General features: G+C 32.7%; 8 protein-coding genes across 13 annotated transcripts; 3 read left to right on the forward strand and 5 right to left on the reverse strand.

The window, feature by feature from the left end:
* Positions 1 to 4,691: 4,691 nt before the first annotated feature.
* LOC106720490 (sideroflexin-1-3) lies at positions 4,692 to 10,833 on the reverse strand. 2 transcript variants are annotated; one of them, XM_014515204.2, is made up of 5 exons: positions 10,814 to 10,833; positions 7,292 to 7,457; positions 6,984 to 7,138; positions 5,381 to 5,498; positions 4,692 to 4,821 (listed from the first exon to the last, which is right to left on the reverse strand). In XM_014515204.2, the coding sequence occupies exons 2-5, from the start codon at positions 7,438 to 7,440 to the stop codon at positions 4,707 to 4,709; spliced, it is 537 nt and encodes a 178-aa protein (XP_014370690.2). In that variant the 5' UTR covers positions 7,441 to 7,457; positions 10,814 to 10,833; the 3' UTR covers positions 4,692 to 4,706. The 2 variants fall into 2 exon arrangements, with proteins under 2 accessions (XP_014370690.2, XP_014370691.2); XM_014515205.2 differs by lacking the exon at positions 10,814 to 10,833 and adding an exon at positions 8,095 to 8,188.
* A 587-nt stretch (positions 10,834 to 11,420) lies between these two features.
* Positions 11,421 to 18,253, forward strand: LOC106720485 (isocitrate dehydrogenase [NAD] subunit beta, mitochondrial). Of its 2 annotated transcripts, none has more exons than XM_045683948.1 (9): positions 11,421 to 11,569; positions 11,829 to 11,918; positions 13,865 to 13,954; positions 14,824 to 14,940; positions 15,309 to 15,516; positions 16,215 to 16,378; positions 16,816 to 17,025; positions 17,199 to 17,335; positions 17,997 to 18,253. In XM_045683948.1, the coding sequence occupies exons 1-9, from the start codon at positions 11,528 to 11,530 to the stop codon at positions 18,088 to 18,090; spliced, it is 1,152 nt and encodes a 383-aa protein (XP_045539904.1). In that variant the 5' UTR covers positions 11,421 to 11,527; the 3' UTR covers positions 18,091 to 18,253. The 2 variants fall into 2 exon arrangements, with proteins under 2 accessions (XP_045539904.1, XP_045539905.1); XM_045683949.1 differs by having other exon boundaries at positions 11,829 to 11,885.
* LOC106707652 lies at positions 18,254 to 20,584 on the reverse strand. The gene is made up of 4 exons (XM_045683950.1): positions 20,253 to 20,584; positions 19,315 to 19,570; positions 18,839 to 18,958; positions 18,254 to 18,465 (listed from the first exon to the last, which is right to left on the reverse strand). The coding sequence occupies exons 1-4, from the start codon at positions 20,453 to 20,455 to the stop codon at positions 18,385 to 18,387; spliced, it is 660 nt and encodes a 219-aa protein (XP_045539906.1). The 5' UTR covers positions 20,456 to 20,584; the 3' UTR covers positions 18,254 to 18,384.
* Positions 20,585 to 25,183: 4,599 nt separating this feature from the next.
* Positions 25,184 to 42,944, reverse strand: LOC106720484 (solute carrier family 10 member 6-like). Of its 4 annotated transcripts, none has more exons than XM_045683988.1 (11): positions 42,794 to 42,944; positions 31,072 to 31,245; positions 30,536 to 30,679; positions 30,155 to 30,285; positions 29,574 to 29,693; positions 29,165 to 29,339; positions 28,343 to 28,605; positions 27,465 to 27,651; positions 26,490 to 26,565; positions 25,995 to 26,002; positions 25,184 to 25,378 (listed from the first exon to the last, which is right to left on the reverse strand). In XM_045683988.1, exons 2-11 carry the CDS (start codon positions 31,232 to 31,234, stop codon positions 25,263 to 25,265), a joined length of 1,383 nt encoding a protein of 460 aa, XP_045539944.1. In that variant the 5' UTR covers positions 31,235 to 31,245; positions 42,794 to 42,944; the 3' UTR covers positions 25,184 to 25,262. The 4 variants fall into 4 exon arrangements, with proteins under 4 accessions (XP_045539944.1, XP_045539943.1, XP_014370684.2 ...); XM_045683987.1 differs by lacking the exon at positions 42,794 to 42,944 and adding an exon at positions 40,831 to 40,904; XM_014515198.2 differs by lacking the exon at positions 42,794 to 42,944 and adding an exon at positions 33,963 to 34,075.
* A 4,691-nt stretch (positions 42,945 to 47,635) lies between these two features.
* On the forward strand, positions 47,636 to 55,683 carry LOC106720511 (E3 ubiquitin-protein ligase MARCHF5). Its single transcript, XM_045683970.1, has 4 exons — positions 47,636 to 48,051; positions 52,473 to 52,718; positions 54,689 to 54,879; positions 55,261 to 55,683. The coding sequence occupies exons 1-4, from the start codon at positions 47,872 to 47,874 to the stop codon at positions 55,616 to 55,618; spliced, it is 975 nt and encodes a 324-aa protein (XP_045539926.1). The 5' UTR covers positions 47,636 to 47,871; the 3' UTR covers positions 55,619 to 55,683.
* Positions 55,684 to 59,604: 3,921 nt separating this feature from the next.
* LOC106720513 lies at positions 59,605 to 63,477 on the forward strand. The gene is made up of 3 exons (XM_014515232.2): positions 59,605 to 59,798; positions 61,168 to 61,419; positions 62,743 to 63,477. Exons 2-3 carry the CDS (start codon positions 61,228 to 61,230, stop codon positions 62,917 to 62,919), a joined length of 369 nt encoding a protein of 122 aa, XP_014370718.2. The 5' UTR covers positions 59,605 to 59,798; positions 61,168 to 61,227; the 3' UTR covers positions 62,920 to 63,477.
* A 1,475-nt stretch (positions 63,478 to 64,952) lies between these two features.
* Positions 64,953 to 69,334, reverse strand: LOC106720512 (general transcription factor IIH subunit 3). Its single transcript, XM_045684040.1, has 9 exons — positions 69,191 to 69,334; positions 68,936 to 69,116; positions 68,372 to 68,470; positions 67,917 to 68,013; positions 67,290 to 67,406; positions 66,272 to 66,400; positions 65,897 to 66,032; positions 65,459 to 65,495; positions 64,953 to 65,080 (listed from the first exon to the last, which is right to left on the reverse strand). Exons 1-9 carry the CDS (start codon positions 69,216 to 69,218, stop codon positions 65,017 to 65,019), a joined length of 888 nt encoding a protein of 295 aa, XP_045539996.1. The 5' UTR covers positions 69,219 to 69,334; the 3' UTR covers positions 64,953 to 65,016.
* A 34,499-nt stretch (positions 69,335 to 103,833) lies between these two features.
* On the reverse strand, positions 103,834 to 121,893 carry LOC106720498 (homeobox protein MSH-D). The gene is made up of 3 exons (XM_014515214.2): positions 120,926 to 121,893; positions 104,690 to 104,877; positions 103,834 to 104,261 (listed from the first exon to the last, which is right to left on the reverse strand). The coding sequence occupies exons 1-3, from the start codon at positions 121,308 to 121,310 to the stop codon at positions 104,013 to 104,015; spliced, it is 822 nt and encodes a 273-aa protein (XP_014370700.2). The 5' UTR covers positions 121,311 to 121,893; the 3' UTR covers positions 103,834 to 104,012.
* Positions 121,894 to 144,179: the final 22,286 nt, after the last annotated feature.

Genomic DNA, 144,179 nt, shown 5'->3' on the forward strand with positions numbered 1-144,179 from the left:
ATAAGTTATCTAAGATTTTGCACAATAAAGATGATAACAAGGCTTATTGTATGCTTATATCGAAGATTAATTTAAGTCATTATAACTATATTAAACTTAAATCTGTAGATAAGGCAATTTCACTTTGCTAGTTGTTTTACTATGAATGACAAGTAACCGTGTATTTCTACGGACATTCTGTTCGTTAAAAAAAGGATTATTTAAACACAATTTTGTATAAAATGTTACGATAAACTTTTCATTCAACTACTACGTAGACGTTCGCCTTGACTGATAAGAAAAATTTCTTGATAAAGTCGACGGAAATAAACAAAAAATCAAAGATTATCAAAGTTTTTATCTATAACTAGCTTTTACCCGCGACTCCGTCCGCGCGGAATAAAAAATAGAAAACGGGGTAAAGATTCTATCCTATGTCCGTTTCCTGGTTCTAAGCTACCTGCCCACCAATTTTCAGTCAAATCGATTCAGCCGTTCTTGAGTTATAAATAGTGTAACTAACACGACTTTCTTTTATATATATAGATATACCCCATTATTAATGTTAGTCTCTCCTGTCCCACTGGGTAGCCTGGAAGAGATCGCTTATAGCGAGGCCGCTCTTATTATGTAATTTAGTTTTTAGTCATTTTTCTGTATAATTTATAATAGCAATAAGAGTTAATAAATAAATTAATTAATCCACACAAAGATCACTTAACGAATGAACGACATTTACATTTAAATCTAATGTTTACGATTTAAATTTAGTAAAGAGGGTCAGAACTTTAGTTTACATAACAAATAACACTGGTCTGCAAAAAAATTTTTTTTTTCTCTCCTTCAAATGTTATGCAGTTATCTTGTCTGATACAACAATACTGAACATAAATATATCATTCAAAGTTTTCTAGCACATATATATTCTTTGGGACGGAATTTTTAAGAAAAACAATTTTTTAATATGAAATTTTTATCATTCATTTAATTACTTAAATAATGTTGGATGTACACTACCTTTACACAACCTTTGGTTGTTACACAACCTTTAAAACGCATATGACAATATCATTACTAGTTGTTAAGCCCATTTTACTTAGTCGTTTTTTTTCCTTTTCATATTTTATAAAGGAGTTTCCTGATAAATCGACCAACAAAAATCTGCAAGCATTACTTCGGACCATTTCCCGTTGTGTCCTCTCTATGTGCAAAATATCGCGATGAAACCTCTCACAGTCTTCATCAGATACTGTTCTGAGATTTGGTGCGAAAAATTTTAAGTGAGAGTGCAAAAAATCAATTTTAAGAAACATGTTACTTTTTTGAGCCTTGTAGGAAATGAGAAGTTCTTGTTTGATTTCCTGATAGTTCTGATTTTTTTCCAAGAAAATTTTGCCAAAAATTTTCTACAAAAGCAGTCTGTGCCCTTTTTTCGAATTGATTTAAATTTATTTTAAAACTTGAGTCCTTCATAAGCTCGAGTATTTGAGGACCTACAAAAATTCCTTCTTCTAATTTCGCCTCATCCGGGGAAACTTTGTTTTCTAGTACTGAAAGTACTGGGCTTTCACAAAGTTTTTCATAAGACCCAGCTTTATATGAAGTGGTGGAATTTTTTTTTCACTAGGAACGAAAGGATATTCCTTTACATTTTTAGATACAGGAGACAAACTCAGAGAGGTTTTGATTTTGAAAAAAAAAAACGTTCTTTGTGGTCAGCTTTTTACTATGTTGTGTTTGTCTTTTGCGCGACTGTCCCACTCACATAAAAAACCACAAAATTTGGTATTTACCATTTGGTGATTTTAACTGGACTGCAATGAGGACATCCTCCTTGCAGGCCAGTTAAAATTGCTACAACTTTTAGATCAACACAAATGTTCTATGCGTATTGTGAATTTTTGATTTCTTGCAGTAATAACATATCATATTCCCATATAATTTTCTTTCATATTCGCTTAAAAAAGCGTCAGATAATATTTTTTTCTCTCTTTCTATCACCGCACACCGTTTATTTGTGTGCAAATACAATCTCAACCAATTAAAGTTGCTTTAACGCGAGAATAACATAGTATAGTAATATTAGTATAGCAAAAAATCCCATAATTTCTAAAAATCTAAAATCAACATTTAAAAAAAAATTAGACGTGATAGCATTAAACGAAAAGCAGATATAGATTGAGGATGGTAAACTCTTTAAACGGATCATACTTTTATTCAAAGGAGGATTTCGTTGCAGACCAGTGTAATTTGTCGTTTATTACTTGTGAAAATACTCGTATAAATAAAACGTTTAGCGTATGTGCTAATTACATAAGATTAGTGATGCAACGGATGTCTGTTTCCGTTTCCGCAAGTGCGGAAGTTCCGCGTGCTTTTCAACATCCGTTTCTGCTTCTGTTTCCGCAACTTTTATAACGGAAATAAAACGGAACTTTACAACGGCTGAGAGATCCAAATGCGCGGCGCGAGACGCGCAGTCCGTGCGCGGCCTTTCGGCACTTGTCGCATTTGTTTGTTTACGTATCTTTTCGTGAATTTAAGCGCCTAATATTTTCTGCTGCTGTTTGAAACAGTCAGTTTCTCTTGCTGGAGTTAACTGTCTAGTTGTTGTCCATATAAAATTTGACAACTGGCAAAATGTGACTATTTCATACTTACGAGTTATTAAATGTACTTTTGAATAAGTGATAACCATGTATATATCATCATCATTATTATCATCAGGTCACTATACATCCCCACTAAGGGGCTCGGAGCCTACCCCAAATTAGGGGTGACTAGGCCATAGTCAACCACACAGGCCCAGAGCGGGTTAACTTCACACATATCATTGAATTTTTTCTCAGATATGTGCAGCAACACTATGGTTTCCTTCACCGTAAGAACGTCGGATAAATGTACATATGTAAATCGAAAAACATATTGGTACATGGCGGGATACGAACCCAGCCCCTGCAGATTGCAAGTCAAGTGCCACGAGCCACCGACGCCTAATAATTATTTCTTTTGCTAATGTAGATTTGGTGTATTTGATAATTAACACATTCACTGTTTACAAAATAAAAAAGGTAACATCGGGGAGCTTTTTACGGTGAATTTTATTATTTAATAATATTTTTATTTTTAAGTTTTAATATTTAAAAGCCTCCGTTTGTCAACACGTATTTTAACTTATTGCAGCGCAGTTAAAATACATACATTGAAGGCCAAAGGACACCGATATCCAATGCCTTAATAAATTAAAAACGAATACAAACTGTTTTTAAAAAAAAAATATGTAAATATGTTTTTTTTTTATATTATTTACACTTCTGTTTCCGCATCCGCTTCCGTTTCCGTTTCTGCTAAAATTTATTTTTGACATCTGTTTCCGTTTCTGGTTCCGCTAAGACACTTCCGTTGCATCACTACATAAGATTCCTTCCACACTGCACGATGCGGCTATGACGATGTTACGCAGTATTCCATTATAATAACATTTGTTTTAAAAAAATATTGTTATTTCTTTTCTTTCAAAGAGTGCGAGAGGGAAGGCTATATTGTAGTTAAATAGGTGTTATGACAGTAGAAGATAAAGATAAATCTAATTTTAGTTTCGGAATTAAAAAGAATATTATAGAAATTTTATTCCGTATTTTATTCTTGAACTTATTATGGATTCGTAATATAGCAAGGGCGATACAGAATTTCAGATTAGGTTAAATCAGATAAAAAAATTAGAAAGTCTTATAACATCTTACTAATATTATAAATGTGAATATTTAGATGGATGGATAGATGTTTATTAGAAGGTATCTCCAGAACGTGTGAAGGGATCTCGTTGAAATTTGGCATAGATATAGGAAATAGTTTAGAAGAACACATAGCCTACTAATTACGTTTTTTTAATTCCGCGCGGACGATTTTGCGATCTACCGCTAGTCTAAATATTTCATGCGATTTTTCTCGTGTAGTGTGGACTTGCTCTAATACTATACCTGTTTTCAAAGGCGACACACCTCTATGACGCTGACATGTTAAATGTCAGTGACGCGACGAGATCAAATAAAAGTATATATACTAAAATTATATTATCAATCAAGTTAGACGAATGAAGAAAATATACTAAAAATAAATAAAAAAATAGTAAATAAGGCGATCAGTTTATATAACCAAAACATTTACAACGATATCGAAAGGAAGGGCAATAAGACGGAATTGAACTATCAATAAACGGATCTGTGGTTTAACGCCATTTATTACCTACTAGCTTTTGCCTGCGACACCGTCTGCGCGGAATTAAAAAAAAACTTAATAAATAGTCTATGTATTCTTTCAGACTATGGTCTACATCTATGCCAAATTTCATCAAGAGCCATTGAGCCGTTCCGGAGATACCTTCAAACAAACATCCATACAAACATTCGTATTTCTAATATTAGTAAGATATCCGCGTCGAATTCAATTTCGTCAGCTTACAATGTTACCTTGCTTTATTATTTACTAAGTAAATATATTGCAAAGTGTCATAGCCTTTTACCTTTTACCCCTAATTTCAATAATCGAATTAATGTTTACAATACTAAAGTTATTTGGTGGATTTTTGTGAATACAAACTATATTATGAATCACGACGCTTCAGTTGGCACACCGGACAGAACAGCTCTATTGTTTTCTACGTGCCAAATCAAATGCCCGCTACTAATATCGAGATTTTGCATTATAGCCCTATGTCCGTTTCTACTTTAACTTCCTTCTTCTGACTTTCCTTCATTCTTACTTACCTTAACTTTACTATTCAGAAACAGAGCTGTACTGAGAGCGCCACCACATGCCGCACAGTAAGACGCCAAAAGTTGTCTGCAAACATATAAATAAAGTCTTATATAAATTGAATTAAAAAAAGAAAAAGACCAGCTATGGCTCTAAATGTTCAATTAACGAAAAGATAAAATATCTGACACTAAATTTTGAAATGGTAGGAACTTTGAAAAAAAAAATCATGCAGCTAATAAATGTTTTTACACAACTGTGTAAATAATTCTGTTGTTATCACGAATGGTGAAATACCACACAGAAGACAGGCGTGAAGTGGAATGCGTACGGAAACCTAATTCCACATCCCTTCCCATCTTTTTCTGACAAGGAAATGATGGGAAAAGGAAGTGAATTTGTGTGGAAGAGGAGAACGAGGTGCATAAGAACTGGAAGTATTTATGTGCGTCCTCTCGATCGTCGACTAAAGACAACGCATCTGTAATTTTAAATGTCTATGGCCAGGTTGTTTCACTATTTCGGGGTAACCAGGTGGCCGTTAGTTCGTTTGGTTACTTTTATATAAAAAAACAAGGTGCTGGAAAAGATAAATTGCAATTAATGTCCGCTCTATAACTTATATCTATCTTTTCGTAACACTCACTTGGTACTAATCGGTGCATCACCAGATCTATTGGTGTAGTTGACAAGTGCGTTGAATGTTTGATTCAACCACTGCCAGAATACCGTCGCAGGAGTCGTCTTGTAGAATGTTATCATTCCTATTTGAAAAAAATAAAAAAAAAAACAAAAAAAATTAAAAAAATACAAAATAAAATGCATCAGTCTGTATATCAATCTGTTTTGAGAAGAATCATTTGAAACTATTTTTATAAAAAAAAATTTTTGGATTTTTTCATCGGAAAAAAATGAAAAAAATTAAACTGATGTCCTACAATTTAAAAGATAGGTAAATCTTTCTGGTGTTTTATTTTTATCTATTGGAAAAACAAGTGCATAATTATAAAAAAATATATTGGAAACTTGAAGTATTTGAATATTTCATATGTAATGTTTAATTAATTTTTTATTACATGGTTGATTCTCTATCATGTCTGACAATACGTCAAGAGTTATCAATAGCTGTTCATTGACAAATGTCACAACCTTGCACCGACCTAGTAACCTGAACATTAGTTAATATACATTTTTATTAGACATTAATATCATTTTTATCTCAACAATATTAAACATACAAAAAAACTGAACTTTAAAGTGTTGTAATAAAAAGCTTTCCGTGATTATTCGCTGCCGTAACTTGTATTTAAACATCGACGCCCCCACCGAATAACCCCGTAATAGGAAATATCAAATTTTTCAGGTGAATCAAAAAACCGTATTTATTTAATAACTTCATCAATAATTATTGTAAAATAATCTTTTAGATACCAAAACAAAACTAATTTGTATAGCTTCATTGTATTTAATTTTCATTCATGTATTCCGGGCGTATTCTGTGCCATGAAGGAAAAATGATAATACCAGAAACAAAAAAAATCTTTTTCAATAATGACTTTTTATCTCCGTAAATAACATTAAGAAAAATAAAAAAAAATCACAACGTGTAATAGGATCTTTAGATGTCGAATTCGACGGAAAAGCAAGAACCCGGTAAGAGTGCATTACAGGATTATTCGATGGGGGCGTCGACATATACCTGTCTTTATTTATTTCTGATTTACAAGAATATCTAAGATCAAAACACCAAAGTTAGACACCATACTATACGTGCATGACAACATCAATACGTGACACGTAATCGATCAATTACTGCAGATATAAAGCAAATCAATTGACGTTGATAGGAAGTGACATGGGTACTATTTTTAAAATGGTTATGATTATATTATTGAAATGAACAATACCATAGAGCTAGAACTTTAATTAGTAAATATGTATTATAACCGTATCTCATTATTCTCGGGTGTTAGGTTTCGCGATCAAGGGATCTGCGTATAGCAATTTGTATAAAACTGTGGGATTATGTTCCAATTTTTTTACCCACGAATTTTTAAGCCGCAGTTAACGGAATCGCGAATAAGTTGACTTCACTGTAATTTAAATTAAATGACTTTAAATCACTGTTAACAACAATCCTGACATATGACGTCATACATCTGTACTAGAAAAAATACCAGTTTTATTTTTTTAAGATGGGACGTATGTTGAAGGGTGTCATGTTATTGTCCCCGGTTAGCAGAACTTACCACCAGTGATGAGAGTGTTCATGGGCGCTTGTGCCGACATCCTGCCGAGAACAAACATCTTCTCTCCAGTGTCAGGGTGGAAGGCGCTGTCGTACAAATATTTCTTCTCCCAGAGCTTGTCTTCATCGTAGCCGGGTGGCATCCGACGAGACCTCCTATTAACAAATATTTTGTTTTAATTTTTAATTAGCTGAGGAACCAACACGGAAGGCAATGTTAAGAAAGCAGCCCGTCTAAACAGTCTCTATGTACATATTTATAGCATTTACTATCTGGAACTAGTCGGGAAAAAGTACGTAAGAGTCTACCTGAATTCGGTGACAATCTTCTTAGCTTCATCGAGATCCTTGTCACTGGCGAAGACATTGAGCGGGTTGGTGAGCCTGAGGAAATGTTGTGCGCGACCTGTATACGTGCTTTGGTCGTAGCGCGGCTTGTCCAAGTCGATATTGCTCATTTTGATAGGTTTTCAAGCTGTCAAATTATTTTATATTTAAATTAACTATTTATCCCTTAGTGTAGATTAGGTACTCATGCTAAATATAGACTGAAGGTGGTGTTCTTTAGTGCTCTAAGTTAGATCGACCTAAGTTAATATATAAAAAGTAAAGGTTTGTATAGATTAAAAAAAAAAAATAACATATACGTGGTGTATATATATGGTGAATAGACTGATAGGGAAGAGCTTCGGCCAACATGTTAAGATTCTCTCACTAAACGGTTGGATTAAGGGCCTGATACAAAAGGCAGTTATTTTAGAAACCGCGCATATAGTGAGGAGATTCTTGACTCTAGCCCTCACCACTGGTTGAGTCATGGGAACCCGCAGCCGGTGGTATACTATTTTTTTATATAATATATTTTGTTGTTTTTTTTTAATTAAATGTATTATATACATAATAACTTAATAAATAAATTAATATAATTATATAATTATATTTAATATTATAATACTCTGGCAATTTTAACAATTTTCCTCCATATACATTTTAAATATTTATTAAGCTGTAGGAATAATTAACATAATGTTAGAAGTAACAAAAAATATAATACGCACAACAAGAACACTTATAAAAACACTAACATTAACTTTTATAAAAAAATAATTTACCGTGTTTTTAGTTTTTTATTTATAATTTTTTTAATGTCCAACGAAATCGTCACATTTATTTCACGGAAACAACCGTCTTGGTCGATACATAATTAAAAACTGATGAAATAATGTAGAATGTCATAAACTTGCGAAGGCCAAATAGATATGTTTCAATATAATCAGTTTGATTATTGTTTAATTAAAATAACCTAAAACTATAGTGATGGCACCCGGCTTCACACGGTATCAGATAAAACGTAACTTTGTATTGCAATAACTTTATAATAATTCCCTAGATATTTATTTAGGTATGCCATCGTGAACTATAAAAATATTTTTAATCGAATCTGATATGACCTTCTGAATGTCTGGGAACTAATTACACGTATATTTTTTGACCAAACCAAATCAAGCGCTAACCCAACCCGTTTGTTAAACTGGTTTAGAAGGTAGCTCTTCCGCGAATATTAGACATATAAAACGTTATATGACATAGTACACATTGTTTACAAACACATTCATTTTTTTCATGTTGACCACAATCACACAGTAGGCTGGCGTGAAGTGGAAGCTATTCGGCGTTTCGTCTTATGAGTGTTTGTGCCGGAGGCCTTAGGCGTCCACGTTCCCTTCCCACTCTTTTATTATAAGGTAAGGATGGGAAGGGGAGGTGGATTTGATGGAGGAGAGGACGCATAGCAAGAGGATATATCGTCTTTCTGCGTGTCCCCTCCTCTGTCGATTAAAGGTCTATGGGCAGCGATCGATTCGCTTGTTAGGCGTATTTAGGTGGCCGTTTTCTCGTTTGCCACCTTATGTTGTAAAAAAAAATATTGACGCAATTTAGTGAACTTAATGCTCGGTACTCTAACATGTGAGAAATATTTATTTGTCGGACGCCTAATTCTAGTCCACTTAACTTTTTCGTCCTTTTCTTATAAGGAAGTGGATTTGGCAGAGGACTGAATGCTTAAGAAGGGTGAAAAACCTCTTTCTAATCGTCCCTTATTCTGATGAAAAGTAGGCAGCGGTCATTTCCCTATTAGATTTTTGGTATTTAATTTAGAACGAATCCATCCATCCATCTAAACATTCGCATTTATAATATTAGTAAGATTAAAATACTACTGCTGCTAGGTCAATAGTATATTAAAATATACTAGCTTTTGCCAGCCACTTCGTCTACGCAGAATTTAAAAAAAGAATGAAAAGTATCTCGTGTAGTATTCGAGACTATGTTCTATATGTGCCAATAATTTTAAGCATTTTAATAAGATGTGTTGAACCGTTGCGGAGTTATAGAGTTAATATGGAAATCAAAGGTATTTACGCGTACTGCGCACATTTCCGAGATCATAGGTAGCCTAGGTATAGGTAGGGAGCCTATGTGTTCTTTCAGACTGTGTTCTACATCTACAATAAAGGTCATGAGATACGTGTATGTTCATCCATCCATACATCCCTACAATCGTTCGTATTTATGATATTAGTAAGATAACTTGTATGTATTATTTATCATGTTAGAAATTTAAGTCGCTTCCCTCAAGCGTTGCCTGCGTTTTGCAAACGGCCCTTTCCTTTAATTGTAAACTGCATCAATTTTAATTCCTTACCTTACAAGACAACTTTAATTATGCATACGGTGGGATATAACTCTGTTTCAGAATTTCCAATTTTACAATGTAAATAACTGTGCTTTAGTTCGTAAAGTGGAAAATTATCTATTTTTTACTTATTTCAACTTCATTCATGTTCGTTAGATTTCAAAAAATGTCGGTTGTTAAAAATGAAAACTCTTTATTTGTCAAGTAACAATTTTGCACATATTAAGTAAGGCTCTCTCTCCTGAACTAGTTATTGTTTCAAGAGAGAGACATTGTCTTAGCTATTTCGTGATTATAAGATTAAAATTACTAGAAATATTAGAAACTTGACATTTGTTTACATAGATCGCGTCAAGATGATATGACAGAATATATTTATCCAAAGATAGAATAAATTAAAAAGGAAATAGGTTTTTTGAAGTTTTTATAATCATAAAGGAAACTCTTCCACCGCAGTAACGCTTGATTAAAAAACATTGTTATCTTTGGTTTTTTTTTTTAAGAGAACGAAAGAGAGAAAAAATATTTTGTGCAAGTATAATAAGTTATTAAAAGATGACAAACTTTTTGTTCTATCTTCCAAATTGGGATGTAATACGCTTGAATATTATGTTGCTTTTTATTTTTTATTTTTATTTTTGAACAACTTTTATTTAAATAAACGGTAGCAAGTTGAAAAGAGTTTCACTGTAGCGAATTTATTAATAAGTCGATCAGCACCATTTACTTAAAAATATCGATAATGTTGATAAGATCAAAATGATATATAAAAAGCATGATAAGATTTAATAGAAACGAGAAAAGTTTTATTTATGTAGTCAAGATATATTCTTGACATAGTGTATTACGTAAATTCTTATTATATTTAAACAAGTTATGGATAAATTAACGAAATAATAGTCATATCTGTGGAAGCCCTGACCCATCACAACCTTATTATCAGCTCTTTTCAACATACGTTATGTCAACTTGATATTAAAATAATCGATAATATGACCAAAGCTTTTCAAAATTCCACTTTAAAACAGACCGAGCTTAGTTAATCGGAAAAAAATTCACAGAATTTGAGTTTTTGCAATTATTTTCTAAAAAATTTGGTATTCTAAAAGCATTTATTTAAAAAATGTACTTACCTATGACTGTATAGAAAGTTTGAATGAAATATGTGTATGATTTCCTTGGATAAACAAAATATCTCGCTTTCCTTTTACGAATTCATTTTTTAATCGATTATTTAAGTTCTACGGCTTAATTTAAATGATATATGCAGTTTAAATGTTGCGCCGTCAGAAGAATCTGGGGAGTGACACAAAAAATCAATTCTTCAAGGTTTATAGTGTTAACAGCTCCAAAAATTATAGATTAAAATATTTTTTCTGATTCAATAAAAAACATAATTTATTTCCTTCTGTTTAGTTGTTTTCCGAAAAAACCTTTAAGAAATTTAGAAAATGATAAAAATAATTATTGTATTTTTATAGATTTCTTTATTCTCTCTATGGTCCAGTATGACACTGTCATCCTGTCTATCATCTTTTTTAATCTTTACAAAATTTTCCGTTTCAATCTACGCAAACTGCAATGCACAAAATCCATTTTAATTAGCTTAACAATTTTACTTTGCAATTGAAAATTAATTTTATCCTATGTTTATTGTTAAATGTACTTTAAATTATCATTAACATTAAAATATACTTTTCATTGAACGTTTTCGCTTTAAAAAGTTTTGAGTGACAATTTGATTGAAACGGAATTTGCAAATTTGAAGTGTCGTCTTTGCGACGGTAGCTGTGCAGGAAATTTTCTAAAACATTATTTTAAATATATACCTTCAAAAAAGGTTTAATATGTCTCTAATATCTAGAAATGTTTTCCGCGCCCTTGTGCAGGTTAGTTACGTATTGTGGTCCCTTTTTTCCTACAATATTTTATTACATTAGGCTAAGTGCCTAAATGTGTTTCGTAACGTGTAATTCAAAACTATTTTTATTAACTAGCGGAATTTTAAGGTTTGTCATTAATATCTTCGTCTTAAAATTATTTCATTTTCCGTCGCGATTATTAACATAGAATTTATGAAGTTATAAAACTATAAATATCTCACGTGATGTATAGGTACCTATATCAATTAGAGTAATTGTTTTTCAGGGATCACAGCATGTCAGCAAAGGCGTCCACACTACAGCGGTAAACAAGGATAAAAACGTATGTTTTGCGCAACACACAATCAGCACCCTGGTGAGATACTAACTGGTTTACTAATAAATATAAAAAATTAAATGAAAAAATAACAAGCAATGAAAAATAGACCCTTGAATCTATTAAGAGCAAGGTTAAGGATTTAATGTTTAGAATTTTACATAGGTGAAATTTTTTATAAAAGTCTTTTTTCCACATATTTTCTAATAGCTACACATCTCGCCTATTTACCCTTTGGCCAAGCTATACATAATTACAACAATAGCTTGTAATTAATAAAAGTTGGTTAGTATCAAACAGTGGTCATGGTATGCTTATGCCCTTTTACACAAAATGTGGTATAAAAATGATGTAAAAATAGTTCACTGCTTGGTATTTTACTTTAAAAAAAATCTATACTTGTCATCATAATTTATTATACTATGAATATCATACAATAATGATAAAATTTTACACACACAAACACATTATTGGTTTTAAAATTACTATACGTCCCCACTGAGGGGCTCGGAGCTTACCCCAAGTTAGGGGTGACTAGGCCATAGTTGTTGACTTCACACATATCTTTGAATTTCTTCTCAGATATGTGCAGGTTGCATCACAATGTTTTCCTTCACCCTAAGAGTGTTGTATAAATGTACATATATAAATCGAAAAACACATTGGTACATAGCAGGATTCGAACCCAGGACCTGCAGATTCCAAGTCAAGTGCTTAACCCCAGAGCCACCGACACCCTCAAAAACTGCAGTGTATTATCTTAAAAATGATGTATGTTATATCACAGGATAAATAACAACTTTAAACTTGCCTAGATTATTAAATATCAGAGTTAATATATTTCTATTGATAAACAGCATAACAATAAGACTACACTGCTCTTCTCTTTAAAGTGAATTTATTAGTTTCTGCAGATTCAACTGGTATTGATGTAAGATTATTTTTTTCTGCATGATCATATACATTACAGCCATTCTACATTCTCACACAAATTATACAAAAATTGGGAGATTTTGATTTCATCGGTATATAAGGCATATCAAAAAAGTCAATAGACAAACCGTAGGCAAAATATTTGTTAAAATTGTATATATCCTACTAGCTGTCGCCCGCGACTCCGTCCGCGCGTAGTTAAAAAAAAAAAATGAAAAATAGATGTTGGCCGATTCTCAGACCTACTGAATATGCTCACAAAATTTCATGAGAATCGGTCAAAGCCGGTTCGGAGGAGTACGGGAACGAAAACTGTGACACGAGAATTTTATATATTAGATTGAGTCAATTGATCAGTATACCTGAAACATTCCAAATTGAATAGATATATAAAAAACAGTTAAGCATACAAATATTTGATATTACTATTTGTCTATTGATTTCTGACGATAAAAGTAACAGGTGAATTGGTTTAAAAGGTATATTGGTTTACATTATGTAAATTACTTGGTTTATCATATACATAATTTGTGACTGGGTAAATAAGTTTAAATTTTATAATTGGTTATTTGGTTTATGTAATTGAGAGAATAGAATGGCTCAGTACATAACTGAAGCATGTTCTTGTTCTGTTTTTTAAAGCATGTCCCTATGTTTGTGTCGTCCAAATGTTTTATAATTATTAACTTTAATGTTGTGTCAATATATGATAATTATATGTATTTAGAAATGTAATATTTTATACAGTTTCAAACTTTCATATTGTAGTTGGAACTTGTAAAAAAAATTTTTTTTGATGGTAAAATTTGAGAATTTTTATCCACATTTTGAATTATTTTATTTTAAATTAATAAATTTATACTTTGTAAAGTCCTTTAAATAAAAATTGAAGTAAAACAACTGGAATATTTGATATGCCACAAAGTAGAGTTGTGAAAATTAATATTACAATGCATTATTCCTATCGAATGAGATTTATATATATATTTTTTATGTTTTTGTTCACTCTACAATATTAGAAATAAATATTAATATAATATTTGTTAATATAGCAAACGAAAGAGGGTCGCATCAAATGCACCCTCATTCCCGGGGATGGTGTTGGACCTGAAATGGTTTACTCTGTTCAAGAAGTGTTTAAGGTATGTTAAACCAAGCTTTATCTTGTTTCAATTGAACGCTTATATTATTGAAACAAGGAAACGTCAAATTCCATACATGGCGGCCATTACGCTATTTTAAATTTTCAGTTATTTTTTGAAAAATTGTGAAATAAAGTGTAGTGGTATTCCATAATATGCTAATGTGATATATAGTCAAACCTAGATGAGTGAGAATCCTCTATATATGAGAGTCATTAGCCGGTCCTGACTGATGATATAATCGAGAAATATCGCGGTACCATTGACTCTAGTTTATCCAGATTCGGTTGTATTGAAAAAGTATTTTAGTGTTACGAATTTTAGCGTAATATGTTCGGTTTATCTTTAGTAAATACTAGCAATTGCCTGCGACTTCATTCGGGCGGAGTTAAAAAATATCTAGTAATAAATATAGCCTATGTCACGCAGGTTAGAGTAGCTTCCCAACAGTGAAGGAATTTTTCAATTCTGTTCAGTAGTTTTCTAGCCTTTTCAATACAAACAAATAGACAAGCAAATCTTTCACCTTTATAATATTAGTATAGATTTAGATTTTGGGTTGGTACAAGACATATACATATTTAAATATATTTTAGCCGCTTATACTAACTTAAAATATGACTTTATTATACTAAAGTGTGTGATTTAGTAATTTAATATATACACACATCCATAACAGACAACAATGTGCTAATTGGCTTATAGCAGCGGACAAGGCCTTTTAGTTACTTTATAAGGTTTCAAAGATGGCCGCATATAGAGCTGTCACCTAAATGTATTTTGAAAAACTTTAAATTAAATCCGAAATATAATAATTTTTCATTGGGTTCTTAGAAAATACTAAAAGAATACTTATGGTACTTTCACAGGCGGCAAATATTCCGGTGGATTTTGAATCGTTCTTTTTCTCTGAAGTGAACCCAACATTGAGCGCTCCTCTTGAAGATGTTGTTAACTCTATTGCCAAGAATAAAATATGTATCAAGGTATGTAAGTACATATCAATACAGTAAGGTCACATAATAGCGACTAAAAATGCTAACATCCTAAACTATAGTGGTACACAGAGACAATGGATTTACTTGTAACAGATCCGGCATACTTCTGTCACTTCTACATTCATACATCTATACTTGCATGTCATTTATCTGCCTTTAAAATTGAACTATAAATATACAGTGCGGGCGTTAGGTTAAGGCACGGTTTGGCGACCGACCAGGTCGCCGGAGAGTGCCACAGGTCTGCCAATTATAATCTCACGTAAACCTGTTCTGTTATTACCAAACCCCAACCCACAAGGCTCTATTTTGATGTTACTGTAATCAGTTTTGAATGTATGTACATTAATTTCCAGGGTATCCTAGCAACACCTGATTTCTCTCACACGGGTGAGCTGCAGACTCTCAACATGAAGTTGAGGAATGCATTAGACTTGTACGCCAATGTGGTCCACGTCAAGTCATTGCCCAATGTGAAGTGCCGGCATCATGACGTTGACTGCATCATCATACGAGAGCAGACTGAAGGAGAGTACTCCGCTTTGGAGCATGAATCTGTGCCCGGTGAGTGATTGTACAAAAACATGACTTAATTATATTGGTATAGTCCGGCTAGGATCTTATGTCAGTTTTTTAATATTGACAAATCGGGTTAAGTTTTTAGGGTTACCAGTGAACAAAAATGTCATAATTTCTAACTAAGTTGTCCATGTTGCAAATCCAAGTAATTTATTTGCAAAACAACCTAATTTCTCAGGGTAATTACTTATTATATAAATTAATACATCCAAACATATTAGCAAATTGACTGCGTCTTGTGTGATTTTTTATGGAATTTCAATATTATGAATATGGCAACATTACACCGAGCAGCTGCCGCTCCCTCATTGGTCAAAATGTCAAGATGACATTGTTAGTTCACATAATTTCCGAATGCAACAAGATCCTTGTAGAACTATAAATATTTATTGACAATGAAACTATTCCGTCTAATCAGCTTTGAATATAAAGAAATGGACTTGGAACACCTGTTGTATTAAATAAATATTATTACTTTGGGAGGGGTACTTGTGTACTGTAAAGAGGACAATTACACTCACACTTTATGAACACATGCAGATTCAAAATTTAACATTTTCTTATTTCTCGATTTTATTTGACAGAAGGGATATCCGCGCTTGACAAGTCCTGTCACTTTATATTCAAAGCTATTCAAATAAGTGAAAATATGATTTAATATAATACTGGTTTATATTGTCCAGGTGTTGTGGAATGTCTGAAGATTATAACTGCGGCGAAGTCGGAGCGTATTGCAAAGTTCGCATTTGACTACGCGGTGAAGATGGGCCGGAAGAAGGTCACTGCTGTACACAAGGCCAACATCATGAAGCTCGGAGATGGACTCTTCCTGCGCAGCTGCGAAGAGGTTACATTAACACTTTCACTGCTACCGACTTGTCAGACGAATTGACTGACGAAATATTTTCAGCCTTTGCCCGAGATGAACTAAAAAAAGGATCCTATGTCTGTCTTCCAGTTCTAAGCTACCTCACCAACAATTTTCAGCCAGATCGCTTCAGCCGTTTTTGAGTTACAGTATAACTTGACTTTCTTTTTTAAATATTTTGTTGTCCTGCTCATTCACTTTGAAAAAACAAAGACAGTGATATGTTTGAAAAAGTTATTAGAGACTATGACATAATCCATAAACAAAACCTTTGGAAATTTAGGTTTAAGGTAAGAGGTAGACCGAAGAAAGTATGGATGTATTATGGTAAAAGAGGTTATGGAGAATTAGTATTACTGTGCCATTCATTGGTAGATAGAGAAAAGGGCATGAAAATGATGATTTTTTTTTTTCAGATGGCGAAGCTCTACCCTCGCATTCAGTTCGAGAAGATGATAGTGGACAACTGCACGATGCAGATGGTGTCAAACCCGAACCAGTTCGATGTGATGGTGACGCCCAACTTGTACGGCAACATTGTCGACAATCTCGCCAGCGGTCTCGTCGGTGGTGCGGGCGTCGTCGCCGGCGCATCCTATAGCGCGGAGTGTGCGGTCTTTGAACAGGTATCCGATCCATATATGGATATATCCATCAAAGTCAAAGTACATTGGAAGTAGGCAGAATTTTTAACTTTTTTAGTTAGAATTGGTTAACGGATTGTGTATGGACCCGACCCGAACAGTATCCATACCTCTTATCTGTTACCCTTTGCATATCCATAATTATTTTATATTAGGGTGCCCGTCACATATTCTCCGGTGCTGTGGGTAAGAACATCGCCAACCCGACCGCCATGTTGTTGTGCTCCGCCAACTTGCTGGCGCATGTCAATCTGCATTCTTACTCTAAGATGATCAAGAATGCTATTAACAAGTGAGTAATCTAATATATAAAATTCTCGTGTCACAGTTTTCGTTCCCGTACTCCTCCGAAACGGCTTGACCGATTCTCATGAAATTTTGTGAACATATTCAGTAGGTCTGAGAATCGGACAACATCTATTTTTCATACCCCCCCCCCCCCCATTTTTTAACTGCGCGCGGACGGAGTCGCGGGCGACAGCTAGTTTCAATATATATTGATAAATATATGTGATAGCTCACTAGCGCCCTCCTGACAATGTTAAATAGTGTCATAAAGTACTTTTTGTTCTGTAAATTTCATGTTTTTTTCTTTTATGCCACTTTCAATTTTATTTATTACGATTTATTTTTATTTAAAAGTGTATTTAACTTTTAAATCCTTTTTGTGGGGAACTCTCCTTAATAACTTTATAATTTTTAAGTACTAATCATTGGTTTCTGTGACCGAAATCCATGTGTAAAATATATCGTCATCCAACTTTAATAAAACAGAGATAACATGCAGATTTGATCTCAGAAACCGACCATAAGTGGAGAATTCCATTCAATGACACTAAAGCAAAAGATTTGTCATAGTTTAATTAATTTGATCGTCTTTCAAAATAGTCTTAGAAATATGAGTTATTTCAGGGTTGGGGTAAAAAAAAAATAACATTTTTTATATCTTCCAGAGTTCTAGCGGACGGTAAGGTAAGGACCAAGGACCTCGGAGGTCAATCTACAACAAAAGATTTCACTTATGCGGTGATACACAGCCTTGTTTGAATACAACCCTGGAGAAATAGTAGTCAAAAAACTCATGGAGTTTATTATAAGAATAATTTATTATTTATTTCAGTATTTATGAATCTGTATTAATTTGTAAATCAATCTCGTTTTGACATTGAAAATGTTACCATTGTAAATAAATAAAAAAAGTAAATGTGTCTATGGATTGTTTTATTTGACTTTCAAACTATTTAACTATTGGTTATTTTGAAGATTCTAACAGTAGTTTTTTTTTCTTTAATATTGTAATATTTTTTATATATTTAATGATGACTTTATACGTAAATCTATTTAGAACTGGGGTATAACTCTCGGGGTAGCTAGCTTCTTTGTTCTATCCGTCAGCACGTATTTGAGAGCGGCTGGTGGGACCTGTAACAATAATATAAATAAAATATTTAAAAAATATAAATTGAGCAAAACAGAATAAGGTAGGATTATTGATTTTTTTATATAACATCTTATTATATCTGATTTTGTTCATTAAATTTGTAGTTAATTAGTTAAAACTAAAAGAAATCAAAGTACAGTCTGAATTATTTTGGTATTAAACAAATATAAATTTAATTAATTGTGCAATTAAATAATTTTGTTGTCATTAATTAATTTCATAATTAATTATTTTTGTTAATTAATTAACAAAATTATTTAATTAACAAATATTGTTATTTAATTAATTAATATTGTTAATTAATTAATTATGCTATGTTTACAAGTGTTGCGAAAGTTGATTGTTTTTATTTACCTTAACAGGGTCCCTGTAGTTGGAATCTTGCGACAATCTCCTGTAGATCTTGAACTTGGGCATCGCGCTTATCACTTTGATACGAGGCAGCAGCGCCTCTAGCGGCTTGTACGGTCCTCGCTGATAAATATAAGTTTAATTTGGTTCACATTTTTTAATTTGGTTTAATTTTATTATTTAATTTGGTTTAATTTTATTATTTAGTTTGGTTTAATTTTATTTTCAGGAATTTCAGGTTGGCAATGCATATGAGAATTTCTTTGCTTGTTTTTAAATTCCAATTTCAGTTTTTTTTTTACCCAATCTTTGGCAGCATCTTTAAGCAGTTTTGTATTCTAACCTTGTAATTCCACTGCCTTGACACTAGTTTTAAAATATATTGTGTGTATTTTTTTGAAGAAAATAATTAGTAATGACAATATGTCTTTAACAAATTCAACAGTGAAAATCCACGCTAATTTTAAATAAAAACATACCGAAATAGGCGGTGGTCTAAAGTCCCTCTTTGGACCGGCGATCTGTCCGATATAATCCATATGTTTCTTCCACTCGCTTTCAGTCCATCCTTTCTTCTTTTTAACCTCTTTAGTATCTTGTTTCTTCAGATCAATGACGCAATTCGCAAGTTTTGAATAACAAGTCGCATTAGCGGCTTCTATCATACGATCCAAGCGTTCCAAACGTTCCATACTGAATCGGCTTTTGTATGCACGCTTTGTTAGTAACATGCGACTGTAAGGAACAACAATTACATTGATTTACTGTGGTTTTGTTGCCCTACATATATGAAAATGATTTTGAGTTCATTTTATGCACACAATTCATGAAAATATCAGTCAATGATTTTGTTAGATTTGTTCAGATTTTTTTAAATCTAAAATTATAATTAAAATAAGAATTTTATATAAGACTAGCTGTCGCCCGCGACTCCGTCCGCGCGCAGTTAAAAAAAAACTAAATGGGGGGGGGGGGTTATGAAAAATAGATGTTGGACGATTCTCAGACCTACTGAATATGCTCACAAAATTTCATGAGAATCGGTCAAGCCGTTTCGGAGGAGTTCGAGTTCGAACCACGTGACACGAGAATTTTATATATAAGATATGCAAAAATCATTATAAAATACGAGCACATTGAGAACTTCCATGAATACATTCGTAATCTGGGCATTTGAAAACGTATGACCGCTATCAGGGCAACAAAAAAAAACTTTGTTTGTAGAGCTGTTTTATAAATGGTAGTTAAGGAGAAGATTTATTGCTTGTTTCACATGAGATTAGTATATGAGACAAAACAATAGGGCAATGTTGTAACTACGGTAACTTGATTATGCAGAAGTTTCTAAGAAGATATTTTCTAATGTTTAATACATTTGTCGCCCTTTTGTTATAAGATATAGAGACAGAAATCTTACCGTAAATATGGCCAAGCAGCGTCGTGTACTCTATCAGAAATGTGCGCATTCAATGCAGACTTTCGGATGCCTCGCGGCGTGTATGCCGGCATTCCCTCACCAGTGTCCGTGAAGTATTTCCTCGGCACACTCAGCATGTTGTACCGTCTTCGTATCTTGTAGGGGAACGTCGGAGTCGGCGGATCGTACTTCGGTTTAAGCATTGTGAGCTAGCTATCCTGAGAGTTTTGGTAACTACTGTTGGAAATCACATGGTTCTTGTGATATTTGAGGCTTATTAGGTCATGGTTTAATTATTAGATGGTCTTTCTAGTTGATCATGAATTGACGCGGAATGACGTGTGACGTTTTTTTAATCAGTTGGCTATGGATATTAATTTTTTTCGTAGAAATGTTGTTGTAAAGAAAAAGTTTCTATTTGGAATATAATTTATGAAATAAAAAGATATTTTACATTTTTAATTAAAGCGTTAATTTGCAAATTTTGCTAATGGATCCAAGAACATGTTACTAAAGATTTTTTTCTCCACGCGGAATAAAAAAAAGAATCTATTAGAAACATAGTCTAGTGATAATGTAGCTTTCTTAATGGCTAGATTTTTTAAATCGGACCAGTAGTTTTTGAGTCAACAATTATCGGCTGAGAGTACGTAAGACCTACTTACTGTTCTACTATAACACTACGGGAAAAAATACGAAAAGAACACCATCTCAGACCGTTCTTTAAAATTGTTTAGGGGGCGTCCATAAATTACGTGAGGTGTTTAAGGGGGGGAGGGGGTCGAGTCAAATCTCATCTAATCTTACGTTGGAGGGAGGGGGGGGGGTCTCGGCAAATATCACGCAATTTTTTTTCTGATTGAAACAAAAAAAAAATTATACTATTTTGGTCCATTTAATCCAGATTGTACATGCATAAGATTTAATCTTAAGCGTAATCGTAATACGATAAAGATCATTCACTAATTCGTTCAATAGAAAATAATTTCATTCATACTTCGACGTTATACATTTACTTACTGTCAAACCACCATATTTGTTTTATACACTGAGAGAAAATTTTATTTAACAGTAATAAAAAAGTTTATTTGGACTTGAAAAGAAAACTTAGTTAATAGTAATAAAATTATATTCCATGTGAATAAAATTTTATTAGTATTTAATAAAATTTTATTACTATTAAATAAAATTTTCTCTCAGTGTACCAAATAGCTCAATTCAATCTGAATTCACGGTACAGTTGTAGCCCGTCCTTTGTTTTCGCGCCACTGTCAGCCGAACGCGCGACTCGATGAACGAGAGCGTACGAGCTGAGTGGCAGCGACACACGGACATCATCAGCACGCCTTATGATCTCTATTGCCCAAGTGTACGTGATGATTTAGAGAAAAGATGCTGCAGTACATGCGGTATTTACTTTGCATCTAGCACAAGAGCTGCAGAGCACAGGCGATCAGCCCACATTGTACCAGCTAAGCAAGCGCGTATGTTCCGAAAAGTGCGACCCTCACGGATTGTCACAAGACGAGCTAATGAATTACTTTGTGCAAGTGCCAATGGCTTAGAGTGGCTAGATCAGAACGAAGTTGAAGGATCAGATGATTTTACTGAAAGTCATATGGACATGTTGGTTCCAATAGTCTCTCTTGAGACCGTGCATGATTCTCCATGGACTGAATTAGAGTAGATACTCTTTTTTAATCTAAGTAGTTACGATTTAAGTATTCTATTGTTAAATTTTTATTACACTTATAATTAAACTCTCAGCAACATTGATTACTAGTCATAACTAGTCGTAAATAAAAGCACGAAGCAAATTTGTTTTTTTCTTTTTACAATGACAATCCAACGCGTTTACGTAAGAAACTCACATTTTGAAAAATCTCACGTGAGATTGGGAGATGGGGGAGGGGGTTGAATAAAATCTCACGACATCTCACCAGGTGGGGAGAGAGGGGCAGAAAATTAAAAAAAACGCCTCACGTAATTTATGGACGCCCCCTAAACGCGTTGGATTGTCATTGTAAAAAGAAAAAAACAAATTTGCTTCGTGCTTTTATTTACGACTAGTTATGACTAGTAATCAATGTTGCTGAGAGTTTAATTATAAGTGTAATAAAAATTTAACAATAGAATACTTAAATCGTAACTACTTAGATTAAAAAAGAGTATCTACTCTAATTCAGTCCATGGAGAATCATGCACGGTCTCAAGAGAGACTATTGGAACCAACATGTCCATATGACTTTCAGTAAAATCATCTGATCCTTCAACTTCGTTCTGATCTAGCCACTCTAAGCCATTGGCACTTGCACAAAGTAATTCATTAGCTCGTCTTGTGACAATCCGTGAGGGTCGCACTTTTCGGAACATACGCGCTTGCTTAGCTGGTACAATGTGGGCTGATCGCCTGTGCTCTGCAGCTCTTGTGCTAGATGCAAAGTAAATACCGCATGTACTGCAGCATCTTTTCTCTAAATCATCACGTACACTTGGGCAATAGAGATCATAAGGCGTGCTGATGATGTCCGTGTGTCGCTGCCACTCAGCTCGTACGCTCTCGTTCATCGAGTCGCGCGTTCGGCTGACAGTGGCGCGAAAACAAAGGACGGGCTACAACTGTACCGTGAATTCAGATTGAATTGAGCTATTTGGTACACTGAGAGAAAATTTTATTTAATAGTAATAAAATTTTATTAAATACTAATAAAATTTTATTCACATGGAATATAATTTTATTACTATTAACTAAGTTTTCTTTTCAAGTCCAAATAAACTTTTTTATTACTGTTAAATAAAATTTTCTCTCAGTGTATAAAACAAATATGGTGGTTTGACAGTAAGTAAATGTATAACGTCGAAGTATGAATGAAATTATTTTCTATTGAACGAATTAGTGAATGATCTTTATCGTATTACGATTACGCTTAAGATTAAATCTTATGCATGTACAATCTGGATTAAATGGACCAAAATAGTATAATTTTTTTTTTGTTTCAATCAGAAAAAAAATTGCGTGATATTTGCCGAGACCCCCCCCCCTCCCTCCAACGTAAGATTAGATGAGATTTGACTCGACCCCCTCCCCCCCTTAAACACCTCACGTAATTTATGGACGCCCCCTTACGTAAGAAACTCACATTTTGAAAAATCTCACGTGAGATTGGGAGATGGGGGAGGGGGTTGAATAAAATCTCACGACATCTCACCAGGTGGGGAGAGAGGGGCAGAAAATTAAAAAAAACGCCTCACGTAATTTATGGACGCCCCCTTATAGGTTAAAGAAAAACCAGTGAAAAATGTCCCAAACCTTTTTTCTTTGTCAGTTAGATAAAAAAATAAGACGAAATAATTTTATAAAACATTTTATTAATACATGAACGATCAAATAAATACTGATCTCAAAAAAATTTTTTTTCAAATAAATTAGCAGCCTTATTTTCACATCTGTTTCACCTATAAAACCAGTCATGTGAAGAAACTGCGAACTGATCAAATCAGAGATCCTTACATATAAAAAAAATCACGTAGAAGCAAATAACTAATAAAAGCGAAAAATAACCATTTATAAAATATATACGAAAAAATCAAACTTAAAAGTATCGATAAACTTCTGCCCAACACTGACACTTAACTTACTATAAAAAAACATTTTCATTATAATTTGTTAAAATTTCACGCAAAAAATTTTTTTTTTCTTTAAATATGGTCCAAAATTCATTACTATTGTGGTTTTGTATAATGTTCAATCATGTATTTTCAACAAACTCTTACTAGTGGTTTCAAATAAATAGCAATAATTATAACCTAAAACTGATCTCTTAAATAAACTAAATAAAGATCTAATATTGTTTTTAGTTTTTTTTCGGAATCAAAAAAAAGATCAACCTAAACTTTGTTTTTATACTTTTCTAATCGCTAAGGCTAATATATTTTTAACAATTTCACTGCAAAAAAATGACAGTTACAAAATTATGAATCGATATTTCTTTTGCTTTGATTTTTAAATGATAAAGTTAACTTTAACACAATCAAAGCGAATTAACTTTTTGTGAGGATTCTTATATTATTATAAAAAATAATTGATTATTAAAAACTTAAATTAACAGAAAACTTAAGTGTTGTGGGCAGATAGATTTTATTCTATATAATGCAGACTGGTTAAAAATTTTATAGGTGAATTATAGATAATCCGACAAACTTATTTAAGCCGATGGTTAAGTGAAACTAAATTAAAATAGCACACTAGCGCCACCCTGATAATGTTTAGAAGTGTCAAAAGATCTTTGTAAATTAGCTGTCCTGTCTATTTTTTAGAACTAATAGCACAATTTCACCGGGCCAGATAAGTTTGTCGCACTATATCCAATATAAATGTCGTACGGAATGTGACATTTGCAAGTGCGGCGCCAAAACATATGAAGGCATCTGTCACATACACGTGTGTAGAATATAAAACATTTTTTGTAATAAATAAATATATTATAAATATTAAACCTCCTTTAAAATATAAAAATAGCTCTAAATTTGAGCTCCAAAAATTTATATCAAAATATATTGAATATAAATATGATATAATTGACAATTTTATATAAAAAAAATCGCTTCACAAAATCTTACCACAATAAAACATAAAAATACTATTTAATAAATATATTCTGTAAATTAAATTACATTTTTGTCACAACTTCAAGAAAATTCTTTGTACGTAGTCTTTTATGTATGCACTTTTCACATACTCAAAGTAATAATAGTCAATTAAGCAGGTATTAAGTGTAGATTTAATCAATTAACGAATTAATCAATTGGTTAATTATTCCCAATTAATTATCTAATTATTAATCAATTATTTATTTATCAATTGATTATTAATCAATCAATTATTAATTAATTAATCAATTTTGTTTTAAAATTTTAGGTTTTGTATTACTGTTTTATATTTTAGACAGTTTTAACATGATATGTGTGTGTGTATGTGCGTGTGTGTGGTAAGAGTTTGCAGCGCCACCTTCAGGTCTCACTTGACATCAGCGGGAGGGAGGACTGCGGGCTGGGGGAGGGTGGGGGGTACGAAGCTGTTGTCACTCTCTTCGAGGATTTTCTTGTGCTCTCTTCGGTTTTTGAAACTGGAAGTATTGATATAAGTTAGATTAGGTTTTATTTAAGTCTTGTAGTAGACAGGTCGATGAAAAGAGTTGTTACATACAAAAAACCTTATGTAGAGATATAACTCTTTTCATTAGACGAAATGTTAAAGATTATAAAGTACTGTTAAAACTTTTAACTTATTTAAATACTCATTCTCTTTATATACATATTTTTATATTACTTCATCTTGCTAGATAGGAAAGTTTTTCATAAAATCTATCTTAAAATTGCGACGTACAGGTAAAAAAAAATTAAATCAAACTAAAATTAATTAAAACCTTTAAACAAATAGTAGCAAATAGCAATATAATGCTTGTAGAAATTTGAGAGAAAACAAAACATCTATTGTTTTAAATTTATTTCATTTTCTAGCCATATTAAAAACTGATCAAGTTTAGGATGTTTTTCTCTCAAATAACTAAAGCAGTGTAAGTGCGAGCCATTTGTATCCCAAATTAATGTACCACAACCACTGACCACCACCGTACGACGCAGTCGACGAATACAGTTACATCTCATGAGACAATAGAGTTACATCTTGAGATGTAACCATATTCATCGATTGAGTCAGTATATATCAAACTGCGGACATACCTCCCATACTAAGCGGTATGGTAATGATGACGGGTGGTGACAATATTATGGAAATAAAAAAAATAAATTAATATTATTTGCTTATTACACCGCAATATAACAAAAATGATAGGACATTGATGGAAAAAGAACATATCCCGTGTCACTTTCCCTTCTCAATTTCTTCCTCTTTTCATATTGGAAATTGATGGGAAAAAATAAGACTATTTAATTATATTGTGATAATTTTAAAGTGTGAATATAAAAAAATAAAATTAGAATACTGGTAAAAATATTAATATTATAATAGGCTAATATTAAATATCAACAAATAAATAAAAATACCATTGAAATTCAATTCAATTTAAAATCTAAATTATTTAATAAATAAAAATAATTTAAAATAAATGTGTGCATAAAATTAAATGTAAAAAAAAACTCCGTGATTTAAAACGCAATCAAAACAACACATAAAATCACTCGTTAAATTAAATAATAGTGAGTATATAAACTTACCAAGCCTTTATCTTCTGGTACATGTATATCGCCATCATGGGGAATGGTGTCATAATTGCCACTGACACTGGCACAACTGGAAAGTACCACAAACACCGTTTACTATGACATCGGTTATATCCCAGCTAGATGTCATATAATTTCACTATATACACTACAATATCTGCTATTGCGAGGGAATACTGTCGGTCTCTTAGATGTCGGTAAACAGTCAAGACATTTATGATCCGACAAGGAATATGTGACACTTTTGACATTAACGTTGTGAACTTCCACTGGTTTTGTGTGTTTTTTCAAGAGAAGAATTACAATAATGTTTTATACAAGTACTATCTGATTTAAAAGACGTTATCCTATTTAATTTATCGCTATTGAATTCAAATATTCCGCATTTATTATTGGTTTTTTATTTTTTTCATACGTAAAATGTTCTTCTGACAAAAATAACCACAGTAAAAAAATTATAGAAAACGTTGAGCTGAATTGACTCAAGACTAACGACTAACTAGAGAATTATTTTGACCTCAGATAACAACAGCTGAAAAATGTCATGCAAGTTTATTTATCTATATATATAAACTAGCGATGGCCTTCGACTTTGTCAGTGCAGATTAAAAAATGTAGTTTATAATATGCCTACTAACATCAGCTATTTTCCCTTAAAAGTTCAGTCAAAATAAGTCCAGCCGTTCCGGAAATTATCCGAAACAAACGCAGCCTTGCGGACAAATATGACATATTTTTGTATAACATATAGACACTTCAATTTTATTAACATACTAGCTATCGCCCGCGACTGTCCACGCAGAGTTAAAATAAACTTGATTAGTAGCCTATGTGTCCAGACTATGTTCTACATCTGTGCCGAATTTCATCAAGATCCATTGAGCCGTTCCGGAGATACTTTCTAACATCCATCCATCCATCTAAACATTTGCATTTATAAATATTAGTAAGATATAAGTGACTACTCACCAGTGGTAAGATCAGCTTCAGGTTGCGGCAGTGTGTAGCGCAGCAGAAAGATGGCAATACCAGTGTTGGTGATGCCGGTCTCTATAGAGATGGCGAGTGCGTCTGCGTGAGGCTGACGACACACGCGCCCCGCCAAGTATCCGAAGATATAGCCGAGCCACGGCACCCCCATACCCGCTACTACTATCTACAAATACAGTACAGTCAGAGCCCTTCACAGTGTTCCTCTTAAGTAAAAATTGTCTTGTTCCTTACGAGAGAAACTGCGCACTTTCTCACAAAATAACCAATTAGGTGGCAGTGATTTGCGCAAATGACTACATAATAGTAAAAAGGTATTAGTCTTGTACTATTCAACCTTTTTTCGTACAAGCACATTTAATAAAATGTTCAATCGATTCTCGCTATTAGTGGTATACCGTCAAATTCCCGGATAGTACAATTATTGAAAAACGACTGTCGGTGGAATTTGATATCCTACCATTTACGATGAGTTTTTTTAAAAGGTACTATAATTTATTATACATGGATAGAAATGTCATTTGACAATGATAATGAAATTAGGTCGAAAACTTAGTATAGTAACATATATAGACATTAAATTATAGCTTTTATTGACAGCTCTCTTTACAATAAATCGATCCTAAGCCGGTTAGTAAATTTAATTCTTTGTCTGGAAATATAAATTAACTTTTTATTATAATATGTATAACTATTTCCAGTGCACAGAGTCAAATAAAGATTTATTCCTCAATAAATCTGCTAAAATTATAAAAAAAAAACACAAATCAATCCATCTAGAGAAAAGAGTTACATCTCGTTTTAGATATAACTCTTTTCACTGGATGGGTCAAAATAACAACTAAAATTATCCTTACCTCCCAAGTGAACAACTCGAAGATGTACAAATTAGTAATAATTGCGAAGACAATTATAAACAGCAGCAACAGAGTGGAGAATCCCTTCAATATCCGCACCATGAATGCGGAGAGACGCGGCGTGAACTTCTGCATAGCGAGACCTATCGCCAGGGGCACCACCAGGCCCACCACAAACATACCAATGTGTTGATATGGCACCGCTATGTTCGCGTTACGGAATAACAACTGACCCAATGAGAATAACCAGAGTGGCATGAATCCTGAAACAAGTGTTAAAAAGATTTCTGTCTTGGCATGAGTGTCTCTGGAGGGGGAGAGTCAGCCCCTTACCTAGAGAATTGAAAAATGTAAAATAGACAAAAATAATGATAATAATAATCACTGTACACACCGTACACTCTACTACACATAAAATATATATATGTATACTTCAGTATAGCGTGGCGACGGGTCGCCACGGCAAGCGTCGCCACGCCAATAATTCGGTTTACAAGTGATCCTATAGATGTTTCACATCAAAATTACTTCGAATAAGACCATAGAAATGGTAGTTGACCTCTCCTACTACTTAGACATAATCTAGACATCGGTCAAAGACACCCATGTATTTAGTCACAACATTTTTGAATTAACCGACTGGAAACATTTTTATTTATTTGGACTGATAATTTAATTAAGCTAAAAATAATGAAGGCTTTCGAAAAATCCGCCCATTGTTTACATCAGATAAAGATTTCAGATAATTCAAAATGTACATAATAATAACTATGGTTTGATTTCTTTTGATTGCAGAAATTGGATAAGTGACTAATTACTTACCAAAAGCGGATAACGTAGATATAGTGGTCATGGCCAGAGAGAGGTTGAGGTTTCCACCGAGCACGAAGGTCCAGATGTTGGAGGCACCTCCTCCTGGAGCCACACCAGTACAGAACATGCCGAGATGCATCTCCGGCAGAGTGGGGAAGATCAAGAAGCCCAGACCAAAACACATCTGGTACAAAGAAATTTTTACTTTACATTAGAAATGCAGGAAAAAATACAGTCAAATAGAAATTTAAAGTAGGAAAAAGGATTTAAAAGTATTTGTTATGAATGATTAAAAATGTTTTTGTAGATTTTTCGACTTTGCAACGAAAAGAGTTACATTTGAAAAATATACCATAAAAGATGTACTCTTTTCGTCGGATAGTCGAAGTATTAATTAAATGCTAGATGTTATGCTGACCAGTGGCATAAATAGGAACTGTCCGCAAAGACCGATGAGTGGGCCGATAGGTCTGCGGATAACATCTTTCACTGTCGGCCAATCCATCGCACAACCGAAGTTTATAAATATTAACGACACCTGAAAATAAATGTATTTAAACTTTAAAATATCTAACAACGGGAAGAAGAACTGAAAACTAGGTAGATGGCGACATAGACAAGAGTCCGCATCTGTCAAAGTTTTTAGACGACAATCTCGTGGTTTTTTTTAAAAGTTGATATAGTAAATTTGACGGAAGTCTTAGCTATGACTACAGTTCATAAAGTACTTTATACTTTGTATATAAAGTTATGTGTTTTTTGTATATCTGTGGTATATTTATTCTGCCACCCTTGATCATCTATGGTGAGTAAAATATTTTTTTTTACTATAGATGTAAAAATGGATTAAATAAGTAAAAGGTGGCAATTGACAGAAAATTGACTAATCTGTTGTCACTTGAACTTCATTATATAACAATTTTGTTAAAATCTAAATTTCGCCATCACTCGCCTATTGGATAATTCAAATGTCACGAAATATAAAACAAAACTACTTACGAATAAGGCAACACTGGTGGTAAATATAGTGTCAATGACTCGTTGAGGTCTTAACACAGTGACAGGTAGAGTTCCATTCACCGGGAACTCTGTAGTGCCACGCTTCACTTCCAAGTATAGATCAGTGCGACCTGAACACAATTAACAAGGAATATGGTTCTATTATCACATACATCATTGTTCGTAGATTAAAAACTAAAGTGTGTTATATTTTTTAAGGAAACAATTAACATATACACTGAAGTTATATAAAAAAAAATTTAATAAAAAAAATCCCTACTGAATGTGCTACTGAATACTAAGGGGCACTCATTAAAATTGGTTAGAAAGAGTTGGAAAGAGTACAGTAGATAAAGGCTAGAAAAAGTCAGATTTACTTACCAAGAAACTCAGCGGTGACTTGAAACCGTCCTTTCCAATTAGATGCAGCCTCGTCAACTCTATATGTTGAATTCCAATCTCCATAAGCCACGTGACGATTCCTGGACTTTATCTGAAACTCGTCGGCTGGCTGTAACCCATCACCTGGGGAAATTAAAAGGTTTAACACAGTATAAATAAATACGCTTTTTAAAGGTGGCAATCGAGCAAACGGTCACCTGAATTCGACGAAATAGGGGAATGCGACCATTGCGCATAAACATCCGAAATGTAGACCTTGTTTGTACCTTTAATCGACGGAGAAGACGTGCAGAAATATTTCCCCTACCTATGTGCCCCTCCTCTGTCAAATACATTCTACTATCCACTCTAACCTTATAAGGAAAGGGTGGGATCATTTCTTAAAGACCATCATTCCTTGTTACCATCTTTCGGCCACATCGCCACCTAACACCAGGTCGGATCTTAATCCAGCATTGGTTGTTAAAAAAAAGCAAACCACGCCAATATCAATTGGAACAAGTAAAAATAAATACCTTTAACTTCAACATCGATGAAATCATAATATTCCATGTGCAGGGAAAGATTGTTGGGCTTGAATGTGGCGAGCAGGTTGGGAGCCGACTGGCACATCACCCAGATGGGGCATAGTGCCAGAATGTATAGGATCACGATGTGGAGCGGCCATATCGGACACATGGCGCGGACCACTGGAATAAAAAAAGAAATAACGAGATTAAAAAAATCGATTAAAACTATGCATAATTTTGATGCGATGAAAAAAGGTACACGTCTTAAGTATTCGATGAAGAGTTACATCTTCTAATAAATTCATGAACCTCTTTTTGTCATCTTACTGTCGGTTATTGCGACCAAAATCGTACATCCCGGCGAAAAGTTATATAACCTATCTTTTCAAAAGTACAATAACCGGTTATAAAGACTATCGGCTAGTTGTTTGTCTTTTTTAAAAGGTAAATAACATTTATATACTTATTACAATAGTAGTGAAGTCTTGTGATGAATAACAAAAGGCAACTCACAATCGTATATTGAACTCGTTATGAGATAAATATGTTTCAGTGTTAACTTTATCAGGTATAAATAATAAAAAAAATATCTTTATTACAATTAAAAATTACTCATCTGTCTTGAATTGTGTTACATCTTTTTAGAGAACTATTAAGTCATGTAACTCTTTTCGTAGAATAGCTAGAAATAATTCATACTTCAAAGTAAAATATTATTCAAGTAAACAAAGACCTTCTTAATTACTCTAACTCCGAACTAATACCTCCTAATTACATTACATACGTAAAGTGACAACTTTGTATCGGTTTTTAAATAATTGTGCGAACGAATGAACGTGAAATTTGACACAGATTAAATTCATTGCAAAATTATTTTTAATTAAAAATAAAAAGTACAAATATTTTTTAGGAAGACATCTAAGCCCAGTAACATACGAGTACATTAATCAGCTGTAAAACTGTGTGTTTTCACTGCTTAAACATGTCTATAAAAACATGGTGACCTCTTTCATACGCTTTGAAAAAACTAAGATAACAATATCTTGTACAAATATTTCTGCAATGAAAACCAAACCTCTTTACTTAGCAATCCTTAGATTTTATAAAAAATATATACTATACACTTCAAACTTCTTTTAGTCCAAACACTTATATATCTCAGACTGTGCGTACAAAGAATTTCATTGTTACGACGTATAAAGCGGATAATGTCTTGCTTGGAAAACAATGCATTGTTTGAGCATACAATAATTGTTGTATGTATGTCACATACACATTTCAGATACATTCACTAATGTAGGCCACACACGTTAGGTTTTGCTTGTTGTTTTTAACTTTGCAGGCCGAACCGTCAGATAGGACCGTACTCAACGTATTGGGCTCTCTAATGCAAAAATCAAACTAAGTCTGGGCGTCCAGGCGCCTTGAACCCGTGTCTCTAGTTCTCGATGTATAATATTTGAACTGGTCCCAGCAAAACATTTCCACACCAAAGCATAGTCCTCTCTCTCATTCTCTATTAAAGAAAAACAGATGACAATGTTTTCGTATTTGTGTTTAGACAATGGAAACCGACAATACCGACCGTATGACGATAGTAAACACGTGACTGAATTTATCTGCACTAATTACAATATTAATCAAAAATTATAAATTTAATGTCGCGCGATAATGCATATCTCACCTTGCTTGTTACCACGCATATTAAAAAATTTAAATACCTATACATTTAATATCATGTTAGTTTAAGAATTATGTTTCAATTTAGCTGCGAATAAAGTTATTGAAAAGAGCGACACTCGAGAAATTGCAAGAAATTCGTTAATTCCTGGGGAATTTGTTAGTGGAGGTACCATCATCGGATACAATGTAAAAATATCTAATACTAGCTTTTACCCGCGACTCCGTCCGCGCGGAATAAAATATAGAAAACGGGGTAAAAATTATCCTATGTCCGTTTCCTGGTTCTAAGCTACCCGCCCACCAATTTTCAGTCAAATCGATTCAGCCGTTCTTGAGTTATAAATAGTGTAACTAACACGACTTTCTTTTATATATATATAGATATAAAATTCTCGTGTCACAATGTTCGTTCCCGTACTCCTCCGAAACGGCTTGACCGATTCTCATGAAATTTTGTGAGCATATTGAGTAGGTCTGAGAATCGGCCAACATCTATTTTTCATACCCCTATTAAGTTTTTTTAACTGCGCGCGGACGGAGTCGAGGGCGACAGCTAGTATATTATGAAAATTCAAGACGTCATTGTTAATTGCCATTTATATCTTTATATATATAAAAGAAAGTTGTGTTAGTTACAACATTTATAACTCAAGAACGGCTGAGAGCTTAGAACCAGGAAAAGGACATAGGATAATTTTTACCCCGTTTTCTATTTTTTTTTTATTCCGCGCGGACGGAGTCGCGGGTAAAAGCTAGTTTATCATAAAAAATATTTGAAAGCTTTGATTATACAAACCAGGATGGTTCGGATTTTCATTTAAATATTATAAAAAAACCTGGTTACACATTAATTCTCTCTGTCAATCACCAGCATGTTAGAAGGTATAAAACACAGCAGCAGAAGGCTTTTTATTCAAGAAACAAAAGCCATGATGTTACCAAATAAAAGCGTAACACTAAACAGCACTTAATAAGCAGCAGATTTAAGTCATCCAATCCGCACTGAGCATGGTTTAATAAAGCCTAGTCAATCAAACTATTCAAGTCTCGAGTGCGTTGGTGGAAACGCATATGATCTGACGACGACAATATTAAAATTCTAAATGAAAGTAAACAAGAGCAATTTGAGCAATTCAATTCAAATATAATTTTGATCGTTGAATTAATTAAATATAGAAGTAAGATTTAAAAATTAAACAGGTAAGGTCACTCACTTTTTCCTTCTACCGTTTCACTTCACTAATTAATCACAATATATTTGAAATATATTTTTTTATCATTTATAATTACTAACACGTTGACTAGTCTGCTAATAAAACACGATTATTACCAACTGGACATTCAATGGTTCTCAAACTTTTCGACCAATCATTATCTTGAATGCTTTGAAATTGATATAATTACATTGGCTGTAAAATTGTCGATCGTACACGTGCACTAGCATCTCGTGGTTTTTGTCACGTACTGATAACAACTGATAAGAATGTATTTAGCATAACGTCACTGATTGATCATTTAGAGCGATATAATAGTGTGGTATTGTCCTTTTGAATATAGAAATAACTGAATGAATCATTTCCTTATAAGGGAATGGAAGGCTTTATACCATTGTGCAGGCGAAACCCTGCAAAACCTAAGAGCACAATTTCATAACAATATAATAGTCAATAACTTGGTCGTTATAAAGCATGGGGGAAAATCTTCGGTCTATCTAAAGTAAGCAAATTGCGGGGACTCAGTTGACGAGTACAATGTAAGGAAAAGTAAGGACTATCGCAAAACGCATGCTACGTACATTAGACATTTGATGTAATACAGTACGTGGTGTTTAAGTTGGTACGTGGGGTAAAAAAAGTTGTTTCAGATTTGCCAAAATGAAATGCCGAGTATGCATGCGGTTAAGTCGGCACTCAACTCTCATTTTCTTTTATAAACGAAGATAAATTGTGTACGGGTATTACGACAGCGGATATTGGAAAATAACATTAACATAGTATAGTACCTACTATTCACTCTTATCGATATGCCTCGTGGGCAGGGGTGGCCATCGGTCGATCGCAACAATTAGTCTATTCTATCGTAGCAAGGCAATAAATATAAATACGAAAAATGTAGCTTAAGATGCTCAGGCGCAAGGTGCACTCTAATATAAATAGGTGTTTACTGAGAATTGTTAGTTTTATGATTTCGCTTTAAATAAAATGAAAAAATCGTACTAATATTATAAATGCGAGTGTTTAGATAGATGGATGTTTTTTTGAAGGTATCTCCGAAACGACTAAACCGATCTTGATGAAATTTGACACAGATGTAGAACATAGCCTGGAAGAACACATAGGGTATTTATAGAGGACTTTTTTAATTTTTATGTAAATTCCGCGCGTAGTTGCGCGCGATTTCTGGTAGTACATAATTGTGATACTGAACTATGGTTGAAGTTTGTAACTGAGAGATAACATAGGGTTTGTCAGTAGATCAAAGTAGTAGAACTCTAGTCCAATCAAGTTGACCACCCCTACTCTAGGGCATTAAAGTAACGCTTATTTATAACGATAACTGGATGTTATTGAATACATCCGTAAACTGGTTTTTGCTATTAACCTTGGTACTTGCATAATACGTGCACAGAGTAAGAATGAATCAGTGCTCGACATAAAATTTAATGTTTTTTAAATACATATAAAAAATACATTTAGTATAACCGTCGTATTACATAAATTAGTCGGAATAAAAGTAAAAATTTTAGCAGCGGTATATCTTTTATGCAGACGTTACATGTTGTAAATCCTTAACTTATTGTCCAAGTATTTACAGCGTGCAAGGCAAAACAATAATAAAGTCTGTACAGGATGTTACTGCAGTTTAATACTATCATATCCTCTTCGTAAGTATACATTAAATACTTTAGTACTTTTATAATCTGTTATCGGTACACACTGTATTTATTGAGAAAATGATCCCGGGAAAAATAAGTATCGTCTAAAACTCTTTAAATATCAAGCTAACGACGGGTAACCATAAAAAAAACAAATCCTATAAAAAAAGGTTTCATATCTCTTAAAAGATGTAACTTTTTTCTTTCGAAATATGTAATCAAAAATATTAGTAATAATATTAATTAGTTGGTATGCGAAGTAATTTGCAATATTTTAAATAGCAATATTTTTTTATACTGTCTTGGTTAATAAAACACGTATATTTATCCTAAAGTTCACAAGCGTAATTAGCTAAGAATATAGGTTTCTACAGGTAGGTCTGGTCGTACGGTTTACTCTTTTGATAACAAGAAAGATAAAGTATACGTCAGTGCTTAGCACTTACGTATATTTACTGTTTATTTTGGCATCAACAATATCTTCAAAGTTTAATAAATGTAATCTAAGATCACGATTTTAAATATTTTTATTTTAGATGTCGCGCGCGACTCCATTGGCGCGGAATAAAAAAAAAATTAGTAGTCTATGACGCTATGAGTAGCCTTACGGACTATGTTCTACCTCTATTTCAAATTCCATCGAGATCCATTGAGTCGTTTGCCACCCATCCATACATTCGCATTTATATTATTAGTAAGATTATCAAATTTTGCAATTAACGTATTTGCATTTTAAGGAACGATTCGAGGACAAATATGCAAACATCGCTGTTTTTTTATTTCGTCCCATGTTTCGTACATCTAAAACTCGATATAATTACGCAAAATGCTTGTTATTTCGCTAAAAGTAACCTAAATACAATTTTACTTTAGTTGAGGGCCGTTCATAGTTTATCTGAACACCTTTAGATTATGGTTTATACAATTTTTGCCAAGACAAATACGTCATGTGTTTACTATCTATAGATACTCTGTGAAGTGCCCGAGTCAATATTACGTTACGTAAACTAAGAATTTATTCAGATAAAACTAGAAAAACTTATGTGAAAGATAAATGAAAATATCTAATCAGATTTGTTATATATGCAGGCGACTGTACTTGTTAGTTCAGGAACAATCACGTACACTTCAGTTCAGTGAACAGTTGGTTCAGTGTACACTGCATGATCTTTTGTTTACACAGTTTTTATATGAGATTGTTGACATTTCATACCAAACTTCAGTGATAAAGTACATTTCATTTTTTCGGTAAACGAATTCAGATTTAATTTAGAATGAGTCGAGTAGTTTTAGAGTTATTCATCAAACATTTTATCTTTATTATATTAACGATAAATCCAAAGTTAAAAAATATTTTATTATTTAAATTGTCATTATGACTAGACAAATTCGTAGAAAAAAACTAATATTGTTAATTTAATGATTAGTCTAACTACATTTGCTAAGTTTGCATCGAACGTGGAGTTGTAAAAAAAAATGATTACTCCGCGTGATTCTGCAGTTTTTTTTTTTACAGCACAAACATATCAAAATAATTGCTTCAACGCAATAAATTTTAGATCAAACCATAGACAACTTACTGTCAGCTAGTGTAGTTTTTTTTATTATTTTTGATAGTATACTAAATAGAGAAAAATAACCGTTATCTGATATTATAGTATCTCGCCTTTAAAAACTGTTTGAATTGAAATAAATGATAACAACTATTTCTTATCTGTATAGTTTTTTTTGCACAGTTGCACAAGATAATAACATGTTTGTTTTAATTAAACTTTAAAAAATCATATCAAAATATTAATTAATTTTTTATTCGTAAGTGATCGTATTGTCCTCTCTGTCATCCTGTTTAGAAAACCAGACAACAACTTTTCGGTGATGGAAAGGCACAGTCACGTGAAACGTGTAATGCTCGCTACAAACTTTGAGTTTTAATGTACAGTCATTTGCATAAATGTGTAAACATTAGCTGTCGCCCGCGACTCCGATCGCGCAGAATTAAAAAAAACGTAATATGTAGCCTATGTGTTCTTCCAGACTATGTTCTACGTCTGTGGCAAATTTAAGATCAGTTGAGACGTTCCGGAGATACCTTCTAACAAACATCCATCCGTCTAAACTTTCGCATTTATAATATTAGTAAGAAGTAAGATTTAAAAAGCTTCAGAAGTTTTTATACGATTTCGATTTCCATAAAGTGTTCAATGTTATCGACGACTACGTCCATACGTGCTTATGAAACCGAAGTAAACGTCTAAAGTTTTGTAAACACACACACAGGATATCGCATCATCACTCGCTGGGTTCTCCCCACCCCTTCAACCATTTTACTAGATTTTTATAATTCAATGTCACTGTCTTTATGTCACTGGGAATGTTTACGATTTAAACAGTACTATTTAGTATGACAAACAGACAAAACTTAATTGTGATAAATATGTATATGACGGGGTCAATGTCTTTAATAATATCTTAGCAGCGAATGCATAAATTATACTTTATAATGTTATAAAAGTCATTAAAATAACCGTATATAAAAATATACAAGGTTTCTATTTTGTGAGGTAAAATAATTGTAGGTGTAATTAAAATATGAATCCTAACTGATGTTAATTTGAATTGGCATATTTTTCGGATAAATTAAACATAAATTTCCACTAGCAATACTTTCAGGGCCGGATTTTATATTCACTTATAAATAAAACATTAAGTACTTCGATTTTGAATTGAAAAAAAACAAACAGTCGTGGACAAATTTTTTTAATTCATCGATTTCATTTAAATACCAAACGCATCACTAGTCAAAAAACATCTATTGCTGGACGCATTTTCATAAAAAAAAAACATTTATCAAAATTCGGAACAAATATTTATGCGAATTCGCCTACGAATTATTTAACCTATAGCCAATGTTTTAATGTCATATCGACCCATGACAGAACCCTGAGGAAAAAGTTACATATCTTACTATATTTCTAAAGAGATGTAACTCTTTTCGTTGCACATTTTGCAATATTTACTTACGTTCACAATATTTTTTTAAACGAGTCTACATTTATATTAGCAAATCTGAAAAATCCTTGTTTCGATATGTTTTTTTCCGGGTACGATTTCGCGATACGGTATTGTTTTTTTTAATTTATAATTAAGCTGTATTTAATCAGCCGAGGTGAAATGTTATCGCTTATACTGCAAATAACATATTTAAGCAATAAAATGTGAAGATATGAATGCAATATTGTTGGGTACAAGTTCATTACTTTACACTTGATTTTTTACTCCTTACACTCTGTTCTATATTATAAAAAATGTTTAAATTACGTGTTTGACATTAAATACAGAAGACCCGCCGGTAATCCGACAAATTTCGGATTATGGACTACTGCCGAAGACCTATAGCCAGGACTATTTTACAAAAGACTACCATTTGGTCCGACAATTTACAGATCGAATAGAGACTTTTTTTTATACTCTTGAAGTATAAATTAGTGCCATTAATGCTATAAAACTTATAAAAAATAATAACTTTACATTAGCATTTAATTGTATACACACAAATGTATGTACATAAGTATTAAAATAATCAAAAACTATACACAAAAAATCATTATTATGAATACAATGGACGCTGGATTACCGCGGGTTCACTGTAATTTAAAAATATTGAAACGATTTTGAAAATTATTTTACAACTAGCTGTCGTCCGCATCCTCGTTTGCGCGGAATTAAAAAAAAAAAACTTAATAAGTATCTACGTGTTCCTCCAGACTATGTGCTATCATCATCACATCCGTGCTAAATTTCATCAAAATCTGTTGATCCGTTCCGGAGATACCTTCTATCGAACATTCATCTATCTATTAATTCAACCATCTATTGATTAATACCAACGAGTAATTAAAGTATATACCAAGTTTACTGTCTTTTATACTAAACTAAAACCTGATAAAAATGCTACTTAAAAATTTAACCGTTCTTAAGATATCATTCAAGGAAAGTCAGAATAGCGGATATGTTAAAAACGTCACCAAATTCTATATAAATATAAATTGTTTTGTATTATTCCACAATCATTGGCCATACAGGATGTGATGTGCGTCACCAACTCATTTAGTACGTATACTAATACATTTTAAATTTAAATTCAGTCTGTTAAAGCAAATAAATAGTTTCAATTTGTTGCGAATAATTAGTTAACTTTGTCCACGCGGAATTAAAAAAATCTAGTAATACATGTCAGCCGTAGCCGTAGGATAGTGTAGGTTTAAAACAGTGAAAGAATTTTTGAAATCGATTTAGTAGTTTCGGAGTATTCAATCCATTGCTCCTTAAATAGTCCTTTGCTCCTTAAATACAGTTTTCACTAGTTAAGGAGCCAAGGCAACATTGAATATTGTAAACTTAGTGTGCAATAATAAAGATTTTCATTTTTCATTTCATCTATATACTTAATATTAGTATAAATAACTTGAATAATGCAACAAAAAATATTCAACAAATTTAAATTGAATAACAAAAACCTCATTTTTATTCAATATGCTTTTTACGATTTAAAACGGCATGAAGGAAGAAAGAAATCGCCTGGAAAAAATGTATTTGAATTATACGTCAGACAAATTATTTCCTAAAACTAGTCTGTAAAGTCCATTTAACTGTAGAAAAAAATATAACTTGAATACATCAATTATTAGAAGTAGACAGTAACGGATTTATTTATTTTTCACCTATACAATTTTTTTTTTCTAGTTTTAAAACAACTTCTAGATTTTTAAAATTTTGAAAAAACTAAGACTGCAATTTTTTTTTACAATTTTTTCAACTATGGTAACCCATGGAAAAAAACATGGAGAAATACTTAACTTCAAGTTTAAATCTCTTAATACATTATGTAATTAGATAAATAAATAAAAATTAGACCCATCTGACGAAGAGTCACATCTTTTATGGCATCTCTAAGAGATGTAACTTTATTCATCACATGCGTCGATTTTAGAAAGTAAAGTCAAAGTTATATGTGCGATATAAATATGTTGCTTAACCTTACCACAGCATGTTCTTACTGTTACATATAATATATCGCATACCGGAGTATGTATTACATATTATGTATAGCATATAAACGATATAGTAACATCACGTGTCACCAAAAGACATATGATGTAACACTAAACAGGCTTGTATAAGTGAAAGTTGTTAGAATAAAAACTCACGTTAATTGCGAAAACGAATGATAGCAACGACCGAGTTTCGCGAGTCGCTCGCCTTAACTGACGGTCAAGAGTTCATTTAATTGGTGTTGCCATAAAGTATACTCAAAAATTACTTAAATTGCATTCGATTTTTTTCTTCTTCTAAACTCATTGTTTTTTTTAACAAATGTTGTTAAGTATAACAACACGTAAAATGTTCGTCATGAATATCTTACAGATTTAACAAAACTTTTATCACAATACGAAAGTTATTCAAGATTAAAATATAATTATAAAGAATATTACTTCCTCTATATGCACTTGAGTTATAAAATAAAATTTATTTTCGTATTTCATTTTGTTGCAAAGCTACCCAAATCATGGTGAAATCCCAATCAATGGTAACACTGAATTAAGTTTGCATCTTTAGTGATACAGCATTCCCCTTCTCATATTCTCAAGGTTAGAAGTTTTTTCTGGAATACAACCTTGTTTTTATTCTAAGCCATGTATTTTATGTAAATCCATTACAAGAGGTATTATTATATTAATCTATAGTTAGTTTTCCACTGCAGAAAAAAAGTATTTTTTGAAATCCAAATTGATTAGTTAGTTTAAAATAAATGTAATTTCATTTTGAAAAAAAAAAAAAACTACCACTCTTAAAAACTATTAAAAATAAAACTTATTGACGATAAAACTTATCTAAATCAGTTTTGGGATTAAGTCATTTGAACAGAGGATAACTTAATGACTTAATATTGAATCTGAAGTCACTGAATTTGATCTAAGATGAAGACACTTTGGCTAACATCTTATTTAACAAGCAAATTTAATCCCCTTTTAACAAGCTTAATTAACCTAAAGTAAAAGGTTGGAAGGTAGACAAATAATTAAAACGACCACAGAAAAGAATTTTCAAAATAGTTATAGTTCATGGACTACTACAGGCAGGGGACAGCGCCGGACAGGTGACATTAGCAATCTCGTATGTCAGAGGAAAAGACTTTGGGTTGCTGCACCAGCAGAGTAATTAGTTCATGACTATGTTTAGAACAAATAATCAAATAAAATTGAACTAGATAGTACAGCAACTAACGATGGTCCTTGGCATCTGTCAATATGAGTCTTCAAATTCAACAGTACAGCAGTACCTCAACTCAAATTTTTTCACTATGATTAATTATATACATTTAATCTATAAGGCCTTTTGTACATAAGGCAACATAAATCATCGAAACTAATATTGTATGGTTGGGTTGCGAGAATCGCATTGCATGAACTCTGTACATAAAAATTGAATTGTCTATGTGAATCGCTATTGGGTCAGTATCATCTTAAAAATTGCAGCAACTTTTCTCACAACAATCTTGGCAAACTGTTTGCCAGTGACAGATAGAAATTTCGGCGACGCGCTTTGTGTAAGAAACTTTACGACATTGTATTGCATAAGTTTTATGTTGATTTATGTATGAAGGGTCTAAGATTACTTTAATATGAAAGCAAAAAATTAGGAAGTTATTAGAAGTAAATTGCAAATTGGGCAAAAATAAACTGCAAAATTCAGTCTTCTTTTATGTGAAAATGAATATAAAATTGAGGTTAAAAGGTAACATGCATTACCTCAAACAATTGGTAATTCTCAAACCTATTCAATAAGCACAAGATGTAAAAAATTTCATAGTTATGCAATACTTCTAACATAAGTACTAGAATTGTTACGTATTGGGGTAGTTTTCTTTCATTTCAGCTATCAAAAGTATTCCTTGCGTTTGTTGAAGAACTCAGAAGTAGTTATGTAAAAGTTTGTAACTAATTTTAGATAGCCGAGATAATTATCAAACGGTCTCAAAATTTGCCGGTCAAAAGGAATACATAAGAACAATACATTATACTTTTACATAAACCTACAAATACATTTAAATAATTGTTTTAGTAGTTTACTTTTTTTATTCAAAGCAGGAAAGAATTAAGAAAAACTTACAGTTGTTTCTGTGTTATATGTCCTTGGGTGAAAAGTGTTACTGGGTATTAATTACTATTAAAATTAACACTTATATTTAAAACATTAAAACAAATATAAAAATCTTTAAAAGCGATCAAAATTTAAGATTTCAACCTACAACACATTCACAATTGTACTTAGTGAATGTCAATGTCAAATTGACAAGTTGCCAAAAAAGGTAAATCAAAGAGTAAATAAGAGAGAAAAAGGAAACGTCATAGAGAACATAATGGAAAGCTGCTAAGTCGTTGCTTCACTTTATAACCTGAGAGTCAGATAACCTTTTTTTTCGTATTGAAATAAAGGTAAAGATGAACGCACACTTTTATTCGCAACAGTAGAAAGAAATCCGAAAAATTTTTTATTTTCGCGAGAACTTTTTACAGTTTATTTATTCGGTGTCGGAACACAGAAGTGACTGTTATTAATATTATTTTATTGAAACACACCGTTTACTTTTTGTTAGACATTTTATTGTAACCACAAAGACAAACCATAGTGTAATGACGCTACTCTTAATAGGGATGTTCCCATTGACATTAATAGGGATGACCCACTAACACCTTCTCCTATTATTTAAAATTGTTTACAATTTAAATAATACCTATTATTCTATGCTATCAATTTTAAATTATACAATTTCTAAGTGTTTCTTAAATTATATACCTATATCATGAATTTATTTAGTTTACAATATTTTGGACATGAAAATTAAATTTATTATTTAACAATGGTTTTGTAAATATGTCTGCAGTCTGTTTATCAGTGGGACAATATTTAATATTAATTTTACCCTGTTTATAATTTTCATGAATAAAATGGTATCTCACATCAATGTGTTTGGATCTTTTATTAAATGAACCTGTTTTAATCAGCTGAATAGCGCTTTGGTTATCAACATTTAATATAATTTCAACTTCAGAACCAATCAGCTCTTTTAAAAATGACTTTAAATATAAGCATTCCTTACAGCAATCAGCTGCTGCAATATACTCTGCCTCGGTTGATGATAAGGCAACAATTGGTTGTCGTTTTGAACACCAAGACACAGGTCCTTCTGCTAACATTATCACAAATCCGGTTGTACTGCGTCTTGTCTTGATACATTTGGCATAGTCTGCATCACAGTATGCATTTAGTTTTGAAATATCTCCTCCCTTCTTGTACATGATTCCTTTCTGTCTTGTTCCATTTAAATATTTTAGTATTTTCTTTGCAGCTATCACATCATCTTTCGTAGGGTTTTCTATTTTTCTGCTTGCTTCATTTACAGCTTGACTTATGTCTGGCCTTGTTCTTGTAGATATGTATAAAAGTCCTCCGATCAGTTCTCTATATGGGAAGTTTGTAGTATCTGTATTTTGCGTTTCTGTTTTTTTATCTGTATTGCAGGGTGTATTAACAGGCTTACAATCTTCCATACTAAATTTCTTCAATAAATTTTTAATGTAGCTTTCTTGTTTCAGTGTTATACCTTTCTCAGTCTTCTTAATTTCAAATCCAATAAAATTAGTAGGATCATTGAATATGTTTATTTCAAATTCCTTTTCTAGGCAGTTTAAAATGTTTTTTAATGTTTGCATTTCTTTAGCTAAAGCAAGTCCATCATCTACATAGATTGCTATTATTGTTGTATTATCTTCATTTGTAAATACACACTGATCTGTTTTAGTAGGTTTTAAACCAAGTTTTAACATTGCTTTTGTAAATCTTTTGTTCCATGTAATAGGTGCTTGTTTAAGCCCATATAAGGATTTCTTTAATCGACAAACTTTCCCAGGTTGTTTTTCATATCCCTCCGGTATATTCATATACACATTTTCTTCTAGCTCTCCATATAAAAATGCAGTCTTAACATCGAATGTTATCATGTTATAGTCTTTAGAAGCAGCAAGTGCAAATAAAGATTTTAAAGTTGACTGACTGACAACTGGACTGTAAATTTCGTTGTAGTCAATACCATTTTGTTCAAATCCTCGTACAACAAGTCTAGCTTTATAAGTGCCATTATCCTTAATACGGAATACCCATTTGTTTGTAAGTATTTTACTATCTTTTGCCTCTTTCTTGTCTACTATTTCCCAGGTATTATTGATTTCTAGGGATTCCTTCTCCGAATTTATAGCCTTCTCCCAGTTTTCTCCCTCTTTAGACGTTACAGCCTCTCTGTAAGTAAGTAAACTGTAGTCTCTCAAATGTATTGGTATGTGTTTTATTCTCTTGCTTCTTCTTAGGTAGCCGGCTTCTTCATTATGTCTGTTTCTTTCTCTTTCTGTGTCTTCTGACTCAGTTTCTGATATTACATCTTCAAAAGTCTCATCATTTTTATTTTCTTCTATTCTGGTATCTTCTGTTGTCTCTTCCAGATTTTCTATAATCTCTTCCTGGTTTTCTATAGTATCTTCCTGGTTTCCTATAATTTCTTCCTGATTTTCTGTTGTCTCTTTTTCATCATTTTCACTTTTATTATTATTTCTTTTCTTATAATTTTCTTTCTGTTGTTCAGTTTCACCTTTTATTATCACTATGTCCCTGGATATCTCTATTTTTCTCTCTTTCTCATTCCACAGTCTGTACCCATTATTAGTGTATCCAATCATTATTAATTTTTTGCATCTAGGATCCAGTTTCTTAACATTATGTAACTGTTTTGCATAGACGGTAGAACCAAACTTTTGTATATTAGATATATTAGGCTTTTTTCCAACCCACATTTCATATGGTGTTTTGTTTTTCAGGGCATCACTTGGTAGTCTGTTTAAAATATAAGTAGCACAATATATTGCTTCACCCCACATTTCTTTGTCCAATTTAGAATCAAAAAGTAATGCTCTTGTTTTTTCTAATAATGTCCGGTTTAGGCGTTCAGCTTTGCCATTTAATTGTGGTGAGTAGGGCACTGTGTAGTCTAATTTTATGCCTTTTTGTTGACACAATGCTTTAAAATCGTTACTTGTATACTCACCTCCGTTGTCGCATCTTATATTTGATACTTTACTATTTTTCTCTCGCTCCGTTTCTTCAATGTAATTTATAATTTCTCCTTTTGCATCACTCTTGTTTTTAAGTAAATAGATTTTTGTAAAATGACTGTAATCATCCATTATTGTTAATACATACCTGTATCCATCATGAGTCTTCACCTCGAAGGGACCACAGATGTCTGTGTGTATTATTTGTAAGTACCTTTCAGCCCGAGTTCTGATTGTATTAAATGGTAGTCTTGACTGTTTTGCTTCAGCACATATTTTACACTGTTCTTGTAATACTTTTGGTCCTTGTATATTTATGCCGTCTGCCACTTTTGTTAGTGTTTCTAGTACTGATTTACCCGGGTGTCCCAGTTTTGCATGCCATTCCAATGCTGTTCCTTTTACTTGTGTAAGTAAAGATTTATTTTCATTTTTCAGGTCTTGTTGTAAATTCACCCTGTATAAGCCATTTTCTTTTATACCAGTTAAAATTAAATTTGAATTTTTGTAAATCTCCACTTTATTCCTTGTAAACACAACAGAGCCATCATTATTGGTAACACAATTTACAGACAAAAGGTTTTGTGCTAAGTCTGGTATAAATAAAGTTTTTTGTAAATCGCATGACATTCCATGGACAGTACCTGATCCTTGTGCTTTCATTTTTTCATTGTTGGCTGCATAAACTGTAGAATCCATTTCTTCGAAATTGCTTAAAATGTTAGGATCATTTGTCATATGCACTGTGCTTCCAGAATCTACTATGAATTTTAATGAAGTCTGTTCAGAGTTTTGTGACAAAAAAGCAACATTTTTGTATTTCTTACTATCACCTTTTTTCTTAAAGAAACAATTTTCTTCTGTATGATTATTTTTCTTACAAATTGAACAACAGCTGTTTTTTAACTTGCAATCTTTCTCTTCATGGTTATATCTTTTACAGAAAATGCACATCTTACAATCCTTTTTTAAATGGCCTATTTTGTGACATTTAAAACATTTAATATTTTTATTCTCCGCCTTAAAAGCAACCTGTTTGTACTCAGTTTTCCTTTCTATAAATCTGTTTTCTTCTGATAAAAGTCTGTTAGTTAAGTTGGTAAGTGTCCTTTTGTCATCGGGTGTTGATTCCCATGCTGTTATGAAGAATTTATATTGGTTTGGTAAGCAGGTTAATATTTTTGATATCACCATGTCATCATCAATTTTTTGTTTAAGATTATTTAATCTCATTCTCAAGTTTTCTATATCTGTGATTAACTGTGACATTGTCTGGTTTTCGAATTTGAAGTTAAAGAAATCTTGTAATAAGGAAGACTTGTTTCTTTCTTCAGATCCTTCAAATACTGCACATAGCTTATTGTACATTTCATGTGCATTTTTGCAATTTATGATGTGACCTTTTAGTTTTCTATCTATGGAGTTCAATATCAATTTCTTTACCTTAGCATCCTTAGTTTGGAATTCTGGTTTTTCTCTCCGTTCTGGGTCTGTTTCTTTCAACACTTCCGACAGATTTGATGCCGAAATATGTATATTTAACTCAAACTTCCAAATGTGAAAATTGTCTGAATTTGTAAGTTTTTCTATGTTTTCGTCTGTGTTATTCATTTTGTTTTTTATTTTTTCTTTTATGCACTGTTTTCTCTGGGCAGCCTGGGCCCATAACCTGTTATTAATATTATTTTATTGAAACACACCGTTTACTTTTTGTTAGACATTTTATTGTAACCACAAAGACAAACCATAGTGTAATGACGCTACTCTTAATAGGGATGTTCCCATTGACATTAATAGGGATGACCCACTAACAGTGACAACTTACAGTTTTGATTTTGAAAGCAAACGTCAAAACGTCAATCTGTAAATGTAAATGCGGAATGCGAATTTATTTTTCATTTATGTTTACAACGTTAACCTTTCACTTCAAAACTAGGAATTACGAGTAACATTTTCGACTTCGAGGTGTTAAAATATCTCACTGTTTATCCAATATACAGGTGTTTTATTATTTTGTCTGCAAGTAAAACCTTTATCAGACATCGAATTCTAGGAGTGAATCCATTTATATTGCTTACGTACGTAATGGCTAACCAGGATAAGCCTAATTCCGCGACATCAACTGCTAATCCAAGTGCTTCACAAGCTCTGCAGACTACAGAAGAAGAAAACCAAAAGTCTTGCTGGGTTTGTTTTGCAACAGAATCGGACGATAGACTGGCAGCTTGGGTGCAACCCTGCAAGTGCATTGGCACTACGAAGTGGGTGAGTATAATTGAAGCAGAATTTTAATCGCATAATATTTAAATATATATATTCTTAATACAATTCATATTAATCAACATAAATTAAGCTGCATTATTTGTCACGTAACATTTAAGTATATAAACTTATACAGCTGTAATTCTACACAGAGTGTATGGCTTAAAGGTCATGTTTTTTTTTAAATTAAAGGGAAATGTTATTCTTTTGTTACTTTTAGAGCAAACAATTAACTTTTTACTTCTCATTTCTCCTGTTTTTAAAGCTAAAAATAGTATGATTTAAAATGGTTCTAATATACTTAAATGCACAGGTGGGCACAGTTAATCGAAAAGTTAACTTCGTTAATCGTTAATTCGTTAATTAAAAAATTAACTTCGTTAATCGTTAAAGCGTTAAATTCTCGAAAATTTAACGCAAGTTAAAGTTAATCGTTAACAGTTAACCATACCAAAATTTTTCATACTAATTTCACACTTATGTGGCGACACTTGTTTAAAATAGTAATTTGACTACATTCTACAACACATTAGTATTAGAGACAAGTATGAATGCATTATAGTATATTTCATTACGAGTGCGGAAAGCCTGTCATTGCAAGGAGTTCCGACAAATGTCTACCCGACCCCAGGCGCAGCCGAAGGTGAGGGTTGACAGTTGGAACAAGTTGTAATGACAGTTTCGCACTACTACTGTTCTGTACTAAACAACTATTTTTGATACAGTTGCGAAAAATGAAGCAATTTAATAGAGTAATAAAAACACAATAAACTCAACTAACTAAAATGTTTGGAAATTGGCGCCAACCGTAAAAGAATACAAACAGAGATTTTTTTTCTGTTGTCTTCACCCATTCTGGGTAGGCAAAGAGAACTATGCCCAAACAGCCAAGACTTCAGTAGATTATTTTTATTGATATGAAATGAAAATGAAATTTAATGAGATGAAATAAAATGAAACCTAACCTAAAACATTGAATTAAATCATTAAATCTGAAATTGTAACAAATTAGGTGCTTCTTTTTAGAAATATTTGCATGAATCATAAAAACTTCAATGATTTTTTTGTAAAAACTTCGTGGTTGGTTTTTCTTTTTAACAGACATTATTTTGACAGTTGGGAAAGAGAGTGCACGAGTTTGGAAAAGCTAAAGAAAAAGAACGAGTAAAAAAGTGTTTTATTACAGTTGCTCAAAAACTGGCATATTGCAGGGATGATGACCGTTCGGAATGTGGGCTTACTCGACATACTCGTGCTTTTATATACTCGTAATGAAATATACTATTTCGAACCTTCTTTTGATTTTGTCCTGTTGGTCACGTCTTTCCCGGATCACACGCTCTGATGCATCACACTTGCACGCAAACTTCACATATATCAATTATCAACTCGTTCGTTCACCATTCGAGTCGCCGACAGTCGCCCAACATAGCTGAACTTACGAGCGTGGCGTGGCAAGTAATTTAAACAAAATGACAACACGTCTCTAAGATTCTAATTTAACGATTAACGGACTTTTATTAACGGAAGTTGAATTTAACGGAAGTTAACAAAAGCGTTAACACTTTTTGAAGTTAACTTAAAAGTTAATCCGTTAAGCAAAATGTTAACTTCGTTAATTAACGATTAACGGATTAACGAGTTAATGCCCAGCTCTGCTTAAATGTATCTAGAGAGGTACTTATGTATTTATGCCATTAATCAAAATTAGATATTTTCTTACAGTTAATAAATATACAAGCTTTTAAAATTACTTCAGTGCAGAGAAATTTATTTTGGGAAAAATGAACAAGGTCAATATTATAGGAGTTGTGTTTGATAGGAAAGGGTACCCTCCAAATAGACAGAAAGAAAAGGGAATTTATAAAGTTAACTAGTGATTCTCTCATCCTTAAAATAAGAGAACAATTATTTTTTAAGAATCAACATCTCCGTGACCCACCTAGGTAGGGTCGGTGCACCAGGTTTTCGTCCTCCAAATCAATCTGTCTGCCATCATCCCCATTGTCACCCCCTTATTGATCATGTCACCTTTCACGCAATCCATCTATCTCTTCCTAGGCCTATCTCTACCGGTGTACCTCCACACTCATACTTAACATACTCTTTGCCACATGCGATTATTCCCTCCTCATATATTTTTTTAAAGTATATTTTCATATATATTTCTGGTAATTTCTTTATCATGATGGATGTCTTTGTTGTGTTTAAAAATAACTAAACAATGTTTTTTAGTAAAAGCTTGTTTGTTTACTTATTTTTATAAATTTTCTTGTTGATTCATATTTTTATCATATTTAACATGTATGTTATAAATAGTGACAACAAATTGTTTATTAAGTTGAAACAATTTTTTGTTTGTGATAGTGGAACAGTTTTATGTAGTAAAAAAAAGTTGGTGTTTTGACTTTTTTTGTTCTGGCAAAAAAAGTAATTTAACAGTATCAAAAATGAAGTAATTTTAGTATTGATGGATACTATAGTCCAGTCGCGGAGCATGAAGAATTTCGTACATTGAACTGTCATTACCTGTCTCTGTCACTCCCGCGTAAAAACAATGAGTCTTGCTCGCACAAATACAACGGCCGCCGTCCTCAGCGATTGTAAACTTTTTACTGGAGACTATAAGGTTTGTTCTTTTGTAATAAATGTGACAGGCGAGACGTCTTCGGAAAGCAGTTACTTCTTTATTTTTTTTATTTTTTTTATGCCGAATTAAGATTATTAAGATTTTTTTCTTGTTAAGATTTTTATTACTTGTAATATAAAATCTAAATAAATAATTAACATAATAACTATATTTCATAAGTTGGTAAATTTTCTTTCTCCTTCAAATAATTCATGTAAACCGCAGTAAATACAAAAATGTTTATGACCACTGTCAGTAGGTAAAGAGGTCATTGTACGAAATTCTTCGTGCTCCGCGACTGGAGTATAGCTGTCGCCAGTATTAAACACATTCACCTATTCACTCTCTTCCAGACAGTTCTACATTTGTATCAAATTTCTTTTAAGAACAGATATCTTGTAACAAATATAATATGTATTAGTATGATTAAGGGTTAGCTATTACATGCCTTTAGTGAAAATATCAACATAATATACAGAACAAAAAAATACTTTTTCTGTAGTTTATATAAAACTTTTATTATTCAGCATGTGTCTGTTTTAGTACTGTAATTTATGGCAGTTACAATAATGATAATAAACAATAAATAATCAAACAAAAATAGACTTTAAAATAAATCTCATAGAAGTTATTGTTTTTAATTCAGAATTCATAGATATTTATTTAATTATCTAGATTATGTAACTTTCGAAGGGAGACTTTCATATTTTATTGAGGAAAAATTTATATTAACTTGACTTACAAAGTATACCATAAGAAGACAGAGCTTACGAAGGTTGCTAAGTTTACTTTACTTATCTAAAATTATTTTATGCTAAAAATCTATGTTACCAAAGACAATATCTCTAAAAACAAATCATCTCCTTGATCTTGTCCCACCTACGTAGGGTTGGTGCACCAGGTTTCCGTCCATCCATCTCTTTCTAGGCCCACCTCTACCGGTGTACCTCCACACTCATACTTAAAGGCAATAACAAATATAACTGTTAAATATTGTTATATAATTTTAGCCGAAACAAGGAGAATTTGTATTGAATATATTTAGTTGAATTGCAAATATTTTTAATTTGTTTGTGAATTAATATTTTGTTATAAATCTTGTATGCAAATTGTATTATCTCCTTTTGATAAGTTTTTGGTGTTAATACTTTTATCATATTAATTATTGCTGTGGTTGATAAAGTAACAATTGATATGGAAAAGTAACGGGTTTTTAGAGTAATTAAACATTTGTTTACATATTGTTTGGTGAGTAACAAACACACTATTAGTAACACATATAGTCATAATAAAAAATATTTATAATTAACACATTTAGTGGCATTGATTCACCTTTTGAAAACATTCCAAATTATAGTGCCATGAAATGTTTTAATGCAACTTTCTTTTATTTCCATATCAAATTAAAATTTAAAAAATTTATCTTAGTTTATAGAAACATCTAGAAGAAATAAACATCTATGTGTTGCAAAACTTCAAGTAGAATTAGGGAAAAGTTAAATATAAGTAACACTAGGTGTTGTAGTGTTTTTTTTTATAAGAAAGGGGCAAATGAGCTGCGTGAACACGAAGGTGTTCATAAACGCCCATGGATATCTGCAATAACAGAGGAACATCTAAATTAAATTATTTTATTTACACTAATAAGTCCTTTTTAAACTGTTTGGTGTGATAAATATATAAAAATATGAAAAATTGTTTTTTAAATAAGTAATTCTGCATGGGGAAACGTACAATTACATTATGACCTCAAATAAAAAACATATATATCAACTTTTAATTTAATTTCTTTCAGGTCCATCAAAGCTGTTTACAACGCTGGGTTGATGAGAAGCAACGGGGTAATATATCGCGTAAAGTGCTGTGTCCTCAGTGCAAAGCAGAATACATTGTTGTATTCCCCTCAATGGGTACTTTCGTTGCCTTGCTGGATGCTCTTGAGGAGATTACACATAAGATCAGTCCGTTCATAGCGGGTGGTGTGCTTCTCGGCTCTATATACTGGATTGCTATTACATATGGTGCGGTTACTGTTATGCAGGTATGTTGAAGTTTATTTAATTTTTTTGCTCATATCTATGTTTTTCTTCTGTGATGTCCTAGGGCCAAAACTTGAAACGTCTTGATTTTGTCAGTAAGGTGTAATTCTTGTGTTATACCATGCCTAAGTGTGATAGGGGTATAGCCGGGTTTTTTCGTTTTTAAATTAACAAATATGTTGAGATGTAAGGGGTTATGGTATACGAAATTGAAGGTTATTGAAAAAGAAATCTTCTAGTACAACAGAATGCATAATAGAGCTATAGCTTTTTAATGTAATTACAACAATATTATAACAATTAATATTATAAAAATCCTCAAATTCAAAATTGAACATTTAACTTAAATTATTTGCTTTGTAAATTCATAAATGTTTGAACATATTGAGAGATGACGAATGTCACATCCTTCGTGTTTCTATATTTAGCACATGTGAAAAAATAACTGTATAGGTTTTTATGACAAATTATCCTTTTGTTTGTAATCATTTCATAGACTTGAACGGTATTTTCGTAGAATTGCGGTTAGTGGGTTAACTGGTTGTTAAATGTATCCAATTTTTTTTTCTTAAACAATCTCAAATTCTTGTCTTTAACGTTACAATTTAAAAGGGAATTTTTGGTAACTAAGTTTATTCGTTTCCAGTACAATTTAATTTATACAAACATTAAGGATGTAATAATACATTGATGTTTTTATATCAGCATACAAGCTCGTTAGTTAACAACGCCGGTATTTATTCTATGTATTAAAAAACCTTGACTAAATCAATTGACGAATATATGCCAAGGTTTCTTTTTTAAATATCCAGCCTTTTAAAACACCAGTGAATCAAAAAAAAAAACTTTTTAGAGATTTACTTTGGTGAAGAATTTTTATTTTATTGTTGTAAATATAATAAAAGAAAAGTTATTTTTAGTGCATTAAATATTTTAAATGTAGTCTTTGCCCGCGACTTCGTCCGCGCGGTATTAAAAAAGGTATGTTAGTGTAAGTAACCTATGTATTCTTCCTGATAATGAGATGAGATGTTCTACTTCTGTGTCAAATTTCATCGAGATCCATTTAGTCTGGAGATACGTAGTAAGAGACATCCATCCATCCAAACTTTCGCATTTATAATATTATTAAGATAAGTAAGATGTGTTTTCATAATTATGAACACAGTTTTAAATTAACTTGAAAAGATCCTGTTATAATGTAAACAAAGAAGCGTTTATCGCCTCTTGTTTTCATAACTTTCTCACGATAAACTTGTGAAAACAATCTTTTATTTCATTTATAACGCATATTTACAATAATATTTGTATATACAATTTGATTAAATATAACAAAATTAGAAAACGAAGCTATCCGGCGATGGCAACAAGAATTAGACTGAGTTGATAAAATTTTCTTTAAATAACATTCACTTATATTCGGGCATGAAAAGATGAATAAAGTGAAAAGCCTTATCCTTAAATCCTGTTAAGATGTTTTGTAAAGAATATTTGTTGCGGAATATCTCTTAGAATATTTCGACTAGATTGAAAGCAAAAAGGAAATACGAGAGAACCTGACGTAAAATTGTCAGCCATCGTATTTATTCCGGTTTTTGTTGTCAAATTTGGTCACGCCTTTCAAGCATTGTTAAATCAGGATTTGTTATCTCCTAACTATGGAATGGCGTACAAAAAGCTTCGAGTGACATAAGATGTTGAACGATGTTATTTTTAACATATAATAATGTTAAACTTAGCTTTATCAAATAATACATTTCTTTTCTGTCTTTGGAACTATGTTTTTTTAATATGTTATGATGTAAATATTAGCAGAAAATTGAAATAATTGACTGAATTTTTAAAAAACCATTCCAAGCTTCAAACTTGTGTTCTAGGCTAGTTCACAGTAGTCAAATGGCGTTCGATCTTATGACCGGCGTGATCGGATATACGTGCGCTTAACTATTAGGCTGTTGGTTAACTTTTCCAGGTGGTGGGACATAGAGAGGGTCTAGAGATGATGGAGTCAGCTGACCCACTTGTCTTGCTCGTCCTCCTGCCGACGATACCCGTCACCTTGATCAGTGCCAAGATGTACAACTGGGAGGATTCGGTACTTCTCTTCCTGAGGAAGTACTGTGCTAAGATACCCGCTCTAGCATACATATTGCCCTTTGGAAAGTGAGTACATATTCGGTAATCTTCTTACTCTTTTCCTTATAGAGGCTCGGTATAGTTTGTAGGTACAACAGATTTCAAATGTCTTGGTGGTTCTTAAGTTCGCGTGAGTCGCTGCGCGGAATTCTTTTTTAAGTTTAGAGGAGGATGCGGGAGAGGACACTGCGCAGCGCGCCTAAGATATTTGAAAATAATTATGGTATGCCTTAAAAATATGTCTATTAGACAATTCTGAATTCGCTATCATCAGTAACATTTATTTTTATCGACTAAAATTTAACTGGTGTAAGAATTGAGATGGCAATTCCGAAAATCTGACATCGATCGATCCATTTTGAGAATAAATAAATATTTTTTAAATTAATTTTTTATGTACTGTTTCAGTGTGGACAGCGAGAGAAGCGCATTAGTGAGTGGTCAAACGACAAATGCCAATAATTCAGAGACTCATTTATCTCCGACCAGAATATTTTGCTCCGCACTACTTTTACCCACCATATCTACGATAATAGGCAAACTATTCTTCCGTTCTATACAAAATAATCTTCACAGAACGATTCTTGGTGGTTTAACTTATATAACGATTAAAGGCGCGTTGAAAATCTATCATAAACAAATGCTCTATATCAGACATTCGAGTAGGAAAATACTCGATTATACAGAATCGAATCTTAAATTATACAGAGGAGCAACGAATGTACATAGTAATGAGAATAGAGACGATACTGAACAAGTCGTTTGATCGATAAAATATCGATTTTAAATATCGATTATCGATATTTTTAATATCGATTTGAATCATGTAAATATTAAAGATAACTGTAATTATGTAATATGTGATATGTTGTGTGATTTTATGTAAATATATTTTATTGCTGGATTTTTAACGACAATATCTCTCTTTACAGAAATTTATAGAAAGCCTGTGTATGATCATTTTTTTTTAAATGAACTAAAATATAACATATAACATATATATCTCATGATATTTTAATGCGTTTTCAAATATTTTCATAATCTGAAAATTGTTTTTAATTCAAATACGAGACACAAATAACTAGAATTTGTGAAATTTCTTAAACCAGTGCTTAACAGTTTCTATAGTCGAATTCAAGAGATATGACAAATTAAAAAAAAATAAACTATCTAAACAACTATACTTTTATAAGACTAACCACAGACTTATAAAAAAATAGACATGTTTAAATCAATTTGAACAAAAACTATCTAAAATCATGATCGAGTGCAATTTTTTTTCGTACGGTTAACGTTAGCTGTGACGTCATTGAACTCAAGTAATGTACGACTTACTGTGAGTTTCTGAGACCATTATGTTTTTGTTTATTTATTATATTCGATTAACCGTAGACTTTGAATTCGATAATTGTATTAATGTTGTCTCGTGTTTTGTCAAAGAGAGTGAGAGAGATAACAATAATCAACATCAGCTCAATACATCCCCACTGAGGGGCTCGGAACCTCCTCCAAGTTAGGGGTGACTAGGACATAGTCAACCACAGCCAAGTGCGGGTTGACTTCAAACATATTGAATTTCTTTTTAGATATGTGTAGCATCACGATGTTTTCCTTCATCGTAAGAACGTCGGATAAATGTACATATCGACGGCAGAAAGCGGAAATGTCGTATCTCGAAAATTGGCCCAAATAAGTTAACATCAATTGCTGTAACTATTAAAAATAATCAATGAATTAGTAACTTTAGGACATTTCAATTAACGGTATCAAATAACGTTTAGATTGATAGAAATATGTTCCAAAGTTCAACTTCCTATCTTAATTAATTTAGGAGTTGTGATTTTTTTGAAATAGCTTTTTGACTCTGGTGTAAAACTAGATATTTTGAGATACGACATTTCCGCTTTCTGCCGTCGATATGTAAATTGAAAAACACATTGGTACATGACGGGATTCGAACCCAGGACCTACAGATTGCAAGTCAAGTGTTTAACCCCTGAGCCACCGACGCTCGATAACAATATGTATTAAAACAATTGTCACTGGTGTAAAGATATAGTAATGAATTTATCATAATATTTGTATATTTATATTCGATGGGTCCTATGTATATAGGCCAAAGTAACAAATTGATGATTTTTACTTTTTTTCCGTTAAAACCTACCTCTTAATTTAATTAACAACATGCAATAAACAATATACATTTACAGGTGTAATTTTTTTGCTGAAATAAATTGGCCTATGCGGTCTATTTTCTTATATGGTTGAACCTTTGAGAGCTTCTCTTGAAAAGTTGTCAATTTGCACATAGGCCCTTATTCGTAGGAGCCATTATATACTATTATAGCAAAAAATGGCATTAAATAGATTTAATTTTTTAATCATAAAAAATGGGTGTTTTAAATCGTGCCTTTCTGATAAAAAGATAGAAAATATTATGTATTGTAATGTATATTACATAGAAATTTCTTTTTTTCCTAATTCTTTAGTCTTTTTTTACTGTCTGTACTGATTTTGTTATTTTAATTGTTATTTATTATTTTTACGTGCTATTCTATAGATAATGTAACAAATCATATATTTTTGAGTATTTTTTAATCTTGCCTTATATCACGAGATTAATTAAAATTATGTTTGGAACGTTCCGTTTTACGGTTTTAGATTTTTTGGTCATAAATTTAGGGTTTAATTGTCAATACTTATGTACCTATAATTGTCAATTTTGTTTAATATTTTAAGGTGTTTGTTCTAAGAAAATTGTGTCATATGAAGGTTCTTCGTATATAATAAAGTTATCCGCGAATTGCATTATTATTAATTATATATTAAGACATATTGTTGGCTCTTTCTTTCCAAAAATAATTAGGCGGTAATTAATATGTTTTTTTTTACAAGAAACACGCAGTTTGGTTTAAAACATATAATTTTTTTGCCAAGGGTGTCGCCAGCCTATACTCTAGGTTAGATCCAAAGTTGAGGGGGGGGGGGTATAGTAGCGAAAATTCTTTTTTTTTTAATCCTAACGGAATACATACAAATAGTAGCATCTTAGTATTTCGTAGTTTATATATTTTGCCCCCCCTGCCACCTCTTGGCGGTGCTTTTTTTTTACAAAAATACGTTCCCCTAAAAATTATAATATATTGAAGGGCCGATATATAACATTTGGGTTCTTATTTAAATAGGTACTTTATGGTTATGTATCGTCTTACAATTGTAAGATTATGCTATATGTTTTTCATATGTATTATATATATGAAGAGCCTTTTACTTCTAGACTGATTGCCTCTGGATCCCAGTTATTTTTCTGTATATTGCATATTATCATTATTTTGTGACTTATTTTGTACAGTTGGATTAAAGGTATTTTTTTACAACGAATGTTTTTTTATTTGTGAGACATAACGTACATTATGTAATGATTTTTTTTTGATAAAAAATGTTACTAAATATTTTACTCAACGAAATTAAAAATGGTTTTGTAGCAAAGTTTCTAACGTGCGTTTTCACTGCTGATAAACTGTTACTAATCTATACTGTAATCTTAGTAGTATTATAAAAGATAATGTTTAGATGGATGGATGTTTGTTTGAAGGTATCTCCTAAACGAATCAACGAATCTTGATGAAATTTGTCACAGATATAGAACATAGTCTGGAAAAAACACACAGGCTACTTATTACATTTTAATTCCACGCGGACGGAGTCTCGGGCGACAGCTAGTACTTGATAAATGAGGTGTTTCGCGTCATAAACGTGAACTAGAAGTCTATGAACTATCTATGATCTAAATGATTATCTAAATATATAAAAAGTTAGCTTTGACGGCGTTGGCATTATCTAATATGTTAAACTTTACAATCGGATTACAGATAATGTCACGATATGATACAGTAAGTATATAAGCACTTAAATACTATATAACTATGAGAAATACTTTTTTTTAACTATTAGAAATAACTAGCTGTTTGTTAACAAAAGAAATAGCGTTTGTCTTTTTCCACATTTCAAGATAAACTTGATCTTTGCCAAATTCTCTCTTCCTTAAACAGACGGAGGATGTACAGAAAGACAAGAACCGCGATATTTGTCTCGCTTATAGATGTTTCTAACGCGAGTTTCTCGCTTATGAAGGTATCGGGACCGGTCAGTGACTCTCGCATTTATAGGTATCTCGCTTATCCAGGTTTAACTGTCCGCGAAATAATACCAGTCCCACTCACCTTGATGAAGGGCCCCCGATTGGCTCGAAACTAGTCGGTGACGACACCGGATATATATACGTGAGTGTTTTAGCCGTTCCTATATAAGTAGGATGTCCATACGTCCCGGTTTGAGATCCCAGTCCCGGCGTCCCGGTCAAACTTGAACAGCATCGACACCCCAACCAATCATTCCCCCGCGCCGTTTTTTTTCAATATAATTCCGCGAATTCAATTCATAATAATTTAGATTGCATTTCAAATATGAAAAACACAAATTAAGCGAAAAGAAAAATGAAAATGAGTCTTTCTCTTCTGCGTCCCGGTTTGGCTCTTCGTAATTATGGTAAGCCTATATATAAGTATATTATAATGCAAAAAAATTGGCAACCATATTAACTTCATTATGATTATCATTAAAGCTATCAATATTACATATCAGTTTTATATCTTATCATTATGCTATGTTAATACGAAGTGCTATAAGACAATATATTTCAGTGCAAGTTTTTACCTTAAACACAGCCGTGACTTATATTGATATGTTGTCTCTATTATTTCTGAGATAATGAAAGGGACGCCAAAACATTTTATACAAATTCTACAGTTGAAACCCGCATAAGACCTTATCAAATGCAAGAATTGCAACAAACTTATCACAGTGTATAGAAGAGTAATTAATACGTCGCGAGTGCTTGTGTGTTACGGTCTTACAGTGTTTGAAGTCAGTGCGTGTTACAAGAGGTAATCCATTGATGGGTAGACATCTTTTATTATATTAAACTAGCTGTCGACCCGCGACTCCCTCCGCGCGGAATGAAAAAAAAACCTTAATAAGTAGCCTACATAGGCTCACGTAGAAGGCGAAGAACATGTGTTCTTCCAGACTATGTTCTACGTCTGTGCCAAATTTCATCAAGATCCATTGAGCCGTTCCGAAGATACTTTCAAACATACAATATATCTTACTAATATTATAAATGCGAATGTTTAGATGGATAGATGTTTGTTATTAGGTGTGACTCCAAAACGGCAAAAAGAATCTTAATGAAAATTGGCAGATAGATAATTACATGAAATACCACATATGCTACTTACTAAGTTATTTTTAATCCCGACGAAGTCGCAGGCAAAAATTAAGTTATACCTTAAAAATTAATGCCATATTAATATAAAATTTAATAATTTTATATAATATGGCATATTAATATAAAATTTAAAAATTTAATAATTTTGATACATTCGAAAAATGTGAAGTCACGATTCACAAGTTGTTTTTATTCGATATCTGTTTAAATAATCGTGATCATTTTTTAATAATTTTTATTTAATTAGGTTTTAAAATCAATTAGGGTTTGTATGTTATCGTGAATTTTCACTACCGTGACGCTTATATTAACACCCTAGCTTATGCCTGCGACTCCGTCCGCGCGGAATTGAAAAAACTTTGTTAGTAACGTATTGTTTTGTAGATACGTAATAACAAACATCTATCCATCGATCTAAACTTTCGCATTTATAATACAGTCAAACCTGGATAAACGAGAAACCTTTTTAAGCGAGAGTCATTGTCCGGTCCCGACGGACGACCTCCATAAGAGAAACTCCGGTCTAGAGTAAAACCTCTATCTATCTATTCAGCCTCATAACGACCACTGCTGGGCATAGGCTTCCCCCAATGATCGGTCCTGAGCAACCCGCATCCATGATACTCCCGCAACCTTGACCAGATCATCGGTCCATCATGCGGGAGGCCTGCCCACGCTGCGTCGACCTGTACGTGGCCGCCTTTTCAGTACTTTGCGGTCTCATCGGCCGTCCGTTCTGCGGGCAATATGGCCGGCCCATCGCCACTTAAGGTTTACAATTCTTCGGTCAATGTCGGTTACTTTGGTTCTGCTGCTGATACCGATATAAAGCTATGAAAATATCGCGGTCCCTTGGACACTCGCTTATCAAATTTTAACTGTATTAGTAAGAAGTACGATACTGTCGTCTTTGTTTTTCCAAAGATAATGAGTGGGTTAACAACACTTATTAATACAATGCAGTCGAGTTGTACTGTTAAATCTAGATCCTATACAATAATTAATAAAGTTATTTCACTTTTTAGTTATCAACAAACAGTACAATGCAAAAATAAATCCGATAACCGTCTCGAATTGGAAGAAAAATGGCGAAGTTCCTAAAATCTTTCTTTCAAACACCATCTGATAAGAGGAGGAACTCTCAATACGGTAATGAAGAAGACGGTACTTTAACGCCACCACTCGGCGGAAGACGGAAGCTCTCTATATCGAGGTCGGGTAGAATGAAACAGAGTAACAAAAAGAGACATTCTATATCTTTAGACTTGTATGGCGAGGTAAGCATACTTTGTACATTTTAAGTACGTATTTCGTATACTAGGGTAATAGTCAATTTTGATAATGCAACTGACACGGCTATATCAAGGGTTATATTGTATTCAGTCCTTTTGCTCATTAGTAAGGTTACTTGTCCTAAACACTACAAAATTGTAGTCTTCTTCAAAGAACAATTTTTTTAATATAATTCAAATCAAAAATAACAAAAAAAAACAGAGGAACACATATATGACCAATGAAAATAGCATTCACAAGAAAAACCAAGTTTAAATATAAAGATAGTACAACAATTTATAGATGGTCTAAAAAAAATTCAGAAAATTTCAGAATTCAGAAAAAATAAAACAACGTCATATTTTATTAACAATGTTTCAATTCAAGGAAAATCAATCTTTAAATTAAAATGAGATCTCTTTTGTAATAGTGAGAATGAGAGGCCAAAAATCGTGGAAAGAGTCGTTGAAAAATGTTAACAAAACAATGTTTATTGCTTTATATGTCAATAATACAATAAAGCATGAACACAAATAATGTAATTTATTAGTAGAAATAATAAAACTTGATTACTTTTATTGGCCGCACTAAACAAACCGACAATTGATAATTAAATAAACAATGCAATTTGCACATAATAATTATTTTCCTCAGTATATAATGTTAATATATAATCTTGATAACTAAATAAATACACACTAAGATTGTGTCAAGTTGATGGCCAACATAAAAGGTTTAATCATTATATTAATACGTGAAGCGAAAACAATGTACAGTCAGAGACCTTCGCGGTGTTTCACTTATAGAAAAATTACCTTTTTTCTTGCAACGAGACAAACTCTGTCTCTTCTTACAAAATAACCAATTCAGTTAATTGCGCAAACAACGACATAATAATAATAAGCTATTAGACGTGTACCACTGACCGTCCTTTTGTTCAGACACATTTAAAAGCTGCGTAATATTGGTTATATGTTCAAACGATTGTCGTTTTTAAGGTGGAATACTATTATCACATCTTTTTAAAGGAATATCGCGAACAGATGAACTTAAAATCTGACACAGTTAAAGTGATTTTGGAGAAGTGCATGTAGCAATTTTTTTTAAATAAATTTTTTTTTTATTATGAATTATATTTGAATTTCGACCAATAGGCTAGCATTAGTTTCAAAATAATCAACCAACATTGTAACAGTGAGGGACAACTGTCGAAAAAACCATAAAAAAAACCTGTTAATATCTGTTTCTAAGTGAATGAAAATCGACTTTTTTCTCTGACGTTAAGAGTTTAGACGATTTGATTTACCTATTTCTTTTTTTTTTTTAAGAATCTCCAGTCAACAGAAAAAACAAAGACGGTGGAATACCACGTCAATACGCCAGTGAACCAATCAGTTAAAAATGATCTCAAACAAGAAGACAAAACTCAGAGGCGACACAGTATGGAAGTGCGGACACCTGAGGAAGAAATAGATATAGCTTTCAATGTCATTGATAACACATAAGATATGTTGTCAAGTACGTTTGTGTAGCGCGACAAACTTATCTGGCCCGGTGGATAATTAAACAGACGCCCTCCGTTGCAAACGATGCAACAACATACCTAGTGTAACTGTCTTTTCTGCTGTCACTTTATTTACCAGTATTATACAATATTAATGATTTTATTAAAATTTCACCAAACATAATTACTAAATAATATACGACTAACACGTTAGTTAGTTTGAAACCAAATAAAAAAATCTCCCTGAAGATGGACTCCCGACGTGTCCGAAATCAGTTGGTGTCGCAATCGGAAAATTAGACGTACGTCTTAACCGTATATTAATTAGTTTTTTAACGATTTCGAGTGCGGCTGAATGAAACATATTTTCCATCTGAATTAATCACTTTGTTGGGCCAGATAAGTACACTGAAGTATGTTGTCAAGTTAGTTTTTATTGTAAAAAATAGACCGATGTTGTTATAACCAGGATTTTTATCACAAAATCTTGTGAGTTTAAAATTTTGAAATGTTCCAAAACTATCACGACTATGCTATCTCAAGGTAATTGAGATTTCAGATATTAGTCAATAAATATAGGTATCGTTTAAAAACTTATATACAAATAATAATATACAAAAAATTCTATTATTTGCGTAAATTTGAATGTGAAATAAAGATATATTTGAGTTCTGTTGTCTATTATATTTGTTTTTCATATGGCAATATTTACCGTATTAAAGTTAATAGTTGCCTTATTATACAATTATAAACGTGAGAGCCATCGAAATTTTAAAATAAGATACTTTTCTAAAGAAAACAAATTTATTTATAGAATAATATAAAAGCAAATAAATTTATTTTTCATTTAATTATAAATTTATTGTTTTTAAGCTTACGATTGTAGAAGCGAGAGAGGTGTGTTAGGACCGCGCCAAATAGAGGTCCGTGGTCTCTGCCTACCCCTCTTGGCTACGGGTGTGAGGTATATTGTTGTTTTTAAGCTTAGTATTAATGGTTTGGAACTTTTTCTAGTATATAAATAATTTTATTTCTGAAGGATATTGTAAATAATAATATAGATGTAAGAAATTAAATATTTCCTTAAAATAACTGTTTTTTTAAATTTCGAAACCTAACGAACTTGAACCTAATTCGAAACTTTTTTTTCTTTTTTTATTTCCGCAATAGCGAGACGACCGTTGCCCATAGACATCCGCAAATGCAGATGCGTTGTCGACCTTTAATCAACGGAACAGGGGACGCACAGAAAGAGGATGTTTCTCTTTCCTATGCGTCCCGTTTTCCGCCAAATTCAATTTTCTAATAAGAAAAGGGTGGGAAGGGAAAGAGGACTAAAATTAGACCTCCAGTACCACACTCATCAGACTGTAGTTGGAATTACTTCCACTTGATGCCTGTCTTCTGTAAGGTCGTGGTATTTCACTGAGCGAGGCCAATTTGTGCAACCAACAAATATTGTTATTGCGGGATCTACCACTGTAAATTTCCAAGAAGAAGATTAATTATTAAAAAATTCTGTAGCATCTTAGAAAGTTTTGAAAATTATTACAAAACGGATTAAAATCAAGACAAAGACCAAACTTTGGTTCGAAAAACGAATCTCAGATTAATAAAAAAGATAATAGATAGATAATCGATTTTAAGAAATCAACAATTGAACCGAACGTCGATAAATCAAATACGTAATGGATTCAAATAAAAGATTAAATAACAACTAAAATGAATTATTGTTATATTTGTTTTTTACCATCCGACGAAAACTGTTACATTTGTTAAGAAGGGTAGATGTGACAGTTTATGTCAGATGGAATTTGAAAAATGAAAATTTAATTACTCTTTACAATTTGCCGTACTCAGAGTCGCTTTGTAATGACTGAGGGTACTCAGTGTACATTATGTATACTGATTTTATAGTAACGACATAAGGTAGTATGAGGATTAAAAATAAAAAAAAATTCTGTGAGTTTTCATGAAAAACTTGTTTTACATTAATAAACATATAAAAAGGTTTAAGGAAAAAGATGTGTTTAATAAACTAAAAAAACTATAATTACTTAATCAATAATCTATTTACAAACCTATTTATGAAAGTTTTTTAAACTTTCATCTTTTTCTTTTTAGGCTTAATCGGCAGAGGTCCGCCGATTTTAAACACGGTACTGAAAAAAAAAAAAATTAAAATTAATATAATCCTGATATAAGTAATACAGTACATGACATTTTATTTGGCACGTGAGAAACTAGAGTACTCTTCTGTTTGATGTGCCAACTAAAGCGGCTAGTATTTTATAATATTTTTATGCATACAATAATTAGAATACATTATATTTTAGACAAGTACAGAAATGGAGAAGCTGTGGATATTTTTTTTAATAAAAAAACCAACGCTAAACTGTTTTTATTAATATATCAATTACAGTCGAACCGGGAAAAGTAAGAGTCCAAGGGACCGCAATATTTTTCTAGCTTAAAGAGGTATCTCTCTAGTTCGAGTTTCTCGCTTATCCAAATTCGACTGTATTTTAAATGATACTTACTGACATGTTGTGCAGATTGGACTGAACTTGCAGAAAACTGAAATAAAGGTATTTTTAGAAACATAAATTATTAGTTAAAAAAAAAAACAACATAACACAGGACTAAATACTTTAGTAATAGTGCCTGTAAAGTAACATTGGATAATAAAAAATTCAATCTTACTAATATAAATGCGAATATTTAGATGGATGGATGTTTATTTGAAGGTATCTCCGGAACGGCTCAATGGATTTTGATGAAATTTGCCACAGATGTAAAACATAGTCTGGAAGAACATATAAGCTACTTATTAAGTTTTCTTTTAATTCCGCGCGAACGGAGTCGCGGACGATAGCTAGTAATATATAAAATTGACAATAACTTTTGATATGTCACATATTTATTTCAATAGATTTTTTTAAAAACTAATGCTGTGTATAAAATGTATTAAAACTTACCACTCAAACAAACAGAGCAAACATATCCTATAGTTAGTAGTTCTCGGTGGCAGAAGCAAGCCGCGCGGTAGTCAACTCTACCTCTACCAGGTAGGACTAGCTCGTTACGTTCTGAAGCTTCCGGCAGGAATACCCACTACAATATACCAAAAATAATGCTGAAATTATGTTTTCAGAGAAATATCAAATTCCATATGTGGCGGCCATGATGCTTTTTAATTTTTCTTTTTTTTTGGTTTTATTTGAGAAAAATTGTTATATAAAGTAAAGTGGCAATGTAAACTAAAGGAAGCTAATTTGATATAAATTCTTGTTTTTAATATGTTTTAGTAGATTTATTTTTTATTTTGGATTGGGTCTAAGTAAATTACTAACCAATAAGTACTGCAACAATCCTTCAAGTGATGGCACTTTGAGGTACAAACCCCCCGTGATGTCACAACCTTGTTGTAACAGACTTAAGTGCTTATCAAGAGAACAAACATCTATTAGTACTTGTTGTTTCTGTAATAAAATAACAAAATTTTTTACTTGAAAGAAAAAAAAACTTGTTTTATTGTTTACTAGCTTTTACCCGCGACTTCGTCCGCGCGGAATAAAAAAAATGAACACAAGATAAAAAAGTTCCTATGTCCGTCTCCTAGTTCTAAGCTACCTCCCCATCAATTTTCAGCTAAATCAGTTCGACCTATCTTGAGTTATAAATAGTGTAACTAACACGACTTTCTTTTATATAGATTCATACATAAACAGCAATATACATTCAAAACTGGACAAGCGAAAGTCCAAGGGACACAAATATTTATCAGTTATAGACATTTCTTTCTGACCAGTTTCTCACTTCGAGAGAGCGTCAGTGGCTCAGGGGTTAAGCACTTGACTTGCAATCTGCAGGTGCTAGGTTCGAATTCCACCATGTAACAATGTGTTTTTCGATTTTTGATTTACAAATGTACATTTATCCGACGTTCTTACGGTGAAGGAAAACATGGTAAAACAACCTGCACATATCTGTGAAGAAATTCAAAGATATGTGTGAAGTCAACCCGCACTTGGTCAGCGTGGTTGACTATGTCCTAGTCACCCCTAACTTGGGGTAGGCTACGAGCCCCTCAGTGGGGATGTATAGTGAGCTGATGATGATGAGTTTCTCACTTATGGAGGTTGTCCATCGGGATCTGACAAAGAGACTCGCTTCTGGTGATTTCTTACTTGCCCAGGTTCGATTATACAAATATACATACATGCGAGAAAACAATACCCTTTTGAGTCAGACATAACTACAAATTATCTTAATTTATTAAGTTCACAATTTACTGTCAGTTTATAATAATATGACTAGAGAGATTATAAGCTGACGAATTTAAATATATAGGCTACAATGGCTACTCACCTGTGCTGTAAAGAAGACATTCATGTAATTAATGTACTGAGCTGCTGTGTCAGAACTGCCCGTTACAATCAGAATGCGACTGCTCATTCGGAGACCGGGGGTTGCTTCACGACGCATCTGTTATACATTGAATTACAACATTAGATACAAATGTTTAACCTTTTATCCCCACAAAATTTATTCAAAGAACTAGCTGTCGCCCGCGACTCTGTCCGCGCGCTGTTAAAAAAAATGGGAGGGTGGTATGAAAAATAGATGTTGGCCGATTCTCAGACCTACTCAATATGCTCACAAAATTTCATGAGAATCGGTCAAGCCGTTTCGGAGGAGTATGGCAACGAAAACTGTGACACCAGAATTTTATATATTAGATTACTCTGTCAAAAGCTTATAAATCTCCACACACAAGGGGTCATTAATACCCAAAGTAAGGCAGAAGGTTGATTGGCTTCACAGATATCTTTAAAGCAGTTACATCACAACATTTGCATACAATGTAAGAACATTGAATTACAATTACGAAATATTGGTTTGATACCATCGTGGTTGCATTCTTCCATTAAAAACTAAAATTTTAATAAGAAATCTTTTATATGTATGACAATGGATATTATCAAATAGTGTTACCCTGGATATGAAGCAAAGTGCCATAGCAAGAGCTCCAGCTAGCAAAGATTCCCCGGGTTTCTCTTCTTGAGGCTGACTTTTTATTAAATTCACCAATCTGTAAAAAAAAGAACGAAACAAAGAGAAAAATATTTTAAATATGTAGCTGGCATCCATTAATGTTTTAAGTCAAATTTAAGAAATTAAAAAACCTTAATTGAAAATGTACAGTTTGAATTAAAAATAAGAATAGACTACAAATTTAAAATGAAATGAACTGTCACTCCTTCTATGTGATATTAAACAAAAAACTTAATTAGTAGCCTATGTGTTCTTCAACGCAATGGTCTACATCTACATCTATCCCGAATTTCAGCGTAATCCGTTAAGTTGTTTTGCTGCAGATCCATTCTCACAAACGTCCATCCAAACATTGAAACTTTCACATACACAATAGTATGAAAATAGCTGCTTACCTCATTTTAATAGTCTTCTCGACTAATGTAAATAGTTCATATTGTCCATCTATCTGTCTTACATCCAGTGGTTTGCCTGGAGATGGATAAAGGTATTCGCTGAAACAAGGAGTAATTTTTTTGTGTACATATTTTAACTAGCAACAATTCAGTGACAATTTACACAAGATTTTATACAACTTTAATTAATAAATGTAAGAAATTAGACTCAACAAAATAAGCCAATGAGCCCATCTTTACCTTACTCATAATTTTTTGTCCAATATAACAAAAAGAGTGTTTGGGATACAACTATGAACTATTGGAAAACTATATTTTTAAAACATTTTATATCTAGGCAGGGGACTAGGAGTGTGGGGCGTCCTCCTTCCAGGTGGACCAACAACATAATCCGCACAGCGGGATGCTGTTGGATGCGAAAGGCGGAGGACCGCGTACTGTGGAAGGCATTGGGAAAGGCCTATGCCCAGCAGTGGGCAGATAAAGGCTGTTGATGATGAAGATGAGGACATCTAAGAACTAAAAACTTCAGTAAATATACTTGGAATTTTTATACAAATATACCTTTTATGAAAGTGACATCCAATAACGCCGAGTAAATTCCTAGATTTCTGCATCAAGTGCGAATTAGCGAATGCTATCACTGCATCTAAACAACCAGTTAAAACTTTCGGGTCTTCAGTGATATATCGTTGATTTGGATTAGTATCCACGATAATCACTAATAAGCTGCTATCTGATGGACCTGTAAATATTTTAAACATAGTATAACAATAATATTAAAACATTAATACATCAAATAGGTTATCAAAAACTTACCATCGTCGTCCTGCATTTTATCACCCATTGTGTCGTAAGCAACTAAAAACTTGTTTTAATAATTATTTTGCGTTAGAAATTTAAACACTGAGTTAATTTGTACTATATAGTTTCTTTTAATTTCGTTATGCTAATATTTGGGTTTTCCGAGTTTGGAGTTTGACTTTGACATTGACACTTGCTTAATAGTATTGCTATAATGTGAAAAAAGGGAGTAAAAATAATAATTAAAATCTGCGGATGTTTCAATAAAACTGAAACTAAATTTTATGTATAAAGTGTTGTATTTTGTGGTAATTAATACAGGATTACTCATATTTTTGTTAAAATATTTTTTTTTATTCCTTTTAAAAAAGTAATAAAGAAGCTTAGTACATTTGTATTTTCAAAAATAAAATAAAAAACAGGTTTTTGTTTTAATTGAAATTAACGTTTCGTGTTGGAGTGAATGAGTTTATCTTTATTTTAAAATCAAGTATCCGTCAGTACTCCGCAGACAGATGTCATGATGATACCGATGCGTATTTGTCAAGATGTGAATGAAGCCCATTCTTGTCCACGCGACGCATTCCATAAGATCACGACAAGGGTTACTGAACGATGATTAATTAATTTATATTAAAAAATTGAAAGCGTATAAAATAAAATAAACACGCATATTTAGTAGTTAAACTATCTATCGATAGATGGCGTTAGCTGTAACGATTTAAGAAAATTTATAGAATTTATAGAATATAAGAATTAAATAGCGTGAGTGGATCATATAAACTAAAAACTAATAAATTTGTTTACGAATCGCTAAATTCCTGTAATAAATGGTTTCGGTATAGTAGCTTCGTTGCGATAGCCCTGAGTAACACAAAAAAATCTTTAATACAAAACTGAGACATCAAATTCATCATATTCATGGGGTTAAATTAAATCATTAATCTCGATTGGATTTAACAGCCGATAAAATGTGTAGATATATTTTAGACCGTAAAGACATTTAAGCAGCCTAATTTCGGGACATTTTAATAAAAATAATATGGCAAAAAAAAAGCGGATAGATCTTAATTTAAAAAAAGACACATTGGCATAAGCAACGTTGTCTTAATGTGGGTTTCTACGGAAAAATCACTCGAATTGACAATTATTGTCATCCCTCACATTCTCTATGAAAAAACTAAGATAACAGTATGTGGCAATAAAACTGTCACGGAGACGAGCCTCACCGTTACAAAAACCGCCGTACTTCGTATTTGAAATAAGATCATTAGCTTGATTTACATATACCTCTTTATCAGTGAACGTAAGACGGGGAGGCTTATTATTGTATCCGAATTGTATTCAAGATGACAGCTCGGCGATATGGCGCCGAACTTATGTCATCTGTCAAAATATATGTTAACAGTATGAGTGGAAGCGATGAGAGCCTGCGATAATACCATGAATAATATACGAGTGACAGCGACGCTTGTCATTTTACGACATTGTTTGTACACCGGTTAATGATATTTCATTTGAATGCGTTGGTGGTCTGGATAGAGGGAAAAAGTAACCCAGTTTTTTGTTACTGAAATAAATAATGGACAGCTGCAAAGAATAAGGACCTGATCATTTACATATTTCTTCAGTTATTTAGAATTAGTTTACAAATCTTAGATCCCTTTTCCACTAATCGACTATGTAAGAGTCGTGGCTGCGCCAGTGGAAATAGCATATTTATTGCTATTAAAAGTAGCAATCGTTTGACTAAAAAAAGGGTCCTAAGCAATTTAGTTTTAAAGCCACTACATACATAATAAATTATCATAAATATAAAAACGTAATTAAAATTAATCAATTTTATTTAATGAAAAGGTTCGATAATTGAATGAGGTTTTATGAGGACATTGTTTACAAGACTTCGTGCCGCGTACCGGCGACGCTACATTAGCGCGCGCTTTCGAAAATCGAACTGCGCAAAGAAAGAAAAAAGGGCGGGAACGAAATAATTATGCACGTTCCGTTTCGTAATGGGTGTCGCGCTACCGTTCCCATTTAGGTCATGTGCACACGAGTAATTTTTTAATTTACACGCAAAGAAAATTAATAACAAATTATCGGAACAACTTACATATAACATATACTTACATAAGGAGAAAAACAAACAACAAATGTCATTTTAACTCTAAGATTTTTACTATTAATAAGAATTTATCTTCTGTATAGAGCAGTAATTGCAGTACTTACCAGTTTAGATTTGAGGACTACTTTCAAAAGATTATCATTATATCGTCTGGGAAGATTGAAGATTGAATAAATCCGTCGTATATTATTGTAAATGTTTTCTTTGTCTTTTAAGAATAAGTAAGTTACTGTAAACATACCTTTTTTGTCTCATACTACGGAACAATAAGTTAGTGTGTAGGCAGCCTTATCAGGTCGCTTGTTCACAGAATTTAATTACAGGCAGAGCGCGGCCGGATTAGCGGGGCTGGCTGGTGGCGTTCCGTTTTGTTAATAACAGCAATAATGGATAACGCCTGCGCACCTCACTGCAATGCAATCCTATAAACTTAGTTCACAAAGAGGTTTTTTATACGTAGAAACTTTTTAGAACTTTTTAGAGAACAAATTAACGTAATTATTTAAAACAACAAATGTTCCATTGATACAAAGCAAAGGTAGGAAATTAAAAATTACCCTAGAACTCTAGAACAGTTTAATACATATTGTAAATGCAGATACTACATTGAGATAGTGTATTTTAAAAATGTTGCTTTAATTATTTCATGAATTAAACAAACGTTATTATAACATTATTGATAACTTTTTAATAAAACAATGAATAATAATAAATACCTACTTTTACATCTCTATTCACATTGTAATTGGTCTTATAAACGTACTAACGATCAGTTTTATTAAAAACAAACAAACAATCAATATTAATAATTCAATAACAAGGTCTCGAAAACAAATTGTCTAAGCGATAGGACGGAGTAAAACAAACAGAACACAAATATCAGCCTTAATAAGAACCGAAGTCCATGAGATGGTCACAAAAGAAACAGATAATCCTCTCCCCGTTTCCCTTCCCTTACCCCGTCTCTCTATTGTTTTTTTATCACGTCAATATCTCGGCCAAATTTTCAATATTGGAATGCCTCGATTCGCCAATAAGAAACGGGAGAGAATTGATTTATTGTCCAATTAGCGTCGGTCAGGTGTGCCAACTGCCATGATAACATCGGCCCGCTTGCCTCGGCACGGTCTAGAGACGTTACACGAGTAGACTTCGAACACTATATAATCGATAATAACCAAAAATCGATTAATAATAATCGGCTTCGTACAGATTTTCCACTACTTTTAAACGACGTAATTACATTCCGCAGTACAGGTGACTGAGTACCTAACATCGATAACGGATTTCTTTATCTCAGTATCTTGATTTAAAATTTAACCACGACCTACAATCGAATTACAATCGAATTTTAATTGAAATCTAGTTTTTTATCATAGACAACCATCAAAATAACCAAATTACCTAAATTAGATCGCTCACGTCAAAAATAATTAAAAAATAAACAAATAATAAATTATCAATTGTACCTACATTAAAATTAGAGATGTTCAATAATTGGAAAATAAATTTACCGACAGATTATATATATCCCGATCATTGTGTTCTATTAATTATTTTTTTTGCTTATAGTCTGACTTAATCTAGGATTCTATCTTAATATAGGATTGTAGTATATAGTAGTTAAATATACATTTTAACAATTGTAGTACAATTACGTTGTAACGATTCGAAACATGAATTAATGCATTAATTCCAAATTTAAACATTTAACATTTTGAATTAAAACAATATAGAAGACGGGCATTTTGGGATCTCAGAAACCCACGGTATGTCCTGTAAACGTAATGTTTAGGTGTACGACACCTTTTATTTACTGATGACCGAAAATACAATGTATTTGATTCACTAATAATTGCAATGTATATCAGGCTTTGAAATGTCTTTATTTAATAATACAATTATTACGTCACTCATCTATGGTTAATAAAAGTAAAGAAAGAGTTTTGTTATCGTCGAATACACTGTATCGATACGATGGAAGTCGTAATTATCGATTAAATACATCCCTAACTGTTACTACAATTTCTTTTGGTGCTTTCCGTTTAAATGGCATATTGGAATGGAAAAAAAGACCTTTACACCGTACTACCAGCTTGCTTCGAAGTTGAATTTGAAATTCTGATCGTTCACGAACAGAGTTTGCTTAAGTGGAAATCGATTTGAATTAATTGTTGTGAAAGTTATTTTTTTTTGTCAGCGAGGAACTTTAATTTGATAAAAATCGTTCTTGACTCTTTAATTTTGTATTATTAAATATATTTAAATACGATGTTATTTAGGTTTTATACATGAAATCAAGATTAAAAATATAATAATTTAACTTAAGGTACAATCTAGTAACATGGAGATATCATTTTGGGATGTATATAAATCTATTCTTGACGTAAAATTCTACTGCTAAACTACTTGCATTTTAGACATCCTTACTATAATATTATAAATGCGAAAGTAACTCTGTCTGTCTGTCTGTCTGTCTGTCTGTCTGTCTGTCTGTCTGTCTCGCTTTCACGCAAAAACTACTGAACCGATTTAAATGAAATTTTGTACACAGATAGTCTAGAGCCTGAGGATGGACATAGGCTACATTTTAACGCGAAAAAGGGGTTGTAAGGGGTTGAAAGTGGGGGTGAAAGTTTCTATGGAATTATCGTCATTTTTACAGGTAGAAGATTGAAACTTATTTTCAAGGCTAATTTGATAAAGATAAATATGAAATTAAATTTTTGGAAAAATTTTACCCCCAAGGGTGCTAAATAACAATAGGGGATGAAATTTTGTTTGGCAATATATTCGGTTTTGGTGAATGTTTTGTTTAATATGCTTTGCTGTAACCCTTACCAATATTTAGTCTAGAGCCTGAGGATGGACATAGGCTACATTTTAACGCGAAAAAGGGGTTTGAAGGGGTTGAAAGTGGGGGTGAAAGTTTGTATGGAATTATCGTCATTTTTACAGGTAGAAGGTTGAAACTTATTTTCAAGGCTGCTAATTTGATAAAGATAAAAATTAAATTAAATTTTTGTAAAATTTTACCCCCAAGGGTGCTAAATAACAATAGGGGATGAAATTTTGTTTGGCAATATGTGAGGTTTTGTTGAATGTTTTCTTTAATATGTTTTGCTATTACCCTTACCAATATTTAGTCTAGAGCCTGAGGAAGGACATAGGGCACATTTTAACGCGAAAAAGGGGTTGAACGTGGGGGTGAAAGTTTGTATGGAATTATCGTCATTTTTACAGTTGGAAGCTTGAAACTTATTTTTGAGGTTGCTAATTCTATATAAATAAATATGAAATTAAATATTTGTAAAAAATTTACCCCCAAGGGTGCTAAATAACAATAGGGGATGAAATTTTGATTGGCAATATGCTCGGTTTTGGTGAATGTTTTGTTTAATATTTTTTGCTGTTATCCTTGCCAATATTTAGTCTAGAGCCTGAGGAAAGACGTAGGCTACATTTTAACGCGAAAAGGGGGTTGTGTGGGGCTGAAAGAGGGGGTGGAAAATTGTATGGAAGTATCGTCTTTTTTTACAGTTAGAAGCTTGAAACTTATTTTTGGGGCTGCTAATTTGATATAAAGAAATTAATATTCAATATTTGAAAAAAGTTTACTCTTAAGGGTGCTAAATAACAATTAGGGATGAAATTTTGTTTGGGAATATTTCAGATTTTGTTGAATGTTTTGTTTAATATGTTTTGCTGTTACCGTTATAAATATTTAGTTTAGAGCCCGAGAAAGGCTAAAGACTACTTTACAACGCGAAAAAGGGTTTGTAAGGGGTTGAAAGTTAGGGGGGAAATTTGTATGAAAGTATCGTCATTTTTATAGTTAGAAGCTTGAAACTTATTTTTGAGGTTGCTAATTCTATATAAATAAATAGGAAATTAAATTTTTGTAAAAATTTTGCCTCCGAGAGTGCTAAATAACAATAGGGGATGAAATTTTGTTAGGCAATATGTAAGGTTTTGGTGAATGTTTTGTTTAATATGTTTTGATGTCACCCTTACCAATATTTAGTCTAGAGCCTGAGGAAGGACAAAGCCTACTTTTTAACGCGAAAAAAGGGTTATAAGAGGCTGAAAGTGAGGGTGGATTTGTATGGAAGTATCGTCATTTTTACAGTTAGAAGCTTTAAACTTATTTTTTAGGCTGCTGATTTGATATAAATAAATATGACATTTGAAATTTGTAAAAGTTTTACCCTCAAGATTGCAATGTAACAAAACGGAATAGGGGATGAAAGTTTGTATGGGAAGATGTTTATGTGAATATTTTGTAAGTTTAATATTTTTTGGCATGTTTTATAAGTTTAAGTAAAAAAAACAACAACAACATAATTCTCGACCCGTAACCCAGAGGGGTAGGCAGAGACCCAGGACCTACATTTGGCGCGGTCCGGGCACACCTCTTTCTATGTTCTTCTACATACATCAAAGCATAGCACGTTGGTTAAATAAAATAATTAGCTCAAAAAAAAATGCTACCCAAAATAGTATTTCACGCGGACGAAGTCGCGGGCACAGCTAGTATTTTATAATGTAAACATTTTCAAACATAATGAAAGGAACAATAATTATTCTATTCAACTTTGTTAACAGTGAAAACCTAAAAAAAAATTTCGGGTTAAGTTATTATCAGTAAATTTAATAATAATAATGGAGATATTGTGTTGCGATCAATTAAGACGTGAGACAAGATGAGGGTCGTAATGTGCCATTTGGCGACGAAGGCCGTGATAAAAGCAAACATATCGACTAACATAACATCACTAAAATTGATTGCACAGTTATAATGAAATCAGGTTCCAATTATGTTGAAGTTATGTTGATTCAATAATAAATGTATGAAATATGTTTTTGTAACAGTAAGTTTCCACAACCACACCTGAACAAAAATTTATTGCAATTTCTTTTACTTTATTTGAAGAAATTGAGATAAAAAAACACATGATGATAAACTGATAAACAGTCAAAATATTCACTTAATACCGAGTTAATGTGAGAAATAAATTGCTGTAACTGTAAAATTACAAAGTAACTCAGAAGTTTAACATTACTCTTTTATATTATAACGAGTTAAACGTGCAAGCGGCCTCCGGAATTCGACAAATAGTGAAGCTACCGCCGTCCATGGACATCCGCAACTGCAAGTACGCTGTCTACCTTTAATCGACGAAAGAGAAGACGTATAGAAAGGGAATTCCGTCCATACATCCGATCTTTCGTATTTATACAATTAGTAATATAAGATTAGATTCGAAAAGTGTCTTCAACGTAAGCAAATACTCATCCTAATTACCTAAATAAAGTAAAAATGGCTTTTTTATATATATATGGGGCATTCCATGCCAACTCATCCGACCGATTGGATTTGCATCTCTGATTTCGCTGAAATTTGGGCATCTTTTTATACCCCTCGCAAAAGGTTTCTATGAATTTTTTCAAATTTTTTCATTCAGCCAATCGAGAGATATGAATTTTTGAAAATTTCGGCTATTTTTTTTTAAATAGCCATAACTTGGTGAAAAATTGTCCGATTTGGGATTTTTTAATTTAAAATTTTGTGTTTTTTGATGAACTTTTTGAAAAATTTATGCAAAAAATTATTCATCATAAATTTGATTGTTTTTTTTTCATTTCAAAGTTAAAAAACGATTTTTAAGATTGTTTGTATCCTTCAATTTTTTTTAAAAAATTCTCAAAGATTCTACTCTTCAAAACACAACTTTTAAGCCCAGTCTCGTAATGGGATAATAATGGGTTATAATTTTTTTTTTAGCTAAAACTATCACAGGTACACAAAAGTATCATTGCGTTATACCAAATACAGATGGATCACTCACAATCAAACTGATTTCTTGCTCAAATAAAACTTATTCTTGTAAAATATTCAAAGGCCAGAAAAAATAAAAAAATAAAACTTTTAAAAATTAAATAAAATTTACCTTAGAAATTGAAATTTTGACTTCAATTATTTATTACATTGATGTATGATTTTTTTCGAATCTCATCTGATAAAGCCGCCAGTAATACACAAATAGTGAAAAAAAAACAGAAAAAAAATAATTAATTTAAAAATTAAAAATTAAATATAACCCATTATTATCCCATTAAGAGACTAGGCTTTAAATTTGTGTTTTGAAGAGTAGAATTTTTTAATTTTTTTTAAAGGTTTTTTTTTTATTTTTCTGGCCTTTGAATATTTTACAAGAATAAGTTTTATTTGAGCAAGAAATCAGTTTGATTGTGAGTGATCCATCTGTATTTGGTATAACGCAATGATACTTTTGTGTACCTGTGATAGTTTTAGCTAAAACAAAATTATAACCCATTATTATCCCATTACGAGACTGGGCTTAAAAGTTGTGTTTTGAAGAGTAGAATCTTTGAGATTTTTTTTAAAAAAATTGAAGGATACAAACAATCTTAAAAATCGTTTTTTAACTTTGAAATGAAAAAAAAACAATCAAATTTATGATGAATAATTTTTTGCATAAATTTTTCAAAAAGTTCATCAAAAAACACAAAATTTTAAATTAAAAAATCCCAAATCGGACAATTTTTCACCAAGTTATGGCTATTTAAAAAAAAAATAGCCGAAATTTTCAAAAATTCATATCTCTCGATTGGCTGAATGAAAAAATTTGAAAAAATTCATAGAAACCTTTTGCGAGGGGTATAAAAAGATGCCCAAATTTCAGCGAAATCAGAGATGCAAATCCAATCGGTCGGATGAGTTGGCATGGAATGCCCCATATACAGATGAGAAGAAGCTGTAACCTATAAATATTTAACAACAATAAGGGAGTTATCATATCAATCTTCTAGTATAATATAACTTGAACTGAAAGGCGACGAACCCTAATTCAGTTTGCAAAGTAACCGTGGCAAGTGGCGGCGAGAACGATCTGACGGTAGTCGATTAATTTTAAACAAATAGTGATGCGCCTGTCACGTCTATTTATTATCGATAGTCTATAAAATAAAATATTCATACATATTCATAAATAAGAGATAATCCAAGGTAATGCGTTTTACTTTATGTTATTTTTTGAGCCTTTTTTATCTGGTGCCTTCTTTGATCAGCCTTTCGCTGAAGACGGTTCAAGTTTGCCTCTCTGATGTTCTATGACATACTAGTGCTGATGTCACAAATTCTATGGAAATAAGCTGACATAATTTAGGTCTTGTATAAATATAGCTATGGCTCTATACATAGATTTAGCTGCCGAATAAAATGATAAGCAGCATTTTATTGCCTTAAAATTAGATAATTTGAAATTGTATATTAATAATTGTAGATTAAATCAAAGTATTTGAAATGTTATTAAAGCTAAGGGTTCGCTTTGTGAATAGTAATTCAATCGACAAAGTAAACCGCAAAGCGGTTGCACAACCGCAAAGGATGTTTGTGGGTAATCGAACAATTTCTCGTAGAGATGTACTTCGTGTTCGATATCGATAAAATGCGATGTTGATTTACATTGATGTTTTTATGAAAATGACCTCATAAGAAAATTGATTTCTTAGAATGTGTAAATTAATAACTTAATGACATTTTGTTCTTTCAATAAAACAGTGTGAGTAAAACTTATTTAATACAAACTGGATCTAAGAATTGAATTAAAAATAAACTTAACATAAACTTCACATGGGTGGGTGGATGTTTGTTCCAAGGTATTTGCAGAACGGCTTAACGGATCTCGATGAAATTTTGTATAGATGCAGAACATAGTCAGGAAGAACACATAGGTTACTAGTTTTTTTTTATTCTGAACGGACGAAGTCGCAGGCGACAGCTATCGTACTTCTTACTAATATTATAAATGCGAATTTTTAGATGGACTTATGGAAGGATGGATGGATAGATGTTTGTTTGAAGGTATCTCCGTAACGACTCAATGGATCTTGATGAAATTTGGCACAGATGTAGAACATAGCCTGGAAGAACATATAGGCTACTTATTAAGTTTTTTTTAAAATTCCGCAAGGACAGAATCGCGGGCGACAACTATTTATGCTATAAAAACATTTTCGAGCCACAACATTCGTTCACATTACTCGATGTATAAAAAATCACGCTATGTGGTAGAAAAAGACAGTGTACACTGGCGACCCTACAGCTGCGATAGATGTGCGGGAAAGAAAGAGACGTAGTAATAGCCGGAAATTAGTACTCGTCTATCTTTCATTTTACACCCCAAATTTTCTTATTCCAATTTCCTCTAGCTACGAGCTACGCCATTTTGTAGAGCTTTATCACATCGTTGATGTACAATGTAAAATGAACCTTAAAACTTGCTGTTTAGATATTATTTCTTTTTACCATCGATATGTGTTTTGATACGTTTTAAATTTGTTAAGGCTTTAGAACACTCTGTCATTTGGAATGAGTCATTTTCTGATAAGAATTGCCTATTGGCTGAGGCGCGTGTGCTTCGGGCCGCGTCGTCGATAATGCCATTTCCGAACGTAGATAGCGAATAAAGTTGGGTGTCGTTGGTTTTTGCGACGAGTTTTAATAAAGCATAGGGGGAGAATGAACCGAGATATGGAAATGAGCGTGTGGAGAAGAGGAAATTTGAATTTATACACCAGCTACTTTTATTTATGACTCTACTTGTTATATAAAGTTTGAATTGATGTTTTATTATTTGATAAAAATAATTATTTTTTTTTTTCAAACATAAAGACAGACAACAATAAGTCTTTGTAATGTGTTTAGGCAGTGAACAGTAACATAATATCGCAACATCGTATAATTTAAACATTAAGAATTATTTAGACTATGACATAAATTCCTACATTATTGTCTGTATTAATTAAAATTATACGGATCAATCAGACAGTGTTGTTCATACAGAGACACCTCGATGTATTCATTGAGTATACCGTGTATAGTATCTTAGTATAATTGTACAACCATCAAATCTTAATTGAACTTGACTTGAAATTAAATCGCTAGAGGAATTGTATTTCTTTTAAGGTCAAATTTATAAGACCATAAATATAACTTTAAAGGTTCAATCTTTTTAAAAAAACCTTTTATACTATCTTAATAACTGAAATTAATAGTCTGTGAATGTCATATATTATCACAATGGCGAATTATTAATAAATCAGACGAAATAAATGTCGGATGGCGTTGATTTTTTGGGATGTGTGGGAACAGTTCCATGAATAAGAGGAACGTACTAAAGCGCGAAATGTGTTTTCTTTCACTCCGTTTACTTTAAAAGGTTAAATTGGTTGCAGTCAAGTCTTGATGTCCCAGAATTATATTTTTCGAACATTTCTTGCGTGGGAAAGAACTTGTCCAATATCATTTTATGATTCGACGTTCAATGACATATTTTGGACCAAATAAGGACAGTTCTGTGAATAACTTTTATAATTAAATTTTTAACTGGCAACTTAGTTAATTATTGTGTTTATATTTTCTTATTATTTTGACTACGATTTAAAAAATATTATGCCATAGAATCTTAATTTTCTTTTTATATTTTAATAGATTGGTTTTATGCTTATGGCTTTTGTCTTATTTTATTTTATCTGCTAACATAAAAAAAAAACCCTTAAAAAGTAACTTGAGGAATAGGAATAAGATGTGTGTTTATTCTTAATATGTGTGATTTAAATTGGGCATAAAACCTTTTTTAATAAATTTTCAGTATGTATTCTAAAATATGTCCACGCGAAATCATTTCAAATGTCTACATTTACAATATTGTTGTCTATTTTATTAATTTATCGTCTTAGTGAAGGTATATTAATCATCACAAGGTCTGTCCCACGGGTTCTTAAATGAAGTCGTAACTAACTCCTCACAATAACAAGTCTATAACATTTTTCATACCTTTTGGTCACTTTTTGCATTTCATGAATGAACGAACCTTTTATGAATGAAGCTTTGAATTTTTTTTTCACCTGTACCTTTTACACTAGACGATTATAGTAAAGGTAAAGTGGAACTATAAAAATTTGTATTGTCCAACATTATATTTTATTATTTGGAGTCTATTGTGCTATAACATGAATTTATTGAGTCAAGTGGGATCCTTTTTAATTTACAATACGAACGATAATTTTTATTAGAAATATAAATAATGTTATAAGAACCTGTCAGATATACTTAAACCGTAGTCTTTAAGGTATGAAAAAAATTCAACCTCCGATTAACTGCCATACTCAAAGTTGTTAAGTAATCATTAAGTAAGTATTTTAGTGTGGATTTAGACTGATAACTGTACACTAACAACTATCTTTATCCCGATCAATCGGCGAGTGAAAGCCGATTGCGAGGCGAGGCATTCCCGGGTGGTCAAGTTGACGAATGCGCGTTAACCTTTAACTGATTCTTAGTACCTACGGCTGTATTTAAATCTCTATTTAATATACTTATTATTTTATCGTTAACAAGATTCAATTAATAGTCTTCTGTAAAGTTTAATATAAATTACGCAAGCAAAAAGGTTTCATTAACAAGTTTCTAAGTACATAAATAATAACATAATGTAACAAAAGAAAAGGTCACGCAATCTGATTGTATAATAAATCTTTTTACTACCAATTTAACATTAATTAACTAACTAAATTGGTTACCGTAAAATGCAATACAACTTACAATTACAGCAATTACATTAACATTAAGTGTTATTATGCAAGTTGTTTAACTTGATTACAATAATTGCTAAGACATACATATTGCTTTAAATACTCTGTTATCTGGGAAATCTATATCTCGAATTATTTATTAACTTACTAGCAGTTGCTGGGGATTTTGTCAGTGTGGAATTAAAAAAATAACCTTTGTCACTTACGCATACACAAGTTACTTTAAAAAGTCTTGATAAAATCTGTCTCGCTGTTTCGCCGCAAACGCTGTTCGCGTTAAGACCAATAAAAAAAAATGGTTTACGTCATAAGTAACGTAAATACATGTGCACGTGGAATATACATATTATGTACATGCTAATTTTATTTTTCTATATGGTTTGTAACTTTCAATAATTCTTCTTGGAGCTACTAGTTACTGGCTTACTATAGTGGAATCTAAAAACAGGTTGTAATTTCAAGTTATTTTGTTAACCTTAGGTACATATCTTTCTTTTATAAAAATCTTGTTTTTTAAGCATAAAAATTAATTAGTACATAATAAAGTTTATTAAAAGAATTGTTAGTTTTTGGTGGAACGAAATAAGATTTTGGGATAATATTGAAGTACAGTCAACAACAACATGTTAAATAATTTTTAATAATTATTTCAATTAGGCACTTAAAATTGTAAGTAATTTAGAGAAACGACTTATTGACCAACCTTTTTTACGAGAGCTATTTATGCATTCGATATTTACAACAGTGTACTTTGTTTGATATTATGCTCTAAATGTTGTTAATCAATTCTTTTATAATTGTCACTAAATGGTAACACTTGGCAGCAATACTTAGACTTAAACATTAAATCATCTACAAGGTTATGTTCTTGATTAAGTATTATACCTAAATAATGCTTTATTAATTCCACAACAAGCTTGTTAATATTTTACTACTAGTACTAAAACTTTACATTTAGAACACATCGCTATTAAATCGAAGTAAATTCTATATGTAAAGATTGCATTTTCAGAATTAACTAAAAAACTACTAACCAGATAAAAAATAACATTAAAAATCTCTTCTAATATGTATTATTATGGATGTTTCCCATTAGCCAATTTGCTTAATCGGCCCAATAGTAAAAGATATAACCACTGGGCCGATTGATCGGTAGGCCATTAGACCCAAAGGGAAATACTCGCTTTTTTAGATTGTTAAATTGTTTAATCCAACCTGCTAACTAACAGGGTTGCTAGTTAGTACTATACTCGTATCTACGATACGTGACCATACTTCCAGTTGTAACAATTTTAATTATCGACTTTATTTTAATTGCCACAAACATTGGAAGTTACTATAATTTAGCAAATAACGCTATCATAGTTTAATTTAAAAAAAAAAACTACATTTGTCCGCATAACATTTTGTTAACGATTGTACTTGTTATTAAGATACCGGTAGCAATGTATTTAATTTGTCCAACAAGGTAGAGTTATTTTTATTAATTATGCCCATTCTGATGTCTAAAGGGTATGGGGAAATTTTTAACGAGCATGTTCTAGTGAAATACTCAATCCTTGTCGGAGGTCTTTCGTAATGAAGTTACGTTATTATAATTATGTATGTGTTTTTAAATCAATTAATGGCGATGACCTTATTTCAGGTTACCATTTTTAAAGATAGTAATGTTAAAAACACTATAAATATTTCGAGGAAGTATAATTATCGGAGAGATTCTTTACGCACAATAAGTACAATGTATAATAATTACTACTTTTTTTTTTTTAATTTTTTGCATGCATGGATGGTTGGAAGGATATTTGTTACAAGGTATCTCCAAAACGGCAAAAGGGATCTCGCTGAAATAGGCTACTATTTTTTTTAATTCCGTACGGACGGAGTCGAGGGCGACAGCTACTTTTTAATACAATGCAAATTAAGACGACTGTATACCACTTTTTTGGCGAATAGGACGTCGGCCCATGAGAGCTCGGCTAGCAGCTATTTAACTTTTCAAACTAGACTTCACTAACATATTTTTAAATTTCTTGTCGCCCATTCTTTTCCTTCTCTTATTCTCTCTCACTCTCCTTATAACATGCCCTTCTCATACCGAACTTTTGCTCTATACTAACTGAGTAAAGTAAAATTGTTTTGATTATGCGAGAAAGGAAAGAAAAATGAAACGTCAAACATTAATTTTAAGGTTTCTGTCGTGCACAATATTCCTACCTGTTATTGTAGACAGTGTGGCGCTGAACATGTACACATTATTGATATTCCATTTGTTATTGTTAATTCCAAGAAATTATAACAGCATTTGTGTAAAATGCCCCACTGACTCATTGTTCTCATCGTTCATTCATACGAACGACGTTTTAATAGGAAAATTATATAGAGTCCGACTTAATGTTCTTGATCATTTATAATATTACGAAATTTTGTTCAACCCACTGGGTGGTCTTACCGGTTAATTGTCGTTTAATTAAATACAATTTAAGGTTAAAAATACCGCGTGTAATTGCACCCTGTCAAAGAAAGTCGTTTTATAACTGTTTTTATGTTTTTCTCTTGTGAGGAATTTTCAAACAATTTACAAAATTAATGGAATAGTTATTTATCTGATTCATATTATCTAAATGGTTTCAAACAAAATACTTTTTATTTTATTATTTGAATAAAAAAATACTGACAACATAAGCAACAACTTCCAAACTAAGAACTAACAAATTTTGTTAGTAGTTAAATCGTGTTGAAATATCTTTATGCATGTTTATTTTATTTGAAAAGTATCAATTTCCATTAGTCGCACTATACGATGTTGCATCTATTATTGGCAAGTAGGTGTCGAGGTTCTTAGAAGCTTATTGACCGCATTCAAAACCTATATGTTGTGACGATAACTGTCCCACAATGCGTAGAGTTTTGACTTATTACTATGGGTTTAGACTGTGATGACACAGTATGTTATCCCTCACTTTTTCTTTGAAAAAAAGAGAGACAACTATATGTTCATATCACTGCCGTTGTAACCCTCAGTTAAATTTAAGTAATCATAATGTAATTGTATTCAATTGAGTAGTATACCACATATGGATTGAGTCTATTAAAATACTTTTGAGATGAAATGAATCTCGTTATTGATAAATTACCCGACCTTTATGACAATATTGCTTCCTTACATTTGATAAATAATAATTTCTATCGCTTTATATTATGCTTTACTTTAGTTAGAAAGTTAGGTGCGATTTTACGAAGTTTGTACAAAAAACTCTTTGTGCTTTTCACCGAAATGGCCTTTAATTCAATAACGCAATAATGTCATAAGATTATGTTATCTTAAATAATTAAAAATCAACTTTGATAAATCCAATTGTTATAAAATTCCGAGAAGTTAAGTTCAGTTTTGTATGTAAGTATAAATACAAATAAAGATATAAATATTTTATCGATAAATTGCGAAATAATTTATCGATCGACTTGCCTTGGATATTTTGACAGCTGCAACAATGCCCATCACTAACTCTCTCCGTTTCACAGATCATTAAAAATAAAAGAAAAAGTCTGAATTTATGTTCATTGTCTCCACATTGAAAGACACTGTATCTTATCGACTTTATTGGCTACAATTGGCCTTTTGTTTGTAAATGTTTTAAAGACAATTTTCTTTAGGGATGTACCCCGCGACGGGTTATATCCGGTGAAAAAATTATTTTAAATTAGTTTCTATATTTTGGTTTTTAAAAATCCGATTCGTATTAGCATATCGCTAACGATGGATAGCGCTCTTCCGAGGACATTTTTGGCTTATATGCAAAAGAGAGCAGATTTGCATCCGTCCGTCGTACCCTAATTTGGATGCGGTCCCTATCTACTCAGGAATCGTTAAAATGCACGCACGGTAGCGAGAACCGTACAAAACACAAAACAATAAATAAATAATGAGAACAATAAATATAATTAAAAACGACAAAAAGCGTCCGTCCGCATGACGCGGGTACAAACGGTTGCGAGTTTGCGACGACTCTATAACAACGGCTATCTTAAATTGCTTCTTAAAATTATACCTTAATCAAAACAGATAAAGTTGGATTTACCATAGCAAGTTTAATTGTCTGTCCAACATTTTGTCACCGTGCCGTCACCTTTTAAAAACTTTACTTAAACCTTTTATCAACCTTGTTCATTTATATTAAAGTTGAAAATCGATTACCAAGCACTACGAGTTGGTTTTTTCGAATTGGTAAATGGAATTTAAACGAGATGACAATTCTTTATTGCGTTTGATATTGAAGCGATTCTGGTCGCGTTCGTTCATTAATTGGGGTCGATAGAGATGAGAATCGTTTGTTCTGAGAATCGGACTCAATGATTCTCGGAGACCACGTCGCTCTATGAGTTGAGGACATAAGGAATGCAACTCACTATCAAACCATTTGCTAAAAAAATTACGATTAATCTGTCAACTATAATTTCCTTTAATCTACATCCTATTATTCCTTAATCAATGTTTACGTTCATGAAATTATTCTACTTCATTGGTCACAATATTTACAGCAAATACTTATAAGTTTTGTCGCTATAAGTTGTATTAATTTTAAATGTCGTTAACAATCTTTTGCTTTGTTAAAAAAAGTAAACTAGTTTTTTATATCGACAAAATAAATGTCTTTAGCTTCCGATTAAATTTTAAAACTGGTATCTCCAGTGCGATATCACCTTAGCAGTTAAAGGGTTGATATTCAGAGTTGGCTTCTATCTAATTTATTATCCCAATTAGTAGTGTCTCGTGAGAGGGCGTTATCGTTCGCCTAATCTCGCTCTATTTGGGAGGTAGCCGCCAGATAATGGTCAAATTTCGGGGAACGCGCCTTTGATAATGTAAGCCATGTCTACGGAAGCGAGATTTTAACAAGTTAATTGGATGGAATTGAATAAAAAAAATGTCGAATACCGAACGTTGCGTCGCTTACGAAGTTAGATTAATAGGAACACCATTGAACTTAAATTGGATTTCGACTGAGTTGAAATTAATTACACACCTATTTAGAAAAGAGGAAGAATAAATTATCGTTATTACTTTATATTAAATAATAATCTTTCTTCTAAGTAACTTGAAAGAAAGAGAACCGACTTCAAAACAAAATATTCCAATATGAAAGCGCATTATATAAAATGCAACCAATTAATTGTAGGTATATACTCTCTCTTCTTACGTCTATATTGTTTTTAATTATAGTTACCAGTGATTGCCCAATTTATTTTCATTTCAATACATGGTATTTTTAAATAAAAAGAAGTTTATGCACTCCTCACCTTTAAACGTGTTTATCTCGCGTAATTTCTTTAAAAAGGGTACATAGTTTTAGGAGTGCCAATATTATTTTTTTCTTTTAATAAGTTCATAAACTTTTTTGTATATCTACAATGAAAAAGGCAGAATGCATATACAATGTTTGGCACCAAGTGTCTTTTATATTTAAAGGGTTTTTATCAGACATCGCCATTACAACAGGAGGTACGACAAAATTCACCAATTTTAATTTAAGACCTCTATATTTAAGTAATACTTTTTCTTAATTCGGTCAAATGTGGCCATAGGATCTTCGCAATGAAACGTCGCAAACCTCATCGAGTTTGGCTTCCTTTGAATCGTTTGGACATTTTTTTTAAATTTATAGTTCTTTTAATTAACAATAATGTATAATAAAAGCTTGTTTTTTTTTCTTTTAATTATTATTTAACTTTAACTTAAGTCAGAGTCGACTGTATTGTGACATGTTTTAAAAGCATATTAGTAATTTGAATTATCATGTATATCAGCATATTAATTTTTATAGCATCAAAACATTTTTTAATCTGTGAAGATTTCACTTTACCACGACATACACTCTGAGTCGCTTCAGTTTCATTGCTTTTTTACTCATCCGTACCTTAAGAACTTTGTCGCACCAATCGTTACCTTTATAGAGAGTTAAAATCCACATTAAAACCGGATCTTGTTATTGTGACAAGGTTGTATGTTGGTTGGTGTCGATCTTAAAATCCGGTAGCTAAAAGTAATTTGTGAAATTACTTTCTTAGAATTGGAGTCAATTAGGTAGCGTGTGTAAGTGTAAGAAGCAGACAGTTTTGGGTAAGTTGACCGAATATTTTTAGTTATTTTGAAAATGAACAAAATATTATTGTTACTTACTTGCTAATAAAGATTTAAGTAACTGGTGAATTATAAAATGTTTAGCGAAAGTTAAAACAATGTTTTGTACAGGTGTTAAGATCCTGGAATAATATGGCTATGTAGTTTTAGTGTAGCCATTAAAAAAAAAAGATATCCATAAAAACATAGTGATATTTTATGCCCGAACGTAATAATGTTTTTATACTATGAATACTTCTATGTTCCAAATACAAAAAAAATGTCATCATTTCTGACATTTCAACCAGTTATTTGACAATGGCTAATATGACTGTAGATATAAATCGATAAAGTTATCTGACCCGGTGGGCATAAGTCAAACTAAATTATGACAGCACACTAGCGCCACCCTGTCAATGTCATAATATTGTCACAATATCCTTATCTTTTACATGTTTTTTTTTCTTTTATGTCGATTCCTATTCCTCTTAGCAGCCGTCACTCTTATCGGGCCAGATTCTTATTTGACTATGGCTGTCTTGTTTTTTCTTTTATTTGCTATGACGAATTAAGATAGAGTTTTACATATTTTTTATATAAATAATCGCGATAGCAGTGACCCTCTTACCGGCCCAGATAAAGATGTCTCACTATAGTTTAATACATATTTCAATTCATGCATTTTTATTATCTTGATTGTTCCATTGTCTGTTTGTCTATTCAGTCTTAATTGAAATAATTGCAATCAAAAAAATATACACTTATTAACTTCAACGCCATTATAATAGACATACATCACTTCACATTAATACATACTAGCTGTCGCTCGCGACCCCGTCCGCGCGGAATTAAAATAACGTAATTAGTAGCCAGTAGTAATTCGTAGCCAAATAACGTACTGTGTTCTTCCAGATTATGATTTACACTACATCAAATTTCATCGAGATCCGTTGAACCGTTTTGGAGGTACCTTGTAATAAACATCCATCCATCCAATCATCTAAACATTCGCATTTATAATATTAGTAAGATATACAAACCAATATTGAAATACACATTTACAGGTGTAAATACTATTTTTTAAGAAGTAAAAGGCTATATGTGGCACCATTTTAAACGAATAACGAACAAATAACTGTCAATTTGGACTTTGGTCCTTATTCGTCAAACCCATGATATAGTTGTGTGATTATATATACATATTTTTTCCAATAAAAGCAACTCTGACACAAATGTTAAACATACAATACTTATAGTGAATTCATGAACTTATGAGTTTATGAACTGACGAAGTTAAACCATTATTAGTGACAAATAACATTGTTTAGCCGATCGTCAATTAAGTCATAGCCCTTTATTTCATTGTAAAATTTGTAAAGAAAACATTATAAATAAATAAAATTAGCAAAGAATTAACGTAATTATTTAACGTTATTAGCGTTCTCTTAGTAAGAATGGGGGCGTTTAAAAATAAAGCTGCTTAAAAAACGGTATTCGTAATTGTAACGCGACAGGGATGTTTATTAGTTGAAAATTGTATCGAGCAAAAAACAACCGGTGCGGTGGACTACCGAGAACCGATTCCGGATAATTACCGAAGACGTGCCGTATTGACAACACACATATGTATATAACGGTGGAATTTCACGGCGCGTCGAGCGAGCCGCTCGAAGCACCGTGGAAACATTCTTATTACTAGCTTTTATTCGCGACTTTGTCCGTGTGGAATTAAAATAATCAAGTAATAATTATAGCCTATGTTGCCCAGATAGTGTAGCTTCCCAACAGTGAAAGAATTTTTCAAATCGGTTATGTAGTTTCGGAGCATATTCAATGCAAACAAACAATCAAATCTTACCTCTTTGTAATATTAGTAAATATGTCTATGGGCATATGTCTTAACGTAATAAAAAAAGCAGTATCTATGGTACCACAGACAAGTTCTCTCAGATAAGTCTGTCCATCTGGATCTGGCTGTGAGTTGGTTGGCTCTGGCTTGAGTTGGTTGGTCTGTCCGTTATCGTCCATCACCTGCCTGCGACCGTTCGCAGAAACAAACACCGTGGAAACCCTTCCTAATATGTACGATGATAGCAATAATAAGCAACTCATAACACTTCGTATTACACAAAGTCTCATCTGTATGTATACGATAAACTTAAAAACGATTAAAATTGTACAACCCTAGGACAGTAATTTCGTAAATTCATTCCCGCAGCTCATTTGCCCCCTTCTCTTATAAAAATAAATATTCGAAAGACTTTTTCAAGTCTTTAAAGTCTGTACATTCATGGTGGGATAAGTGTGGCGCAGCCCTGCGGGACACCATCTACTATTACTTGCCTTATACAATATAGGACCTATGTAAAAGTCGCCATTATCGACTATAACGCCGCCATGTTGAATAATTATGAAAAGTACCATTCCAAAGGAAGAAACTGTTTTTTGTTTACGGCAAACGAGTAGTTAACTTTATGTCTATACTACTTTCTACTATCATCTGTAATCCAAAGTTATGTGACCCTGTGGGCAATAGTCAAATTAAACTATGACTGCACACTAGCGCCCTCTTTTCAATGTCGACTTTAATAGGGAGAAGTTATAACAAAACTATCTAAAAATATTTACCTTTATAAAGCTGTGATCACAGCTTTATTAAATACAGACATGTTTCATCATAAATTTAAAGACAGAAACTTTTCAAAATAAATGCGTAGACATTAAATTACATTGTAAATGAAATGTGTAAATATATCGCGCCAGGATTTAGTGCTCAGGTTTAAGATATGAGTTTATTTTAAATCGCTATTACCTTAAGACATGTACCAAAGTTCAGTATAAATATCATAATACATTATTGCAGTATTTCAGTATTACACCTAATCAGAGCGCTCTAATGAGGCTGTTGTTACGAATCGATTGTATTGAATCGATTTTAAGTTTCTCGGAACCGGCTTCCCTTTCAGATATCGATTCAAACTCGATGCAACGTGACTCGGGTTTAGAAAATATTATAAGTATCTTACTAAGGTGTTGAATTATTGATTAGGGATTGTATAATACCATAGCAGTATGGATGTGTTTGTGCCGTTTAATAATCGTGGTTTGTTTTTTATTGAGTTTATTTCCAAAAACGACAACAGTATGGTATACGGTAAATGAACAGCAAACGAGCAACCGGCTACATGATTGCGCTAAACTAGCGAAGTGACCACTGCTTATACACCTACAACAGCAGTTAATTAAAATGTTGCAGATGCATTCTCTATGGACAGAAGACAGAATGCACCGGAAAAGACTTTTAACTTGTTCTTTGGTGCTTTATTTTGTATGTAACTACACTCACAAAGTGCTCACATCAATCCAAAGGATTACTTCCCTTTTATATCTCTTATATGATTTTTCTTCAAATTTACGCAAATAATTTCTCAAAACATAGAGACTTGCAATTTTATGAAGTATTCTTATATAAGAGAGATTAGCGTAGACGTAGGTTAGAAGTTTGTATAGTAGATTTGCCAGTTTTATGCTAAAAAAAATTGACGAACTCAATCAAATGTGAAAAACAAATAAGCATAACTCATAGTGTTATTTTATAACTGGCCTGACATTGATCGTTATCGAATATTAAAATCGCGATTGGAATCGATTAATCCGACTTGGATAATATAGTGAGCGGCGTTCCGTTAATTGGTTTGTGCGGACGTAAAGCATTCGAGCTGATAACTCACTCCCGATTGCGAGTGTAGGAACGCGAATGTACATTCTGTGGCTAAGAGTTTCGGATAAAAAAATCACTTAACCTTAATTATTTAATGTCTTAGTGTGTTGGAATACACTCGTCACACTGATTGTTGTTATAAAGTGTTTTTTTCTGTGTTTCCACTTCCGAGACACATTGAACATTTTTATAATTTATCTATGACATTAGCATAATCGTTTTGCAGTCATCTAAATTGTCTAATTCACCATAAACCTATTAAAAATTTAGACTACTATAGTTGAAATATTTTAAAACCATTAAAACGAAACACAATTGCTAACTGCTAACAAAATGCTGTTTTTTAATGTAACTTTCGGAATGGACATTTTTTTAAATGAATTTGAAAATAATCTGCTCTAGAATAATATAAATTACGTGGTGGTTTTTGAACGCACATTCTTCTCTCACACTTTATTTTCAATTTAGCTGACCAAATGAAGATATCTACCAACATTGGAAAGGCGTAAAACAATTTTCATGGACTTGCAATTGGCGCGTCTTGTAGGGTTGGCAAAAATTAGAATTTACCGTTAAAATATCTTGCAAAATAAGGTAGAAAAATGTTAGTCGTAACTTATTACATTTTCTCACCGTACATATCTTTCATTTAATTGAAAGGTTATTTTCAATATTCCTTTCACTAAATGTATGCGGGCTATGAACCATTATAATATTCAGTTGACAATTGAAGTAATAACCTAATAACTCGTTGCATAGCTGTCTATAGTAATGAAATGTACAATCGCGAACCTTCCCGGTGTTCCACCTCTAGGGCTATAGTCGTTTAAACGTTTCGTACGCATTGAGACTACGACGCGGAAACAATAACCAATAGGGTGCAGCCTTTAACTCTAATGTTCGAAACCGGTCTGTGAATGGTCAGCGTTGTAACAATAGACTCAATAAAAATATTATTTTCTTTGTTGTCGTTCGAAACGAAAGCAGCGTTACTTCGGACTCCATTAATTCATTTTAAAATTATTCTGTTTTAAAATAAACAACGTAAATCATCGGAAGTTTTAATTTTTTTTCTACCAATATTTACTTAGTCATATGATAATTATAAATTAAAAAAATTAAAGTATGTTTTAGAATTATAAATAATAATAAATATTTATAATTTTAGCAACATAATATTGTATAATTTACCTTGTGTTATCTTTCTTGGAAACATAATTATGATTTAAAATTTAACCTGATTTAATAAATTTATTTGAGTTCAATTAAATTATATTATTTTTAGTGACATAACATGTGTCATGTCGAATGAAACGACGAGCTTAAAACATTAAATAGACGCTATAAAATAAACTTGAATATGTTTGATTTTGTTAAGGAATGATAGTATTCGAGTATATAATAAAAAATCATACTTAGAGACTCTTTTCTGTGTGGTTGTGGTATTTCACTGATCGAGCCGTCTCACTTGTTGATGTTGTCACGCTAACAATTAATACCAAAATCATAATAAGCGCTCTCGCAGCAGCTTTATAATTTAAATTTATAATTTCACGACTTGATAATCGCCCATGATTAGCGCATGCCTATCAAAAGGTGATACATATTTTCAAAATGTCTTAAGTCATTAATAAAATATGTTTAATGATTACTTTAACCAAGATATGTATACCATACTATAACATTGAAAAATATATGATATGATATAAGAGAATCTTTTTTGATTCTCCGTTCCGCGTAGAAAGTCCCATTTACTTTGTTCTAACATTGCACTTATGTTGCAATTTAGATATCACGACAGTTACCCTTTATCTTAAAACCCGCCTATCGTGTCTGATCAGCCGAATCCGCTGAATGATAATAAAATCTTTTACAAAAAAACATTTCTCCTTGGTATCAGATGCAACAAATTATGTTTTATACGGCTGTGTGATCATTAGAATACGGATCGGATTATGATGTTTTTGTTACGGGATAGACTACAAAAAATATTATAGGTGTTCGAAGAAAAATATTTTGCTATTTGCAGTTTATGACAGTCTAAATTACTATTTAGAAAAATATTTGAAAAATTTTCGAATAATGCCGCAGCAATAACAAAAGATTACTATCTTGTTATTGCTGCGGCATGCTTGTATCATTGTTTACTGTAGAAGCATTTACTACTTGCACCTGTTGAGGCGGCTTTTTACCAAGTGCAACCGATTCAAGGAATAAAATAAAATAGACGTGCCGGGTTGCCAATGTATGAATATTGCATGCCAAGTAAACATTGAATAGTTAATATAAATATATTTCAGTATAAAAAAAAATCATTATAGTGAGATTTTACTGTAACTATAAATGCAAGCGTTTATAAATTTTCAGTGAGTAAACTATGGTATTGACTCCTGGTTAAGTAAAAAATTTAATTATTTTTCAAATCATTTATTTCTACTTTAATATTAACATTTTAAAGAGGAAAGAAAGGTTGTTTTTGAAGAATGATACATAAAATGTGAGTAACATAGATTCAGCGTCTTCAGCACATTATCAAAATCTTTGATAATGTGCAAACTATAGCCATAATAGGTGTTTCATACATGTGCTGCGAAAACTGGAAATATAAAAAAGATAAACAATATTTAAGAACATGTCAATATCTGTAAAAAGTATAAACTGTAGTTGTTTGTCAACTTGTTATGATTCTGAATGAAATTAAAAGTATACAAGAAGTTGTAAGAGATTTTTATTTTTTGTGCGGTTGTTTTGTCCTAACTGCTATCGTAAAACAATAAACAATTTTAAAATGAAGCACCCGTAATGCCGCTCAGGTGCGCTAAGCCTAAACAATAAGAATAATAATTGTAATTACCATCTGTCCGGGGGATTTTAGAATTCACAAAAAATGTTCCAACTAGTTTAGTTGTAAAAAAATGAACACTTACGCTAAGAGATGTGCGCGCAAATTACAATATTAATATTGATATCCTGTGATTCGCATCATCGCGTTTATACTTTAATTTGTTAAATACATATTTTTAAGTATAAAAATAAAACAAAAATAATTAATTCTTTAATCTCACTAATTCATTCATTCAATTAAAAAAGTTTTGGGATGGATGGATGGATATTTACAAAAGATATCTTAAAGAAACTCGATTAAATTCCGCCTAGATGTAGAATTTAATAACAACCTTTTTTTCTCAATTCCCTGCGGACAAAATTTCGGACCAAAGTTAAAGATGAACTTAAGCTAAAGATCGAGCAAAGAGTCAAAGTATAAAAGGTTGACATATGATTAAGCTTAACTGTTACTACATACTAAGTTTGTTAGTAATGGTAATGGTAAGGCCTTTAAGGTTTTCTTTATTTAGATTTAAATAAAAAGCTTATTCGTATTTCATTCATTTTATTATATAATAAATATGGTTAATAATTATAAAGTGTATTATTGGGTTAACATCGTTTTTACAAAATGTTTAGGTTCTTAACATTAACATTTAAATAAATTATAACATGAATCTATATAAATAAAATTTAAATAAATATATTTTATACTAATATACGAGTACTTTTTATATAAATATTAGAAACATACGATTCCTATGTTATACGTATGTTTCTAGTATTTTGTCGGTCCACCATTCGCAGCTATGACGGCATCGCACCTATCTCGCATAGAGAGGACTATGTTTTGACATAAGTCTGATCCTCTAAATGATTCCCAAATTTTTTCACAGTGGGCTACTAGCTCTTCTTTGCAGCGCTCATTTCTACTGTCCCACTTTTGGACCATGAGCGCCCACAAATTTTCAATCGGGTTGAGATCCGGCGACTTTGATGGCCACGAAATCGTTTGAACTTCGCTATGAGACTCAAACCAGTCCCTGACCACGCGCGCACGGTGTATCGGACAATTATCTTGTATGAAGTTAATTCCAGGAAAATCTTCGACGGGATACACCGTGCGCACTGTTGGTAACATTACGTCCTGTAAAATCTCTCGGTATACGTGGCCATTTGATCGCCCGGGTATAAAAACTAGCTCCCCGGGTCCCGCGGAACTCATCCAACCCCACATATTTACTGTTATTCTGCCCGACTGGGTATTTGAAATTACATTTTGAGGAGCATACCTTGTATTATTTGCTCGCCATAAATTCTGACGTCCACATTGATTGGACTTAAAACACTTTTCGTCAGAAAATATGGCGTTTGAAAAATCGAAATCTCTAAACTCTCTAGCGAAACGTAGTCTTGCGGTGCGATGCTCTTCTGTTAATCCAATTTTTTTAGCTGGTGTCCTATTATGGACACCGTTTCTGTGTAGATAATTGCGAATGGTTTTTACCGAGCACTCAAATTTTTGAGCAAAAACTTTTGTAGCAGTGAAGGGCTGCTCGGAGTAGTGTTGCAACATCTGATTTATTTGGGGCTGCTGCGCAACACGCAACGGCATGATTCGTACTCGATCTAACAGCGAGCCTTCGTTCTCGTAGCGCTCCACCCACCGGCGTACTGTAGCTCTCTGTAAAATAACTTTTATATTAAACGAAAGACAGAAAAATTAAAATTAAAACATATGTAACGTAATATATCTGTAATTCCAACTGTTGCATCTGATTTTTATTTTAGATAATATGTTTATAAATTGATTTAATAAGTTAACTAAATAAACAGATATTTGTATATTTAACCATTATAAGACAATAGAGAAAGGTCTTGTTATTAAGTCTAGGCTAAAAAATAGTTTTAGATAAGAAGTGTTTAAGTATATAAAAAAGTCAATGTGGTTTGTGATATTTTTTTCTTTTAAGATTTTTTAATTTACCTTGCGTTGCCGGTTATAATTTACATTGGGTTAAGCTAAACCTAAGGTTATAAATATATTTGTATACACATATAAATTTGAAATATTTACGCTGTGTAATCTTTACATTACGAACTTACGGAATTGCTGATATTATGGCTTTTAATTAAAAATCGATATTATCAATCTATTATTACATTATTTCCAAAAACATATAGTATATAGTCTAATATGGCATATTCAAAAACATGTAGTTTTTAGTTTTTCAACGACAACTTGTAACAATCAGAGAACACTAAGTGGCAAGCAGATATAAACGTGTTCAAAGTAATAACGCTAATCAAAAAAAAAAAACCTACAATGAATCAAAGTAATAAATACAGTTCTTATTTATTCAAAAGTTTTGAGTTACATATTTATAACTAATCAATTACGTTTCATTGTCTATAAAACATATTACTTACTGCAACATTAAGTTCATCCGCTATTTGAGAGATGTTGAAACCTTCCCGATGCAAAACGATGATTTGTTCTCTTTCTTCAGCAAGAAGATTACGCGGCATTATGTTAAATGATTACAGATTAAGTCCAGGGTTCTAGCACAGGTAAACGTAAGGCGATCTATCAGTCCGGAAAACAAGCAGAGGTCACTAATAGGCACAAATCACAAAAGTCCAAAAAACAAGCAGAGATCGTAAAACTTAAAACGCATAACAAAGACAGCGGCAGTAACAACACGCAGGGATGCAGAGCAGTACGCAACTGATTGTTTTTACTGTTATCCAGTCGCTTGCGCAACTCATTGCTAACTCATTGGCTATCCCTAAAAAGGGGGCGGAGTTTGTTTCGTTGCACGGTGCAAGGCATATTTTCGTTAAGTGGAACACCGGGAATTTCCGCCATTGTACTATTTTTCAATAAACGTCTTCGGCGATAGTATCATTACAGATTCACATTTGTATCAGCCCTAAGGGTTCCATTTGGCTGTACGCAGCAAAGTGCTTTTGCCTTTGGGCTAATTAAAACATCACGCCGCTCGGCAGCCATGTTGTTTCTGACAGATAATCTTTCATATTTTGTCTTAACTGTCGATTACGGCCCCGGGCTTTACGCTTCCAGTTTGAGTTAATAATTGTGTATGCTAATTTCGAAGGAATTGCAGACGCCTCGTTCTGTTCTTAAATCGTTATCGTTCTGCAAAGCAGACTTATAACTTAATTGGATTCTTTAGTTTATGTTGGTAGAAAGATTTATAATAATTAATTGTCGTTATAACGTACGTAACAAAAAACACATTCTTTAATACTCTGTTAAGATATAATTTCGAACGACCTGCAATATTAAAAATGTAAACTGTTGAATCGTTACTTTAGGTTTACATTATTAGGACTTGGATTCTTAAAAGGGGAATAAAAAATATAGATATATTAATTTCAATATGTGGCGTCTAAACATCGCGTGAAAAGGTGTGATTAAAATCGATAACTAAATCGATTCTACAACTCGACTCGTTCTGACAAATGGGTTCGTTTACTATGGCGGGATAGGGGCGTGGTCAGATTAGTTATAGGTGGCAATTGGCAATTATACAGGGGTACCAGTTGCAAAGATTCGAAGGTATAAGCTGTGGAATTCACTTGATTAGATTCTCTCGTAAAGTAGGAGCCAACCGTGTTGTATGTTTCGTGTATGACAATCTTTTAAAGCCTAATGGTTGGTACTTGACGTATATGACGTATACGTTACGGTATTAAATTAATTTTCTGGTTATAAAAAAAAATGCGTGGTTGTTGATGACTCTTAAAGTTAATGTAAGTTAATTATTTGTAGTTACTAAAAATAAAAAGTAACTTAAGTAAATAAATACTTACTTTTAGCACTTGTTCTGTAGATGTTGTGTCCATTTTACGGTTACTACATCACGAAAAGATATTCAAGAAAACCAACAGTTATTAATTAATAGCCTTTTTTCCCGTAACCGTCCGTTAAAGTACATTAACTGGAAAAGAACTTATTCGCAAACAAAAAAGTTAAATACACGGAATAAATTTAATAATTTTCCGATATTCATGACCTATAATTAAAAACAAAAAAGAAATCTCGCAAAAAATTCTTCATAATCAACTTGACATTATTATTTTAAATCGTATAATTTTATTAAACGAAAGGAAACTTTATCATTTTAGACATAAGACAGAAATTTCTCTATACTCACTTTTTCAAACTTAAAAATTCATGACAAAAATTTACAAACTGACCCTATAGAGAGATAACGTAAAAGGTTGTAAAGGTAATGCATTATGAAAATCGAAAAATATAAGACCTCTAAAAAATTTCAATATTTCATTGAGAAATACAAAAACGAGACTGCAAGATAGATCAGGTTAAACTGGTCAATATTTATTATCCGATCATTATTACACTGCCGTAACACTTGTATTAAATCAAATAGTCATCCCTCTCTTGGTCTTTAAAAAAACAAAGACAACAATATGTGTTAATGCAGAGATACGACAATGGAGTTTCACGGTTACGAATAACCGACCAATTACAATACCTAACTAGCGTACTCATAATAAAAATGATCTTTTTCGACAAATAAATAAACGGATAATTAATAGCATTCCAGTGACTTGCTCGATCAAAGGCAGCATACAAATTACTGTATTATACAGTATTAACATTGCTTATAGCTTGGATGGTGCGTAAGTTTTTGTAGGACTTACCAATTAGTGTCTTTCTGTACGCACTCAGTACCTACCTCTTTTGATCTCACCTATAATTTCAACTTCTCAGTGCTAAAATGAACTGTATCTTGATACAAATAAGGATCATGATAACCCTTCTGATTATCTTAACACATTATACTTTCCATTGAGGTATATTTTTACGATGGAAAGTTAAGTGTTAAGTTGACTCGAGCCAACTAACGGATCCTATATAAGGCTTTAAGGATAATAAATTTCAATTACTAGTTATTGCTGACTTTATAATTATTTTACACCAATCGTATGATCGGGAGGATAAGCTTCTGTAGAATACAACTTTATTAAATAAATCGATTATTGCAATACTTTAATGATTAATGTGATTTCATCGGTGAAGATAAGATTATTGTCGATTCTTTATATACCTACTTACGTTTATTTATTTACCTGTCGACCGCGACTCCATCCGCGCGAAATAAAAAAATAAATATCCTACGAGTACGTGCATTTCCAGACATCTATGCAAAGTTTCATCGATATCCGTTGAGCCGTTCTGAAGATAACTTCAAAAAAACATCCATCCATCTAAACATTCGCATTTATAATATTAATATGTTTTTATACAGCGGAAGAAGGCAAACATCATACATTAAGCATACAATGGATATTTGCCTTAGATCGTTACAATCTAACATTTTTAATATTATATATGCGAATGTTTGGATGGATGGATCAATCGATGGAGCTGAGAATGCGAGTAGCACGTTGTTACGTTTTCTCCATTCTCCTGTACGGCGTTGAAGCCTGGACCCTTACAGAATCGATGAGCAAGAGAATTGAAACCTTCGAAATGTGGGTGTACAGGAGAATGCTAAGGATATCATGGAGAGAAAAAGTAAAAAAATGTAACCGTACTACAGCGCATGAAGAAAAAACTAGAGATACTATATACAGTAAAGAAAAAGAAGCTGGAATATTTAGGCCACTTTATGAGAAACAGAAAATATGAACTGCTGCAGCTCATCGTCCAAGGGGAGATTCAGGGAAGGCGAAGTGTTGGATGAAGAAGGATTTCCTGGCTAAAAAACCTACGCCAGTGGTTTCGGAAAAAGTACCCGTTCGATATTCAGAGCCGCGGTTTCGAGAATGCAGATTGCCTTAATGATCGCCGACCTTCGCGAGAAGATGGCACCGTAAGAAGAAGAAGATCAATGGTCCCAGATAACTCCAAAACTATTGAACATATCTGGATGAAATTTGGAACATAGATATATTACAATCTAGGATAGCACATAGACTAGACTTTTCATTACAGTTCCCGTGGGATAGATTTAGGTTTTTCTTTCATAAAACTCAACTTAACTTTAATTAATAATTAATATGTACATATAAAGAAGTACTGTTAAATAGTCTATTATTTTAACTTAAGTCTCCGCATTTTATGTTAAGTTTCCACATAATATGTTATAAATAAACTAAGTCATGTTGAACACTACTTCAACGAATTAATTATTAAACTTTTATAAATCAAACGGGACAAATGGTCAATGTCAAGCTGTCAAGGTGATGTTGTAAAGATTTCAGTTACGATGAATATTATTTAACGTTATGTTAATTAACAATTGACAAATATTGTCAAACGTCATATTCTCTTTGAAAATAAACATATTAGACCGACAAAGATGTCTCACCTGGTGGGTATTAGTTCAACTAAATTAAGATAACGTAGATGCCACGGTCCGGTCAGGCGAAGGATAACACCGCGGGGTTTAGTGTGTAGTCCGGCCTTTTAATGCCGGACGGCGAAGTGCGTAAATGCATTCGCCGCGTCAACAAAAAAAAAAAACTAAATTAAGATAGCTCACTACCGCCTCCCTGTCAATGTCAAAAAAGTGTCACCAGGTCCTTACCTTACTGTGGGCCTAGCACGAATATTTGTGATAATAGCTTCGTATTGTCATCGTCAATTTGTCAAAATTAGTATGAGATATTTGGTTTAGTTTACGCCCCATAAACAAATTTTGTCGATAAACTAGGTCCACTGTAGTTCATGTTTATTCTTTTATGTCATTTCCTATGACTATGTAGGTTATACCAATTTTCTGACAGAACAAATCGTGATAGCAGCGCTTCTGTCACCGGCCCAGATAACCTTGTCATATTATATGTCACTGCAGTCGAAACCGACATTTAGACACAAATAAAATACATTGAAAAAGTTTCACAACTGAGCAAAGTGCAATATAATGTTTATTTCCGTCCAAATATCATGTTATTCGTTATTCCGATTACACTTTGACCTGTTTTAAAACTAAACCTTGCTTTCATTTATCTTCATTACCCGACTGACAAGAGGGTTCAAGTTTTTCGCGGGTTTGTATATAGATTTCTTTGTGATGGCCTAGGCCTAGAGCCTTAACGACTGAACTGATTTTGACGTAGGTTTGATTCCATGCGTAAGAGATATAATTTCAAATTAGTGAACAACTAGTCAGAAACTCATTCGTCGCAACTTTTTTGTATTGTTAAATCATTATTACGAAGTTAATCTAAAGTAAAGTGTTGCAAAATAGTAGTAATTACAGTGCTTTATTTAAAAAAATACTGTATATTTTTTAAATAAAAAAAAAATTAAATACAGCCGATAGATGGCGCTGTTTCATCGAATATAGCCTGTCAGTTTTGTTTCTTGGTTTTTTTTTTAAAATTGGGGATTAGTTATTTTTATTAACAGGCCTATTTTTACCGTGGGTCCATTCGCGAAACACTTGTACCACAAAACATATAGATCGTTCTTCGTTTTATTAATTGTTTCCCAATTTTCAGCGACCCCTTGACCACAATACCTTATTTATTACCTTTGTCTATCCACTTATTTATTTGTTCCTACATAAAGGCTGGTAACGAAACTCTCACTTCTGATTGTAAATGTTTAGCTTGCTTATTTCTTCCATGATGAAAAAAACTTTGTTTCAGCCAACCTCATTTCGGATTGTTTCAGGTCCGATCTTACCGTCGGTTTCCACTAACGGTTAACATAGTAAAATGCATCGTTAATCTCAATACAGTTACCGACATTTCAGTTGGCACGTCAGGCATAAAAGTGCTGTTGTTCCTGACGTGCCAAATAAAAAACCGGGTTACAATAGTATGTTTGGTATTTTATGACTATTAAAAGAACTAAATGCTTAAATTGATTTATTTTCTCATATACAGCCTGTTCTTTAAAATTAGATGAATCAAGAAAAAACAATCTAATTCCAACCGATGTCTACGATACAGGATGTTACAATTTACACAAAATAATTGTAATAAAAAATCTATTATTTAATAGCTTAATCCACTTATTCTACGCTTACGTATACAATAAATTAAATGACATATTTACATTCTCATTTTTATGTTATAAAGGAAAAAATTGAAGTGTGTAAATACATATAGATTATTTTTATACAAACGCGTATAAGATTTTAATTAAAAATAAAAAATGAAACATATTGCTGACTGCTGTAAATAAAATTTGAAACGTGATGTTAGTTTCTCTCTCTCTCTCTCTCTCTTTCTGTCCCTCTCTCTCCATTTACGAAAATACAGATCATAATGTCAGTGTGAATGCACTACAATTAAAACGAGGACATATTATGTTGTTCTGACTGCCTCATTTTCTATGAAAATGGAACAGTTTAAAGTATAAAAAAATTCTGATGAGATAATTATGAAAAAACAAATAGTAAAAAGTTAAAAATACATTCTCGTAAAAAATAATAGCTTTTCAAGTTTTTTTTTTATTGGAAAAGGTAAAATATTGAGCTATTAAAGCAAATTATAATAAATGAAATTTGTCCGTATTAAATCAACGAAGTCGTAAAAATTAAAAGCAATTTGCTGTTACGCGTTTTGAACGTTAATAAAATTTAATTATTAATATACTTGTTTTATTGAATTTCTGTACATTAGACAATCTTAACGAAAGTATTTAACTAACTGAATTTGTTAAATTGACTGTTCAACAACTATTTTCTGCTCTTTTGACTTACAATTTTTGTAGTAATTTTGGAAAGATTTATTGAGTAAAAGTGTGTGTTACATTTTGTTTATATTTGAAATAATGGACAAGAGCGCATAGATTAAAAAAATAGTAAAAGCCTTTTTAAATTAGTAATTCCCAAAAAAAAAAAACCCTTGATTTTTTGATTTTTTTGAATTTTTGATAGTTCCACAGTTAAAAATATGTTTGCAATATTTACAAAAACTTATACACGAATTTATCATCTCTGGGAAAATATTCCAAGCGGAATTGCACATGAATTGAAGGGAAAGTGTTTTGTTTTTTTTTTTCTTCAAAGACAAATGAACCTTTATAGTCTAGTATCTTTTATTTTTACATATAGTTGTATACAACGAATAGATATTAAATATAGAGTAGAAATGTCTATTGAAAGTTTTTTTATTTAACCTGGCACTATTTCATTTGTGAAAGTTACATAGTATCAATTTATAATTAAAAAATCTTAAGTGATTTAAAGTCTCGTTAGTACCAATTTTCTACTCTATTTTTAAATATATTACATACTACTGAACAAACGATATTTATTTACTTCTTCTATGGATGTTACTATCACAAAATACATTTAATTAAAATCTGACTTACTGTATCTGATCTGTGTAAATGAATGATTACTCTTTGACAATTTTGACATTACATCTAAGATGGCGGATGTTTGAAATGACGCGTTCCCGCGTTTGGTTGATGTCAATGCGGTTGTAATGAATTCAGAATGTTCATGTTGATAGCATGCTGATGTGTAGGTGGCCCTCCGAGGAAGCTCAGTTGAGGTCTGGTTGCAGCGGCCATTGCTGCGAACAGCGGCGGCGCGCCCCCACCTCCGAAGAGAGCGAAAGATGGTGGGAGTAGCGGCCTAGCAGATAACCTGAGCTTTTCTATTTCAGCCTCTTGCAGACGTTTCGCTTTGGCCCGTCTGTTTTGGAACCAAATTTTTACCTGGAATATACAATGTTTGATTTATAGGTGAAATTTTAAGTTAGCTTTAGAATGATTTGATTTATTTAGAATTGAAGAGAGGAACTTTGAGCCAGCCCGGGAGCATGTACTCAAGTAATTAAGTATGAAAAAGCTTGAGTGCCTTTAAACCCAACCAGGACCCAGAATTGTTAAGTGATCTCTCAGGGTTTCTCTTAGTGTACCTACATTTATAAGAAGTCTATATTAATTACGCACCATATGATTAAACTATGTTAATTTGAGTACAAAAGTGAGTAAGAATTTAACATTGAGAATGTACAATACTACTATTTTTAAAGGCATTATATCGATCGAAGACTTCTATTAAATATCACGCTTTACACGAATACAAATGAAACTTAATACAAGTACAGTTTTAGTACTTAACTAAGTTGAACTACTCTCACCTGTGTCTCCGTAAGTCTCAACGATGAGGAGAACTCAGCTCGTTCAGCGATGCTCAAGTACTGTTTGTCTCGGAATTTCTTCTCCAGGGCCAGCAGCTGCTGCGTGGTGAAGGGCGTACGCGGTTTGCGGTTGGGCTTGTGTTTGCGTAGTTGGCAACGTACCACCGGAGGACCGCTTGGGGCACCCGCTGGAAAAACAGTACACTGATTAGAAAATAAACGGTCTAATCTTATTGTTAAAAATATTTCGTATAATTATGTAATACCCAATACTTCTCTTTTCCATTAAAGATGATAACTAGAAATTTATGATACTTCCTGATAAAGTCAATACTTTGTGCGTCAATAGACAACTTATAAGTCAATAGTTTTAAATTTTCTTCTAGAACTTTAACAACATTAAAAATTATTATTGTCTATTTAGTGTCTGAACGTCATTAACTTATATAGGAACGGCTAAAACACTCACGTATATATATATATATATATATATATATATATATATATATATATATATATCCGGTGTAGTTTCGAGCCCATCGGGGGTCTTATATAAGTTAATGATAATGTCTCACGAAAGTTTGAATAATTCTGAACGTCATGTTTTAGAGTACTGAACCAAAATTGTTATTTATAACAAGAATGTCAACAAAAGGTGATTGCAGATAATTGCTCATTCATACATATCCTGGCGGAAGTGAGACAATGCAGTGTCATTATGCACTTGAATATATATTAATTTTGATTACTCGTTTCATTGTACATCAACAGGCTAATGACACCTTAGGCTTTAACTTATGATAGTGACCTAAGCTCTTTGCCTATATTGCATATTATTTGTTTTGTCGTCGATCGCTTTAGGTTCTTAGTGTTTTTTTTTATAATCGTTTTTATCAAGCGATTTATCAGATATTGCTATAGACTTGTGTTTTCAAGGAATTTCTATATAAACTCATTATCCTTATAAACCAGACTTTTTTAAGAGAAGAGTTCACAGTATTTTCTACCACATATCACCACTCGTTATAACTGAGTTCATTCCTTTCTTACGCATATCCTCATTCAAAAAATCCATTCATACTTTCATCGGTATTCTTCTAAAATTACAAAAACAATCATCATCATCAGCTCACTATACGTCCTTACCTAGGGGCTCGGACCTACCCTAAGTTAGGGGTGACTAGGCCATAGTCAACCACGCTGGCCCAGTGCGGTTTGTTGACTTGACACATATCATTGAATTTCTTCTCTGATATGTGCAGGTTGCATTATGATGTTTTGCTTCACCGTAAGAACTTCAGATAAATATACATATTTCAATCGAATATCGAAAAATACATTGTTACATGGCGGGATTCGAACCCAGGACCTGCAGATTTGCAAGTGCTTAACCCCTGAGTCGCCGACTCTCTTACAATAACAATGACTATGACTAAATTAAATAATAACTTAATTCTTATTGCATCAAAATACGTAATTGCGCATGTAATGTATTTCCTGCCAGACATAATGATGATGAATATTCTATAACATAGACTATGGTCGACCTATCTTTAATTAACATTTTCACCTCTATTAACAAACAAAGTACTGTCTGGACTTGTTTTGTTTCTAAATATGCACGAATTTTAATAAGCATTTAATGAAATTTCGTTTAAAACATGTACGACTTTATTTGTTTCTAATTTACTTCGTAGTTTAATAATAAAGTCACATTTAGATGGAGAGTTTCTTCCACGAATTGGCCGGTTCGACCGGTAAAATACCACCACCCTACAGAAAACAGGCGTGAAGTGGAAGCAATTTCGCGTTTCGTCTGATGAGTGTGGTACCGGAGGCCTAATTTTAGTCCTCTTTCCCTTGCCACCCTTTTCTTATTAGGAAAGGATGGGAAGGGGAAGCGGATTTGGCGGAAGCGGGGACGCATAACAACATAAACATAACTTTCTTAACTATTACCCATATAGACATTCGAAGAGAAAAATCATGTACCGGGTAGCAATATATTATTAATTTAACAATTTATACGACTATCATTCTATTATATTTTTTAATAAAGAAACGTTTTAGAGTCGTTTATAAATCAAATATTCACGGTAACGTGTAGGAGCATCGCTGCGGCGAGTCAATACAATACCCGCGCAGCCGCCGACAGTCCAATAAGGCAAAGGCTGCCCGCACAAATGCCTATCCGTTCGCATGCGAGTGATAAAATACAAACAATTTCAATGGCCCCCACCTGCCGACATATCAATGCGTGCTACCGTACGCTAATGAAGATATAATATCCATCTCTCTAAACGTATTTATTTTTCCCGCGCGCGCCATTTCGTCCGCCATTTTGTGTTGCGATGACAGACCATAAAGGGCTTGTATGTAATGGTGGCCAATTACGCCCGCCGTTTGGGCCGGTTAATAGGATTTAGTTGTCAATGTCTCGATTTAATTGGATTATTATAATCTCTTCTTGTATTTGATAAATTATTTTGTGCAATATTTTGAACGCTTTTGTAACACGTCATTAGTTTAATTTGTATGTTGTCGTTTTATGGTTTATGGATTAGATTGTTTAAAGATTTAATATATAATTAAAATTAGATAAGAAATTACATACTTAATATTACTAACTTTTTTCTTTTAACTCTGTTCTCCTTTATCATATCCAGTCTTTTGACCATAAACATTGACTGCAAAATATATGTCACTTAATTCTGTCTATAGAAAGCATCTCAGACATATAACTGAATACAATAATTTACCAAAGAGAGTATACTTTTCATAAGAAAATGAGGAAACGAATAGCGGGAACAAGAAAGTGATCATCAAAGTCCTTTGTATTTGTTAGAATTTGTAATTAAAAATTAATTTCGGCTTTAATAAGCGGGGAAGAAAGAAATATAGCGTTTATATTTCCCTCTTAACTAGGTTCAATTTTACAATTAAAACAATATGTGGGAAATTCTTGTCTTTTTCTTATAAACAAACATACATACCTATTTCAATTTCTTTTCTGAACAATAAAACAATTAAGCAAAATATGGCGAAGCCTGTCTATTCATTTATAATTAATCTAACAAAAAGGTTGTTACCTTAAACTGAATAATAACTTCGTGGAAAACAATAAAAACGCATTTCCTTATCTGTATTTATATCCTCGTCTCTTTCTTAATATGTGCCTTGTATATGTCAAAGTGAGAGAGACGAGTCGCCATCTTTGTCCGCCATTACACAATTTTATGCAATCGATGTTTACTTTTTATTTTTATTAGTCTGTTGTATAACATTAATTAGATTCTCAGCACGTACACATTTAAGTGTACCTATTAGCTAAATAATTTAACACAATTAAACATATAATTGGTAAATGAAACTTGACAGTCTGCATTCTTACTTCTAGCAGCGACTCAGATAATGTACGAACATTTAGTTTCCATTCCAACTGTCGTAAAATGTTATGGACTTTATTATTTAAAATTTTTAGTTTTAATGCGCATTATTCTCAACTATAGTTATTTTTGATGCAGCAAAATGATTCTTCTGTTCTGTCATATAGTCTGTTTGGATTTCTTTTACAAGGCTTCCTTGTCCCACTTAGGTAGTGTCGGTGCACCAGGTTTCCGTCCTCCAAATCAATTTGTCTGCCGTCATCCCCTTCTTGATCATGTCACCTTTGACGCAATCCATCCAACTCTTCCTAGGCCTACCTCTACCGGTGTACCTCCACACTCATACTTAACGTTCTCTTGCCACATGCGATTCTTCAAAGATTTTAAATTTGATTTAAAATAGCAAGTTTCGATATAATAACTTTTTTTAATTAAATTATTAAAATTTAACTGAACTACTCGAAAGCGGTAACTCATACTAAATCTACACTTAGGATCTACCTTAGTGTCCAACTAACTCTGAGTGTAATGAGTTAATTATTGTATTTAATTTTGTCTAAAAAGATCTTAGTAAGTGATAACTTTTAGTGTCCATTTCTTTAGAGATGATGATATCTTTTAAAGTATCTACATGGAACTAATTGAATACCTAATCCATTAATCTGTGTTCTAAGAAGCGTTACTGAGAATCATGATGCACAACCAATGGTCACTTACCGGAAAATGGCCGAGATCGCCCGTACACTTATTGCATTTTAATGGTATACGTTATTGCCCAGTAAACATGTAAAAACGGTTCAAAAACAACTGTTTTTCGAAAGATTTTTTTAAGTAAATAGTAAATTTAATACAACTAGTTTAGAAGAATTAATTTAGGACTTCATTGTTAAAGTTTTACTAATACTAGTGACCCAAAAGAAGTTTGCGTTTTTAATACAACGCACAGGTCCTAACTTCTTGAGAAATGACTAAACTAGTCGAAGTGTTGCGTTAATTATGTGGTCACCCTTAGAACCTATTTTGATTGAAAAATTTACACTAATAGGCTTCCTTAAGGACCAATTATTCTGAGTGCGGTAATTAATTGTCTTTTTGGATAAACTATGTTGAATTAACTTATTAATATTTTAAAGCGAAAGTTTAGATAGATGAATGTTTGTGAATTACTCTGGATTAATTTAACATAGGTGTAGGACATAGTTAGGAAAAAGATATACCATGTCAGCTCTTTTTAATTCCGCCAGAACGAACTCGTGGGCAAAAGGTAGTTTTACTTATATTATAATATTACTAAAACTAGCTTTTGCCCATGTGCCAATGTTCCGCACGTTTACGTAACTTTGACTAATCCAACCATATATGGTTACATATATGTATGGTTGGGTGGATTTTTGTAAAAAGGTATCTCCAGAACGGCTGCATCATTGTTGAAGAAATTAGGTTTAGATGTAAAACACAGTCTGAAAGAACACAGGCTACCTATTATCCCGGAAATGTATACCTACGGTTTCCGTGGGATACAGTTTATTTACATATTTACTCGATAACTCTTGAAAGGTTCATAACATCTTATGAAAATTTGGCATAGATATAGAACATAGTCTCGAGTAGGGATACTTTTCAACATTATTTTTAAATTCTGCACAGATGAAGTCGCAGGCAAAAGCAAGTAAGTTAATAAAGCTATAAAAATACTTATCTAAGTTATGTAAATGAGGAAAACCTTATTCTTAAACTCGATAGGATCGTTAGGAAAACCGAGGGTGTATTTGCATTTGTGCACAGTCAAAGAATTACATTCCCTACCCTCTTAAGATTGAATATCATACAGCAAACTGTCACCATAAGATCTACAATTTAACACATCAGTATGTGGCAATGACAAGCTTTCGATCTAATTGCAACTTGTGAGACAAACGACATTTCATCTAAATGGGTAGGAAATAAACGTCTTCGACTATATGTTTTGCTTCGTCGCCACCATGTACGCTTTTAAAGGGATATCAATACGGTAACTAAGCCTTAAAAACATCGAACATTCACTCTTAACTAATTACTATGCGATTTTACTTATATGGAACGGTCGATGCGCGGTTGTGAAAAACAAAAGAGCAGCCAACACGAGCGCTTTCCCTTCAGAAATGGTAATGGATTGTAGCAATTATCATCGCGTCTGTTAATATTGTAAAAAGTTTGCACAACTACCTTCGTTTATCCTCACTCTGGTAAGTTGAAATAGTCATGTAAATGTTAAGAAACCTATGTATTGTTTGTATGTATTAGTAATAAATGATTCGATCTAAAAATTAATATTATTATAATATTTTGATTATTACGTAGTACATAAATCATAGGTACACGTAATCGAAGAGAAAATTCACGGAGTGACTATCGAAAATTTCTGGCTATGACATCTAAATGTTTTCTGTTAGTTAAAGCTTAGAAAAACATAATTTTTTTTACTATTATTCTAATAAAAATTTATAATGTTTGACATGTAACTAGTTGCTTAGAATACTCAGGACCCTGCATAAATAGTCAAGACAGGACATTAGACAAACGTCTAACATGATATGAAAAATAAAGTAATATTTTTAATTAAATAAACAGTGATGAATTTGTAAAGTAATATAAATAGATTAGAATTTGCGACTGGCAACCCTCCAGCATTTGCAAAACAATGTAATAGAGCGCGTCTCCAATAGGCGTGTTTCCCTGCAAGCCAATGCCTCGGAGTCGAGAGGTCTTACAATTTCACAATTTGTCCGAGCGAGCTTTTTGCGAGCTTCGATAATTGGCGGTCACCTGCGCCGGTGCAACCCGCCGGCATAGCCCGCCAAATACGGAATACGGCCGGTCGCAGTCACTCCGCTTTTTAAGACTATCTGACAAATGTGTAATTATTTATTTAATATCGTCGGACGAGTCGCATTTGGGCACAATTCGCATACCACCGCTACTGTTTTTGTGCTCTCAAGTAGCGAGTGTTAAGGTTGCTTTAATGTTATATATGTCAGAGTGCGTGCGCCGTGAGGACCGGTAATTGGGACAATCTCGTCATTAATTATTGAAATTTACTTAATTAACATTTTTAATTTCGGCAGCGTCTGTGTACGAGTACAAGGGTTGACTTTCTTAATTACATTTTACATTGAGTATCACTCGATTTGTTAAAAGGAAAAATACGAATAAAGGTGACCAGGAAATTTTTTTTGCAAAAAAATATGAGTGAACGGGAAATTTTTCGTAAAAAAATATGACGTAACATACGACCAAATATGGTCTGACACTTACTGACAATAAATCCTATAGGAAGTGGAACTTTAGAATTCTAATTTAGCGAAGTTTCGTTAATTATTATTAGGATAAAATAATTTTATGACTTAAATTTTTGCATTGAATGCAACATGAAACGTTAGACATACGAGACGTACAAAAACTTGACGTATAAAGGTAGAAATTCCCTTCGAGAAAGAGACACCAGATGAATTTATTGACTCTGATGAAAGCTAGATATAGAAAGTCTATCTAACTAAGAAATAAAAATAACAATAATTTAATCATTTTGACCTCTCTTAGTTGTTACGTCTAAATATGACTAAAAAGAAATCAATAAGCAAATGTTTTTCGATGAAATTAATAACATTCTGTCTAAAATAAAGAAAGTTGAGGGCTTTCTTGTTTTTCTGAAAATGGTTTAATCTTTGCCTTCCCCTTGATTAAAGGGCATTGTTTTACATTCCTTTTACCACGAAAAATACTATAGCTACTATTTTTATCTATTTATCTATTACTAGATATTTTTAATTTCGCGCGGACGAAGTCGCGAGCAACTGCTAGTAGGTAATGTTTTGGTTTTATGAATGATGATTATAATTATTCGAGTTTTAGGGTTATTAAATTAACCAATACTACTCGTACTTAAGTTAAATGATTAATTAAACAATTTACTAACTCGGCTGTAATTACAGTGAGTGACACATATATCTCAGCTGTGTCGATTGACGCGAGAACGATTTCTCCCCGATAGTCGATAGTGCAATCAAAGTGTCGTTTAATCTTTATGTGGTAAGATTGAGCTGAAAGTTGCACGAATGCCTCGACTCTATCAGGCCAAATTAATTGGCGTTCACTTTAGAGGACACTCCAATGTTATAAAAGTAGCATATTCTTTACATCCTATTCCAAATTATCATCATCTGTTTCAATTATAAATAACTAGCTATTAACCGCGACTTCGTCTGCGCGGAATATAAAAAATGCACACAAGATAAAAAAGTTCCTATGTCCGTCTCCTCCTCCTCCTAAGCTACCTCCCCATCAATTTTCAGCTAAATCAGTTCAACCGATCTTGAGTTATAAATAGTGTAACTAACACGACTTTCTTTTATATATGTAGATGTCGAAAATATGTCATAGTAACATACAAACGTGCTATATTATAATTCTTATAGTGACAATTTGTTATTCGATCTTAAATGGGTTGGGAATTAAATTCTTTGACTATGTCTACATATAAATGTTTGCAACTTCAACGCAAGAAAAACCTTTTTAATTAGTGTTATAGTGTAGTAAAACGTTTATTTAATGTATCCTAGCATAGCTCTATATAAATTAAATACGAGTTACACCCACTTGGATTAATTGGGCCCACATATAGTTACGGTATTTGATTTCCTTTCCGATCGCCGGATGTCATATTGGCAAGCTATTAGAGAGTTGATTCTAATTATACAAGGCTTTAGTATTAATATTTACTCGAATGACTAAAGAGGTTTTCGCACTTATCTAAGTTTTTATATGAGTGTGTTTGTATGTAAATGCCATCTTGAACGCTTTTACTCGAGACAACTGAATCGAATTTAACTAGTAAGGGTGCCATATATATATGCCACATATATTTTTCCTCTGAGTGTCTTAGAGGTAGTCACTGGCTGGGTTTTGATTGTGTTTTTTTTAGATTAGGTTGCAGTATAAGCTAATACGCTAGTATTAGTTTGAAAATAAAAGATTGGAGAGGTTATAAAAACGGACAATGGATAAATTAATAGAGGCAAGATTGGAACAGATTAGTATCCTAGTAGCACAGATATCCCATCTCATACAACGAAATGTGATTTTATTTTTACAAAAATTCTCCAAGTTATGTTATATTTTCAAGTGACATCCTTAATTGCAATATCTCCAGCTAAATATGGTTTACATAACTAAGTTGCGCATGTTTCGCTGCAATTCGTCGGAATTGTTAATTGGAAACGGTCGAATCACGATCGTATAAGGGCATTACCAGTTTAAACTGGAAATTGCTTATACGATCTAACATGTATTGGATTACCTTTTAAGATAGATGTCTTCCTTTTTATTTCTATTGCTGAATTAATTAATATACGTTTACTTAATGTTGATCTGGTTTTGATTTTGTACCGAGGCAAAATTGACGAGAATTTGTTCAGGAAAATAATTATGAATGATTAGCTGTCGCAAGTGACTCCGTCTGTCTCCGTCAAACCCACATATATCAGAAAAATTAATTTCAAAGAAATGTGTGAATTCACGGGAAAAAAGACGCTGAAGCGGCTCGCCACCCGACACGTCTCGTCTCCGGAAATGGCGAAAACTGGATTGCGGTTCATTTGGCCAACGCCTAATGGAGGTCCGTGATCTCTGCTTACCCCTTTGGGTTACAAACGTAAGTTGTGTGTGTGTCTATAAATTAATCGGGATAAATATAATTTGTACGATAATGATAATGGTCACTTAACCTTCCCACCGATCTTGTAATATATAAAACTAATTAATGAACAACTTGTGACCAATTTCACATAATATGCAATTAATATACTCGTTATTTCCCACAGCTGTCTTTCATTGCAGGAGTTATTTAAAATGACATTTGGTATTTCTTCAACACCATAATGGGTGTTGTTGTCGACTGAAATCCATAATTGTATCAGCTTTCGCGTTGCTCGGTATTTTTAATTACGACTAATTAAATCATATTTATAGTGTACACTTTGATTTTTTTGCAATTATAGAGAGGAAGAGATGACAGATGGTTTTAACGGGTGTCGTAAATAAAAAAATATGAATGAACATTTCATTAGAGTTTCCGATGAATGGAACAGCTATGAAAGAAAAGAGAAAAAAGGTATGTGTTCCTTTTCCTTGGATATTCCCTTTATTAATGAGAGTATCCATTAAACGTTTAGAAATGTGTAACGGACGCGGGAATCACTAGTTTTTTTCAAGATGGCTGCCATTTTCCTTGTTGTCGTTAGAGACTAGTTGGTTAGCGACAAATCGTGTTATGGTCTACCTTTTTATAGTCTATGCTATGTAACAAACATAACCATTCATTCATAACATAATTTGAATATATTATTACAAAGGTTCGATATTACAATTGGGTAAGTTGGTTTTTTAAAGTAAATTACGGTGACTTCAAACTTAATTCACGCATCAAGAAAATTAAAGATGGCGGCTACTGAAGTATAAAATTGCAACATACCATAGTTCCAAATAAGAAGATAAGCTAAAAGTAAGCAGTCATTACTTATTTAAGTATGTTTTTGTTTCATTAGTTTTTAAAATTTTTCTTTACCTTAGGACTATTATATCCCTTTTATAATAAACTAATAATGTTTTAATTCTTACATTTAATTTTAGATTAACTAGATTTTCGGCTAACTATTGTGGTTAATATTTGTGGCAAAAGCCTTTTTAAATTTCAAACGGGGAAATTGCGGATCAATTTACTTTTTAGTGTGCATTTCCACTAAAGCATACCTTAAGCGTTATCCTATCGAGCGAGACGCCATTTCGATTTCTGTAATTACTTGGAATATTTTTTCCCGCGTAGGCTTGTGAGACATGTGATCACAACGCATGTCGCTCGTTATAACGTATTTTAAATTATTTACGTTCTATTTATTTTACTATTTGATCACTGTTAGTTATAATTTTTTACCCCACTTTATCCAGCCCGTTAAGTAACGCTGGTATCGCTGTTTTGTGTCTGAATATCTGCGACACACGTTTTCATAACGTTATCGAGAAGATATATCAAAATTTGTAAAAGTAAATCTGAGAAATCGAGTTGCGATACAAGATTTCTTTCAATATATCCATTTATTGTGCGATTAATGCATCTGTCCCGGTTAGCGCTGTTTTCAGTAAGCATAGAAAATGACTCGGAAGGCAGGACATGACAATAACAGTCCGACATGGATCTACTTTTTGATGTGAAACATCTATAGGATCACTTGTAAACCGAATCGTTGGCGTGGCGACGCTTGCCGTGGCGACGGGTCGCCAAGCTATACATATATGAATTTTATGTGTAGTAGAGTGTACGGTGTGGCGACGGGTCGCCACGCTATACATTATTATTATTATAATTATTTAAAAATTATTTTATCATTTTTTTATCATTATCATTATCATTATTATTTAATTATAATATTTTATGCATATTACTTGTACACACACTATATTTCACATCTGGCAGGCGTCCCATGACGGCTCACAAGGTTTTTTTTTGGTATTGAGAAGCTTTTGTTACTTAGTAGTTTAGTTCCACTTATGTTAGGTTAGGTAAGTTTGTCGCACGATACTTTTGAATTCCACTATATTTTTTTCAATTTCATATGATCCTTGTTCGTCTATATTTTAGACTGACAAGGATATCTAGTAAGGTGAGAGAAGCGCTGCTATCACGGTGAGTTCTGTCGATAATATGTACAACCTACTGGGGCAAAGAAAATTAGATAAAAGAAAAAACATGAAGTGACACCTACAGTACGTAAAGGACCTTGTGACATCTTTTTCACAGTTTTAGGAGGGCGTTACTGAGCTATCATAATTTTTCGAACAATAACCTGGTAACAAAATAATTTAAGTATGAACTGTTTTATCTTATTTTACTAACAAAGTCTGATAGTAGATCTGTTGATTTATTTTTATTTTGCACTAACACTATATGGATGTAACTGGTCCGAAATAAAAGTTTATTTTATTTTAATTTATTTCATGTTATTTATTTTTATTTTATAATTTGATTTATGTCCAGGGTTAGATATCCTTGTCGGTATATATTTATTTTTTAGTATTTTAGTTGAAATTTGACAGAAATCATTGCTTTTTAGCACAGTCGATTTACTACATCTATAGTAAGCAATAGACAGTTTTTCTCCCCATTTGCACGGAAAAAAAGGAGACAACAATATGTATTGGTACAAGCATCAATGCAACTGAAAACATCGAATGAGTTTAAGTTGTGAGGTGCGAGGAGATTTTTTGAATTTAGAGTACCGCAAACATCCTTAACTGTACTTTATTTGATCGACGATCGATACGACTCGTCTCCTTTGGCCTTCAATCAAGTAATTGACACAAATATCGTATCGTCACGCTTAGAACCGATTCGGTTTCATTATCGATTATTAAGAAAGTAAATTAATTAAAGTGTATCGTAAACGTGAACGTATTGAATTGATTACAAATGTTGCTCGAATAGAAAATCGTTCCAATCACCATTTGAGTTAAAAACTTATCGCTTATTATTTTGTATACATAACATTTACGTCTCGCGATTTTCTTTATAATAAGAAAAGTAGGGAAAGAAGTTTAACATATAAAAAATTATGTGCTCTGCGTGTTTTAATATAACAGATACATATTTTTTTATTCTAAGAGCGTTACTATTTTTTTTTATAAGAGAAGGGGACAAACGAGCAGCGGGAACACCAAGGCGTTCATCGACGCCCATGGACATCTGCAATACCAGAGGAATCGCAGATGCGTTGCCGGCCTTTCAGAAGGTGATACGCTCGCTTCTTGAACTACTATCGCTTCTTCTATAGTACTTTTTAAAACTAGCTGTAAACTAAAGCAGGGTTAGTTTGGTCCGTTCCTGTACACGCTAAGTTGTCAACCTTTAGACACATTTTAGTTGTTGTGTTGTAGAATAAATCCGTGCTAATGTTTTTAGTTTGCCAATAAATATTTTTCCTTTCATTGAAATAAGCACGTACAATTTATAAATTTAAAATCTATCCTTTTTATCTTTTTAATGACTGATTTAAACAATTTTCTACTGCAATGAAATGTAGTGCCGTTAAATATCGATAGACCATAGACTCATAGACGATCAGGCGGAGTGGCATATGTCAACGCTTGTTTTTGCCACCATTATACTGCTATCATTATTCTTGTCATATAGATCATTAAGTGAATATGGTAAAATAATTCAGCGGCTCAGTTTGGAGCGCAGCGTGAAGTTGGAAACCGAATTATTTAAGTAGCGTTGATTGATGGTAGCGTTTCATGACGGGTTGTTGATGTCTCTAAAAATAAAATTATAGTTTACTGCTTTTTTTTTCTATAGCCTGACCAGGAATACAAAAGACGTCGCTAGATTTTAAGAGAAACAGAAGTTTCATCACGTAAGAAAGTAAATTAGAAAATAGGCGATTGTGGTGCCCACCAGGTCAGGTCATTCTTAGGCTATAAATGAAGATTCCATAGACAGTCTTAAAATAAAATTGTTACATTGGTTATTTAAATAAAAAAAATAAAAAAAAAATCATTTAATTCAGACCAATATAAGTCCATTCATTGTTAGGAAAGTAATACTTATAACTATGTTAGTAAAGTTAAGATTAAAAATTCATTTCATAAACTTCATCTTGATTAATTTCTGTGTGTTTCATGTAAAAAGTTTGTGCCAAAACATCGTAAATTATCAAAATTGTAATCGTGTAAAATACACTTTTCCATCTAAGCAGAAACAACAAAAAATTTAAAATCGACATAACTTTTGAATTCCGAATTTCCAATACAACTGGTTGTTAGTAAATCTGTGGTTATATAAAAAACTTGAGAGGTGTCAAGGGACACCCGGATGGAACGAAGTTCCTTTCTATTAATTAGTGAAGGAACCAATGTTTATTCTATGAATAAAAAACTTAAGTCTTCACAAGAAGTACATTTTATTTCTATGAATTTTCGTTATATATTGTCACGTCGTTGCCATGGTGAATTAGCGCTCATTCGTCGTTAACATACTTACTATAGCAAAAAGTGTCGTGACAACTTTTCGTAAGATTTTTTCCTTCTAGCCCCCTTTCACAACGCGCGATAAGGAACTTCGTTCCAATATGACGATGTTAAAGTAAAGCGCTCTACGGCAATCATACTCTAATATACATTTAAATACTTTTTGCACACGAAAAAGGAAGAATAAAAAAAACATTGTATATCACAAAGTGAAGCGTACCTTTGTATGCTAATGAATGTTAGATCAAGGGTATTCGAAAATTTAATGAAATTTAAACAAAACCGTATTTCTGATTTGTATACAATACAAGAATTAACCCGTGACATACCGGTAATTCGTCCAAATAAATTACATAATTGATTTTATCGTCTACATGACCGTCACCTTTAGTTCTTGAATTTATAATCCCGAAGGTCTTTTACGAAAATGTATTACTATCTCAGTTTATTCAAAAATAATTACTGGAATGCTAATATCATTAAATTCTAAATCTAACAATCAGGTAAAATATTTATCAATACAAAAATAACAAATAATTAATTTCGTAACCATTTTTTATGCTCAACTTAACTCTCAAGTTCTATACTTGTATTTTCTGCCACACTACCCGGTGAATACATCGACTGTGCAGTATAAATTAGTTAATTAAGTTGCGATAAATGGCAGATTTAACTGTACAATAATATTATAACTAGTAAGATTAAAAACTAACGAATTCAAAAATCTGACTGTTACATTGTATGAGAATGTATTCCGTGATAGAGTTAAAAAGATCGTGGACTCCCGATAGTCTACGATCTGTTGACCTTACTGATCTGACTATGGGACAATTTCAATTAATTTAATTCTACTTTAGCTAGTGGAATTGCTAAATAAAGCTATCAGAGGAATAGGTTAAAGTTCTACATTATTTAGCTTACTAAATAGACATAGTCTTTTCGACAAGTTTCGTAAGGGTCCCCAGTTACTTGTCACTACTGCAAGAATGGTCTTGCTGGACCAGTGCAATACCACCACAGACAACATGCGTCAAGTGCAAGTGATTCCGAGCTTCGTCTGATAAGATTGAGTGTCGGAGACCACCTCTCTTTTTAAATAAGGGATGGGGAAAGAGTCGCAGATGTATTATTAGTATTTTTTTAATCATTTTATAACATTTAAATGTACGTTACTAAGGGGCAATGTAGCACTCTAATGGCGAAAGAATCTTACAAAAATACAAATCTTTCCTCTTTATAATAGTACTAACTGACGCCCGCGACTTCGTGCGCGTAAGATTAAAAAAAACGTAATAAGTAGCCTATGTGTTCTTCCAGACTATGATCTACATCTATGCTAAATTTCACCGAGATCTGTTGAGCCGTTTTGGAGATACCTTCAAACAAACATCCATCCATCTAAACATTCGCATTTATAATAATAGTAAGATAGATGAATAAATTTCATGTCTTTTGTAATGTATGCAGTACATCTCTGAAATCTTTCTAATGGCTGTCTAGTGATTCGGCGTAAGTAAATGTAATAGGTCTTTTAAATAGCAGGCGGCATCTTTGTCGTAACAAAATTGCAAATTAAGTCGTGATATGGCATTAAGATAAGTCACTGAGATACACTCGAGTGATAAACGTGAAAGATGTTTCACAACAAGTTATGTTTTAATTATACATATACATATATTACTAACTAGCTTTTACCCGCGACTCCGTCCGCGCGGGATAAAAAATAGAAAACGGGGTAAAAATTATCCTATGTCCGTTTCCTGGTTCTAAGCTACCTGCCCACCAATTTTCAGTCAAATCGATTCAGCCGTTCTTGAGTTATAAATAGTGTAACTAACACGACTTTCTTTTATATATATAAGATGTTACTGTTGACACATAGTTTCCGTTTTATTTTCATACTGAATTTTAAATATTTTTCTCGTAGCTTAAAAAAGAAGGAACCGTTTTTTTTTTCTTTTTAAACTTTAAGGGCATTGTGACTCTTGAAAGAAGTTTCTATGAATATCCTATGAATATTAGCAACACTAGAGGAACCTCAGATATAATCGTTCCCTTCTAGAAGGAGACCAAGTTCCAGCGGTTTCGAAATTTTGCTAAGGACATATTCTACATAATTTAAATCAGATTTTAATTTCATAACTATTTTTTATGTTCACTTATCAAGTTCTATCTTTGTATTTTCTGCCACACTACCCCGTGAATACCACGACTGTGCGGCACCGTACTATTCGTGTGGCATCTACTTAACGAACGATTTTCCTTAACCGCCAACATTTAATGTGAGGTGTCAATTAAAGTATAAGGAAGTGGTTAAACCTGTTCATTGATCACCGGAAATAATCACGTAAATTAACTTGTCACTGATCGTGACGATGGTACCTAATGGCAGTGTTAATTTTTTTGTTTTCAGATTCGAAAACAAACCTTCTGTTTGCAAAACGAAAGTATACAACTAATAATATTTAGTTTTGTGGAGTTAATAAACTCAGGATTTTATTTTTAAAAAAAGAAACAAAAGACAAGTGAACAATCGCCTTTTCTATTTCTCTATGTAATTTTATCCAAATATCTTAATATTAGAATAAGTATATCTAAGTAGAATTTAAATTACTTGTAGATGATCCTAATCAGAATCTTTATGCAATCTACATTGCGTGTGAGAGTTCAACAAATACACAGTATTGAGGAAAAGAGAAGAATGAATATAACAAACTTTGAAATATTTTAAATAAACCCATCGGTAGAACAAAAAAGAGGGTTTGGTAAAGTACATACGAAATTTCATACTCACTGTTTGGAGATCCAGCTCTGAACATTGGGTTCGGTGCCATCCAGGGGAACGCTCCGAAGGGCCACGCCGACGGCGCCGGGCCTTGATAGAGTCGTGGCAACAGCGGCTGCGGGACCACAACCCCAGTCCTGCTTTCCATTTCCTCTCCATCATTATTACTCTCCCTATCGTCTCTTTCATCGCCAGCATTAGATTCAACGTCTTCGATATCGACGTCACTTTCGTCACTGTCCACCGCACTTTCAGCGTCTACGCTACTCGTGTCTACAGATTCTTTAGGAGCTTCTGTTTTACTGCCCAGCAGGGAGTCAACACTGAAAGATATTCTTCCTTTTCCGCCGCTGTCCGCGGCTTCGGCCCGATCACATTCGAGCGAAGTCTTCATTTCATCTACTCGATCGCATCTCACTATTACGCGTCAATCGCGATTACAAAAATTTATAATGACATTTCTTTTTATGTGTATTTTGAGCTTATTTATGCGTTGATAATTTGTTGGAATTTAAAATGGCTACTTAATTTGTTCTTTGTTTATGCAAATTTGTTTAAGTTGTTGTCCATAGCGAAATGTTCAGATGATAGTTTATGACACTTTTTTGTATATCACACTAAATGTCACTCTCAGCACCATTAGTAACACTTTTTGCGCAACTTAATGTCAACATTTAAAGGATTCATTAGTCTTTAATTTTCACTTTATTTTGAAGATTAAAATTTGAAATATCGATTGCCCATTTGTAAATTTATTAGCTGCATGTTCAATAACATGTATATTAAAATTGCAACACTGCAATATCCGGACGCGGTTTCTTATTCACAATTGCAAATATCGAATGTCCGTTTTCAGTTTAAATTCCCGTCGAACAGTGTCCGGTACGTTTTGTGTCGCGAAAGCGTTCAAGTACGGTGTGTCCGCGTAACGATTCGCGCGGGCGCTCGCTGCAAATCGCGCTGGTATTGGGGCGAAGACCGCGCTCCGAGGACCGCCTCTCCCTCAGCGCTGCAGCCGAGGGGGCCGAGAGGGACGCAGCTACCGACCGAGGAATTTTAATAACCGGCACGGCGAGAACGGGACGACGCTACCACCAGACATGTGTGTAAACGCGATATTGGGTAGGCGGGGTTCGTCGCGCTCAAATTAACTCTCTCACTTTAGTACGCCTTATAGAATACTTAACAATCAATTGATTTACAACCCTCCATTCTTTATTGTTAAGGTTGATTTTTGTATGTTTTATAAGTTTTAAAGTAACATAAGGGAATTAGAGATCTCGGATTGCAGTCAGCTATTGTGTTGAATGAAAAAGTAGTAAATAGTCGATAGCTGTAGGCGGCGTAGAGGGGACTTTACGATTTAATTATTCGCGAATACGGAGGCATTTTGTAGCAAGCTAATGTCTCATTGTCTCATTAATACCTCGGGCGGGCGCGGGCCGGCCATGTTTGATTTGTTTATGACACGAGCGGGCGCGGGGCTGGCGCCGTAGGTGAGAGCGGAGCACGTTTGTCTCTGGTCCGTTTCTGGGCGCATTGTCGCTGTCAAAGTGACAGTTTGGAAACGGAGATTCAATGCTGCCGGCGCGGCTGCGTCTCGCCGTGGAATTAATTCCGTTCAATACGGTGTCGGAAGGTCTTTATATAAGTTTGCGGTATAATTTATAGATAAATATTATTATTTAGAATTTCTACACAATAAAATGGTTTTGAAGAAGATTGAATTCAATTTTACTTGCAAAAACTGATGACGCATGGAAACCAAGTCTCTTTGAATCTCTTCAATAGGATATGATTTTTTAAGATCCTTAATCTCAGTTCAGTTACATATTTGATGAATGTCCCCTACCTATTCAATTTCTATTCATCTGAAATAAAATGGGTGAACAGGAAAATTATATGCAGATTCTGTCTAGGTCTAGATCTATTTAGTTTTTAATGTAACTTTTTTCTAAATACTAGGTGACGCTCGCGCAGTATTAAAAAAATACTTAGTAAGTAGCCTATGTGAGTCTTCCAGACTATGCTCTACATCTAAGCAAATTATCAGCAAGATACGTTGAGCTGTTCTGGAGGTACCTTCTAACAAACATCCGCTCAGCCATCCATGCAAATATATACCTACATTTTCGCATTTATAATATTAACTAAGCTAGTAATATTCAAAGCTCTACGAATAAGTCTTTGACAGTTAGTAGTATATTTTAGCAAGGTTAGATAGAGATAAGAGAAACTACGTCACTTTGGTAACCTCTTGTAGTAAAAAAATCAGTTATAAATGACATACGCGCTTGTCAACTATCAGTTAACAAACCTATTAAGCCGACAAGCCGATAAAAGCACAACAAAAAGAAATTCGGATCGAGTCGTTAGCGTCCCGTCACTTAGCCCACGGTTAATCGCATCAAAACGATATCTCTCATCTCTTTGTCGAGCAACCCCCAACGATATATAAGCTTTAAAACAATATAAGTAGAGTTCAAAATACAACTGAACTATGAACCCCCCCAATAGCGCTATCAATTCGCAAATATAACAATGTCAAGGGAAATTAGCTCTTATTACATTGGGATACGAAGTTAGTAATGTTCCAAATAGGGATACGTTCGTCCCCTTTAGCCAATTAATGTAATTTAATTGCACAGAGAGATCAACGTTGGTTTTAATTAAAAATATAATGGCAGTATTACTCTGTGAACTTTAATGGTGTGTTACGACTAGTGTTAGAACTCGGATTTGAATGACATAGCATATGAAAATAAAGATAATCTTAAATACTATTAAATATATTTAATAAAGCAAGCATGCTTGGTTTATTTTTAGTCTATATTTTGTCATTTACATGTATACCTATAATTTATTTAAGTCGGTACGTATTCTTTTAAAAAGACTATTAGAACTAAAAACAGAAATTCATAATCTCTGCCAACTTTTTCGGTGGGATGCGTGATGGTTAAATTATTAAAACAGCCAAAAAATAAATAAGTTTTATTGAGTAAAGAAAAATCAACGTTAATTAAACGTTAAGTGGAAAAGAAAATCATATTTTTCAAACGATAAAAAGCTTGGCGGCGACAATCGAGAAGTTGGGGGATGTTCTATTAAATTATTATACAGAGAATTTAATTAAGATCAACGGCGAGATCTGTTTTAAATATAAATTGCGCTCGGGAAAAAAGCCGCAGCAATCCCGGGCCGCAATAAAATTTCAGATACGACCTTCTGCGACGCTCTCGAGAGGCCCTCGTAAGAAAACGGCTTAACTGAAATTTATACCGAAATAATACGCAAAAGGGACGCTCCTTTTTAAATAATGACTTTCATATTCCCGAGTGGCGAGGACAATTTAGCGCAGATGAAAGATATTTTTTTTATTAAAAACTTGGAGGTTATAATAGTAAGTAGGGGGTAGAGGGCGCGGACGTTGCTCTGCTCGGAATGAGCTTTTAGTTAGCAAATTTTTTGCCGTATACAGAGTGTTTTAATTTTTGATTAATGTAGTGTCTAATCTAATACTATTTGATTGTTAACTTTACCTTTACTTTTGCCGAAAATATTTTCTCCCGAATGCGATAGATCGAATCGCAACATTTCTAACAATAGTAGGTAGGGTAAATACATCAAACGTTAAATCAGTTGTCTATAATTATTGTAATATTTTTATGTGAAAATAAAATAATTTTCCATAATATTTAGTAGTTTGCTAATTCAATATAACCATTCATTTAATATTTGATTTGAGTTCGAATTTTAAGATGCAGTCGAATGTTACGGGCGATATTTATTTTTGCTTAGTGTCTTCAATTTTTTCAACATCCTATATCAAGCAAAGCGACAAAGTAATAAAACGTGCGTTGCTTTCACACCAACAGCGGAATCATAAAAAAATATTTGCCGACTTAATATTCCACAATTGCCACTCAGTTTTCCTTTAAACGTACATTTATGATTCAATTACCACAGTACTAGATAATTAAAGCAATTATAGATTTAATTAGATATTTTTTTTACAAATTATGAAAACTTTAATATAGTGCGCGTAGTTATTTCAGAAAATATGTAAACCTAAATGGGCGTAGAAAATGACATGAAAAAAAAATCACGAACATGATGTATTTACGTAGCTTACAACGAAAATACAATTTTTTATTCTGTTTTAGCAGTCTGTGTATCTGTCTGTCTGTTTGTCTGTCCGCAAAGCCGCGTTCCGTATAACCTCCGAAACGGCTGAACCGATTTTGACGGGTCTTTGAAGGTAGCTGATACATGCGGGAATACTATAGATTATTTTTTGTTTCAGCGAACGAATCTGCTTGTGATTGTTTGTATTAAAAATATTTCTATAATTTTAAGTTCTATAAAAAGGTTTTATATACCTGTAAAGAGTTTAAACTACACAAACAGAGAGTTCACCATCGTTTTGTCGTACAGGCACAAAACAAACTGTACCTTGTTAGTCGCTGGCCTTGTTAAAGTCGAGAACAAACAGTTACCTAAAACAACTGAAAGTCGGGCTTCCATTTGAGACCATTACAATCACCAGTTTAGTAAGAACTTTGTTATTTGCTTAAATATTAGTTGACAATTGATGCTTTATAATATGTCTGTTATAGTCGAAATAAAAGATGAAATGGACATAGGAAGTGGAACTTTTTGGTAAAAAAATATGAAAAGAATTATTGAAGCTAGAATGTTCTTTTGACTTTTATAACTATATTTAAAGCTGTGTTATTTGAAGTAAAGAGAGATTTTAAATTACAGTAAAACTGCTTCCAGATAAATCGATTCTTTCTTAAAATACATTACGTATCAACTACATTGAAACAAGGCAAGTTATGTCAGAGCTTTAACATGTTTAAATTGGCCGCGTTACCTTCGACAAATATTGTTTGAGCAGTATTGTAGTGAACAAAGCACGGCCAAGTATAACAAGCTTAGGGTTGTTAAAACAAGACAGAGGGGTTTAAAAACCCCTTGGCTCTCGGTTAGATGAATGAAATTTTTAAATATGTTCTGTTTTAAATGAGACAATGATTTAATTATGCCACAGATTTCACATTTGTGGGGAAAAGACAATCGTATTTGAGGAAAAGCGCATTACTGTTAATAGAATTGTTTACACAATAGTCGTTGGGCTCATGCAAGTTGTAAAGATAATGTCAGGTCATGAAAGGATCAATGAACTGCAAAACCTTAAAAATCATTCTTAAAGATCTTCGGCTTTTTAAGAAGTCTCTAGACTCTTTTTATAACTAGGCACTAGTGTATCTTTTACGATAGCTTCCCCTTGTTAAATGAAATCGTGCCGAAAGTTCACCACCCCTGGTTGAATAAGTTAAATAAGGTGAGGGCGCCACTGGGCTAAGCAGATTATGGCGTTTAAGCGCTAGTTCGATTGTTGGCTTTACAAAAATGGTACGTTTGTGTTCATTACGAATTAGCACCTTTTACTGTTGTGCTTTTAGGAAGGCATCGTGTGTGGTCCGACTTACACGATTTATTGTTTTTAATCTGTTATCATCTTCCATTTTGTTGGCGGGAAACCGTTTGTCTATTTCGTTATAAAGCTCTCACGTTCATCAAGCATCAAGAGATAGCAGCCTTTCTGTAATTATACCGAAGTGATAGAAAGCTATATGAAGCTAACTATGAAGGAATTGGTTCATATATTGAAAACATGTTACAATATTTGTATAGTATTTAAGAATTATCTTGGGGGCTGGCCTTGAGCTGTGCAATGCTCTCAGCCACCATTTTTACGCCCTACAATACCTAAAATTGTGTGCACAGTGACTCGTACAATATTCCGAGCCGCCGAGATATTTCAATAATACTTTTACCGAAGGCATTTTTCTAGTCCAGAAAACAAAATAGTTTTTTTTTGCTTCCTCGTTGGTAACAAAAGCTTTGTCGTCTTTCTTAACTTCATCATTCTGTTTGATATAATGATTCTTTGGTTATGTCTGTTAGTGATATATCTTGGAACTAATCTGATATATTAAATTTAAAAAAGAAAACATTTTTAATGGATCATAAAAGTTATATCCTTTGAAAGAGACAAAACCGTTCAGCAATTTTAAAATCATTTCAACGCGTGCTTAGAAACACGTGCAAAAGCCTTTTGTCAACAACTTTTGGCTACGCTTTTGATATCTAAGTTAACAAAAAAAAAAACTTAAATGACAATAAAATTATAACCGTTTATTCGTGTTTGATTATTTTCGACTTTATTTCATCTCTGATAGAGGTTTACTTTGTTTGGATTTTTAAATAGAATAAGGTGATATAAAAATTGTAAATAATGTTAAGAATTGATATGTCTTTTTGCCGTGAAGATATTTAGATAACATTAGTGGCTTCTAAACGGTTGTCCCGGGTGAATGGGGTCCCATGTTGCGTGTACCTGAGCACTTCCTAAGAATGCTTGACATTTTTCCATAAGATGGTTTTATGTTGATAAATACGAAACTAATCAAATTATTTATGGTATTAAATCGTAATAAAATCAAGGGTACATCTGCTTTGTAATTTTTTGCTCCTATTATACTTGGTTTAACGGATACGAAAGGGGTTGTTGATTCGCTTTCTATACCAGATGATTATTAAATGTTTAAAAAATAGCTTACAAGTTTTTTTAATCTCTATAATGTAGAGAAATAAACCATTAATTGTAAGTAATGTTAATTAGTTCGGTTTATTATATAAAAAATATATTACGTTAATTCTTCTTGTCTTTTTGGTATGTTTTGCGTTATATAAACATCTATTTGGGTCCAATATTAGAAGATATTGATTTTAGATTGAAAATTTATGTGATTAATTTTGATTGAGTCAATTAAGTTAAATATATAAATATATTTATGTATCTTAAACGTATAATGGTTAACGCGTGAAACGATCGTAATATCAATGGAGGGTGAGTTCAGGGTAAACGGCCCAGTTTTCACCTCATTAAGCCCAAGTTAAAGACCCTATTATGTACTTTATGTATTCCTAAATTACCCATCACTTAATAGGGTTTCCAACGGGGTGTTACCCTAAGCCAGTTAACAATGACCTGCCCACCCTGTGGACCGCTTTAATTTACTATCGAGTGTAAGGTTTTATAGGGTGGTAGGTGGGTCATTTTAAACTGGGCAGAGGTAACGAAGTGGGGATGTTTTAAAGTGTCGGTGTGATTACAGACTTGTTGAAATTTAATGCTCTTGTTCGATCTTGTTCGCTTGTTTGAGTTAAACGACGGCGGCAGTTTGGGAAATTGATGATTTAGAATTTATAGTCCTCTTGATGAACTTAATGTTTTAACGTCAAACTGCATATAAACATGGTTATAGTTTATTTCTATTGCTTATGAATTTGAATTTGCTAAATGCAAAAAAATGTCTTTGAGTGTATTTCGTTTTGCATAAGAAATTTAATGCGTTATTTATTAGTTCTTATTCTAAAATTATATTATAAATAAGAGTTAACAATCAAATTTAATACTGTGTACGAGTAAGATATAATTCAAGTTCAATCACTTAGTTTTTTTGTTAAACATTATAAAAAAAATCTTTTATATAAATCGTAGAAGTCGAAGCGTCAAAAAAATTACTCGAGTATATTGAAAAGTGTAACGTAAACCCCAGATGTCCAAACAACAATCGAGTCTCGTCTTCCGATCTCGGAGCGGCATTGTGTAGTGTGACAAACGCCGCTCTATTGTCACACCGTCATTATTGAGTGCACCTACTTAATACACATAAACCCTATGTAGGGTGACCCTGCTTGAGGTATTATAGGGACAGTTAACAATACTATATGATAATATTTATTTTAGTGTCAATAACATATATAACTAATAGAATATTTAATAGGAGTCTCTCAGCTTGTTTTTTTAAAGATTACAGTGACTATGACGACCACAGCACGTGTTAAAAGATTGCATCGGCAGAGACGTTATTAAGTATCAGTTTTAATTTACCTCTTATCTATTCTATACTGACTTCCATATTTTTTACTGAAAACAATAATTTTTTGCCAATAGTTTTTTTTAAAGTATAGTGTGCTATTTTAATAAAATTTTATTAGTTTTACATTAAGACATGACAGTACTGTACCTAATGCAAATTAAAAAAAGCAAAGAGAAATTTGATTTAAGCGATAATATTGTTAAAATATAAAAACATAAACTGAATCCGTATAATTGAAAAACTCATAAAAATATATTACACATGTAGATAATGGAAAACAATAAAATCAACAATAAAACATCCTAAATTTGTTCTGAAATGATATTCACCCGAGCACATAAAGATACAGCGTGTTGGAGAGTTCCGAACTGCGTGCCATTCACAACCGCTCGTAATGACCGGCTGATAGCCGTTTAAAAACGAATTTGCTCATTTCTGCTACATTAAACGATAATTCGAATTTGTGCACAGCCGCGTGGTTTGTGGGAATTGTGTATGTATATACGAATTTATATTATTGCTTGTTGATTAAATGACTCTATATATCTCTGTTTCTGCAGATAATTTTATAACAATTCATAACAAGAAACAATTGTCGGAAAACATGTATTTTTAATGATAATGAACGCATTATATTTACCGGTTAGTATTATTTTCTGCATATTTGTAAATTTATTTTTTTACATAAATAAACTAAAACTGTATTACTTCGAAAAACACAGACACTATTTATATAAACGCATGTTTTAACCCTATGATCGCCGGTGATTGGATATTAATATTATGGATGTCAATGTTATTTTAAAAGAGTATGATTTTAGAGTATTTTAACACCAAAATTGCTTAAATATAAGTGCCTGGTTATTTATTTGTCAAGATCGTAATTCGGAAGCCTACGCGAAATCATATTGCAATAATCATGATTTCTGGTAATGTCTCATGTCAGCTTGAGGGTTGAAGTATGTTTAAGTTAAAATGTTATTGAAACATAGTCGTCAAACATAGTTCCTAATGTTTCAACGTGTCCATATAATTATTTAATATTTTAGACGTGACTATTTACTATAAATATGACGAAGTAAATAATTACAAAGCCCACGTAAATACGATAACGTAATATAATTAATGGAAAAAAGAATAACATCTAATTAAAATTATTACAATTATTAATACTATCGTAATTGTTTCAAAATTATCCTGTTTATGTAACGACACATTTTCGAATATATATGGCTGTTTAGACATTAGAGAACGAACTAACTCACTCACCAATATTATAAATGCGAATGTTTAGATGGATGTTTGTTTCAAGGTAATTTCAAGGTAAAAGAAAATTTGGTATAGGACGAAAATTGGTGGAGTTGCCGGCGACAGCTAGTATTTTCATAATTTCAAATATCAAGTATAGCATAGTTAATAAAAATAATTTAAAAAATGAGTCTAGCTATTGTCTACTCTAGTGAGCTTTCGTATTCATCCAGCGCCTTTTACTACAACTAATCTGACCGTGGGTTTGCGCTGCCAAAAGGTCTGCTTTAAAATTATTTATTTATTTAACAAAAAGCGATGCTTTAGGATCGCAAAGCTTTCTACCTCTTCATAATTAAAAATTATATCTATATTTATTTCTTAATTACTAATATGGGATATTAAACATATCTTATTGGTTTATAGTTTTCTAATAGATGGCGTTAAAAACAATATTTTTTTTTAGTATATAATTTTTACACATTTAGAAATTAATTGAAATTACTGTGCAAAAGCTCAAATCTGAAGTAGTAATAGTTTCTTAGTAAAGTGTACCACAAAACTTTATACATTGTAGGATAGTAATGTGATATTATTATTTATACTGTCATCTCTTTTTTTCAAAGAGAATGACAGGGATGATAATATTTTTGTCGAGGTGTATCGGCAGTGGAAACGATCAAGTGAACAAGTCGACAGATATTTAAAAGATACAGACAACATAATTTCAGATTGATCTAAAACAGTTCAGAACAAGCATTCGTTGTTCACATGTTCGGTTTGTGTAAACTGACTCTACCTAATTACGTACGTTGTTACGAGTAGCGGTGTCGAAAACAGGAAAATCAAGCAAATAAAATATTTTCATTATAAATTAAACATTCAGCTTTGTAATTTAATAGATTATTATTTCCTCCAATTAGTTAATATCGAAATTTTGTGACGTCATTTGGTTAATTGGATTATGAAAAAATTATATCAGTTGTGGTTATATATTTCCTTTATATGTAATAATTATTTAATATAATATTATTACAGGAAAATAGTAATAGTATGAATAGTTACTTCTACATTTGTAATTAATATACAAAACATGTTTTTATTTGTCAAATTATCTTTTTTAAAAAAGAAATAAATACTCGTTTTGACAGTGAAAAAGAACAGTGGTGCAAGATTGAGGGACACATTACAGTCAAAAATTCCTAACCATTTAGTAACCATCACAAAACGTGTAAGTAATAAAGCGTATAGTAACCATAATGGAGCATTTGGCACCCCTCACAACGACATACGGGCACTAACCCTGATCGTATATTTATTTACTTCTCTAATCTGAGAGCGTAAATAAATCAGATCGAAGGGACAAATGTTTAGTGAATGATTCGACTATTATGCTACGCTGTGAATTTATTGAATTAAATTGACGTTTAAGTGGTTTGAGTTTTATATAGGGTTTGTGTACAAAGGTCTTTAAAAGTTATGTTCATTGTGTTATTAGATATTAAAATATTGCTGTTCTTATCTTTTCAGCAGTTCCTTAATGTTGAATAATAAAAAAAAACATATTACTTAAAAAAATACTGGTTTAATACATAGATTAGTAAGCTTTGATGAAATAAAAAAAAACATTTATAACCGAAATAATTATGCAAAGAGAACTTACTAATATAAATGCGAAAGTTTAGATGGATGGATGTTTGTTAGAAAGTATCTCCGGAACGGCTCAATGGATCTTCATTAAATTTGGTTCAGATGTAGAACATAGTCTAGAAGAACACGCTACTTATTATGGTTTTTTAATTCCGCGCGTACGGAGTCGAGGGCGAGAGCTAGTAATGTGATAAATAAGAAAGTATTGACATTAAATGTGGATCGCTACAAAGATAGAGGAAGACCGAAGTAAGTATGGATGGATTGTGTGAACTAGGATATCTATAAGAACCCACTTCCTTTTGGATCCTTCAGATATAACGGTTGATAAATATTAATTGAAGGGTAGTAATGGTTGATGATGATAACCAAATTTTGAGTATTTTCAGTTACATTTCTTTCTTTGATCTTGCCTTTAATTGATTTTTTTCTCTTTTTATGAACCGAATCACAATGTTTTGTATTCATAGCATATGTAAATGTATGGCAACTAGCATATTTTAATAACAACCCCTAGAGCATTGGGGTGTCGTCCCCGAGCGGCGGTAAATGCGTTTAGTTGGTATTAAATTCGATATTTTTCCATATCATTGTGCGGGGTTGCGGCGAGAGGGAGATATTGGATGAGATTATGCAGAAGAGAATAAAAATGAAAGAATTTTATTGTTATCAATTAATTGCCAAAAACTTTATTTAACACTTTGAGAATTTTTCTTTTAAGTGTTTATATTGAGAATGCGTTGATCGCAGCTAATGTTTGATCTTTGCAGTTTTAAGACAATATCCGTCCTTGATTACAGCAAAATCAATTATAAAAAAATATTTAACGATGCTTTTTCATATCAATTTAATTTCTATAGAAGTGTACGCGTAAATATTTTTCTGTTTATTTACATTGTATTTTATAATAGTATAATAACATGAAAATAGATGCATAGTTCTTGCATAAAGCGATCAATCTCAGTCGGATAAACTTGGCTTAACTGTAGCGCAGTCACTGAGCCAATAAGCGGGAGACGGACTCAGCTATTCTGATTCATTAATGTATTTGTCGCTTGCTCGTATTATTACATTACGTTGTTAAACGTGCCGGAGATTTAATGGACATTCTTAATATCCGAATTACATTATTTACGTGATTTGAATTTATACTTCGTTTAGGGAAACTAATTATTAATAAGTTGATATAAAGGATCATTCATATGTCTATACAAATCAAATTAGCGATAGTTAGGTTAAATGGACACTTTAGACGTATCAGACATAGCCTTGGGTTTTCATAACTACTCAAGGACAATATTATCATGTCTTTTAGTCTCCTTGAAAAAACATACGATAAATATAATATTTTTTTGAATTTAAAAGCGAGCTTTGCTAACGCAGTTTTAGACACAATTTTTTCGAATAGCGAAAAAAGAGACAAAACTAAATGCGTAGCTAACAGCATCTGAAGAAAACTATTAATAACGAGTTATGAATGACTCCTTCAAATTGTAAAGGACCCAAACATCTGACATTCTTGGAGACCGGAGCTGTTTGAGACGTTCAACACATGCACCGCACCAATCTTTTCATCGCTTCAACTATCATCAATCATTAATTCCATACAAAATCATTAATCATTAAAATGAGACTTAAAGAGAGAGAAAATGAACTGATGGAGTATTGCACGAACAAACACGAGTTTACTCCTAATGTAATGACAATTGTAAGATTAATTGAATTTCGAATTTGGAATTTTACAGTTGGCGAATGATCGGGTTATACGTATTCTATTATTTTAGTCAAAATAAACTCTGTCACATTGGATTAGAGTTGAAAATAATTTAGCAATCGTGTCGGCGTTGCTACGATCAAAGTGAAAACGTACCAATTGTTAATGATTTCATTTCATCCTTTCGTTTAGAAAAACGTCGTCGTCATTTAACCATTAAAACGAAATTTATATCTCTCGGGACGCCTTTTTGTATTTCATTCATAAATTTCATACCACATTATTACAATTAAATGTTACTTTAAATTTTATTTGGTTGTCATTGTTATCATTATTTTTTGCAACTTAATTCTTCATGAATGAAGTCTCTTTTTCAATGATATCGAGAGTATTTTTCAGGTAAAATGTAGTATTCCTTATAAATGTTGCAGTGACTTTGCATTTGTAATTCATACTCGCATATAAATATAGAACAATTAGCTTTACACAAACTCCACCACACCAACCGCAGTGGTTTTCAGTTTAATTTCTTTGTCACAATTTATTAATGACGTTTCATCATCATCATCATCTGGGGCGCTACAGCCGCGGGTGGGCCTGGGCCTGGTCAAGTAAATTCCTCCACACTGGTCTACTTTGTGCTGTTTGCGTCCAGCTCTTAATGCCGATACTTTTAAGATCGCGTTCGACGTCATCTCGCCATCTCAACTTTGGCCTACCACGTGCTCTACGTCCATCCGGTTTACTCTCCAACAAGCGTTTAGGAACTCTGCAATCATCCATACGTGCGACGTGTCCCGCCCACCGTAGTCGTCCAATTTTGATAGTCTTGACGATGTTTGGCTCCTTATACATTTGGTACAGTTCGTGGTTGTATCGTATCCGCCATTGATTATCGGTGAAAACAGCACCATAAATGCGACGCAGTATCTTTCGCTCAAACACTAGTAAGCGCTCCACATCTTTCTTACTCAAAACCCAGCATTCTGAACCGTATGTCAATATTGGTCTTAAAAGAGTCTTGTACAGGAGAATTTTTAGGCTTCTAGAAAGTATTTTAGAGCCAAAATATCGTACCAGGCTAAAAAAACACTTGTTCGCTGTTGTGATTCTCCTGCTGATCTCCATGGACATGTCGTTACCATTAGTTACCAGTGACCCTAGGTATACAAAGTCATCGACCCTAGAAAAGGTGTCATTTCCGATATTTATTAACGTCGGTTGTGGGCTTTGGTGTTTTGCAGCTATCAGATACTTGGTCTTGTCCATGTTTACTTCCAGGCCGGCCTTTGCGGATGATTTCTTTAAAGACAGGTACGCACTCTCTATAGCAGCCATGTTTCTGCCGATTATGTCTATATCATCCGCATATGCCAAAATTTGGACCGATTTAAAAAAGATGTTGCCTGTTGTCTCAATATAGGAATCGCGTACACACTTATCAAGCGCTATATTGAATAGAAGGCAAGATAGTGCATCTCCCTGCCTAAGGCCATCGTACGTTCTAAAAGGTTCAGATATGTCGGACTGTATCCTCACAACACTCCGGGATCTCTTCAGTGTCATCTCCGTCAGACGCACAAGTTTAGGTGGTATACCGATATCCATCATAGCCTTGTACAAGTAAACTCTATGGACGCTATCATACGCAGCCTTGAAGTCGACGAAGAGATGATGGGTGTCCACGTTAAATTCATGAGTTTTTTCAAGGATTTGTCTTAGTGAAAAGATCTGATCGATGGTGGACCGGTTGGGTCGGAATCCACACTGGTATTCACCTAGAGCTGGTTCTACATATTGTTTCAACTTATTAAAAAGTATTCTGGCAAAGATCTTATATGCATTATTTAAGAGGGATATGCCTCGGTAGTTACTACATTCCAATACGTCTCCCTTCTTATGTAGCGGGCATATCACGGATGTGTACCAGTCTTCAGGCATTTTCTCTTGCGTCCATATCTGCAGCACTAACTTGTGGAATTCCTTCTCAAAAAGACTACCGGCATTCTTGAGTAGTTCGCCTTGGATGTTATCGATACCAGGTGCCTTATTGTTTTTTAATTGGTACATGGCCAGTTTTGTCTCTACTTCAGTAGGTTCGTTGACACATTCACACGATTGTTGGTATGTTTGCTGGTTTTCAGGTGTAGGAGGATCCTCTGTGGTTATAGCCGGCCCTGATTTGTTTAGGAGTTCAGAAAAGTGTTGTGACCATCTATTAATAATGTCAGATTTATTATTCAGTAAATTCCCATCTTGACTTCTGCAAGCCGAGGATCTAGGTTTAAACTCTTTCCGTCCTTTATTAATCTGCTTATAGAAATTTCTTGAGTCCTTATGACTGTGATTAGAAGCAATTTCTTGAAGATGTCTTTCTTCGTCCATTTTTTTCTTTTTCTTGTGTATCTGTTTTTCTTTTCTTCTTTTTTCTTTGTACTCCACTATTCGTTTACGGGTGCCTCTTTGCAGCATGAGTCTATAAGCTTCATTTTTTTGATCAGTAGCGTGCTGGCATTCCCCGTCAAACCATGTGTTTCGCTTGGGTTTTTCTTCAAACCCGAGTGTGTCCTTCGCAGCTTTAGAAACCACATCTCTCAGATAGGTCCACGTACTATTAGGATCTTGGCTGTCTTGCATCTTCTCCACCTTTCCTAATTCTTCATTTATTGCTTCTACATAATCATGTATGATGTTTTGTTGTCCTTTTAACCTAGAAGTGTCAATTTTCTTGATTTTTGTAGTTTTATTGTATTTATATCTAGATATACGGGCTCTCATCTTACATACAACAAGATGATGGTCCGAGTCGATGTTGGCTCCTCTGTGACTCCTAACATCAAGTAGATTCGAGAAGTGTCTTCGGTCTATTAGTATGTGATCTATCTGGTTGCGAGTGATTCCATCAGGCGATGTCCATGTATATTTGTGGATATTTTTATGTGGAAAATAAGTACTACCGACAACCATTCCAAATGATGATGCCAGGTCTATTACTCGCGAACCATTATCATTAGTATTGTCATGGAGACTGTGGCCTCCTATGATCGGTTGGTATATGCTCTCTTTACCCAATTTGGCATTAAAATCTCCTATAATTATCTTTATGTCACCTTTAGGAGATTTGGTGTACAGATTTTCGACATCAAAATAGTACCTCTCTTTCTCTTCAGGATCTGCTTCTTCAGTGGGAGCATGGACATTTATTACTGTATAATTGTGAAAGCGTCCCTTTAGCCTAATTTTACATAGTCGTTCATTAACCGCTTGGAAGTCGATTATTAGGTGTTTTAACCGATTAGTGACAACAAATCCTGTTCCAAAATTGTGCTCCTTCTCGCTACAGCTGTAATATATAGAGTATTCGGGTCTATCAATGACGCCCTGTCCCAACCATCTCAATTCTTGCACAGCGGTTATGTCGGCTTTGTGATTGGAGAGTTGTTTGCATAAAAGTTGGAGGCCTGCCGGTCTGTATAAGGTTCTTACATTCCATGTACATAGAGAAAATTCGTTAGCCGTTTTAACATAGCCTGGTCGTTTAGTAGAAATCCTGTCCATATAATTTACTTTTCCTTTCGCAATCGTTTGGTTTTAGGTGAGTGGGTGATTAACCCTCTGCACCCTAGGCCAATGGTGGGGCTGCCACCTCCGAGCTAATGACCTAGCTCCGTTTTATTTCGGGTGCCGTCCCTGCCGAGATTGAACCAGTTTTAAGGCGCTGGTTACTCGCCTTGTGCCCTCTGTCCTTAGCATCTACGCTCTAAAAAAGGATGGTGAACGCGCTGTGCCGCGTGCGTAGAAGGTCCCAGGGAGGACGACGGGGACGTGGACATGTCGGACTGGCTGGTACCTGCTTAACACGTACTTCACCATCAAAGTACAGCAGAAACATGTGGGCATTTTATAGGAGTTTAATGAGCTCGGCACTCATAAAACCCCACCCACGCTTATATACCAGCTTCCCCCCCATTAATGACGTTTACTTCTCTAAATAATGAAATCATCATTAACATTATTGAAAAATTATTTTTTTTCTTTCAGAACCAATTGAATTGGATAGAAAAGTAAACTAGTGATATATTCAAAAAAAATTATTTTTTCTTTATTTGGACACCTGGCTTAAATAGCAAGGTGCACGTACTCTTTAGATACTTCTAACAAGTCAATGCGTCGTTCACTTTAAATGGACAGAGAAGGGGACAGACAGAACGACGGTATTTCCCACCAAGCCAAAATCTCCTGCCCATCCTCCTTTAAAGAAAGGGATACGAAGAGGAAATGATGTTAACATCACTGAGTTAAAATTCTATGAGATCGTAGGACTTAAAAAAAAATCAAAGTCTACTAAATGCAAGTTATAACAGTATTATATCAGGCATACAATCGTTCGTGTTAGAAAACTACATTAAAACGTATGAAGCGGCTATTAAATAATAACTATTCGGGTGTACGGTAGCATAATGGACGCTCTATAAACCATAAATATTGTCACGGCCCACAGTACATGCACAGAAATCAGAAGTTACGATTAATAAAATGGAATCTGTGATGTAGATGTTGTGTTACGGTTCGAATTGCTTCATGTTTCGGTGGAGTAAATTAATACTTATTTGACATTTATTAATGAATGATTATTATCGGTTTAGAAAAAGTGTCTGAATTAATATTAGTGGTATTTTGTTCATTAATTGAGTTATTTAAATAATTTTTAATAGTAAAAAATAGTATCAGCTTATTAAAATTATTTTTTTCTAAAAATAGTAGCAATTAAACAAATCTATTAATCCAGTGATCCATGAAAAATGCACATTCCTAGCAAATGTGTTTCAAAAACGAATAGAGTATTTTAATACATTTGATAATAAATCGGAATTTCTTAGTGTTGCATCTGTCGATTTTGTTTGTACTGTGACCCCAACAGATGTTCTAAGAGATGAAAAAAACAACAACAATGGAACTAAGTGGAGTCAGTTACTAAATAATAAAGTTTAACGACACCTTATTAAGGATTTATTTGTTGGTGCACTCGAATTATTCTATAATTTATTACAAATAACTCCCGAACACTAAACGCTGTAAATTTTTTTTTATGGTGCAACTTGCATTTGATATTAATAGCGCCCGGATTACTTTCGTATTACTGCGATACTTTCTATTTATTTATAAAGATTTTTTAATGGCTTTTGGCGGGAATTTATTTTTTTGACAGCCAGAAATGTCGTTATGTTACACGGTTATCTTGTTTGGATTTATTTTATAACAAAGTTTATAGTTTTTTCAATATAATTTTATTACTATTAATAATATATTAGTAGTTACCGACAATATAATGTCGTAATAACTGAAGTTATATTATTACTTTATAAGGTATAGTCGAACCTGGATAAGGGAAAATCCATGGGACTGAGATTTCTCTCTCTTAGATCCACGCTTATTGAGGTTCTACAAGGCTGGAATTACCACCAGTAAATAAATAATCTTTGGTAAGTTCACAGAGTGCACGGATTTTTTTTTCATCCCATGGACCATTTTTTGCTCGTCATATGTTAATTTTGTGACAAGTGTCAAGATACAAAGGATCATAATTAGCGGACACCATTTGTGTAATAATTTTTGTGTTAGTTTTTGCGATGCAGTCATATTTCATATTTTATTACCACTGCTGGAGTTATACGGTTCGTATTACGACAAACGGTCCGTTTAACTTTGAAAAATGCGGACTACCGCAATGGATATATACTTTAAATAGTTAATTATTTCCTTTCCCTATATTCGTAATAGGGTTAAAACTAAATATTAAAATCGGAAGAAAAAACATTTTTATTTATATTACAAGGTGGCAAACGAGCAAGCGGCCATCAAATTCGCTGAAACAGCAAAGCATTCGCTCCGCATATTCTACAATTGCAGATGTATTGCTTAACTTTAATCAATAGAGAAGGGGAAGCACAGAAAGAAAGTATTCCATCTTCCTTTGCGTCCCCTCCACCATCAATTCCCTATCCCCTTCTCTTCATTTACTTATAAGAAAAGGTTGGGAAGTGACAGAGGACTAAAATTATACCTGAGGCACCACACTCATCAGCATAAATTGTGCTTTCGCTTATAATGCCCGAGCGATATTCTTTGAAAAGCTTAGCTTAAAGCTAAAAACTAAAAGCTTAGCTAGCTAAAAAAACATATTTTGTGAACGCTTTTGACCGCACTTTTATTGGAAGGTATTTTATGTGTGCAGGATTAAATTAGGCAATTTTTTTTTAATTCTGTGCTTACCAAGTCGCGTGTAACTCCTAGTGCATAACATAAATAGAGTAGAAATGTTGAAACTGTGTAAACCAAGCGCAATACAACATCGTCTATAACGATTGTACAAGCTATATCATTTAAAAAACAATGTCTGTTAAAAAGACTATCGGTTATTTCTATTGAACATTGCTGGATCATTCAATGATTTTATAATATATTTGGTTTGTATTTGTGAATAAGTTACATAATCTGAAAACATTTTCTCTCCAAAAGTAATACGAATACAGTGTTACACTAAATTAAAAGATTTTGAAACATTTTTGACACATCTTTAACGTATTAGCACAGATTAAACAAAAACGGCCGACGGCAGACGATAAAAAAACATGGCGCCAAGTGTCATAGGTCAGTTGAGATGCATCGCCCGTGCCCCAATATGTCTGGGCTTCCGAGGTAATTCAATAGCTCCCAATTCAAATGAACCATGCCGTAACTTCAGAGGAAATCCTACTTAATCCTGCTCTTTTTTTAATGGGCGGAGATTTTGCGGTCTTTGGATCTCAAAAGTTAGCTAGTGCAGTTTTATTATTAATGTTTTGCAGTAGTTGTGTTTATTACTAACATTGTTTTAACCATGTCGATTAAGCTTTAAATTTATTCTGAGTGGAATAGCTTTTGATTAACGAAAATTAAAAAAAAAAAACAAATTTTGCTGCTAAATAATTAAAACTTTATTATTTTTGAAAAACAGAAATAAAAATAGATTTTAAACGGGAAGTTTCAGAAACCCACGATTAGTTGGTTAGCTCTTGGTTCAATATGTATAGAAGAATATATTACGGCATGTTACCTCGTTTAATGTAACAAATTTTTCATCCCACCGAAATGAATTTTGTTTTTTCTATAATTCAAATCATCAATACCCAGATTAAAGCTTAAAACCCGACCTCAATTCCACATCGCTAATTTTGCCGTCACTTTATAATCATTAATCAATTAGCAACAATACAAAATCTATATATTAAACCTTAACTTTAAAAGCCGTTTATTTATAAAAAAGAAAAACCCTCGGTCTTCTAAAGCGCATGCGCAATAATTCAAATTTGGAAGCCATTCCGCAAATTGAGTAACGAAGCGTGAACACACAGGTAGCGGGCAAAAGCTCTCGGGTGGCAAACGGGCCGAGCTTAAAATTAAAAAAGCACATGCAATAAACAAGATGAAAGTGAAAAGTTTAAGCCGACACGACGCTATTTATTTACGATTTTAATCTGATTGCAGTATGGAAATAAAGCCTACTCGTGTGGCAGTTTTGAACAAACCATTGAAAGGAAATCAAGTGGGTGGCATTTATAACATAAAGACAACCATTTTGGGTTATTTATGGCAACTGTGCTGAGAGAAACTACCATGATTACACGGGAAGAATACCAAAATTTATCATCTAGCATCTAGAAGTTTAGACGTTAAACCTTAAAGTGCTGTTTTTGTTCAAAACATTACTTATTAAACCGAAATGATGTCTTATAAAAATGAAACTGTAGTACATTTTAAGTTATGAGAGTTGTTTTGATTGACGGAGGGTAAAAATATCTAAAATTTTAGATCCCATTACAGTTATACAATTTAAGATGAAGGAATCCGAAATTCGTAACTCGCACGAGCCATACCTACATGATTTAACGAAACCAAAATAACTTTATAGCCATTATTATTTCAATCTAATGCTATACAAGATAAAGTTCAAAATGGGTTACTTGTAATTAAACTTAAAAAGATTAAGTTCATTCAATGAAGTCAACAATGGGATATAACTCCGCGCCCGCCAAATATTGCTCCAATATTTCACGCGTTCAGCAATATTTATGATATTCCATATTTAATTTTTCACTTTCAAAAGGGTTACCGCCTTGCTAACGATCGGCAAAAGTTTCTTTTTTCATCCCGTTTAGCTAATCTCTTGTACTTGTTAAGTGATTTTGTATGATTAATAGTGGCTTAATGATGTCCACAGATACTTTAGGGATGTATATTGATTATTTAAGGACATTAATTCTTTGTAAGAAATGAGTAACATGTTAGAAAGACAAGTTGTAGCTCTGTACCAGTTATAAAAAAAAATTACATTATTATTCTAGTCGTAAAAGCTCTAATCAGTGTCACGTCAAGATCTTTTATTTACATATTAGCGGTCCCCCGCGACTTCGTTAGCGTAGAATCTATAAAATCAAAAAAGTACCCTATAATAAGCCCGCGTGCATCAGTTACCTTCCCGTCAAAATCAGATTCACCATACCGGAGATTACGCGACAGACAAAAATTTAAAAAATTGGCTATCAGAAACGTGTAGACAATAAGATTTCAAGACAATATCACGTGTACTAAATAAGATTTTTCTTTCTCTATATTACATACCGACACTCCAATTTTATTAGTATATATAGATTTATTAAACCCAATTTTTCATTATTACAAACTAGCTTTTACCCGCGACTCCGTCCGCGCGGAATAAAAAATAGAAAACGGGGTAAAAATTTTCCTATGTCCCTTTCCTAGTTCTAAGCTACCTGCCCACCAATTTTCAGTCAAATCGATTCAGCCGTTCTTGAGTTATAAATAGTGTAACTAACACAACTTTCTTTTATATATATAGATTACAAAAAAATCATTTATTTCATAGTATCCAAACATCCTGTTGCTTTGATCGTGTACGTCGACTAATTAAAATAAAAATCGAACCGGCTACCGTTCAATAATTTAAATGTTGACTTTAATTAAATTATCTCGACGATCTCTATTAACATATCAACTTAGTAATTTGCGTAATTGCTTTAAAACTACAGCTTAATCAACTCGAATATATGCGTGTGTATGTAAATTACTTGCATACGCTTTAATCAATTTGAAATATGTACAAGATATAGTACTGCAATATTGTCACACTAATGAAATGGTTTTTTTTTTATATTATAAAGTGGCAAACGAGCGAGCAGTCACGTGATTTCGCCGAAATAGCGAAGCGACCGCTGCCCATGGACACGGTTATGTCGTTATGAGTAAAAATTAGAGGTCAGATGTTGCTGAAATTAATAGCAATGTTGCTATGCAATATATCCTAAGCTTATTATGAACTACGCTAGTTGATTGTCATTTGTTTATTACATATATGTAAAATAAAGGAGTTAAATTCGCTTGCCATTTAGAGTCAAATATTACGTATGTACCTATATTGCAACGTATATCATCATCATCAACATTATCAGCCTGAGTTCGTCCACTACTGAATATAGGCCTTCCACTATTGATTGCCTCAATGCCTGCTCCTGTGCCACCCGCATCGAGTGCATTTCCGCCACCTTGACCAGGTCATCGGTTCATCTTGCGGAAAGCCTACATACACTGCTTCGACTTGTCTGTGGTCGCCATTCCAGGATTTTTTGCAACGTTTCGACTAAATGGCATTCTGATCGTCAACTTTTATTTCACTCGACTGTAAATGACTCGACAGCAGTGGAAACACAACAGTAACGCGCCTATAGTGTTACTTCAAAAGGACGTCGAATAGTCCAAAACCATTAGGCGGTTGGTGCTTTACAAATGTACTAGCTATCGCCCATGACTTTGTCCTGTTCAAAAAATAAAAATAAACTTTGTTAATAGCCTATATTATATTTCAAACTATGTTCTACATCTATGACAAATTTTAGGAGTTCCATGTAGCCATTCTGGAGATATCTTCTAATAAACATCTATCCATACATCCAAACATTTGCATTTATAATAGTTATAGTAAGAAGTAAGATATTAATTGTTGTAAAGTAAGGTCTCAGTGGCTGGCAGATGTGTTGCTTCTCGTTAGTGAACATGCGCCGTTCTGCCTACATCTTAATTAAACCCGCACTGGGCACAGCCCGGAGAAAGTCCCGGCCCACACGTTAATTGCAAGAGTCAATAATGTAGTCCCGTAATGAATACCGTTTCCTGTCAACTAACTGCGTAATGAGTATAGTTGTTTAATTGATTTTTTACGTCAACTATACTTTTTGGGAGAAATTGTTTGTTTGGTTTACTAGGAATTATAGCCGTGATTATTGTTGAACTGTTTAGTATAGTAATTTTATTGGTGATATGGAGACTTATCTTTGGTAATAGAGGTTTTTGTTGCTTTAAAATTGTAGTTTTCGAATCATAAAATAAGAATGATGGTTTAAACTTAGAATTTTATGTGTTACTCTGACCTTATAGTACAAACTGCTAAGCCTTAATGGAATTTTCACAACTCGTTTGTATATTGTTTATTATAATTAAAGGTATCACCTTAGGTAATTAAGGGCTCACCCACATCGCTAGTGTTGTCGACATAATTAAGAGCATAGTCTCAAAACCAATAAATGTCTCTTTTTTGTCTCTATCTATCTCAAGTATATAAAGCGAGACAGCATAAGTATTT

Source organism: Papilio machaon, chromosome 24, assembly GCF_912999745.1.
Source record: "Papilio machaon chromosome 24, ilPapMach1.1, whole genome shotgun sequence".
In the NCBI taxonomy this organism is placed as follows: domain Eukaryota; kingdom Metazoa; phylum Arthropoda; class Insecta; order Lepidoptera; family Papilionidae; genus Papilio; species Papilio machaon.

Excerpts from the sequence above, each read along its gene's own strand:
- LOC106720490 (XM_014515204.2), bottom strand. The coding sequence starts at position 7,440 with ATGAGCAATATCGACTTGGACAAGCCGCGCTACGACCAAAGCACGTAT. Across the intron at positions 7,139-7,291 it reads AAGATTGTCACCGAATTCAG|GAGGTCTCGTCGGATGCCAC; the intron begins GTAGACTCTTAC and ends ATTTGTTAATAG. Across the intron at positions 5,499-6,983 it reads GAACACTCTCATCACTGGTG|GAATGATAACATTCTACAAG; the intron begins GTAAGTTCTGCT and ends TTTTTCAAATAG.
- LOC106720485 (XM_045683948.1), top strand. The coding sequence starts at position 11,528 with ATGTCTCTAATATCTAGAAATGTTTTCCGCGCCCTTGTGCAG. Across the intron at positions 16,379-16,815 it reads TCCTGCGCAGCTGCGAAGAG|ATGGCGAAGCTCTACCCTCG; the intron begins GTTACATTAACA and ends TTTTTTTTTCAG. Across the intron at positions 17,026-17,198 it reads AGTGTGCGGTCTTTGAACAG|GGTGCCCGTCACATATTCTC; the intron begins GTATCCGATCCA and ends ATTTTATATTAG.
- LOC106707652 (XM_045683950.1), bottom strand. The coding sequence starts at position 20,455 with ATGCTTAAACCGAAGTACGATCCGCCGACTCCGACGTTCCCCTACAAG. Across the intron at positions 19,571-20,252 it reads GCTGCTTGGCCATATTTACG|TCGCATGTTACTAACAAAGC; the intron begins GTAAGATTTCTG and ends TGTTCCTTACAG. Across the intron at positions 18,959-19,314 it reads TTAGACCACCGCCTATTTCG|CGAGGACCGTACAAGCCGCT; the intron begins GTATGTTTTTAT and ends TATATTTATCAG.
- LOC106720484 (XM_014515198.2), bottom strand. Across the intron at positions 29,340-29,573 it reads AGTTCCTATTTATGCCACTG|ATGTGTTTTGGTCTGGGCTT; the intron begins GTCAGCATAACA and ends TCTTTGTACCAG. Across the intron at positions 27,652-28,342 it reads TCGAGTTGTTCACTTGGGAG|ATAGTAGTAGCGGGTATGGG; the intron begins GTAAGGATAATT and ends CTGTATTTGTAG.
- LOC106720511 (XM_045683970.1), top strand. The coding sequence starts at position 47,872 with ATGGCTAACCAGGATAAGCCTAATTCCGCGACATCAACTGCTAATCCA. Across the intron at positions 52,719-54,688 it reads GTGCGGTTACTGTTATGCAG|GTGGTGGGACATAGAGAGGG; the intron begins GTATGTTGAAGT and ends TAACTTTTCCAG. Across the intron at positions 54,880-55,260 it reads TACATATTGCCCTTTGGAAA|TGTGGACAGCGAGAGAAGCG; the intron begins GTGAGTACATAT and ends GTACTGTTTCAG.
- LOC106720513 (XM_014515232.2), top strand. The coding sequence starts at position 61,228 with ATGGCGAAGTTCCTAAAATCTTTCTTTCAAACACCATCTGATAAGAGG. Across the intron at positions 61,420-62,742 it reads CTTTAGACTTGTATGGCGAG|AATCTCCAGTCAACAGAAAA; the intron begins GTAAGCATACTT and ends TTTTTTTTTAAG.
- LOC106720512 (XM_045684040.1), bottom strand. The coding sequence starts at position 69,218 with ATGGGTGATAAAATGCAGGACGACGATG. Across the intron at positions 66,401-67,289 it reads ATGTCTTCTTTACAGCACAG|AAACAACAAGTACTAATAGA; the intron begins GTGAGTAGCCAT and ends ATTTTATTACAG. Across the intron at positions 65,081-65,458 it reads CCAATCTGCACAACATGTCA|TACCGTGTTTAAAATCGGCG; the intron begins GTAAGTATCATT and ends TTTTTTTTTCAG.
- LOC106720498 (XM_014515214.2), bottom strand. The coding sequence starts at position 121,310 with ATGAAGACTTCGCTCGAATGTGATCGGGCCGAAGCCGCGGACAGCGGC. Across the intron at positions 104,878-120,925 it reads CAGAGCTGGATCTCCAAACA|CGGGTGCCCCAAGCGGTCCT; the intron begins GTGAGTATGAAA and ends CTGTTTTTCCAG. Across the intron at positions 104,262-104,689 it reads TGAGACTTACGGAGACACAG|GTAAAAATTTGGTTCCAAAA; the intron begins GTGAGAGTAGTT and ends TGTATATTCCAG.